The 144179-nt window shown below is 41.6% G+C and overlaps 2 protein-coding genes across 4 annotated transcripts in view; one reads left to right on the plus strand and one right to left on the minus strand.

The window, feature by feature from the left end:
• Positions 1–7825: 7825 nt before the first annotated feature.
• ARMC2 (armadillo repeat containing 2) lies at positions 7826–115355 on the plus strand. The gene is made up of 18 exons (XM_045865275.3): positions 7826–8054; positions 17021–17281; positions 17759–17831; positions 26745–26916; positions 34321–34528; positions 47885–47961; positions 52830–52928; positions 56805–56980; positions 62152–62254; positions 64311–64534; positions 78755–78900; positions 83257–83356; positions 98551–98866; positions 105322–105444; positions 105755–105868; positions 108007–108139; positions 108477–108637; positions 113852–115355. Exons 2-18 carry the CDS (start codon positions 17064–17066, stop codon positions 114007–114009), a joined length of 2601 nt encoding a protein of 866 aa, XP_045721231.1. The 5' UTR covers positions 7826–8054; positions 17021–17063; the 3' UTR covers positions 114010–115355.
• Positions 115356–138793: 23438 nt separating this feature from the next.
• Positions 138794–144179, minus strand: part of SESN1 (sestrin 1) — a 114778-nt gene continuing 109392 nt past the window's right edge. For all 3 annotated transcript variants that reach the window (XM_045865278.3, XM_045865276.3, XM_045865277.3), the window contains 3 exons: positions 142141–142331; positions 140521–140665; positions 138794–139942 (listed from right to left, as the gene is read on the minus strand). In XM_045865278.3, coding sequence (XP_045721234.1) covers positions 139856–139942; positions 140521–140665; positions 142141–142331 — 423 coding nt within the window. In that variant the 3' untranslated portion in view covers positions 138794–139855. The remainder of the gene's footprint in view (positions 139943–140520; positions 140666–142140; positions 142332–144179) is intronic.

Genomic DNA, 144179 nt, shown 5'->3' on the forward strand with positions numbered 1-144179 from the left:
TATCAGGAGGCTTTAATTTTTTTGTGGCTATTACTTTTGCATTCTTGGTAGGTAATATTGTGTATACCCTATTTATGTAATAACTTTTGTCTGAATAGCATAAAGAATTGTATGACCCGGGCACCTGGGTGGCTCATTCGGTTAAGCGCCTGCCTTCTGCTCAGGTCATGATCCCAGGGTCCTGGGATCAAGCCCCGCATCCGGCTCCTTGCTCAGCGGGGAGTCGGCTTCTCCCTCTCCCGCTCCCCCTGCTTGTGCTCACTTGCGCTCTCTCTCCGTCAAATAAATAAATAAAATCTCAAAAAAAAAAAAAAAGATAAAGAATTGTATGACCATTCTCATTCCAGTGAGATGTGCTTAACATCTTTAGCTCTTAAAGATGTTGCTATTAGAAGCCCAAATACTTTCCGTTAAATTTGGGACCTGCTAGGATTCCATCTGTCTGAATATTTAAGCTTGAAGCTGGACTCTATTTCCTGGATCACCTGAATTTCCACAGTTAAATTATACTTTTCTCTATTTACATTTCCTTCTTGTTAATATTGCCAAGATAATATATTCTTGGGCTGATAACTCAATAGTATATAAGTATATTGTTTAAAATTGGAGAACCCCAGGGGCGCCTGGGTGGCTCAGTTGGTTGAGCGACTGCCTTCGGCTCAGGTCATGATCCCGGAGTCCCGGGATCGAGTCCCGCGTCGGGCTCCCTGCTCAGCGAGGAGCCTGCTTCTCCCTCTGACCCTCCCCCCTCTCATGTACTCTCTCTCTCTCTCATTCTCGCTCTCTCAAATAAATAAATAAATCTTTAAAATTGGAGAACCCCAAGGAGTGGCCAAGTCAGTATCCTGGGTGACCCTCTCTAAGCCCACAGGGTCTCCAGACTAGTCAGTTCCTTCGCAGGGCAACTGCTTGCTATCACCCCCCAAGAGAAGCAGGAGGCCTCTCTCTCCTGGAGCCTCGAGCCCTGGGGAGTGGTAGCTTTTTCCGGGGCTGCAGGTTCTGTGGGGGGTGGTACCAGCAAACAAGTTCATTAGCGCAGCGCAAGAGCCTTGAGGAACGCACTACTGACAGGTCGGGTTCTGCCCCTCTGTTCCCAGTTCTGGCGGTGCCCACCACCACCCGGACCTTCTCCAGGGAAGCAGCCAGCCAGCCACACCTTGGACCTCATTATCTGGCTGTCACAAAAGAGCCACCCCCAAAATCTCTAACACTCAGCCCCCTCTTTGACGACAGCCTCTCCCATTCTAGAGAATTCTAGAGCGTGGCTGTCTCTCAAGGGTCATTTAGTTTAACCTCCACATTTCACTGCAGCGATTAGATGATGTGCTCATAGGCACCCAGCTGAGCAGTGGTAGAAGCAGCATTTGGATGAAGGTCTCCTGACTCCCAGTTCAGGACTCTTGCTACCATAGCACATTTCTCACTTCCGGCCTTAAGCCACGTCATCTGCTCTGGGCCCTTGTGTGACCTCCACCCTCTCCCAGGCCTCCCAGACCAGCACACTCTCCTCTCCCTCTACTTCCCCATGCAGCCCAGGCCTGCAGCCTGCCCCTTCCGACTGTACCCTCTGGGCCCTCCCCAGGCCTAGGCACTGCTCTTCTTCTGGGGCTGTGGGGCACTGTATAGAAAGCCATAGACATGTCCCAACCAGATCCACCATGAACTTGACCAGTGAAAAACAGGAGGCAGGAGGGAATGGGCGGATACATTGCATCTTCTTTGTTTCTCCTGTGGACAATGCCAAGACAAGTGCCTCCTTGCCAGTCTTCCAGGGTTCTATAAACATCATTGCCCAGTGCCCAGGCTTTCTAGGGGAGAGGCACCAACCAAAGGGAAGGCACAGAGGTGGGGAGATGCAGGGAGAGTCCGGGCGATGGCAGTAGTCGGTTTGGCTGAGCACATGGTGCATGTAGGGATATGGCCTCTGCAGTCAGACTAGCTGGACTTGACTCCTAGATCCGCCACTTTTACCACCTGTGTGACCTGAGCAAGTGAGGACACTAAACCTCAATTTCCTTGCATGTAAAGGGAGGATAATAGCTGTGCTTTTAGTGTTAAAAGATTTACTGATTTAAAGTCATCAAAGCACTTAACCCAGGGTCTGTTAGAACCCTTGAATAAAGCCTAGTTATTATAATAAGGTAGCAGTACAAGCTGTAGGACAGACGGCAGAGGATCTGGGATTTAATTTGGCCAACAGGCAGACGTCGCGAGCAGAGACGGGCACGTCCAGGAATGTGGTCTACAATAGTTCCTTTGGTTGTTGAGTGTAGGGTGGCCTCAGAGCGGGGGGAGAATGGAGTGGGGTCCGAGAGGCCAGTTGGAGGGTAGATATAAAAAGTGCCCAAGATGGCATGGGACCAGAAGGGAGGGATATCAAGGATAGCATGGGAGTCAGTGCGATCCGTTTTTTCATCTCTGAGTTGTGCAGAGTTCTAGTCTTTCTGCTCTTAAAGCCAAGGATTCTTTTTACTTCTCTGCTTCCTGTTGGGTCCTGGCTGAGGCCCTCAGGCAGGAGAGCTCTGGCCTTCACTAGGGTTGGGGTTCTCCATGCTGCACATTACAGCATCCTCCACAGCTCCAAAAACCACGAAACCCTTTCCCCTGCGCTCTCCTCCCCGGCAATGGAATCAGAACATCTGGGGCGCTGGGCAGAGATGGCTTTTGAAGTTCCCCTGGTGATTCAAATGGCCGCTAGGATCGAACAGCGGTGAGACCAGGGACCAGGGCCTCCCCCTCGGGAGTTAGCGCCAGACTAGAGCCCCTGGCCTCGGCTTTCAGCTCTCTTGTTCCAATCAGAGTGAACAGACTCCAAAACCTCTTATTAGGAGACACGCTTCATTCGGTTAAACTCACCCAGACCATCGTGGCGGATGTTGTCAGCATCTACCCAACAGATGCTGACAAGAACTTCAGTTTGGGTCAGGTTGCAGCAGCAAAGAGCGCAGAGAAGATGGACTCCTCCCCCCAAGCCCCAGAGGATGAGCCATGATTGATGTGAGTGGATCATAGTAATAGCAATCCATTCATCTCCGGCAGGGCCTGGCATGTGGGCATGTGACACAGTTCTGAACAGTGAGATGTGAGGCTTCTGGAAAATTTCCCCCTTTCCCGCGTAAAGAGGTGTACATGGAGAGGGTTCTGCCCCTCCTCTCTCTTTCCTGCTTTGAGACGCCGTCCTGTGAGAAGGCACAGCTCAGTGCTGCCACAACCATCTTGTGACCATCACTGACACTTCTTAATGGCAGCCCTGAGTTGCAGGACCAACCCCAAAGCAGCCCGCTTTGAGGTTGATTGTTAAAATAATAAATGTCGTCGGTATTTAAGCTACTTTTGATGGGATATTCTGTCATTTGCAGCCCCAAGCTCCCAGACATGCTTACTTAGAAAGGTCTCACAGGTGAGGCTGACCAAAAAAAAAAAAAAAAAAGAAAGAAAATAGCCAGTTTCTGATTGTCTCAAAAGGTCTCTTCCAACATAGAAGAGGGACCTCAGCAGTTGTTTAAGATGAAGCAATTCAGAGTTAAGACTCCTACTGACTCAATCCCTGAAAACTAGAACCCTCTCCCCTCCAACGAAATACCAAGTAGTCAGAGACTCTGTAATAAACTGGTAATTAAATGAACCCCCGTTCATTAGCATCCCTAGCAACAATTTGACTTGACTGCTCCTGGGAGCGTGGCCTGGGGTGGTGGGGCTGCTGTGGTGGGGATAATGTGCTTAAAGGCAAAGTAATACTTCAGATGCACTGGTAAAGGCTGAGCCCCATTAAATAGAGAATTTGCATGTACTTTTTTTCAGCTGGTAAGTTTTAGGACCATTCTACAGTCTTGTATCTATGCAGTTCCATGAAGTTAGTTAATTTTCATTGCATTGTAAATTTCCACCAAGTTGCATTTTAATGTATTGGTACCTTGAAATTTGTATGCAGACACTGTGTAGGCTATTAATTTGATGAACTCCTCACAGACATTATGTGATAAATATAATTAAAGCACCGAGATTCCATATTGACAAAAGCAGAAAGTGTCTTGAAATGAATGTTGGAATTCTAAATCGGTGATTTTTATTCCATGCCAGAAGCAATTTTTTTTTCCTCTGTGAGTCCATCTCTGTTATGGTCATAAAAATCATTGAGGAAATTGTGAGCATTATTTATTTAACATCATCTTCTCAAAAATATATCTAATATATAAACCCAGATCAGCTTACAGATATTAAACATGAGATGTGTGTGGTATAGACTGTAATATAAACTATAAAATCCCCTGGTAGTATGTGGATAAAACCATCTATGAGTTCAACATTTTGTTGCATTTTTCCATCTTAGAGTGTGTAATTCTCATCTTAACTCAAAACCCAAAAGTGCAGCAGGCATTTTCAAGTGACTGTAAAGATTCTCAAGTCCCTCTTGATCCCTGTAGCCCTACATAGGATGTAGTCTGAGATAAGTGAAAGGAGAAAATGAAGGGCATATCTTAACAGTTTCAGCAGCCTAGGAAGTACCTCTCAATGCTGTGAATGAGAGGCCTCAGCCTGAAAAACTGTATTTACCCATGTACAATGGCAGGTGGCACTTGGGACTTGGGCAACAAAAACACCAGGTCTCACATCACTTTACTAGCTCTGTGACTGTGGGCAGATCACTTACCCTCTGTGAACCTCAGTTTTTTCCACTTTCAAATTGGGATAACAATCCCTGAACTAATCACCTCTCAGGCTAGTTGTAAACTGCAAATAAAACAGTGAAAATGAAATGCTCCAAATGGAAGCAATTTGGAAATTATAAAGTGCTTTATAAATGTCAGATGCTTACAATTAATATTTTGTTTTCCTCCTTAATCTTTCTAAGGTATAAAAAATAGCAATTTTGTTTCTAAAATAATTCCACTTACAAATTTCATTATGTCAAATTCTGTTAAGTAGTCATCAGGTAAGCATGGAGGAATAGCCAAGTCAGGATAATAGGCCATTGCTATGATAGGCTCAATATTTTCTTGTGTCGTGTCTTTCAGTAATGTAAGCTGGGCAGATTTATTGCTTTAAATAATTGCTTCCTATAATTCTGCCCTTGTCACTCTTTTCAATTGTTCTAATTTGCCTGGCAGACATTTCCTAGCCAACTGAGTTGGCTAGCTTCCGGTTCCAGTAGTGAGCTTACTTGTCCATTTTAGACCAAGACCCTGGGTGCAAGACCATAGTTAGTAATTGGCTGCACAATAGCTTTTTAAACTGCAGTTTCAGCTGAGATGGTAAGTGAGTAATCATCAGTTCCAAAGTGAAGGCGAGGCAAAGTCTCCTTAGGGCAAGTTACAAAGAAATATATAGACTCCCTGGACCAAAGGGTCCAGGCTGAGGCTAAAAAGTGAGAAGTCAGAGAATGCAGGGGCAAGATGGGTGAGGAAGTTTCTTTGGAGAGGAGTGTGGGGATGCCACCCCCTTCATCTCAAATCCAGTGAGAGGCCTTCCCAGAGGAGCCTGCCAGAGACTGTAGTTAGGTAGTCCAGAGGACTGGAGTTCGCCTCACTCTGGGAAAGCTAAAGCTCCATCCTGTGACAGGATGGGGGGGCACGGTGGGTGGGGAGTGCCGCACTGGGATGGGCCTGCATTCTCACAGTCACTAGGGAAAGAGATGTCTGTGGGGTTGTTTTTTTTTTTTTTTTGACAAGGTATGGCACCATCTTGGGACCCATCTAAAGGGGTTGGAGTAAACCCTGGATTTCTAGGGTCAGAGAAGGAGTTATAAACAAGCAGAGGAATAGCTCAGCATTCACCTGAAGAGTCCCCTGGAAAGAGATCTTCATTAATAGGAAATGCTGAAGAACCCAGGAGGGCTCCATATGGGCTGCTTTAACTATAGCCCAGGCAGGGTAAGCTCAAAGCTATTCAAATCCAGGAAGAAGTGCTCCATCTCCTGGCTTCTTTTCTCCCCACTTCCTGCCCACCTCCACCCAGGGTGGGTCCTAAAGTGGCCTCTAGTGAATGGGGGAGTGCTGAGCCTAAACCAACTGCATCCCTGCTGGGAAAGTTATCTGGAGACCTGAGAACAGGAGAAGGGGATGAAGTCTTATTTTCAAGTAAAGTTTGATGCATTTGTTTATATCTTGTATCCAACATTATAATTTTGGAATGAAGCTGTGGTTGGATTTAGTTACTATAGGACTATCAGTTACCTAAAAATGAGCAGAAAATACATGGACTCTACCCAACTTTCCATCTAGGGGCAGGGAAAGACAACCAACACTGAATATACCTGAAAACAGCTGTGAGAGACTAAAATTAAGTTGCATTTTAATCACATCTCACAAGTTGTGAATTCAAAATATTAGTTATGTTTTTATATTAAATGGGCAAAGTTCCCTTTGCATAATGGAGTCCAGTGGCCAGTAAAAGGGACTTGATGATGTGATGACATGTTGACTCAGTGGAAAAAATTTCAACCTGGAAGAACACAAATGCTTTGTTTCAGGCCTTAAAATGACCCAATCAACTAATGAGTATGTCCTCTTGGATACTTTGAAGAATACTTACATTCCTTTAGTTTAGGTTAGTATCATTTCCCACCTAACATGTTGGCTTACACATAATATGTGCTCAAAAGTATTTTCAATTTAATTATTCTTTACAAGATACTTGGCACTAAGGCATGTGGCATTTTTTATGTTGACAACAACACTTCAGTTGAAAAATCCCTATATTTATAAAACGTGGTATAAACTTGAATGGAGTGTGATTATGGTCTCACTTGTATTTCACAGTGTAAAGTGCTGCTGAATGGTCTAATAGGAGAGAAAGGAATTTAAACCGGAAATACATAAACGTTGTTGTTGTTGTTTTTGCCAATCAACTGTGATGGCGCAGTAAGTACAAAAAATGTTTGCCCGTGGGAAGCCTAGATTGAATCTACCACTGTCCTTCATTACACTTCGGACCCCTGTTTTGTCCCCTGTGAATGGGGATGCCAGGCTTGCTACCGCACAGTGGTAGGGACACTTAAAAAGAAAATATACAATAAAATACCCTTTGTAAACTCTAAAGTGCTGCACCCGTCCAAGGGCTTAAAAACAGCCAACAGGGGCGCCTGGGTGGCTCAGTCGTTGAGCGTCTGCCTTCGGCTCGGGTCATGGTCCCAGGATCCTGGGGTCGAGCCCCGCATCGGGCTCCCTGCTCGGCGGGAAGCCTGCTTCTCCCTCTCCCTCTCTCTGCTGCTCTGCCTACTTGTGCTCTCTCTCTCTGTGTTAAACAAATAAATAAAAATCTTTAAAAAAAAACAAAAAAACAAAACAAAACAAAAAACAGCCAACAGTTTAACATTCATTCATTGCCACGTGCATAGCGCTTTATATCTATTTTCTCATTCAGTCTTTGTCACAACTACAAGACCTAGCTAGGTACTACTAATTATCTCCATTTTACAAATGAGGGAACTAAGAGGTTAAGACAACTAGTTCAAGGCTATACAGGCTGTAACTTGGATCAGCACATCCTGACTCTTAACCCTAAGCACTAAGCTGCCATCCTGCTTATTGTTATTTAATAGAGGTGCTGAGATCTCGTAGACTCTCAACAAATAGGGTTCGGTAAGCTGCTAATTTAAAAGGGAGCTCCGCCCCACACCTGTCTTCTAAGCGGTTCCCTCGCACTCCCCCGCCTCCAGCCCTCGCCCAGGATCCTCCCCGCACCCCGCCTGCTCGCCTGCCCGCCCGCTCCTGGCCTTAGCGTTCCTACGCATGCGCTTGGGGGACCGGCGCAGGCCCAGTGGCCCGGCCGCGCCGGGAAACCTCCCCGTCTCTCCTCTCCCGGCCCCGCCCCGCCCCGCCTCGCCCCGCCCCGCCCCGCCCCGCCCTGCCGCTCCTTCGCGGCTGCGGCTGCCTCGGGAAAGCTAAAGGATGAGCTGAACCTCCGCAGCTGTTACTGTCACCAGCGCTAATCACAGCGGCTTTGGGTCTGGCCGGAAGCCCCCTTTCCTGCGCCCAGTCCCAGCTCATTTCCTGTCCCGCTCCGCCCGCCCAGCAGCGACCTGGCTCTGCAGGCAGGCGGCCCAGGCGCCCGGGGTAGGTAGTTTGTGTACGGTTACCATGGAGACGCTGGCCGGCCCGGCTGAGCGGGCGGGCTAGGGGCTGGCAGGAGGGTGGGCTGGCAGGCAGAGTGACCGCGCTGCTGTGCTGTGTCCTGGCCTGAACCTGTGGAGGAGGGGGCATTGCCGGGAGCGGGGAAGCCTCTGTCCGCACGGGAGGGGAGGCGTCCCCCGCCGGGTCACCGGGGACCTCTCCTGCTGTCGTCCGCCTTTCTGCCCAAGGGTGCATGCTCTCGGCGTCGGCCGCGGCTGTCCTTATTTCTGTACACTGAGCGTTTAGTCAAGTGCGTGGAGCCTAACAGAAGCTTGGAAATATTAATGAAAGTGGTAAACCAACGGGCTTTGTCTAGGCAGACAGCGAGCTCGCCACGGTCACACAGATTGTACCTGGGCTCTTTTAGGCAACAGATAGGGAGGGCCCCAATAAATAAATAAAGGTAACAGTATACATTAAAATACATCATATGTACATATAATGCCTTTTATCGTCCGTTCCCATGACTATCACAGCGGCTCTTCCATCCCACTCTAATTTAGAATTATTTTAACGTGGTAGAAAAGCAAGAAGCGCTTTATTTGTATCCTATTTTGTGAATCTATGAAACTCTGATTAGTTGTTGATTTGGCATACCTGATATTCAATAAAATACCTAATAAAAATTATTTTTCACAAAAAAACACCTTCCATTTAAATTTAACTTACAAAATTTACGGAAACACTAAACAAACGTCATTCCCTTTCATTTGCAATTTCTTTTTTTATTTTTTTTTAAGATTTTTATTTATTTATTTATTTGAGAGAGAGAGAGAATGAGAGAGAGCACATGAGAGGGGGGAGGGTCAGCGGGAGAAGCAGACTCCCGCTGAGCAGGGAGCCCGATGCAGGGCTCGATCCAGGGACTCCAGGATCATGACCCGAGCCGAAGGCAGTCGCTTAACCAACTGAGCCAGCCAGGCGCCCTCTTTTTTTATTTTTAAGATTTTATTTATTTGACAGAGAGAGACACAGCAAGAAAGGGAACACAAGCAGGGGGAATGGGAGAGGGAGAAGCAGGCTCCCAGCTGAGCAGGGAGCCCCATGCGGGGCTCCATCCCAGGAGGCTGGGATCATGACCTGAGCTGAAGGCAGACGCTTAACGACTGAGCCACCCAGATGCCCCACAATTTCTTTTTTAAAATGCAGTTTTTTATTCATGGGAGAATTTTTATTGTATCCTTTTATGACATAGTGCCTGGGTCAGGCACTTTTTCTTAAGGGCCAGATGCTAAAGCACTTTACATGAATTATGTTATTTAATTATCAGAACAATCCTATAAGGCAATTATGGCCATCCCTATTTTACAGATGAGGAAACTGAAGCTTAGAGGCATACAATCCTTGCCAACGTCACACAGCTGTGAATTGCCAAGAGGGTATATGAACCTCTACTCCAGCAATGCATTTAACCACTGCCTCTTTGGGTGCTCATGTTAACAGAAAGGTTTTTCAAAATTGTGGAAAGGGTCTTGAGTGCAGATGGCCCCAACTCACAATGGTTCAGCTTAAAATTTTTCAACTTTACTGTTGGTGAGGAAGCAATATATATTTAGTAGAAACCATACTTTGAATTTTTATCTTTTCCCAGGCTAGCCATAGGCTCTATGATACTCTCTGATGATGCTGGGTAGTGGCAGCCACTTACTATGATACACTCACAACCATTCTGTATTTTTATTTAAAAAATTTTTTTTTAATTTAAAGATTTTATGCATTTATTTGAGAGAGAGAGAGAGAGAGTGCGAGCATTCACCAAGTGGGGGAGGGGCAGAGGGGGAAGCAGACTCCTCTGGGGGGGGGTGCTCCATCCCAGGACCCCAGGATCAGGACCTGAGCAGAAGGCAGCCACTTAACCGACTGAGCCACCCAGGTGTCCCCCAGCCATGGTTTTTACGTTAAGCACAGTATTCGATAAATTACACGAGATACGTACTCAACGCTCATTATAACGTTAGATGATTTTGTCCAACTGTGGGCTAATGTAAGTATTCTGAGCACGTTAAAGTTAGGCTATGTTATACTATGATGTTCAGTAGGTTAGGTGGATTGAATGCATTTTCGACTTAATGATATTTTCAATTTAGGATGGGTTTTTCAGGATGTAACCCTATCATAAGTTGAGGAAGATCTGTATTTGATTTGCAGGGAATAGAGGGTGGAGATGGTCAGCCTTTCTCTTGTTGCAAAATATCTTTAAAGAGCAGTGCTGCATTTAGCAGGGAGACTGGTTCAGTAACTATTAGCAGCAAAGAGAAAGACAGGTCTTGATAATTGGATACAAATGTTTACAAATTCAGGTAACTTAGCAGCAAAGAGAAAGACAGGTCTTGATAATTGGATACAAATTTTTACAAATTCAGGTAACTATTAGCAGCAAAGAGAAAGACAGGTCTTGATAATTAGATACACATTTTTACAAATGAGGACTCTGAAATTTTCCCTCAATGAGTAAGAAATATTTTGTAAAAACGAAGATCTCCAGTTTCAGATTTTCTACTGCTGGTGATGGTCATCCTCTAGAGGTCCTGTGGACATCATAAACTCAGGACAGTGATGCAAGGCAGCTCATAGCCTTTTTCTTCTTTCCCTTCAAAGTCTACTTCTCCTGTTTTCTTTTAAAAGGTCTCCGGGCCCTCTGACCTCCTCCTCCAGGTTTGCATAAAGTATCACCTCTGGCTTCTTGCTGTCCTCTCAGCTGCTAAATCCTGTTGGTTCTTCTGCTCTTGTTGCCCCTCACTTGTTCTCATCTCTCTTCTTACCTCTGTTTCACCTTTACTCCTTCATTACAGGCTTTCAATGCCTCATTCACAGATCACACTGTTAATCAAGTCTTACTCCCTGCCAGGCAACTTGCAGTGAAGGCAAGAAAGGAAAAGGGAGCTGAATTTGATCTCATATTACCACTTGGCATCAAGAATCAAATGCCATTTGACAGGGTGCCCTGCTGACTCAGTAGAGCATGCAATGCTTGATCTCAGGGTCATGAGTTCAAGCCCCACACTGGGCTTGGAACCTACTTAAAAAAAAAAAAATCAGATACCATTGAAATAAAGTCCCATAGGCCTTCCTAATCCACTGTAACAAATGTCTCCAATGAAAGAAGCCATATTGCCTTCAGCTTGATATTGCTTAGCTCAGATCTGTATTGGAAAATGGAGTTCAGGGGCACCTGGGTGACTCTTGATTTCAGCTCAGGTCATGATCTCAGGGTTGTGAAACGGAGCCCCAAGTCAGGTTCCGAGCTCAGCGGGGAGTCTGCTTGAGATTCTCTCTCTCCCTTTGTCCCTTTCCCCTGCTCATGGGTGCTCTCTCTCTCTCTCAAAATAAATAAGTCTTGAAAAGGGAGAGAAAGAGGAAATGGAGTTCAGCGATTCAACAAATGTGGACCTTCAGCCGTGCCTCACATAGGGAACCGTGGCTCAGAGTCAGGTGAAGCAGCACCAGGGGTGTAGGGGGAGGGTGTATTGACAGAGGCCAACTGGTGACCTTGTAGATTATGGAGGAGGAGCACCTAACTGAGGCTGGAGGACAGGGAGAGGCATATCCAGGAATACTTCCTTGAGGACCTCTAAGAATTAGTTGACTGATTACATAAGAACTACCTGATTTAGGTATTAAGATACCTCGAAGTAGAAAATCCCCTTTTGCAGTGTTTAATAAATAGAAGAACTACCTGATTTTGTCCCTTCCAGTCTTTTCCCTCCTTCCCATCCTGCCCACTCCTGCCAGATCACATCATGCCTCCAAATCTATTAATTGCTCACCAGCTTTTTGTGTTTCTTGACCTGCCATTCAGTTCTTTCTCTGGTCCAACTCCAATCTGTATTTCCAGAGCTCATTCTTCTCCAGCACACAGCCCATATGTTCTTGGCACTCTGCCTCGGCTCACTCATTGACTTCGCTTGAAATTCCTTCTCTACTCTAGACCTAATGTCAGCCACATGCTTCAAATTCAGCCCATTTTTCAGAACCCAGCTCAAGCATCACCTCCTCCAAGAAGTCTCCTTGACACCTTCTCCCAATCGGAAATCCCTTCCTTTTTTTTTTTTTTGTAACCACATGGGAGTTATTTCAGTGTTTTTCATTGCCCCCCTCAGTTCCTAGCTTGTATTAAAATCATTTGGGTACAAGTAGAGTTGACATTCAGCGGGTACACCCCAAGAAAGCTGCTCCAGGTATGAAAATATTGGCATGTGTCTGTATTGGTGCATAAATAGCTGCAGCCCCAAGGCCTCTGACGGCCCTGCCTCCTTCCACCCCATCTCATGAGTAGTAGCTTGAATGTCATGTGTGGGCACATGTCACAGCTTCTGTGCTATTGTCTAAGACTTCATCCTTCACAAAACTGTTGTAGGGATTCACTGAGATGATGTACTTGAGACTGCTGAGCATAGTGCTTGGTATGAAGGCAAATGTTTAACCAGCATTGGTGGTCCCTCTTGCCTGAGAGTGAAGACAGTATTTATTCCTGTGTTCCCAGAGACCCGAGGGCTTTGCACATAGGAAACAGTTAAGCCATACTAGCTCAGTGGATTTGTTCCAGTTGTCAAGAGAGTTTTTGTAAAGTTAAAATTTCTTTATAAAATAAAAGTTAAAATAGTGATACTATTCTGTCATGGTTCAGGCGTACTTTACTATAAACAGACAAGCTTTCAAACTCTGAGTGATTGTTTAAGTTGGCAAAAATCCTCTATAATAAGAATTTGTAATTTAACAAAGGAAAAAATCCTTCCCTCGCCCCTAAAAACATGCTTCTAACTCAGTTCACTTGTGTCACTGAAAATTTCCATATTTGATTTAGTTCATGACATATTAATATTGATATAATAATAATAATAGATTAACTGCAGATCTTACATTACTGAAACTGCTTCTCACAATGTAACTGTTAAGGTTTGGGAGAAAGAGAAAGGAAGAAGGAGAGAGAAAGTTGTTTTAGAATTTGTGGTAAAAATTTATGAACAAAAAGATTTTTAAGCCCATTCTTCTACAGTATTTCCACCAATATTTGATCAATCTAAATTCCTGTGTGCCCAAATAAAGTACAGAATTGTTAGCACTCAACTTGAGTAAATATTCCTGCTTCATTACTCCATGAAAGAGTATCGTTTTCCATGCAAACTAAAACACAGGCTCTCAGTCAGGAATGATGGTCCATTATTGTTCATCCAAAGCACTTTCTCTAATCTTTTTTAGGTTTGCCAGATCACCTTTGACATTGCTAGACTTATTAGTGCTATGTGGGGCCAAAGGAATCACAAACCTGATTTGGGCTCTGGGAGAAACCTATTCATTGTGTAGGAGCTTCTCACTAAGTGGTATACCTTCTTACTGCAGTGGGCCTTTTAAAAACAAACAAGCAAACAAAACTGATATGGCCACTTGAGTTAGTTGTGATGGGACTGAATTTACATAATTATGCATCCAAAAATAATACAGGTATCCCCTTCTTTCTGAAGGTTCGTGTTATATCACTTTGCTTTTATGCGAGACCTGCAATAGCTCTGTCTTATAAAAGCAAAAGTCCTCTTCAGATTTCTTGGTGAGTGAAAACAAGTTATTAATGTAGGTCTCGCATAAGAGCAAAGTGGCAGGGGCGCCTGGGTGGCTGTCGTTGAGTACGTATCTCGTGTAATTTATCGAATACTGTGCTTAACGTAAAAACCATGGCTGGGGGACACCTGGGTGGCTCAGTCGGTTAAGTGGCTGCCTTCTGCTCAGGTCCTGATCCTGGGGTCCTGGGATGGAGCACCCCCCCCCCCCAGAGGAGTCTGCTTCCCCCTCTGCCCCTCCCCCACTTGGTGAATGCTCGCACTCTCTCTCTCTCAAATAAATGCATAAAATCTTTAAATTAAAAAAAAAGGGGCACCTGGGTGGCTCAGTCGTTAAGCATCTGCCTTCGGCTCAGGTCATGATCCCGGGGTCCTGGGATCGAGCCCCACATCGGGCTCCCTGCTCGGCGGGAAGCCTGCTTCTCCCTCTCCTGCTCCCCCTGCTTGTGTCCCCTCTCTCGCTGTCTCTGTCAAAAAAATAAATTAAAAAAATAATTTAAAAAATAAAAGCAAAGTGGGGAGATGCTGTACTCTTCACACCATTTTGGCTTACCAGAGTTGTTTTTTTTTTTTTTTTTAAAGATTTTATTTATTTATTTGAGACAGAGAGAATGAGAGAGAGCACATGAGAGGGGGGAGGGTCAGAGGGAGAAGCAGACTCCCCGCGGAGCAGGGAGCCCGATGCGGGACTCGATCCCGGGACTCCAGGATCATGACCTGAGCTGAAGGCAGTTGCTTAACCAACTGAGCCACCCAGGCGCCCCGGCTTACCAGAGTTTTAATAAGAATGCTCAGCTTTTAGATGGCAGGGGAAACCTGCATATATAGCTCTACAAAAAACACTTTATACATATTTTAAAAAATTAGCCTTGACTATTTTAAAAATAAACAGCCAGTCATATCAGAAGCACTAGAAGTAAAATGTACTTGACCTGTCATAGGTTTTTTTTTTTTTTAAGATTTTATTTATTTATTTATTTATTTGAGAGAGAGAGAGAAAAACAGCATGAGAGGGGAGAGGGTCAGAGGGAGAAGCAGGCTCCCCGCCGAGCAGGGAGCCCGACGCGGGACTCGATCCCGGGATTCCGGGATCATGACCTGAGCGGAAGGCAGTCGCTTAACCAACTGAGCCACCCAGGCGCCCGACCTGTCATAGTTTTTGTTAGTTGTATTAATGTACATGATTTTTGGAGACCTTGCTTAAATTCCAAATCCTGTATCAAAAATTCCTAGAAAGAAAATACCTAGAATAGGACTGCTTATCGAGTAATTTTTTACTGTTTTACCTCACCTGGCCTTTCCATATGAAAGGAATAGCATAAAAACCTGCAACTCGTGTTGGTTTTAACATTTAAAAAATTTTAAATTAAAAAATGTGCTCCAAAGGCTAGTGTTTTAAAGTATTCGTCCTTCTCTGTAAATATTTATCTGTGCTGGCCAATCAGGTATTATGACTGACCAAAAAGAATCACGTACATGACCAGTTTTCAAAAATAATAAAGTACATTTAACATTTAAAAAAAAGAAAAGAAAGGAATAGCATATCATTTGTAGTTTTCATCATACTCTTTACCTCAAAAACTTTTAGGGTGAGGCCTGGGTAGAACCAAACAAATGTTCTTGTTGTCTGTTGTTATATAACAACTTAATGTATAGAATCATAATATAGTAAATCTTCTTTACTTGTCTAAGGAATCATCTGTTGATTCCACTTATGGAAATGAAGTCTTTTTAGTTTCCTTGGGCATATGTCACAAAAAATGTTTCTTTTTTGCAAAAGTTATTCTAAAATTAGGCACTGAAATATAGGAAAAATTTCCAGGCCTCTTTCTCCTTAGAGATATAATATTTTCAGGGATCTGGGTTGTTGTTGTTTTTTTAATGAACACCTAATACCATATAGTAATGAGAATTATGTTTTCTAAATCTGGACTGTTTTCAAATTTAGAGCTATAGAGGTGTCCTGCCAAGTTAACCAGGTGTCCCTGGGGACACACCAGCATTTAAGAAGAATCTGCCTTCTCATGGCCCTTGCACATGACTTTAACTGAGAAAGCTAGCCTGGGAAAGAATATTTGATGTTGATATTTGATATTTATTCATCTAGGACACTATCTCACATGGAAGGTGATTTGAATCCATTCATTCAAATACATCATGGGTAAATGTGGGGCTGAACCTTTCCCTGAGTTTACAAACTACATTTATAAAAGCAAAAATAGCTTGGAAATAGGCCCCATCTATCTAAATCTAACCTTAAACTCGCAGTTTATGTGCAGGACAATAGAGGGAAAAAAGGGAAAATTTAGTTAAAATTTTAACAGAACCCCTCAGTGGTTTTTTTTTTTTTATAGATTGGAGAATACGAGATGATTTTCTCTTCCTCGTCTGTCCTCTTTCATGATTTATCCTCTTTCTCTCCAGGTTTAGCTTTCATCCTGGCTCTCTTCCCTGTACATCATTTCCCTTGAGTGCATGTATTCCCATAGGCATAACTGTGCACATCAACCTATATTTTTGAAAGCTTTTCTTCCACCCTGATCTTCTAACTGTAACTGCCTGGTAGATTTTTAATTAAAAATTGTTTGTGAGGGGTGCCTGGGTGGCTCAGTCGGTTAAGCATCTGCTTTCGGCTTGGGTCATGATCCCAGGGTCCTGGGATCGAGCCCCGCATCGGGCTCCCTGCTCCTCAGGAAGCCTGCTTCTCTCCTTCTCACTCCCCCTGCTTGTGTTCCCTCTCTTGCTGTGTCTGTCTGTCAAATAAATAAATAAAATCTTTTTTAAAAAAATAAAAATTTTTTGTGACAGTGCACCTGGGTGGCTCAGTCAGTTAAGCGACAGACTCTTTTTTTTTTTTTTTAAGATTTTATTTATTTATTTGACAGAGACACAGCGAGAGAGGGAACACAAGCAGGGGGAGTGGGAGAGGGAGAAGAAGGCTTCCCGCCGAGCAGGGAGCCTGATGCGGGACTCGATCCTGAGACTCCAGGATCATGACCTGAGCCAAAGGCAGACGCTTGACGACTGAGCCACCCAGGCGCCCAAGCGACAGACTCTTGATTTCAGCTCAGGTCATGATCTCAGGGTTGTAAGATCAAGCCCCACATCGGGCTCCACGCTCAGTGCAGAGTTGGCTTGGGATTCTCTCCCTTTTCCTCTCCCTCGGCCCCCACCCCCCGCTCACAGGCTCTTTCTCTCTCTCAAATAAGTAATAAATTAAAAATCTTTAAAAAAAATTGTGACTTTTTCTAGTTTAATATAGAGGAATGGCTTAAGCATATGTAGATGGGTTTAAGCACTCTTTTCTAAACTCCTGGATGAAAATAGTTAATATTTTGTACCATATATTTGCAGCGTGTGGTGTCTACCTGAAGAACATTTTACGTTAAAAGGAAAGATGCTATCTCCAAATGATAAAAAGTTAGAAAAGCTGGATCCATTTTATCGACCTTCTATGTCCAAGCAGAAGACCAGTGCAGAGATCATAAGTGAAGCACGAAATGCTTTAAGAACAGTTGGGACCCAAAGACCATTTACACCACGGGAAGACCAAAGAAAACTATTCGGGCCTGCATCTTCAAGAACACTGGAAAATAGACCTCCTTCCTCCTTCAGGTAATGACATTTCTCTTGTTTGTACACTTGGATATGTAAGCCACCAAATGACATTTTCCCTTAATTCTAGTTATGAATAGTTGTTTTTTTAAGTTTGATGTCTGCTAATTACACCTCTTGTATCTATTCAAGATTCCTAAAGATAAGTCCAGACCTTGGGTTCAAGAAGTTGCTTTGGTTTGAAATGGTGAATAGTGGTTGTCATACCAACTCTATGAAGTGATATGAACAGAGCTTTTTTAAAAAATCACTATATACATTTCTTCTTTTCATTATTCAGTATTTTTTAATTCCCCTAAAAGCAATGAAAAAAATTAATAAAATGTTTTAAGTACTATGATTTTTTTAAAATTTGCTTCTTCCTCAAGGCTTATGCATTAAATGCTTTTACTTGTTTTGGGGCTAGAGTTAACTAACATATACTGGAAATAAATGATTCTTCACAAACTAATATTTCTGTTCCATATCCTCTGCTAGCCTCCATGCATCCAGTTTTGAGTCATCTGATTCCAGGCCCATCTCTGGTGCTCGTCTCAGTCCGCTAGAGCTTGTGAGTACTTTATATTACCATGAATGCTGTGAAATGGAATTGGCCCAACATACTGGGAATCAGTACTTATATATGCTAAGAAAATGATCATATAGACTTAAGTATACTGATAATTTAATACAAAAACAATTTCTTTTATATTTTTTCAAATTTAATGTTTTGAATCTAATGAAACACTTCTATTATTTTCCTATAATTTAATAATATCAGAAATAGTAACCTGGCAAACAGAAAGTTTTACATTTTTTGTTTTTCACAATTTTTTAAATTATGTGTATGTTATTTTATTTTTAATAGTAACATATACAAATAAATTATATATGTATGTACATAAAGAGTCAAAGGTTTGTTACCCAGAACACTCCAGGGGTCTCCTGTCCCCTTATTCTTCATTCTACCCTTACCAATGACTCTCACTTTAAACTCTTTTGGCACCTTCTTTTGGTATTTACATCCAAAATTTTAAATAACAGTGTCTTATTCCTCTCTGACTTATGAGTTTGAGGAATTATCTAATGACTTCTCACTAAGGAAGATGAAGATTTAACTCTTGTCTGTCCTCCCACACATCCTCACAACACATTCATCCTTTTTGTCCCCACTGCTTTTCCCAATATAGATATATCATAATTTTGGTTAGATCCCTTTTCTCTATGATTATACAAATCCTGTTTACAACTGAGTCTTGAACTAATGATGATTACTTCTCCTTCCCCACACCACTTTTTGTTTTCCCTGGTGTTAATAATTGCCTTGCTTTTGTGTTTTGTATTATTACCATTTCAACTCCAAACTCTTCCCCAGGGATCTAAATCTCCTTCACATATTCAGGTACATGAGGTATTCTGTTGATTCATCTTTTTGGAGAACCTTCCCCACTTTCTCCCAAACCATTTACCCTTGGTACTTGCACACAGCTTGCTTCTCCCTCTTGTGATGGCTTTCCTGTCTCCTGTATCCCAAGTTTTTCTCTTTCTTGATTTACTTTTGGAGTACTTCCTCCAGTAGCTTCTAGAGAAAGGGTTTATGGGAAGTACTTTATTTGAGACCTTGATTGCTGTTTTTTCTCTCTAGAAGTTTGTAGGATTTTTCTTTGTTTCCAGTGTTCTGACATTTCATGATAATGCACCTTTGTGATAGTTCGTTTTCATCCATTGTGCTAGGCACTTTCAATGAAATCTCATGCCCTTCAACTCTGGGAAATATCCTTGAATTATTTTGGTGTGTCTTCCCCTCTTTGGTCTGTTTGCTCTTTCTGGAATTTATTATTCCAATATGTAGGAGTCCCTGGACTGGTACTTCAGTTTTCTTTTCTTTTTTAAATTTTTATTTCCCATCTTTTTTTGGAAGACATTTTGTCTTCTAATCCTTTTATTGAGTTATTTTCATTTCTGCTACTGTATTTTTAAATTATTTAATTATTTTTAATTTCCTAAAAGCTTTTTCCCTGCTCTAAGTTATCTTTTATTATGTATACTATTCTTGTGTTTCATGATTATAGCGTCTTTTCTGAGTATATTGATGATAATTTTGATTTTTGAATTATTTCCTTCTTCCTTTAAAATCTCTGTTGCGCTTTGTGAATGTGTGTGTGTGTGTGTGTGTGTGTGTGTGTGTGGCTTAACAGAAATTTATTTTCTCACAGTTCTGAAGAGTAGAAGTTGAAGATCAAGGGGGCATTAGGGTTTATTTCTATTGAGGCCTTTCTCCTTGGCTTGTAGATGGCCATCTTCTCCTGAGTCTTTACATGGTCTTCCCTCTGTGTCTCTGTTGCATTTTAATGTTTATTTTGGTTTCTCTTTTTCATTTCAGAGGCTCTCCTCTGATAGCCCATGCTGCTAGTTTGGCTGCTCTTATTTGAAAGTAGAAGCATGTGGAATAGATTGGTCAACCCATAGGTGATACCTACCCACATCATGGAGGACTAGCTGGGCTGTGTTGTTTGTGAAACCCCAGTAGTAGTATCTTTAGGGATTAGCAGTGTCTTTAGGGATTTCCCTGTGGCTAGTTAATTCTCTAAAGAAGTATCTTCTAAGCTCTTGCCTAGAGGATAAATGCTGGTTGCTAACTTCCAAGAACCAGCTGGAGGAAGAAGGTAGGAATACCTAGCATTCAGTAGGTAAATATTCAGTTAATATCTATATTTATCATAAGTACCCTGACACTTACCTCTGCATGGTTAGCCTGATTCAGAGCCCTCTGTTTTACCTTCTATATGGAGCAAATCTCCCAACCATGTAGCGTGACTACATGGAGCTGGGAGGGAAGGAGCTACACAGACTTTCAGCCAATCCTTGTTATTTCAGTCTCTTCCCCTTGTAGCTCTGCTGCCACAAGTACCTCGTGACTTTCATGGAATGGGGGGTGTTAGTCAAGCTGTTTCTTGATTTTTATTACCGTATATATGTGTGCTTATTTCTGTGTGTGTGTGTGCACGTTTGTTTTTGATGAACGATTTGAAAGTAAGTTGCAGATCTTTTAAGACTTCATGCATAAAAATTTAAGTGTGCATCTCATATGAACAAGGACAATCTCCTACATCACCACCATATTATCATCAGAGCTCAGAAAATTAACATTACTTGGTTATATCATCTAATGTACAGTCCATGTTCAAATGACCCCAGTTGTCTCAAAATGTATCTTATATTCTTGAAGTACTCAACAAAATGCCGCCATGAGGAAGGTTATGCTTGTTCTCATATTGTAGATGGCAAAAATAAGGTTCCAATGTAGTAAGCATGGACCAATGTGCAATAAACACTTTGCCAGCCATTGCTGACACATAGTTTCTTACACTTGCAATCTTGGAAACCACTTGGGTTTTGAGCCAGCTACAGGAGGGCCCCTGGTTTAGAAGCCCAATGGGTCTACCTTGTTGTAGAGTGGCTCTCTGTGTTATGATTCTGGCATTTGACCCCCTTGAATTGTTTTTAATATTCTGTAGTTTGGGGAGATTCACTCAGTTTGGGCCTATTCTATCCTAAAAATCTCTAGTTCTAGAGTTAACCTAGTCAAAGCCAGTCCTTGTCAAACTGGTACAGTTTTTGGGCTGCAGGATTAGGTATTAGGCAGAGTAATATTGACATTTGCCTCTGTTTATGGTCATTTTAATTATCTCTCTTTACTGCAGAATGGTTAGGTGCTATGTGCAAAGTAAAAGTAGACCCAGTAACCCATGTTGAGTAAAATAACTCCTTTAGTTTGAACTCCTTTTGTTATAGGAGATTGTGTAAGGGGCTTAAGTATATATTTCATTTTAAACTGTAACTAAAGTTTGGGGCCCCCAGTCAAAAAATTCTGAAAGTGAACTTATACTACCTGTCCCTCCACCTTCTTTCCTCTTTTCCCTTTCACCTTTGAGAGAACCATCTGACTCCGAGAACCACTGTCCTGGCAAAAGAGGGAGCTTAAGGGAAGGAGGAGTGCAGGAAGAGGGAGTGGGAACAAGGAGACAGCTGGAGGCTGGGACTGGGGTATCTCCTAGTTAAGGGGCTCATTTGCTGAAAGAATTTGCGAAGACCTAAGGGACTGAACTTCAGCACTTTCTGGCTTTGGGTTACTTTCTCAGGCGAGTTTGCCTTTTAATAATTCCTCAGCTAGCAGCCAATCAAGGAAGAGGGACCAAGAAAGCAGCCCATTCAGCTCACCTCTTTGAGCTTTTATGTTTTCCCTTCTCCCCATTTCGACCCCTCCAGCCACCCACCCCCGGGTCCGGACTGTGCTCCCCCCCCACCCCCATACCCTCTAGCAGGTGGTGGGCTGCCTCCCCTCAGGGGTGCCCTGGCCCCTGACCGCTCGGGCCTCGGCTGCCTGGCCTGACTGGCTGGGCAAGGTCCCCATGAGCTCCTGTAATCCTGCCAGACAGGAGGGAAACATGTATACCTACTTGCTATATCGGTGTGGCCCTGTACATCTGTTTTCTTTTGTAGCAGCTCCCCACCTTCCCACGACAATTCTGACACATGGAGCTGTTGTTGGGTGGCAGTCGTTATTTCTGTTTTCATTCTGCTACCCTGGTTAACTGGTGTTCAGATTTATATACACAGGAACAGCTGCTCTCTTACTTTGGATTGTATGAAGTAGGAAAAGAGATGTGACCCTGCAAATAAATAGGAGGTTTTTGTCTTTCATCATTATTTGTGTCAAACAGAATTCTCCCTGTGTTTCCTAAACCTACAAAGTCTAGTTGTTTAGGCCCCAAGTATTTTTATTAAACTTTTTATTGACATGCTGAAGAGACACAGATATAAGAGTGCAGCTTGATAAATTTACACAAACTCACCTCACTCTGTAATCAGCATTCAAAAAGAAAAAATAGATTATTACCAGCACCCCAGAAGTTGCCTCCCCAGGATGACTACTGTCTTGATCTCACAGCATAGATTAGGGTTTTTTAAATTGTATTTATTTATTTTAGAGATAGCGAGCAGGGAGAGGAGTGGAGGGAGAGGGACAAGCAGACTCCACGCTGAGCTCAGGGCCTGACAGGGGGCTTGATCCCACGACCCTGAGATCATGACCTGAGCCGAAATCAAAGAGTCAGACGCTCAAACAACTGAGCCACCCAGGCACCCCCAGCATAGATTAGTTTGAGCCACTTTTTAAAATTTTACAGGAACCAAGCTCCAAGTATTTGACAAGTAAAATAATATATTTTTAAAAGAAAGGGACTTGGAATCCCATATATACCTTGGGGATAGGGGAATCCAGGGTAAGAGAAAGCAGAATGAGAATGTCAAAGCGGTGTTTTTTTTTTCTGTCACTATTCCTGAATGGGAACATTGCCGCAGTGAGTCACATGCTGAGAATGACAGAGGAGCCCAGCATACCTGTGGAGAAAATCATAGTAGTAGAGATGCACATACAGTTGCCACATCCAAAGGTTATGTGCTTGTAGGAATTTTTTTTTTAAACAGCTTTAGTAAGGTATAATTGATACACAATTGTATGACTCAGGGTTTTCCAGAAAAAAAGAACCAGTAGTCAGATAAATACATACATACTTATATACAGATATATAGAAAGAGATTTATTTTGAGGGATTGCCTCACATGATTAGGGGGGCTGAGAAATCCCCGGGTCTGCGGTCTGCAAGCCGGAGGCCTAGGAAAACCAGGCCTGAAAAGCTATGGGAGAGAAAGTAGTAGGTAGCTGGTGGTGTGAGTCCCTGTCTGAATGTGAAGGCTTGAGAACCAGAAGCACCAGTGTCTAAGGGGAAAAGATGGATGTTTCGGCTGAAGCAGAGAAGGCAAAAACACTCTTCCTCACTTGCACGAATTTTTAATATTTGCTTTCTAACTTCCAAAAGGTCTTTTAGTGTGTGTGTGTGTGTGTGTGTGTGTTCTGTTGCTCTACAAAAGAAATCCTAGCAACTTTCTGAGGTGGGCTGTGGCCGACTCCCCTTCCCATAGAATAGGGGAGACTCCGCCTTTCTGTCTTGTGACCCAGAGGAACCATGTCAAAAACTGGTCAAGGCCCACCATGCTGGGGTAAGAGTCAAGGCCAGGCAGATTCTTTAAATGTTCTAGGAATTTTATCTTGTTCGATTGGGTTGTTCTATGAGAACAGTCTTTCATTCTTCCACAGACTCCAGCGGTTTTATCAGCCGGAACAGATCCTACAATCTGACTTTCCCAGTGTCCTTAATTATACTCGAGTCGCTGGTTAGTGTCATGGCACACAAAACGAGGGAGGTGAAGTCCTCAAGGGAAAATTTCAACGTCCTTGCAATGTTCTCTGAGTTCGAAAATGAAGTGAATCTTATAAGAAAAAAGTTTTTACTGTTTTGCTGCATAAAAGCCAATTTGCTCCTCAAAGTGGAAGAACGTGTTGTAGAAGCTGGCAGGATGGAAATTGATGGCTTGTTTAGCAGTTTTCCCTTGAAGAACTAAAAATGCTTACATGTATTACTTTATACTTTTTACATAGTCCAGTGAGATACGTGTTTAAATGGAATAAATAATTTTTGTTAAGGACAGGAGTCACATGGGACTTATTTTTCATTATACAAACAATGACAGATTTTGCACTTGGAAAATAATGTCTTTTATCAAGGAGCAGTTAAGGGGTTTTATCTTGCCATCCAGAGATAATTGGGTTATTTTCTTTTGGGTAAAAATTAACTTTGCACATGTTCCCTTTTTATAAGATCTTTTACTTAATACCCAAAACATTTATAATGGTTAGGGCATCTATAAAAGAAGCCATTTGCTTTATTCACATTATTATTATTTGGCAGACTTTTCAATCTTTGTTTCAAGATTCAAGGTACCTGCAGAGTACAGGCATTCTGAGATAAGACAACCTCATATGTACATTTAATACTGAGATTATCCTTATGTATTTCATCTTTCATAACTATAACTAAAGTGCTTGTTTTCCTGTGTTATACTCTTACCTTTTTTGTTACCAATAGCTTCATGGTCTAAGTCACATTCTTATGAATATTTTGCAACAAGGTAGGGAGACTAAAAAGTAAAGGGACTATTAAGTAAATATAGCATAATTTATGCAGACAAGTGAGTGTTGTCTCCTTCAGAAGAGACCCCTCTGAATTCAAAACCTTTTTTCCAGTAAGGTTGTGTCAGAGGCTAGGGTCTTGGCTTTTTTTTTTTAAGATTTTATTTATTTGAGAGAGAGAGAGAGAACAGGCATGTGCGCATGAGCGGGGGGAGGGACAGAGGAATTGAGAGAAGCAGACTCCCCTCTGAGCAGGGAGCCTGACCTGGGGCTCAATCCAGGACCCTGGGATCATGACCTGAGCCGAAGGCAGATGCTCAACTGACTGAGCCACCCAGGCGCCCCTAAGGGTCTTGGCTTTTGACACTTAAAAGTAACTTGGAAACAAATCTGTTAAATAAAGGGTAAAGGGAGCTAGCATTTCTCGAGCCTCCATAACAGGAGTTTTATGGATGTCAATGTCCCTGCAAGAAGGAGACTATCTCCATTTGATAGCTGGGCAAGTTCAGAGAAGTAAATGGCCTGCCCACGTTCACATAACTAGAAATGGATTACACTCCAGTTGGATTTGATCCCAGAGTCATTTACTCTTCCCCTATATTAGGCTGATTATTTTGTTTACCCTTTTTCTGTGTTTAGAAAAATGTATCTCTAAAGTCATTAAGCTAATTTTTTTCTGTCTGGTTTATGGATTGATTCATATGAAATGAACAAGAGGATACAAGAAATATTTTGAAAAATATCATTATTAAAATAAGCAACTGCTTAGAAGGAGAACTCTAATATGTTCTATGTTCTATTAATGTATATGAGAAAATGAATGTTTGAAATTATGTGTTATATATGATACATAACCACACCCTCACCCATTTTTCCAAATCGTCTTACTTGAATTGCACATTTCAAGAAATGTTCATTTCTTTTTTTTCTTTTTAAAGATTTTATTTATTTATTTGACAGAGAGATAGCGAGAGCAGGAACACAAGGAGGGGGAGAGGGAGAGGGAGAAGCAGGCTTCCCGCTGAGCAGGGAACCCGATGTGGGGCTCGATCCCAGGACCCTGGGATCATGACCTGAGCTGAAGGCAGACGCTTAACGACTGAGCCACCCAGGCGCCCTCACACTGGATTTCTAAAAAATGTGTTGATTTACCTATTAGATTGAAAGTCACTCATTCACATATTATGTAAGTGATTTTAGGAACTTTAACTCGATTATTTTGGTTAGAGAGCTAAAAGCACCTGCTGCCATAAAGTTACTCTTTCATAAACAGATAATCATGTTAAAGTTGGAGGGAGGAAGGGTGGATCACTAAGCAACACCAAAAGTGGGAGTTTAGGTCCCTGTGAGTTTCTGGCCCTGGGTTGGATGCTACCATCTGGAGGTGAGACTACAGGGTGCTCTGGGTGGCATAGTGCCCAGTGCTTCGGTGCTGGTATTTTTTAAAGTCTTTAAGGAACTGGAATTTTGCCAGTAATGTTCATTTTCTAAGGGTATCAGCATGGAATTCTTGAGATGTAGAAAATAAAACATTTTTAAAAAGATTTTATTTATTAAGAGAGTGAGAAAGAGAGCACAAGTGGGGGGCGGGGAGCAGAGGGAGAGGGAGAAGCAGACTCCCCGCTGAGCAGGGAGCCTAAAGTGGGGCTTGATCCAAGGACCCCAGGATCATGACCTGAGCAAAAGGCAGCCATTTAACCAACTGAGCCACCCAGACACCCCAAAACATTTTTTAAAGATTTTATATTATTCATTTGAGAGAGAGAGTGGGGGGGGGGGGACAGAGAGAGAAAGAGAGAGATAAGCAGACTCTCCAGTGAGCGTGGAGCCCAGTGTAGGGCTTCACACAGGGCTCCACACGGGGCTCGATTCCAGGACCCTGAGATCAAGACCTGAACCACCCAGGCACCACGAAAATAAAACATTTTTATATTGTAATTCCAAGACAACTTCTTGTTCTTATGTTTTAGACTTTATAATCTAAATTATTCAAGAATTTTTATATTCTTAAAAAAATACTTTTGTGGAGTCCAAAATATGTAAAGATAGTACTTATATTCCACATACTTCTTGGCATATACAGGTGCTCAGTGTTATCTGAGCTGGCAAGAACACAAAAATTTACAAAACATTTTGACTATATTATATCAAATTTTACAGTCTCATACAGATATCTATTTCCTAGCATGGATAAATTGTTTTTTCAAACATGCTAAGCATGGTAATAGAGTATTTAAAATGATATTTTTATTATTTTAAAAAATATATTTTATATATATATCCATCCCACATTAAGTAAAATGGGCCAGCGCGATGTAGAATCAGGTGGCCAGGACGAAGCCGAGCAGCAAGCCCTGTGTTCATCTGGAAGTGTCAGCACCAGCTCCACGGGGGTGAGTCTTATTTGAGACATGGAAACTCTTGCCAATCATTTGAAAAATCTCTTTCCAGAAACCGAAAGCTCCAGCATCTCCCACCACGGAGGAGGATCCTTACCTTGCCTTTCCCAAACCCCCAGTGGACCCTGTGAAGATCAGAAGAATAAGCAGTGCTCGGGCTCGCTTATTCAGGGCGGCCTCCCAGGGGGCCCTGCTGCCTGACAGGACCCTGCCTCCCACTGAGTGTAAGGCTGGGTCACATCCTTTGAAATCTGGGGGCGGGCATTGTTTTTTTGAATTGGCACACAAAAGCTATTTTTACATGATTTTTTTTTTTCAAACCCCACAGGAGTTTTACATTAACTAACGGTTAGTGAATATTGTGCAAACCTGGTTAAGAAACAGTGTTCATATATTTTTCTGGGCATTTATGAAGAATACCTAGATAGCACAGTTTTTTTTTTTTTTTAAAGATTTTATTTATTTGAGAGAGAGAGACACAGCGAGAGAGGGAACACAAGCAGGGGGAGTGGGAGAGGGAGAAGCAGGCTTCCCGCGGAGCAGGGAGCCCGATGCGGGGCTCGATCCCAGGACCCTGGGATCATGACCTGAGCCGAAGGCAGATGCTTAAGGACTGAGCCACCCAGGTGCCCCAGCACAGTTTTTTTTTTTTAAGTTACTTGGTAGGAAAAGAATATTTAGGGTAAGTGTTTTCTAATGAAGGGGTTCACCTGTATTGGAAATAAATGATTTTTAAATCAGTGTTCAAACAGCTGTTAATTTCATTAGGCACATTTAAGATTCATACGATGTGTGCTAAGCTTGAGGTCTTTGAAAACACCTTTCCAATCCCATGTGACAATGTAAGCTAAAGTTGGATGGGGCTTTTCCAGTTCTTTTCCACAGAATTGCTAGTGGGTATCTAAACCTGGAAACAGAGAAGCTACAAACCTCAAGTTCTAAGGTGTGCCCCAACCATTGGAATCACCCCTGTCCAGAGTATACTAAGAGTTTTTCAAATTCTGTAGGAAATGACCTATTATTGAGATGGCAATCAATTTAGTGGATCACCAGCATTAAAAAAAATGAAGTAGGAAAGAATGGAAAACATCAGGGCATAGAGCAGACAATAAGGTTAAGTATTGCTTCAAAGAGACCTTACTGTGGTCATAGACATGTGTATTTGAGGTCATATTACCAATTTATTATATATTTATATTAAACTATATTGTGAATTTATTATTATTCTGTGTAGTCAAAAAGTTGGAACACCACTTTACCAGGGGCTGACCGAACTGGCCCTCCTTCAGTCAGTAAGGATTGAGGAAGAAGGGTAGGTTTACAGTCACAGAGAGATTATCCGAAGATGGATCCCAAAAGTTACAAGCCACCGCCTGAGGATCCTACTTACTTGACATACAAGTGTTTCCTTTTAGTCACCAACATTTAAATGTAGAAGATCATGGAAGAATCCAGATTTATGACTTTTTGTGGAAAATTGGAAGATCTGGCAACATTGGGCCCCCATTCCATGGAGCACCCACCCCCCGTTAGCCCAGGGTATGAGCTGCAGTTCCCTATGTCTCCCCAGACCGCTTTCCTCATTTCCTGGTGCCTCAGATCCCTCGTGATCCCTGACATAGCCGAGGAGGTAGAATCAAGAAGAAAGGAAGAGACAAAGAGGCAATACAGGGTGGGCAGATCACACCATAACGGATGCTGTCGTGGGATGTATGATTAGGCAACTTGCTTTACCTTGATGTCCCAGTTTGTTTCTTTTCTAACAGTCAATCAGATATTTACTGAGCCCCTTCTAAGAGCCAGGCACCACCCTAGGCCCACTGGGTCTTGCCCTCAAACAGATTGTGAGGGGAGATAGACAGTAAACAGGAAACCAAGGAACTAAGATAATTTGGGTTCCAACAAGGGCTATGAAGAAGATAAGCAAGATGATGGGCTGGAGAATGTCCGCGGCAGGAGTACTCTGTGTGACCTCAGGTGGCACCGGAATGTGTCCTTGAGGAGGTGGCCCCTGAGTTGAAATGTGACTGAGAAGAAGGCAGCCATGTAGAAAGCTGTGGACAACGTGCCCGCACTGAGGGGACAGCAAGGCCCGGAGATGGGAGGAAGGTCACTCAGGTCGTGGATGACCCGGAGGCCAGTGTGGCTGGAAGATGGTTAACCCTGGGGACATGGAGGGAGCTGAGGCCACAGCCCAGCAGGGCCAGGCTCAGGGAAATGGCCCGGACTCTATGCTACCTGCCCTGAAAAGCCAGGGACTCAAGAAAGGGACTGACCTAATCTGACTTAAGTTTCTCAACCAAAGCTGCACATTAGAATCACCTGAGGAGCTTTTCAAATGTTCCAGCACTGGGGACCCAGTCAGACCAATTAAATCAGAAAGGATTGGCAATTGAAGGAGCAAAGTCCTTGCCAACATAAGAGGGATGGGATCTGGACCCAGCGTCGGGGGTGAGGTCAGACCTCGCTAGGAACAGTGTCACTCCTTATAAACGGGGATGGCCGAGCTGGTGAGAGGGTACCGTTGTTTGCTGGATGTTTGGCTTCTGAGCCTGAATGCTGCATATGCGTTTCCTGGATTTAACTCTTAGCTCTCGGGTGAGAGTCCTGCTATGTACTGAGCTATTCATGGCTCCATGCGGGTGACTGAGGGGACGATGCCTCACCCACCATCCGCATCTTGCTTCCCTCATGGCTTTGCGCCTTCCCTCCTGGGCCCCCGGCCCTTGTCCGCGCACCCACCGCACAGCGGTGCTCTGGGAGGTGCCATCTGCGGCCGCCATTTCCCAGCACTGAGGCCATCCTCACACCTCCCGGGGGTGGGAAGCATGTCTTCGTTGCCGTTCTTGTACCCCCCCTGTTTGCAGGTGCCCATGCCTCCTCATCCCCGAGGTCTGGGTCCGCACTCAGGAAACAATGGCAGTAAAAAGTCATTGTCGTTTTAAAAGCCCCCATTGAAACGATATATTTTAACGCTCCAGCCTTGGAATCATTGTCATTTGTGCAGGGGCTCCCAGGGCTTTGCTCCGGGGTCCCTGTTGTCTAGCAGAGGTCTCTTGCGGTGGGTGACTGGGTGACTGAGGCTGTAAAGGCAGCTGAGCTTGGAGACAGAGGGTGCGCCTGGCCTTCGACGTGAAGTCATTTGTGGCGGACTGCCACAGGCAGGGCGGGGGGTGTGGTGGCAGCTTTGGAATTCCCGATTTAAGAATGAAAGGGGAAGAGATGTGTGTCGCCACGTTCGGAGGACCAGCAGTGTGATGGCTCCGTGTTCAAACAGGCCTATTGGCCGGAGGCGGCAGTGTTGCTAAGGCCGCTGGGTCACTCAAGCTGGACAGGGACCGCAGGCTCCGCCTTCTCACCGTCCCTGTCCTCTGTGCCTTCGCAGAGCCCTCGCCAGGCTCCCTAAATGGGCTTCCTAAGCGTCTCCTGGCTCTGCCTGTTCCTTTCCCACCACTGCTGCCCTGCCGTCGGCACCCCTCGCCTCGTGCCTGGTCTCCTAGGGCCCCTGTCTGGCTCCACCCTCAGCTCACTGAGGACCCTGCTCTGCCAGAGCAGCCCGAAGAGCCTGGAGAAACCAAGCTGCCAACTGCACAGGGCTGTGAGCGGCAGCCTCATCCCCTTATCCCAGTGGACGGACAAAAATGATTACTGTCTGTGTGTGCCATATGGGACAAGGGGACAGGAGGCAGATACAAATCGGATTGCATCATCTTCTTGCTGAAAACCCTTCGGAGGGCTCCCTATGCCTGAAGGAGTGTTTGCCAAACTGAGTCCCAGCTTTCCCTTGGAAGAGGGGTTCAGCACTCAAATGAGTCTGCCTGCTTCCTTCCCCTCGTGGAGAGTCCCAGTGCACACGGGTCTCTTTGAGGGCTGGTAAAGATGCCTATTTAATCTTAATTCAACCCAGCATTTTATAAAGGTACTCGACTGGGGAATCTGTCTTTTGAAGAATGCAGTTTGGGAGATACTGACCTGGCACGGAAGCTGGCAAACTTTTTCTGTAACGGACCAGAGAGTAAATATTTCAGACCAAATGAATGGGCCATAGAGTCTATGTCCAACCTACTCAACTCTCCCGTTGTAGTGGGAAAGCAACATAGACTGATTTATGGCCACCGAAACTTGAATTTCCTGTCATTTTCACATGTTCCAAAATAGTGTTCTCCTTTTGAGTTCTTCCCAGCCATTTAAAAGTGTAAAAACCACTCTTAGCTCTCAGGCTGTACAAAAACAAGAGGCAGGCTAGATTCAGCGGGTAGTTTGCTGACTCCTGGCCCAGCAGATGAAGTCCCTGCTCCTCAGCATGCACAGCTCTGTAGCGATCTGGCCCCGGCCTAACACTCCAGGCCCTTCTCTTGACTGTCCTTCGCCTCCCGTGCAAAGCCTGCGCACCAACAGTATGGACCTCCTTGTGGTTCCCCACACCTATCCTGTTGCTTCAAGCCTCTTGCAGGATCTGCTATATAATTTGCTGGACCCAGAGCAAAATTGGAATGTGGAGCTCCTTGTTCAAAAATTATTGGGAATATCTACATGGCGACAGCAAAGCATTCAACCAAGTGTAGGGCCCTGCTAAGTGTGGGACCCTGCTTGACTGTACAGCTTGTATACACATCAAGCTAGCTCTGACTGCAGACTTTTGTGCCTTTATCTCAGAACTCCTTTTTGCCTCCTGTTAATCCTTCAGAATACTTCTCAGGCTCTGCTTCCTCTATGAATCCTTCCCTGCCCAGTTCCCAACCCTTCAGGACTCTCCTATTCTCTGTGCTGCCCTTACCTGGCCCAGACCATGCTGTACTGCATTTCTCTCTTTACACGTCTGCCTCTCTGTCTCCCCCGTTAGGCTCAGCAACTTCAGTAGGAAAGAGGATTTCTTTATTTGTAGCCTGAGAACCTAAAACGGGGACTAGTATATAGTAGGTGCCAAAGTAATATCTGTGAAATGGTGAACTGTTCCCACACAGTAATACTGCTTATTGTAGACTTTTGAAGTTCACCCACGATCCATTACAAAATTAGTACAGCACGCTACAGCCATTTACCAGGGGCACACAGGGCATTTTTCCTCATGCTCAGTTTAACGGTGGATCTCCATCAGGAGTCAGAGTGAGCCCCAGGGCAGCTCCTCACTGTAGTAGTAACTGGTGAGCTCCCTCCAGTAGATTGTGAAGTTAGAGAGGCTGCAGCAACCCTGCCCATGAGTATGGGTGTGCTTCGCCTCTAGAACAGGAGCTCCCTGATGACTGGGACTTCTGTTCACCCCTAGACCCCCAGCACCCGGAACAGCACCTGACACAGAGCAGCAAGTGCCTAATAAATATTCATGGAGTACATGAATGAAAGAAACCAATGCTAAAATGTAGGAATAGGCTAAAAATGCATTACCTAAAACAAAATCTGTGCTTTGTAGTTCAGTAGTGAAGATATTTAAGGCAGCGTGGTGCCATAGAGAGAGCCCTGGACGGGAAGTCGGGATCCTTGGGTTCCCTTAATAATGATGACAATAACTTCTAGGTTTGGAGTAAATCACTTTACTAAGCCATATCATTTGATTCTCAGCACATCCCTAAGAGGTGGGGACCACTGAGGAAGGTGAGAGAAAAGTTGAGCGACCTGCCCACGTCACTCAGCCAGTCCTTCACCCTAGGTCTGATGGAATGCAAAGCCCACGCTCTTCGCACTCTACAGTCCTGGCCCTCCCTGAACTTGCTTAGTGAACCTAAACAGGTCACGTAACGCTCGGGTTTTCAGTTTTCTCATCTGAAAAATGAAGTTTAGACTAGCCGATCCCTAAGGTTCCTTTCAGTTTTAAAATTCATTGTTTTGAAAGCAGGGAGCTTAGTTGGAGTGGACTAAGTGGTTTTGTTGGTTTTTACTGGTTTGTTCAAGTGCAGAAAAGGAAACCTTGAGTTGTTCTGGAGAAGCTTGCAAAACAGTACTTTGCTATATGAATCTCATCCCCACATTCCTCTTTGGAAAAAAAAATTAAGATTTTATTTATTCATTTGACAGAGAGAGAGAGAACAAGCAGGGCGAGAGGCAGAGGCAGAGGGAGAAGCAGGTTCCCAGCTGAGCAGGGAGCCCGATGAGGGGCTGGATCCCAGGCCCCTGGGATTATGACCTGAGCCGAAGGCAGACGTGTGACTGACTCAGCCACCCAGGTGCCCTTGAAAAAAATATTTTATCGAGACTCAAGTGTGGTAGCAGCATCACAGATGAGCTATTCCTAATGGCTACTGGCTGATAAAGGAACAGTGTTGTATCATAAGCCTAAGAATCTGCAGTCATACACACGACAGATGTTTCAGTTTAGAGACTGGATTTCTGTTTGTAACTCTTATCATCTTATTCCTCTTTACAAAGCCTTATAAGCCAACGCCCTCCTCTTCCCACCTCCTAGCAGTGATGTATAAGGCCGCCACAGTCTGGGTGCTGCACTCTGCTCAGCTCTCTTCCTCTTCTCCCTCACATCCTCCACTCCTGTTGGGCCTTAAGCATGCCAGGCACCCTTCTGCCTTAAGACCTCCATACCTGCTCGTCCCTCTGCGGGGGATTCTGTCCCTGGTCAGCCTGTGGCTAGATGCCTCATCGCCAGTGCTTACCACGTCCACCCTGTTCAGAACTGCTGCCTACCCCCATCCCCAATCCTCTTTAATTTTCTCCATTTTTCTACTTTGCTTTTTTCCTTAGCACTTATTATCTTATATCATGTACCTCATTTATTATGGTATATTATTTATTATCTGTTTATACCTAGTAGGATGTAAGCCCTACAAAGTCAGGGATCTTTGTTTCCTCACTGATACATCCCAAGTGTCTAGACCGGTGCCTGACATCAGGGAGGCCCTCAGTATTTTTTTTTTTTTTTTTTAAGATTTTATTTATTGGGTGCCTGGGTGGCTCAGCCGTTAAGCGTTTGCCTTCGGCTCAGGTCATGATCCCAGGGTCCTGGGATCGAGCCCCGCATCGGGCTCCCTGCTCGGCAGGAAGCCTGTTTCTCCCTCTCCCACTCCCCCTGCTTGTGTTCCCTCTCTCACTGTCTCTCTCTCTGTCGAAAATAAATAAAATCTTTATAAAAAAAAAAAAAGATTTTATTTATTTATTTTAGAGAGAGGGAGGGGGAGAGAGAGAGAGAGAGAATCCCAAGCAGGCTCCATGCCCAGCACAGAGCCCGATGCGGGGCTTGATCCCATGACCCTGAGATCATGACTTGAACCAAAATCAAGAGTCAGACATTTAACTGACTGAGCCACCCAGGCACCCCAGCACTCAGTATTTTTTGAATGAAAAATTGTTAACATAATCAAATTTAGGAAAAGGAGTCATTGTTCTGGGATGCAGAAGTATTTATGTGGATTGAGTTATTCATAAACCTACATTTGAGTGCATGTCCTCTGGTAGACTCTGCGAGAGTAGAGAGGAGATCCCATTCATTTTTGATGAATTGATGCTGCCAAGCCTGAAATAATGGTGAGGTCTTGTAGATTTTGGTCACACAATTCCAGACTTGATTATAAGTCATATAAAAAATTTTAAATTGTATAAATTCTTAGATTGAAAAAAAATACTGAAATAGTGATTCCTAAAATCAGAACAGCTTTGACAAAACATCTCCTTGATTGTTACAGCAAAGAAGACAGTGGAATCCAAGGAAACAGTTGTGATGGGGGATGCTATGGTGAAAATCAATGGGATTTATTTAACAGAATCAAATGCCACTGGCCACTTAAAGAGTCACCCACTTCAGCTAACTTATGATGGAGGCTTCAGTGAAATCAAGAAGCAAGAAATGTTCAAAGGGACAACATCCTTGCCATCTCATCTCAGAAGTGGAGGGTCAGTATTCTTTTGATATAGTTTTCTGGTTAGGATAACTGTGTCATATACTAGTTTATTTCCTAATCTTATATAGATGAGTGATTTGCATTTTCCCTTTTATGTAAACAAATTTTTAAGTTAATGATGCATCAATAGGAAAGACTTTTTTTCTCATGGCTAAGTGGAGTTGGTTTTACATCATTCCCTATTTAATCCTCAGGAAAACATTTATTCATACGGGCCAAATGCTGCGTTGATCTGTCAGAATAGTCTTTGCTTTAGTTAGGCTGTTCCAGCCAGCCCTTGAGTGATGAGTGATTGTTCTGTTTGTGTGTTATTTGGGATTCTTGCCTGGCCTGGAATCTCTTGTTCTATCCCTTTGGATTAGTTCACTGTTGTTAATTCCACCAAAGAGTAGACACTTATTTTATTCCCCAGTAGAAACTTGGATTTAAATATTTATTTTGCAAACAGGTAAGTAGTTAAAACAGGAGAATCCTGTAGATTTCTATTGTCTGTGACATCCCTCACCTAATACCTCATAAAATGAATTATTGGGAATTACTTTATTTCATACCATGTTCCTAGACGGGGCTTTCTAGGGCTTCCCCTAGAAAACTGAGGAGCAATTTTCTTACCATATTAAGATTTGTACGGACCATGTGAATTCTCACCCCCGTGTTTTCCTAAAGAAGTCTCTAATGACTGGGGACTGGGGACTGGGGTGGGGGATGGAGTGGGGAGAGCAGCCTCTGTTCCCCAGCCCCGGCCAATAATGATGCTAAGATAGGCAGGAGGTCTTGGACTGGACCGGGTCATTCAGTTAAAGATATTTTTCTATGACTTTCCATTGGGTCATTGTGGACAACTGCCCGGTTCAAATTTGCTTAACAAGATTAAATTCCACCGGCCGCTTTAAGACAGAGGACTTGTTGCCCTCACTTTAGATTTTGGGTCTGACTTTGGCTCGTACACACGCAGCGTGCTTAAAACTTTTCCCGGAACCGGCTGCTTGGCAGCTGGTTAGTTTAGCTGAACTGACCTTGCCGGCTGACAGAGCCCGAAGAGTGTCGTGCACGCAGAATTTATATTAGGCAACCTAGTAGCCCTGCTAATGCTGCTTTGCATTCAGAACATTTTTTAAATTAAGGGAAAAATGAAATGTCTCCTTAAGTGGAAGAGAATGACTTCAAATTGGGACTTTGGGAGCTGAGCACAAAACATCAAACTGGCTATGGCAACCGATCTTTTCCAGTTGGTGAGTAAGAATAGGCTGCAGACCTCCGAGCTTAGACATAAAAGACGGCAGGAGAGCTTGTGTTTCTTCAGCACTGGAGTGAAAAGGAAACATTTATCTTGCTGCACCCATCCTTACAGTAATTAAAGTTGACTAGGAAAAACCAGACAAGAGCTGTTGTTTTATTTTATTTTATTATTATTATTATTATTTGCAAACCTTCAGATGTTGCAGAATAATCTGGCAAGCCAGAGTTCATTATGTCTTCCTCAGTTGGGGACAGCAAAGGCATTTTCAGTTGCATATTTTATCCCACCAACAGCAAAGGAGAAATCAATTAGGAACTGGAAGCACTTCTTCCTGACCGGCCAAAATTATGAGGCATCGGCAGCACTAATTGTTTTCCTTTTGTTTGGTGAGGACAGCTTTTGTGTCGTGTAATGACTGCCTCTGAGTCGGGCTTGCAATGCACCCTGGCCAGTTTAACTTCCAATAACATTTCTGCTTTAGGAATCTTTACCTCCTTGAATCATGGATGGGGTTTTGTTGATGTGGCGCCAAAAAAACAGTTGATACAGTAGGATTAAAACAAACCAGAAAATGGAAACTATTAGCAATTCTTTCATTAATTATATTTGTGACTCAATCTGAGATACTTGATAATTGTTTCTCGTAAACATTTAAGTGAAGAATTCCAAGAAATGATCTTTGCTATGCAGTGGAGTATTCCCAGTTTTGATGCTAAAGCCTTACTTAATTAACATTTTTCCATCTTTAAACCCTAATGTGGTAAATGAAGACTCTTGTCAGTGAGACTGGCTGGCAGAAGGGAAGGAAAGGAATGCAAAAACTAGAAAAGAAAGAGGCTTGAGAGGACACTGGCTCTAGAAGGAGCACAAGCAGGTCTCAGAAAGGGAACAGAGGAAGTGAGGACCTGCCTCCCGCGCAGGGTCCTTACTGCTCGCTTGATGGGAGGGGAGTGGCCACCTTCACGCTGCCTGCTTCTGGGCTGGGGAAAAGGAGCAGTCTATTCCAGGGAAATAGCTTTGATTTGTACCCCCTTAATTTAGAGTATGGATAAGTCAGACCTGGGATGGAGTGTGGTTTCACTTTATGCTGGTCGTGGTGGAAAAAGGATTTGCTAAGCAAGCTGTCATCATAAACGAGATCTTGGGGGACTATCTAACTTTCCCAGAGAGAACATACTCTGAAGGACTCATCCAACTGTCCTCTTCAAACAGTGTTGCAACTCCGACAGTCTCTGTGTGTCCAGTTAAGGGCCCATCTAAGCTTTGGCAGGCCTGCCCCTTAGCGACACTCCATTTTCTCTTACTTTGTGTTGCCATGTGGATTGAAAAATAATAAAGCTTCCATTAAAATAGGAATGTATGTATATCTCCATCCATCTATGCACTCATCCATCCAGTGGTCCAACCTGATGAACCCCTTCGTATACCTGCTTAAAAACCTTTTAAGGCTTTCTACGTAAATATGGTTCAAACTATTATGGTTTGGAAATGTGACCTTCAGGAGGAAAGTCCAAGAACTCTTTGCTGGGAACCATGATCCTTGGATTTAAGTTTGGTTCTCTCTCAGCCATTTGACTTATCTGTATGCTCTTTGGCAAGTCTCTTACCACTTTCAGGCGCTCAGTTTTCTAATCTGTAAAATGGAAATAACTGTGCTCCTTCACTCCCCTCTCCCCCCAGCCTTCACTGTGGGTTGTGGAATGATTAATAAGGCTTGAAAGCCTTATCTGTAAACTGTCAAGGGCCAATAGTATTTTTGGAATCAAAAAGAAGAAAAGAGGGCTTCTGGTTAAAGATGGTAAAGCAAAGGCATTCTGTAGAAACTGAACAAAAGCAGCAAAGAATGAAAAACACAGAAATAAATACCATCAATGAAGCAGAAAACTGGTTCTAGCCTGAAACAACAAAACATGGAGTAAACTTTACACTGCAGTGTGGGCTTGATTTTTTTGTCTACCTAGCATACTTGCCTTTGGAGACCAAGCCATCTTGCATCATGCTCAGTCCATGTTTAGAGAAGGGCTGACTCTATCTTCCCTGCCCACCTTCCTGGGGGTCCAGGGGTGATTATGTGGCCCCAGACTGGCCTTCCGAGTTCTCCAATCCACCAGCCACAGCAGTTGGTTCAGAGGTGGGCACAGGATCCAAAACAGGCCAGCTGCATTCCTCTCTGGGCCTTTTGCCAAAGCCTTTGAGGAAAGTGTTCTTTCAAATTCATAAGCTGTAAAGATGATGTGGTCTTAGAGCCAACAGTGGCCATTTCGTTGCCTTGTGGAGGGTGACTCTGGGGAAGGGTGGGGTTAGGAAGTGATGTATAAACAGAGCTAAGGAAATGGAGATAGTGACCAAGTTCAAGGATGATCCATATCCACATTGTTAGACTTCTCTGTTTTGTGAACCCAGTATGTTCCCCTTTCTTTCTTTCTTTCTTTCTTTCTTTCTTTCTTTCTTTCTTTCTTTCTTTCTTTCTTTCTTTCTTTTCTTCTTTTTCTTTTCTTTTCTTTTCTTTTCTTTTTTCTTTTCTTTTCTTTTCTTTCTTCTTTCTTTCTCTTTCTTTTCTTTCTTCTTTCTTTCTTTCTTTCTTTCTTTCTTTCTTTCTTTCTTTCTTTCTTTCTCCCTCTTCTTTCCTCCCTTTTCTTTCCTTTCTTTCTTTATTTTGACAGGGACAGCATGTAGTATTTCAGATTAGGTTTTTGTCACTTGGAATAGTGCAACCAGGAGTCTAGTTAACCTTCCAGACTCTGTGAAATATAGATGTAAACAAGGGGTAATTTGAGTGACCTCCTCAGACCTAGAGTAAGAAACAGATTTCACAAAGAGTGAGTCTCTCAGTTCAGAAAGGTATACATCCAATAGTCTTTAATTCAAGAAATGAGACTTAAGGGTGTGGGCCAGCCATGGAAAACATGGAGATGCCCCTGTAAAGCCCTCATTCAGGATCCAGATGATGAAAGGACAGGGGGATGGAGCTGAGGGCGATGATCTCCTCATTTCCTGTAGGCCAGCTGGTGCACGCGTGTGTGTGTGCGTGTGTGCGTGCATGTGTTGGCGGGGGAGGGGGTTTGCTAGGTTAGAACTCCAGGAGCCTATCATGGAACGGGCCTTTTCTGTGAGTCACAGTAACATGCCACACACAGACCAAGCGGCCACACACTTCAGGTCAAGAAAAATAACAGACTTGGTGAATGGATGTTCAAGAAAGCTGATTCAAGTTGAAGCTACAGAACACCCTGATTCTCCCCCTCTGTGGATCCTATTCATTCTTCAACAAATAAATGGCTCTGTTTAAAGATAAATAAATAGGAGGATAAGAATTAACATAGAACTCGGGCACAGATATGTAAAAAACATAACAAAAGACAGATGAAGAATATGGATTACAAAAGGAATTGCCCTCTAAAAACAAGTATTAAAACCATTTTCCATCGTGTCAAAAATTAAAAAAAAAAAAAAAGGAGCTCTTCTTTGGGTTATAAGAATTCATTATTTATTTATTTATTTATTTATTTATTAAAGATTTTATTTATTTATTTATTAGAGAGCGAGCGAGAGAGAAACAGCATGAGAGAGGAGAGGGTCAGAGGGAGAAGCAGGCTCCCCGCTGAGCCGGGAGCCCGATGTGGGACTTGATCCCAGGACTCTGGGTGGTTATAAGAATTCAAATTAGAGATTCTAAGCCCCCTAAAGAGATGAAAAATATGTTTGCAGTTCTCAAGAAATGAAAGAAAAATGTATAAACACGGAGAGGAAAGTCATATTAGAAATAAAGTGAGAATAAAAAGGTCAAAAATGTAATGAGACATGGTGTACAGTCTGGAAGCAATCCTACAAAAAGAAATGAATGCGAAGATATGAAAATGATGAAAGCAACTGAGATAGATACAGGAGGCATGGCACTTGTATTCCCGAAGGAGAGAGTCTTCCTCCTCTCCCCCCACCCCTTCCTAGTACTAGCGTACTTTCAACAACTAAGTGCCTTGCACTCTTCCAAGTGATTTACATGTGTTAACTCATTTGATATTCACAAGAACCAACTGACAATGGAAGAGACAACTTTCTGAAGTAAAAATTTGATTCTGAAGCTCAGTGGACACATCAACGAAGTTTTACATGGACTACTCCACACTAAGATACTTCCAACCATGTTCAGCACTAGAACACTACTCAGGACATAGTACACACTCAATTAGTAATTGTTGATGGAGTGGATAAATGGAAGACGGTAGCCTATGGCCATCCAGGCTGAATAAGCAAGTCACATAAAAGGAGAAAAAGGGAGGCTGCCTCTGGCTTTATTAGAGCACCTCTCAGTGTCAGAATACAGTAGAATAATGTCTGTGAAGTCCTAAGTATAAGAAGGATTGCCAGCCAAGTTGTTCTTCAGTAAAAAGGCAACGGATAGACATTTCCAGATGTGGATGAACTTGGGGACTATATAACACATGCACTTTCTAGAAAACTTTTTTTAAAAAAAAAAAAGATTGTATGTGTGTATGTATGTATTTGACAGAAAGAGAGAGCAGGGAGAGGAGCAGAGGAAGGGAGACTGCGCTGAGTGCAGAGCCCACACGGGGCTCATCTCATGACCCTGAGGTCATGACCTGAGCCGAAACCAAGAGTCGGATGCTTAACCAACTGAGCCACCCAGGCGTCCCCAGAAAACTCTTTGACATCAAAATGATGTGTCAAAATTCAGAAATGAGGAGGCATTCCTGGTGAGTATCAACTTTATTTTCATAGTGAATTAAAACTCTGAAAACGATGGTTATGGAACAGAAACCTTAATGATGTAATAGTAATATAAATAACCCAAACTGGTACTTGGGAGGAAGTGTGAGAGCCAATTATTCACTTGATAAGAGGGAATAGATTTGTTAGTAGCTACAGTCTGAAATTGAAATATAAATTTAAAAAAGAGTATTTCAGCATTCTAATGTTTTTCATTATTTTTTTTTTTTTTTTAACTTCAGAGAGATCTTTTAGAAACTAATATCTCTTGGGAAGACTCATTCATCTGAAGTTCTACAATTCCTTCAGTTTCATCTCAATTTCTGTTTCTCTGTTAAATTCAAGTAAAATTTATACTTAATGCTTTAAAATTACAGTGATATATATGGTATGATCCTATTTATATATGTATCCTTTACCTGCCTTCCCTCCAAATCACTCTTCTGTTCTTTCTTTTCTATTTTCATCTGAATATGTGCAAAACATGTCTGGAATTATGTTTACTGTATATTAATATTTATTTCTGGGTGGTGGGATCCTGGATGATTTTTAAAAAAAATCTTCTTTGTACTTTCTTATATTGTCTGGCCTTAAAAATTAATAAATATGTCATTTTTCAAAAATAATGAAGTCATTATTTTAAGAAATTAAGGGTGATGTGGCTGAGAAACCGTTTCCATTCGGAAAAGACAAAGCACCAGCCAGAATGGTTTTGCAGAATCCCACCTTATTCGACCATTTCCATTTAATAAGCATTTCTTGGTAAGCAAGCAAAGCCCTATGCTGAGGGGTCAGGGCAGGGGGGAGGTGGGAGACAGAAATGGACTCTGCCCATGAGGTGCTTACACGACAGCGGGCTTACTGCTCAGGTGTGGTCTCTGCAAGAGCTGCATCAGCATCACCTGGGAGCTTGCTACAAATGCAGAATCTCAGGCCCCATCCCAGACCTACTGGATCTGAATCTGCATTTTTATAAGATAGCCAGGTGATTTGAATGCACAGGAAAGTTTGAAAAGCACTGTTCAGTGATTAACTCCAATGCTGGGAGAATGAAAGCACTTACCCTGGTATTTAGGTGTGAGAGCACCTCATTCTGACCTGATGATCGGGGATGTTTCCTGGGGTACGTGGGTTTGGGATGCCTCTGGAGGCTGATTTTCAGTAGGGGTGGGACATGGTGTTCTTTGCTAAAGGAGCAGCAGAAGCAGAGGGGTATTTGATCTGGTGGCAGTAGGTTTGAAGAAAGGCAAATGGGCTGGTGCGGCAGGAGCATGGGTCCTGAGGCTGTAGGCTGCAGGGAGCCACTGGGAAGTTTCTAGCTGGAGACTGACTCTGGCGGCAGAGTGAAGGGCCGGGAGAAGGGAGAGCCTGGGACAGAGGAGATGGTTGGGAAGCAGAGGTTGTAGCAGTTCCGATGGAAGATGGCCATGTGTCAGCACCCCATCAGGACCGCAGGGAGGAAAGCAGAAGACAGAAGCTGGCTATAACATGCTGGGGAAGGGGGCAGTGTCAGCCCCTCTCCCCAGTGAGAAGTCCTCGTCACTGCCGCAGCAGGAAGTTACAGGGCTTTTCACACGAAGGGCCTTGAAGCTGCGGGGCTGTGGAAGTTAAGGGAAGCATGAACCCATGGGCTTGTACTCGAAGCCAAGGGAGTTTGAGCTTAACTAAGTAAAGCTAACATGGTTCGCTGCAAAGCCATGTCTAATCAGGTCTATACAAGTAGAGCTTGAATAATAACCACTTCGTGATTACTGAAAAGGATACTAAGATTATATGTGTAATTTTTAAATATGTATTTTTAAAATCTTGGGCCACAACCCAATGCTATAGATACCTTGGTGGACTTAAAATTTTGACCTTATGAACCTTACTTTAAAATCCTATTCTCTAATTTCATTGTGCTTGTATGTAACTGTGTAGGTAGAATTCTATCTTTAACCTTAGTTATTAAGACAGAATGCTAATGTTCTTAATGCTAATATGTCTGGAAACTATATATCTGGTGCTTCAGGCCACGAAGACATAATTAAGGGACCTCCCCTCTCTCCCGCCCCAGTCCTTGGTGGTGGCCTTCTCAAACTGCAGGCAAAGTATCTAAGAGACTATGAAGCAGGGGTAAGCAACCTAAGACCCATGGGCCAAATCCAGCCTAGTACCTGTTTTTGTAAATAAAGTTTTATTGGAACACAGACACATTCATTCAGCTCTTGTCTGTGGCTGCAGGCACATTACAGCAGCAGAGCCGAGGAGCTATAGAGACTGTATGGCTGCAAAGCCCACAATATTTACTTCCTGACTGGAATCTATACAACTTGAGTCTAAATCTGAAAATGAAGTGTCTTCTTAGGGAAAGGGAAAGTTTAGCCCGCAATTTGCTAAAATTTTCTTTTTATCATATGCTTATGATAATGAGCACATTTAAAATTTAAATGTGTTTAAAATTTTAAATCTACCTTTAAGATTTCCTTTCCCATTTTCTTACATGTAATTTTTTTTCCAAGTGGAAATAAATTTATTGCTTTTTTTCACCTCAATTCCAAATCTTTCTTCATGTCTTTATAGTTACTGCTTTAAAGCAGGAGTCAACAAACTATAGCCCAGGAGCCAAACCTGGCCAGCCACCTGTTTTGTTTCGTTTTGTTTTACAGCCCTTGTGCCAAGAATGGATTACATCTTTTTAAGTCATTACATTTAAATGGTTACAAAAGTACCTATATGGTAGCTTCTATTTTGCCATTTGGCCTGCAAAATGTAAAACATATATTGTCGGGCTTTTTAAGAAAAAGTTTGCTGACCTCTGACTTAATCATAATAATTGGGAAAACTGTCTAAATAATAAGAAAATCTGCATTTTAGAATATTTTTAAAGAAATATACTTTATTTCTTCCATGTATATATGGTCCAGAAGTAGATGTTGCCAATGTGACTGAATGGTGGATGAGCACTAGTAACTCCGTCAGTCGGCGTATGGCATTGCCTTGGCTAGAGAGCTTGGTTCTGGTTATTCAGTGAAATGTAGTACTCCTGTCAGTGATTGGGAAGAGAAGAACTTGCTTTTGCTCTGAAGCATGTCGGCAGTAGATCAGGGGCCTGGGAATGCCACAGCCATCTTGCTGTCTTTAGCACTCCCACCTGGTTACAGATGGAACCGAAGGAAGGGCAGAACTGAGAGAAGCGCAGAAAAATGGAGCCAACGCCGAGATCACACACACCTAAAACCCACCCTAGTGTTCGGCTTTTAGGTTATATGAGCCAATACATTCTATTTACTGGTTAAGTGTGTTAGGATTAGTTTTTTTGTTATTGTTGTTATATATAGATGAAGATACCCTAACTAATTAAATGGTGTTATTCTGCCTCTAAGAAGAAGTTCACAAAAGAGCTTTAAAGAATAATTTCTGGAATGGTTTTATTGTTGGACATCAAAAATCATTGCACAAAAATTAATTATGGTCTTTGACAACTTGGAACAGGAAGCTGGGAAGAAGAATTATATTGTATGACTGAATCAAGATCTAGACACATCTGACAGACAGGAACCCTTTGCCAATTATAACACTGTGAAATTTAATGAGTCCACCGGGGATGGGGGAAATTTGCCTTAGCTGCATTTGTAAGAAAAACCAAGAATCGACCAACTCTGTGCCGTGACCACCAAAACCACTAATACAGTCCTAGGCTACATTATTTAGAATCTCTCTTCATTGTTCCTCAGGCCATACCTTTAGCTCAGTGCTGGGTTCCAGACTTTAATACGGATCCAGACCAAGTGACACTCACTCAGAGTAACTGAATAGGCTGGCAAGGAGATTTGGAACCATGTCCTCTAAGGAGGAGCTAAAGGGACTGGAGAAGTCTGTCAGTGACATCAGTGATGGCAGTCGCAACGATAGTAAACACTCACTGGGTCCTTACTAAGGTACTTACACATGTTATCATTTGATCCTCACAACAACCTTATGTAGAGGGTTACTAGTATTTACCACCCCCTCAGATATAGATGAGGAAACCAAAGCTTAGGTGAAAAGCAGACATGAAGTCACACAGCTAATAAATGTGATCATAATTAGCTGATAATGTAGCTAATAAGACCATGGGATTTAAACCCCAGGAGAGGACGTTAAGTGGTGAACACCACATTTTTAAGTATATGGAGAATTACTGAGAAGAAGAAGGTTAAAGCTTTGTCTCCTGTCGCTTCAATTAGTACATTAAGAACTGAGAAGTTTCGTGGAGTAGAAATTACAGGAGAACAGGTCTCCATTGACTATAAGCCCATCTAGTCTCTTCTTGGGCAGAGAGGGGCTTTTCTTGTCTTTATGTCTCTCTCCCCACCTCACTCTGGTTGTGGGACTCTAGCTGCCCTGCTCCCCAGAAATTCTGCTTACCCTGGTCAGACGGGACAGTTCTTCCTCAGTGGGGAAGATTAACATCTTTGACCTGTTAATCATGCTTGCCTTCTCAGAATGCTTGGGCTGCGTGAGAACATATTTTATTTCTCCTTTTCCTTTGGACTCCTTTTCCTCTTTTCTCTCCTTTACACGAGTATCTGACAAGGCTTGGTCCTGAGATTCTGGTCTTCGAGCCACAAACCTGATCACTCTAGTCCCTGTGTGCCACTTGGATCTTTAAAAGTGCTCTTTCCCTGATTTCCACATCTCCTTTGCTGATCCTCCATTTTTCATCTGAAACTCAACATGGCAAACCTCACATGTGTTTCAGTCCTCAAACTGTTCTACTCCCTAACCTTCCCATTTCTGTTGATGGTAACCTGCTATCCTGTTCCTCCAGGCTTGCCTTCTGCTCTTTCTTCTGCCTGAAATCAACCACCAATCCTGTCAACTTTTCATTTGCAGGATCTCTTCAATTTGTTCCTTTTTCTCCAGTCCTACTGGCACCCCCAAAGAATTAGTTCTTGTTACCTGTCTCCAAGTCTCCTAAATGCTCTTGTCACAACTCCAGAGCCCATTACTTCCCATGTTAGAACCTATGCCCATCAGACCAGGGCCATCGCCTCTCCCCAGAGTTTCAGGCAGCTGTTCCCATGTGTCCCAGCAGAAACCTCCTATTCCTGCCTTGCTGGCCCTGTACAATTATCCCCTGCCCTGAGTCCCAGGCTGCTCATGTTCCTCTTTACCTTCACTCATGTTCCTCCCCTCCTGAGAGTAGTGTTATCACTTGCTGGTTCCACTTTTATGCTTTTAAGACTACTTTGTGGCCCACTTCTCCCTCTCACTCATCACTTCCTTCCCAGCATCCCTCTAGTTCTTGTAACCTGCTGGCTTTCACAATCTAGCACTTGATTAGAGACTACCTTGGAATTTTCCACTTAAAAAAAACGTTGCTTAGTTCCTCAAAGTAGATTTTAGACTTCTTCAGGGCAATGATTTATATGTTCTTTATCACAATAACATCCAGCATTGGACTAGTCAGACAGGTGCTTATTGATTCAGAACAAAAGAGAAAACCAATATTGATTATTAAGTTCTTCAAATGTACCAGTCACTGTACTAAGGAGAGGCATTGCCCTCATGTCAAGATAAGAAAACCAAGGCCAAATGCTTAAGTGAGTTGCCCAAGTCTATGTAGCTGATAAATGTTGGACCCAGGACCTGGTAGTTTGAGTTCAGAGTCTGCAAGCTCAACCACTGTACAATGATGATCATAGGGAGTATTAGTAAATCCCAATCCTGTGCTCTTCTTGAGAACCAGCAGGACCCAGCACTGTTGAGCTTTGGTATACACTAAGAAGAGGGACCCTTCTTCCCCCCACCCCACACCCATACGTGGGGATACACAAATGTGGTATGTAGGGAGGCAACCTCATCAGCGGCCATGACTCAGAGAGTGTGGACCAGTGACTTTAGAAAGCCATTAGTTGAAAACTATTTTCCTCAGTTTCAATAGTTATTGAGGACAATAATGACAAGAAGACCCTGCCTCTATTGTTCTCAGACTTTCTTGTTATTTCTAAGAGTGATAAGTACGAGAACTTCCTTGGCTTCACATCCTGTCAAACTTTCGGTATTTTCCCTTCTCATAGGGTAGAGTAGGTCTGTTCCATTTGAATCTCAACTCTGAGAGTGTTGACACAGAAGATCCCATCCCCATACTCTTTCTTTGATTGGCCAGGGACCTCTTGCTACCAGATCTATGTTTTTATGCTGTGTAAAAATAAAGCAATTGTTTCAGGGTATGAAATAATTACACATTTTGGGAAAGATTAGCTTGGTCTTTTCTCTACTAAATGATAAAAAGTGTTAAATCAAGTGTTTAAAAAAGGGGCCTGTTTATGGGAAAAATGGTGTTTGGAGAAGCTAATCCTTGGGCAGCAGTAAAAGCCAAGGGCCAGGATAGAGCACTGAACATTTACCGGGGATCTTACTGCACAGGCACACATCTGGGTGTTTGTGAGTGACCCTGGCCATATGTGTATGCGTTCTTTGTGATTTTTTGTAGCAAATCTTTTATTTGATGACCTCCCCCCCCCAAAAAACTGTTGTAAAACTTGCACTCAGTGTTTTTTACCTTGGAATTGTGTACAGATATTTAAAAGTGAGTACTTTTAAGTGTCAGCTTAGCTAAAGAAAAATTGTATCCTTCCTGGATGGTCTCTACATTAAATATAGCCTTAAAACAAAACAAAACAAAACAAACCCCAGACAAACCTGGCAATATAATCCTACTATTGGCCAACCGCTACTCTTTTATTTGGAACACAAAATATTTGTCATCTGGGGGCTGCCTGAATTCACCTTCCGTTTTTTCACATTTAAATTATTTCAAAAAATAAAGCATTTTTCAAAGAATATGAATTTAATGAATTATTTAAAGTGGAAACAGGACACTCTGTGATGAAATAGAAAGAGCCGTGAATCGGAAATTGTGAGAGCGGGTCTCCAGATCTGACCCTGCTTTGTGACCTGGGGCACAGCTGACCAATTTGAGAACAATTTCCTTGTGCGCAGGGAGACAGAGAGCAAGGGTCCCTTCCAGCTTCTAAACACTGGTCTTTTTTGAGTCCCTCAGACCTGAGTTCTTTCTTATTGTCACAGTGACCTCTTGTGGTATATATCCTTCATCAGTTTTTTTTTTTTCTCCTTTTTTTGATTTGCAAAGTAAACTTGGGATTTGTTGTTGTTGTTTTTGTTTCTAGTAACTGTATTTAATACTGTGAAGCAGCTCTGTCTTGTTTTTTGATAGATAAATCTAAACTGGAAATCCGATGTTGATTAAAGGACTATAGAGCACCAGACCCCGTCTTATAAACAATCCTCTATGCTTTCTTCACAACCTGCATATAGCCAGCTCTATACTTAGAGAAAGAGAAATGCTTTGGTTTTTGCTCTGAGTGTTGTGTGTATTCGTCTTCCTCCTAGGGACCAGGGGAAGAGGCGTTCAAGAGCCTCATCATGTTTCAACAGCTCAGACCTGAGCAGACCTGAAACCAGAGCAGGTGAGGTGCTCGTATGCTGAGAGGCTCCAGAACTTCTTCATCTTTTTTTTTTTTAAATTTATTTGACAGAGAGAGACAGCGAGAGAGGGAACACAAGCAGGGGGAGCAGGAGAGGGAGAAGCAGGCCTCCCACTTAGCAGGGAGCCCGATGTGGGGCTCGATCCCAGGACCCTGAGATCATGACCTGAGCCGAAGGCAGACGCCCAACCAACTGAGCCACCCAGGTGCCCCCAGAACTTCTTCATCTTAAGCATCTCACATTTCCACTGAAGATGTCTCATGTTGGCTCACTGTTTAAAAACTCCACGTCAACATTTGTTTTTAGAAATTTTTATTATTTTCACAACAGTCTTAAAATTCTTACCATTACCCAGCTCTAGGGCCTCAGACATCTGTAGATTATAGTCTTAGCATGCAAGAAATTATTTTGTAAAAGTATTTGGAAAATTGCAAAGCTTGACATCAACATAATTCTTGAGTGCAAAACCAGAGTTCAAAATCATTGCTCACTTAAGTGAAACTATAGTAACTGTATGAAGACAGCCTTTAGGGGCTTTAATCGGTTTGAGAAAAAATATACAACAATATAAATCACAGGCTAGAAATGATGCAAAGTGTATTCACACAATGAAATATAGCAGTCACACATAATATTGACTGAAATGAGTACAAACATAATATTACATGAAAGCGTTAAGTTGCAAAAACAATGACGTATGTTGTTTATGGATACAGATCTATGTGGTGACATGCAAAGTCCAACATGATAAAAATAACCACCTGATTTACAATGGTGGTAACCCTTAGAGGGAGAGGGAGGAGGGGAGACAGATAAGAAGAGGCAACTCTATCTGTAATGTTTATTTTTTTGAAATAAAGGGGAGGATAAAAATACCATTAGTATTTGACCAAACTATTTGTGGGCACACAGGTGTTTGTTATATTTTTCACTTTTTTTTTTTTTTGGCGCACGTGAAATTTTATAAAACCAAACTAATATCAGGTTCAAAAAATATTTTATCACTTTCAAAACTAATTCTTTATCAATAAAATGACTTTTGTGGCCAATAGGAATTTCTGTAACACTCAGGAAAATCTTAGACTGATTTCCGCATCAGCATTGTTGCTAAGGATTTTACATTTACTTGCTAAAAACATCAGCCAATAAACATTGTGTCAAGTTTTTGTGTCCAGAACTCAAAGCTGTGGTTAAAAACTATAACCACTGAGACAGCAAAATCATCAAAAACATGCTGAAATTTCTGCTTGACTTACCCAATTTCCTGTTGAATCATAATTTTTATATTTAGCAAACTGTGAACCTAGATGAAAGTGCTTTCTAAAATATTAGATTGTTGCCCAAGACTGAGGCAAACTTTATTTAATTTTTGTAGATCTTCAAGAGTAGTCACAGGATTCCATGCTTCAGTTGCTGGAGTGGAGAGTGGTTTAGTTATAGAAAATGGGATTTTTGCAGAAAGCAGAGTTCGAGGAGGTAGGTGAGTGGGTGGAGACACAGAAAAGGTCATGGCTGGACATAACCGCTCGCCCTGAGATTCTTGGGAGAACCCTTATGCCACAGTGTCTGGCTGACTTCTGCTCTGAGAAGGAACAAGCCTTAAAACCATTCAGGAGGGCCTGCAAGGGTCTTTCCTTTGCCAAGGTTAAATAAACCACTCTGTGATTTCTGGCTCACCCCTGTAATTCTACTCTTCCTGGGGTGAGCGTGTTATTGATTTTGTTTGTCCTAAGAAACAGATTGATAATCGTGGTTCCTCATAGAGCTATTCATTAAAGAGCATATTGCATAGGAAGTAAAAATGCTGAGTTGAACTTATTGGACTTGGAGTCTGTATTTCTAGTAAATTTTAAGTGTGCCGTAAATATTTGGTGATTAAGTTATTTGTCTGACTTATTATCTTCTGGCTTTTCACTTGCCTTGATATATGTTGACTGTATTCACATGCTTTGGACTTGGGCAGATACCTGAGAATATGAACAACCATGGGTTTTATCCTGCTTGAATATTCAGGTTTATTTTTTGAGTCCATACCTGTAATTTATCAAAGTTAGGGTAGACTCATAAAAGTAATGACCCAAAAGATTGAGATGGTGGTCTCCCATCCATTATCTGCAATTCTGAAATCCCAAAACTGAAGCTTGGGAAGGCTCAGAAAGCTGAAGTGTTTTTCAAACTCATTTAGTGGCAATGCCTGAGCTGAGCTGATGGGAGGCCAAGAATAGTCTGTGTTTTGTTTCTTGAAAATATGCACGGACCCTGGCGCAGGGCACCGCCCCAGAAGACCCTACCGGGGGTGGTACATGATACGCAGTGTGTGTGCCCTATTGCCTTATTAAAATTCAAATTTTTTTTATTCCCAAACTACATCTGGCCCAAAGGCTTTGGGTAAGGGATTGTGAACCTGTACCGATAGGGACTGATGTTGTCCGAAAGGCAATGCACCCATGCATTTCATGAACTCTTCCTTAGGGGTTAGACAAATGATGGCAAACTTTGCTATTAAGGCTGTAGACAGCACACCTACACTACTGAATTACAGCTTTGTTGACAACCCCTCTCTATCTACTTTTTCTGCTCAAGGGCTCCTCACGCCCAGTGTGCATGGTCCTCTTTTGGTGTCAGGAAGGTTTGAGAAAAAGCAAGCCTGGACTCACTGCGCCTGGGGTGGCTGTTTCCAGCGTGGAGTATTAGAGGAAGGCCTACACACTGGAAGGGATGGGTAAATCACATAGCTTTCCTGTTTCTCCTGGGTGACATCATTACCATGTGCTTGGGAAGTTTAATATGTATTATATATATATTTTTCCTTCTCAAGAGTAACACAAATGCATGAGAGGTTTGGGGAAATACAGGCGCACATAAAAGAAATTAATAACCCATTATCCCAATACTTGGAGATGACCATCGTTACCTCATTTTATAGAGGAAAAGTGATGCAACTTGCCCACAGTCAACCCCAGAGCTAGGCTCCAAACCCAGACAGTGATTCTAGAACCTACGCCATCACAGGCCTCCCTGGTTGGCTGGTCTTTTTTTTTTTTCCAGTTAAAATAACCTAAAACTATATAGGCCATCTGCCTTTTCACTGCTCTTGCTCTCTTGCTCTCTTGCTCTCTTTCTATGAAACCCTGATTGTCCCTATCATTTCTAACTCTTCGTGTGACATTTTGGGATCTAGGCACCCGCCGTGGGCATTTGAATGACTGGTACCAGGTCCACTCTGGGCAGGTACAGACTCTGAACCAGTATAGACTGGGTGCCATGAGAGGGCCCTATGGGGAGGGAGCAGAAGGGAGAAGGGAGGCTGTCTTTAGCATTGCTCCTGAGAGTCCACACTGTGGTACCCCCCCCAGCTACATGGTCTGTGCTTTAGAGAGTGGGGTATTTCCTGTGTGAAATGTAATCATGATTTGCAGTTCCTAATATGATGCACATTGCCCTCCAAAGTCAACTTTCAGTTTACTGTTTCTGCTGTGGGGTGGAATGGCATAGAGGTCAAGAGCAAGGGTCATGGAGCTGTATGACCTTGGGCAGGTAGCCTAATGCCCCTGAGCCCCACTTTCTTCATCTGGAAAATGGAGACAACTTGGGGACCTCTTGTTATGTTATCAAAATTAAGTAGAGACACGCTGCCTCTTAAAGGACCCAGCCAATGGCAACTAGCTTTTCCTTTTCTAGAGCCTACGTTCCCAGGCAACATCGAATATTGATGACTCAGTGGTATCGTGCAGCCGAATGAACTTCAGACAGTGGTGGCCTGTTGTTTTTTAATCAGGAAAATGAAATTCACGTTTATTGAGTGTTCCTGGATCCCAGACCCTGGGCTCTGAGCTTTACCTGTATCATGTCTCTTAATTCTCAGAGCCCCGAAGGCAAAGATTTTCATCTCTGTTTCACTGATGAGGCTCAGAAAGGATAAGAAGCCAGACCCCAGCCAACCAGTGCATCAATACAATAGCTGTGATTTGAACTGAAATCTGTCAGCGCCCCAAGCACAGGCCTTTCCCACTACCCCACACAAATTCACTTGGCAGTAATGGCAGTGGCCTTAAAATGATGTGGCCATTTCATTTTGTGTAGGAAAGAGAGCCTCTCTGAAGGCCTTCCTTTTCAGAAAAGTTTTCATTAAACACTTTCAAAATCCTTATGCTTTACATATTTATAGTTTTCTATTTATCCCACATTACAGAGTGGTAGGTTTAAATAAAAAATAACTCAAACTATTTGCAGTACGGGGCGCCTGGCTGGCTCAGTCGGTGGAGTGTGTGACCCCTTGATCTCGGGGTCGCAGGTTCATGCCCCACGTTGGGCATAGAGCTTACTTTAAAAAAAAAAAAAAAACAGGGCGCCTGGGTGGCTCAGTTGGTCGGGCGACTGCCTTCGGCTCAGGTCATGATCCTGGAGTCCCGGGATCGAGTCCCGCATCGGGCTCCCTGCTCGGCGGGGAGTCTGCTTCTCCCTCTGACCCTCCTCCCTCTCATGCTCTCTGTCTCTCATTCTCTCTGTCTCAAATAAAAAAAAAAACAAAAAAACAAAAAACAACAACCAACTATTTAATTTGCCTTACTGACAACAATTCCAACATTTCTGAAGCTTAAGACATCATGCAGTGTCCTAACCAGAGTTTAAAGTTCTGATTTCTTTACATGATCTTATCTGAGTTTGATGTGGGGTAATTTGATTAAAAGACATGTAGTTCTAATTAGAATTAGTTGGGCTTAGGGGGTGAGGTGTAGTTTAATTTCAGAGCTGATTAATTTTAGTGATGAACAACAAAGACTTGTGATGGTACTCCAGGTATACCTCCTTGTTCACAGCTTTCTTCTGATCTGGATTTCTTTTGCAGTCTCAAAAGCCGACATGCAAGAAAAGGAGACAGAAATAGAAGTAGACGAAGTCTTTTGGAATACAAGGATCGTACCAATTTTGCAAGAATTAGAAAAGGGTAACAAAAAAAGTTTTTCTTTTAAATTGAGAATATTTTTAGCTATTTCTATGTTCTCCATTGCCCTGATATCTTTGGTATGCTTTGACTACCATTTTTGTGAACGTGTTCAGAAACAAATGAAGTTATCTCTTTATTCATCCAGTAATGTACGTTTGAAATACAAGTAAACCTAATTTTTAGTGGGTAAAAATTATACTTTAAATTCAGGAAGAGAGCCTACTTCTAAAACTCCCCATGGAATACATATTAATTATCACCTTCTGTCTGCCCAAGTAAATGCTGGTTTGAACTCTCTGGGGTGGCAGTTAATACATGAAAGTGAAAGATTAAAACAGATTTCAGGTCCCTGAAACTTTGACTAAGTCTCATAAACTGGCATCCTTGGGAGGTGTGCCCATGGTTTTCTAGATCCAAATGTATATGTCCTACTCTCCTAAGGTTACCTCACCTGTTGGGAATGCCACTCAGAGCTGGAGGTGGCCTGGGGTGTGCCCAGCCCTTGCACTGTGAGTTCCCCAGCAGGGAAGGCCCATGATCAATGGGTCTCTGCAAAGGTGACCCACGGAAAGCTTGTCAAGAGAATGGCCCCTGCTTTCTCTCCTTTGCCACCCCTTGGGGATTCCATTTCTGGAGTTGAAATGGGCTCCGCTGGAGCCACAGTCATGGCCCCCAGCTAAGCCCAGCACACAGCACACAGTAGCCCTCACTAGGCATTGTGGAACGAGTACTCTGTGGATGAGCAAACCAACATGATAGGCTCAAGAAGAGACCCTAGGAGAAGCATGGTAAAGAGGTCCTCCCCAACAAGCAAGGAAGTCCTGCAGAAGACCTACTTCCTAAAAGGTTCAAATAACCTCACTGCTCCTCGGCTCCCTTTCAGTACGTGGCCATGTTCGTGGCTCCTGCGGGTGCCCCAGGCAGGGGTTCTGGTCCTGGTATTGCTACCAACTAAGTAGCATGTGGCTATGGGCAGCCACCTAATCTCTATGCATGGCAGTGTTCGCATGGCAGGTGAGGGTGGTTTAGACTGGACCATCATCACTGTCCATGGCAGCTCAAAACCCCGATGGATGACTGTTCTCCTTCTGGAGTTCCTAATTTTAACTTTGGGCCCTTTATTTTAGGGGATGTGGGCAAAAACTAGTGAGGAGAGCAGTCAGTCTGAGCAAAGGTTAAAACAGAGAACATGCTAGGAAGAACACAGTGGGGAGAATGGCCTGCAGCATGAAGGCCTGTCCCGGAGGAAGTCTTCAGCCTGAAGGATTTTAAGAGAGCTCTGGGGACACCAGCAAAGAAAAGTGAACCAGAGTTTGGGATTTGGAATGTGGATGAATCTCCCTTCTCAGAGGATTGTTGGCCCTGAAGTATGGCATCTCTCCCCTCAACTTTAAGAACAGTGAATGGTGGCAGGATTGGGTTACTTGAGCTTTTGAGGGTCTTTCTTATTTTCCTTTTTATTTTGACATAATTTCAGACTTAAAAGAAAGTGTCAAGGATAGTACAAAGAAATCCTGTATGCCCTTCCCTCCGAGACCCCAAATATTAATATTTTACCACATTTGCATCATTATTCCCTCCCTCTCTTCCACCCTCTTGCTCTCGTTTTCTCTGTAATCCCCCCAACACACACACACCACACACACACACACACACACATACACACACACATTGTTTTTTCCTTTTTTGAACCATTTAAGTACAAGTTGCCAACATGATGTCCCATATTCCTAGTACTCTAACATATATTTTAAGACACAAGGACATTCTGTTACATATCTGGAAACTACCATACCACACTATACCAACCTTATTCAGATTTTGCCAGTTATCCTAATAATTTCCTTTATAGAAAAAGAAAATCCTGGATCATAAGTTCAAGTTATTTGTCATATCTCTTTTCATGATCTTGATATATTTGAGGAGTATGGGCCAATTATTTTATAGACTGCTCCCACAAATGAGTTTGGTCTGGTATTTTCTCCCACTTAGACCCAGATGAGGCATTTGGGCCAGGTATATGGCATGCGTGGTGCTGTGTCCTTCTCAGTGACCCATGGCGGTAGGCACATGACTCTGCTCTGATCTCTTACTGGGGATGGGAATTTTGATCACTTGGGGAAGGTGATGTCCAGGCTTTTCCACTGTAAAGTTACTATTTCCCCCTTTGTAATTAATAAGTATCTTATGGGGAGACATTACTTTGAGGCTACATTGCTTTCTATTACTTATCCAACTTTTACCCACTAGCTTTAGCCCCTTGAGAATGTTGAAAGCTCTCAGTTCAAGTTGTCTTTTGAGGCTCTACAGCATTTATAACAAACCAACTGGTATAAAGAGTTAATTTGATCAACAGTTTAGAACTTGACCCATGAAACTTCCTTTTTTAGTTTATTTTAAACTAAGACAGCTACTCCTCGTTGAACCCACCAGGCTGAAGAGTTTGTAGAGGGAAGTGTTAGAAAAATGCCTTGAGGTCTCCCCATTGCCAGAGAGTGGCCCACGGCCTGGACTTGGGGTTTGTGAAGAAACTGCCAGGAACAGAAGAATAAAACAACAAAACAAAAGTGTTCTTACAATAGAGCTCAGGTTTTTCCTTTTATTTAAAGTTAGTCTAAGTCATTTCCCAAAAATTCATTTATTTAAGTGCATAACCGAAAGGCATTGAAGGTTACCGAGCTATTGAGGTTTAACATTTTTTCTTAGATGTTATTGTTGAAAAGAGCTAAAAATGGCCTGAGTCATTTCCTTCTTCAGGCGCACACTTCCTCTATGTGGGCTTTTAAAAGCACATTATGGTATTTATTTAAGATTGGTTTCCTAATTTTAAATTTTGTGATGGGATCTATCAGATAATATTTTTCAACTGAATATCTCAGACTTGGATTCTCAGATTTCCCCTCAGGTTCCATTTTGTGTGCTAGTTTTCTTCCTTGCATGCCTATTGGTATGGATACCACTTTCAAAGATTGCTGTCCTCAGAATTCTCACTATAAAATAACATGTTCTAGGGTTCTCCTGTTTCCCAACTGAAGTCTTCTTTTTATTCTCCTCTCTTGTAATAACCACCTGCAAGTAACAGTGGATGAGGTGGCATTTTGAGATTTTTGTTCCCTTTGAGCCCTCGTTTCTCAGATAGTAAGCATTGTTCTCATAGAAAAATATTGATCATTGTTTTCATCAGCAGATATATTAGAAAACGAATATACATTAAACTATGTGATAGGTTGTCAGTACAGTATTCTCACTGAACCATGCTCTGTTGATACAAAGATACAAAGACACGATTCCTCCTCACTTAGCATGACATCTGCTTGAGGGCACTGGACATGGGACACAACATACCTAGGTATGTGAAAAATAACAAAGTACCAAGTAATGTTTGTTGAATGTGGAATGGTACATCTTTTCTGGAGGAGCCAGAATGTGAACAGAGCCTTGATGGACCCAAATCAGTAGGAATGAAGGTAGGAGAACATGCTAGGCCAGAGGATCTATGCCCCAAAGGGTTGGAGGTGGAGACACAGTGGTGGGCTTCCCTGAGACTGAAGCGAGCACTGTGAGGTGGAGGGCATTTGGAATAAAGCAGGCCATCTGGAATCGGTGCAATTCCATTCTTTAATACGCTCTTTGAAAGACCGTGTGTTCTAGATAAGCTGACTGATGGGTAAATAAGTCAACATGGTGGGAGGTGGATCAATGAGGTGAAAAAAAAAATCAGGTAGATGGAAATTGCAAGAGAAGGGAAAAAACATAGTTCAGGAATTTGAAGATGTTCGGGGAAATAATTACGGGGTTTTACTTATACTGTGTTTGACACACTTGAAAACTTGACCTTAATTAGTAAGTGCTGCTTTACTCTCTTTGCTCTGACAGAAGAAAAAATTGAAACGATTTGTGCTGCTTGCGCACAACTTCATCACGCTTTAGAGGAAGGAAACATGCTTGGAAATAAATTTAAGAGAAGAAGTGTTCTCCTGAAGACCCTATATAAACTAGTTGATATTGGTTCAGACTTGCTCAGCCTTAAACTTGCAAAAATTATTCTAGCAGTAAGTTTTTCTTTCCTCTGGTCTAGTAGACTGTAGCACATAAAAGTTTTATTGAATGCTTTATTTGTAAATATTACAAAGAAGAGTAGAAATGCAGTGTGTTCATTTAGAATCTTGAAAAAAAATCAAGGTAATAAATTGACATCTCCGAATTTGACTAGGAGCCCTATCTAAGGAATGAAGGCTGACCTGGAAGGCTACGGGGAAAATATTCAAATAAACTCTTACATTTGGACTGTGGCTAGGTTTTTTTAAAAAAGGTGACAACAGGCAAATACATTCAAAACAGTTTCTCAAGTAACTTGACTGGAGATCGGTATCAGAGAACACAACCTGTGGTTTCTGCCCTACGGTTTCTGCTGGGTGCTTGATTCTGCCCCATGATTTAATAAATAACTGAGGCTAACCTGGGCCATGGACACACTGGCCAGGTGTTTTATGAACCAGTGTGAAACAGAGAAACATGTGGTCATGGGAAGGTGGCAACAGAAGGCTTCCGGGAGGTGTTAGAAGAAAAGGCCAGACACCAAATAAAAGTCTGTCTAAACTCTGTATCAAACAAAATGATATCATTGTTTGAGGGGAACACTTTGTTGTCATAGCCATAAGCAGTTGGAAACAAAAGATAAGACACAGTTATTAGAGAACCTTCTAAAAGAGCCGCTAAAACAAATGAATGAAGCTTTGTTTACCTGGTTTCATAAAAGTAAAAGCTATTATGTTAACACATATAATTTAAAATCTGAAAGTACACAGTGAAGGTAAGAGTTGGCAAACTTACTAAGAGCTCAGTAAGAATGCCCATTGTTCCTTATTTTGATGTCTTTCATGAAGCAGAATCTTCTGACTACATACTCTATGTAATTTTTTTGGAGAACCTACATTCTTATTTAGCTGTCATCACAAACTATTCACCCTCTTTAAAAAAAAAAAACTGATATATGACTTAGAAAGTAATACTTCTTTGAAATAGTGATTTGAGTCGTATTTTAATCTCCTCATTGGGGTTAACTGATCCATCAGCTTTAATGCAACAAAAAAGAGCATAAGTCACAGAGATAGCTGAAGTTAAAAGTGGTAGGTAGACTTATGTTAACTAACTGGAATTTAAATAAAAACTTGAAAAAGAAAAAAAGGTGGTATCGCATGCTTGCCCCATTTCCTCTCTGGCCCTGGATTTGGGATGCCCCTTGGCCCAGGAGAGCCCTTGGGGGAGGCTGGAAGGCCCTACCAGTGTAGCTGCCCTGGGGAGACCCAAGCTACCAACTGCTGAGGGATCCATTGTCTGTGGGTTTTCATCTGGGTCCCAGACATTTTGCTCCATGCCAAGCCAGAAAATAGATAAATGAGACAGAGGAGGAAAATGCCATTAATTCATCAGGGCTTTGCCGAGAAAATATTATTTTGGTTATTAAAGGTGCCACTCAAATCAATAATATACACGACACAATGTAACTATTTTAGGGTGAAAGGCTAGGGGATCTCCCAGGCAGTGATCGCATTCTGAACTCAATCTGATTAGATAGAGCTCTCTGTGTGACGTTGGCTGCCTTGCTGAGTCAGGGGCGATTCTGCCTAGGCTGCCCTCCAGGGCGCAGAGATGGGCAGGCTGCTCCTTCTGATTAACCGCAGAACCAGGTCAGGAGGGACCTTCAAGGCCATCAAGCCCAACTTCCCATCTGCTACCTGAATCTGCCCTAACGTTCCAGGCAAGACATTGTTTTCGCATAGGCCTTGGTGAATGGAATTCTATATAAGTTTTAAAAAGACCACATCAGGGTGCCTGGGTGGCTCAGTCGCTAAACGTCTGCCTTCGGATGGGTCATGATCTCAGGGTCCTGGGATCGAGCCCCACATCGGGCTCCCTGCTTGGCGGGGAGTCTGCTTCTCCTTCTCCCACTCCCCCTGCTTGTGTTCTTGCTCTCACTATCTCTCTCTCTGTCAAATAAATAAAATCTTAAAAAAAAAAAATTAAATAAATAAATAAAAAGACCACATCATAAAAAGTTAAAAAAAATCAGCAAACAAACAGAAAAGATATATGGAACTTAGATGTTTTTAATATCTTCTCTAGTTTCTGCCAATATTTTACCTACCAGTTTAGTATTAAAATTCAGACATTTAAAATTATTTATAGTTAGGGGTGCCTGGGTGGCTCAGTCAGTTGAGCACCTGCCTTCGGCTCAGGTCATGATCCCAGGGTCCTGGGATCGAGCCCCGCATCTGGCTCCTTGCTCAATGGGGAGCCTGCTTCTCCCTCTCCCTCTGTAGTTTCCCCTGCTTGTGCTCGCTCTCTGTCAAATAAATAAATAAAATCTTTAAAAAAATTATATATAGTTAAAAACATTCAGTGAGCATAATGTCAGTTCTTCTGATTTCTTGCATTTTTTTGGTTAAGTAGGTTGGGGGTTTTGCCAGACAGCTGTTTAATTTTAACCTTTGTATCAAAGGATCTTACAAAAATGTTTCAGTCTATATTAAGAATTTTTGGAGTACACACATATGCAATGAATGCAACTATATTCAGGAGGGGAAAAAAAAAATCTAGTACCCTACACAGGGGTAAAAAAAAACAAAAAAAACCAAAAGAAACCCCACCAGTCTGTCAACAGTGATTATATATAGTAGTAGTAGTATGATAAGTGTTTTTAAACTTCTCCTTAATTTTCCAAATTTGCTTCAAATAGAAAAGACTGCTATTTTTAATGTAAGAAGTAAACTACCCCTCTACAAGAACTTACTCTGTGCCAGGGACTCTTGATGCTGGGAATACAAGTGACTAAAATCCCCTGCCTTTCCGGCTGGCGCTGTAGCAGAAGAGGCTGTGAGCACGCAGAGAACCTGGGGGGCCGGGGTGTCGGCAGGGGTGTTGCTGAGAGCAGAATATGAAGCACAGTGCAGGGGACGGTCAGGGTGGGGGAAGAGCTCTTTTATGTAAGGTTGTCTACGTTCCTTGCATATGATTTAATATTTTATTATATTTTCATGTCTCAGAGTCATACTTTTTACAGTTACCAAAAGAGAAGGTATAGGAATGTGCTTTGAATGTAAACTGACCTTATAGCAGGCTTGGAAATTGTCGGGTTTTTGTTTGTTTGATCTTTAATGAGAACCCGGACATGAGTTGCTGTCATTTTCCCTTTGTCACTTTTCACTAAAAATAGAAGACTTGGGTGGGGGGTGAGGTTAGTTGTAGTCATTCATTTATTCAGCACGTTTTATTAAGTGCGTAACCTGTGCTACTTCACACACGCATACACACACGCACACAGGCTCACAGTGTAGCGGAAGATAGTTAACTGATTAAAATATATTCCCGAGTATTAAGGGCAACATTGATTTCCATTGATATAGATTTTATTTCTATTCTCTTTAGTCAGCTTATCTTCTGCGTTTTTAAATAATTTTTTGAAACCCCTAAGCATTACATTTTTTTTCTAATTTCCATTTCCTTTTTTCCTCCTGAGAACAGAAGGAATGACCATCCTGCCACATGTGACAGTTTCCGATGCTTCCACAACAGAGCTTCTCAGACTTGCACGAGCACTGGATCTCTGGGGAGTTTGTTAAAATGCAGATTCTGATCCAGCAGAGCTGGCCGAGGCCTGAGAGTCTGCATTTCTAATACTTACAGAGGCTCCCAAGGTGCAAAATGGAAAGAACTCCTAGTTTGCAAGGTTGCTCTGAGATAACCTGTCAAGGGCCCAGAGCAGGAAGGCAGATGGAAACTGCTCTGTGGATAACGCTTCCCTCCCTCTGCCCCTCAGGCGCCGGGCTGACCGTGTTCATCCTTGTGTCTCCTGCAGTGAACAGCACTGTGCCTGGTACACAGCAGGAGCTCATTAATATTTGTGGATCAAACACAGAATGAATCTTTAAAAACATGTCTGACAAACTCCATTATCTTTTTTTTTTTTTAACTAACTGGCAAGTCATTAATAAACACTATCGAAGATAATTTTAAAGATGCTTTTTAATGATAAAATAATGACCCATACGCTCATCTTTTTCACACAGATATATTTATTTGTTCAGATAACTTCATTCCTACAAACATATTTTACATTCTTGCAATGAGGGCATATAATATTCCCATCTTACAGTAGGTTATGAATGTATTTTTTTTTTAAGATTTTATTTATTTATTTGACAGAGAGAGACACAGTGAGAGAGGGAACACAAGCAGGGGGAGAGGGAGAGGGAGAAGCAGGCTTCCCACTGAGCAGGGAGCCCGATGCTGGGCTCCATCCCAGGACCCTGGGATCATGACCCAAGCTGAAGGCGGACGCTTAACTACTGAGCCATCCAGGCACCACATAAACGTCTTTTTTTTAAACATGGTATTTACAGTTACACTTTCTATGACTGCTTGATATGAATGGTATTGTTCCACAGTTTATTATTCTCTAATATCGGACACTTAGGATATTTTTAATTTTTAATTTTTACCACTTCAGATAAATATACAGTGAATTGAGGCTATTTGATGTAGCTAGTCCCCCTCTACTGTGCTTTTTTTAAAAAAAGTATACTTCCTTATTGCCCCTATGTTTAATTTACTTGAATATTTTTGTAGGATTTAGAAGGTAATTTTAAATTTTGAACATTATTTGCTATTATCTCAAAGCATTCCAGATATAGCCTGAAAAGTAAATATATATGTATTATCTAATGAAAAAATTATTACTTTTTTGGTTTTTTTATACAAATAATAAAGAGAACCATACCTTCCCCCTTTCCTTTCTTTCCTTCACCCCTACTAGGTATTCTTTTCTAAGTTAGTCTAATCTGAAATTTTGGTATCCGTCTTCCTTTACTCTTGTGTGTTAAAGCAATTACTCCATTTAATTAAACTTATCAACATCCTCCCCCCTTTTATCCTCATATACTCTTTAAAAAGTAACTAATAATCTCATGTATAAGGATGAGACTTTATGAAGTAAGAAATAAATGCTTCTCAGTAAAATGTGCGTACCCTAAGGATCATTTATACTGTATTTACCGTAAGTTAATGAAATACTATAGTTGGCAAATATGGAGCCTAAGCTTAGACTTGTTCTTTATGTTTTAAAAATACCCTTGCAGCACTTTAAAAATAGATGTTTGTGTTAAAAAATGATGGTGCGTCTTTATTTCCCTCTGCAATAAAAATGTGTTTTCTTTCTCTGCAGCTTAAAGTGAGTAGAAAGAATCTTCTTAATGTCTGCAAACTTATATTTAAAATTAGCAGGAGTGAGAAGAATGACTCTCTGATTGAAAATGACAGCATTCTAGGTGAGTATCATTCAGTGCTACCGCTGAGTAAATGTTGCCCTTGAGTACAAGTGAGAAGTTTGGGGAGCAAAGTTATTATTAATGTTAACTAGAATATTTTATTTTCTCATAATATCCAGAAGTTACATGATGCCTAGTTTTGCTCTGTCCTTCTCTGTGTTTTCCACATTCTGTTTAATGTATCCTTTGGAGCCGAGAAGGATAGTTGGCTGTTTGTTTTAAATCACAGATCTGTACCTCTGAAGCAAATAATACATTATATGTTAAGAAGAAGAAGATAGCAGGAGGGGAAGAATGAAGGGAGGGAATCGGAGGGGGAGACGAACCATGAGAGACTGTAGTAACATTATGTGACTTTATCAAGTATTCCCTACTTAAAAATCCATTTCCTGGTCTCAGATTGATTATCAGACAAAATACATTTAATGGTATTTGAAATAATTGGAATTTTGGGGCTTTTGATGGAGTAGGAATGACTCAAACTTGGAAGACAAACTGGAAGACAGACAGCTGTTACAGACATTTGACATCAAAGTGTCTCAGATGTGTTTCAGATATGTTGGTAGAGAAATGTGATTACAGTCTACCTTCCTAGCTAATACTGTTTAAGTCTTGATACACCCTTAAATAATTAAGATGCTTAAATAGTTACATCAATAGAAATCTTTTATGAATTCGCATTGCTGATCTAAGGCCAGGCAGCAACAAAGAAAATGCCCTGAGTTCTCTTTTTGCGACCTAGGATAAATGATCTCTTTTTTGACCCCAGCGGACAGGGACAAAGAAAGATTATGACAAATGATCACACTGACATTAATAAAATTAAATGTGAAAGAGGCATGATTAACTTTATCAGAGTTGCCTGGGTTACCCCTAAAATGAAGTAGTTGTATGCTATTCAGATGGATGTTCTTAAGTTGTCTCGGGAAACAGTGGATGTTATCTTCGAAGTATCCCTTTCTGTGGTGATTGAGATTTCTTTTATTTTTATTTTTTAAAGATTTTATTTATTTATTTGAGACAGAGAGAATGAGAGAGAGAGCACATGAGAGGAAGGAGGGTCAGAGGGAGAAGCAGACTCCCTGCCGAGCAGGGAGCCCAATGCGGGACTCGATCCCAGGACTCCCGGATCACGACCTGAGCCGAAGGCAGTCGCTCAACCGACTGAGCCACCCAGGCGCCCGGTGATTGAGATTTCTTAAAAGACCCTGTCTTGATTGATTTCTCATCTTACAGCAACCAGTATATCCTCAAAAGTTTGTTGAAATTTAACTCTTAACTTGTCTCAACTATCAATTGTCCTATAATAACTCAACATTTTTGTAACTAAAAATAAAGGTTGGGGCGCCTGGGTGGCTCAGTCGTTAAGCGTGTCTGCCTTCGGCTCAGGTCATGCTCCCGGGGTCCTGGGATCGAGCCCCGCATCGGGTGCCCTGCTCAGTGGGGAGCCTGCTTCTCCCTCTCCTTCTCCCCCTGCTCGTGTTCCCTCTCTCGCTGTGTCTCTCTGTCAAATAAATAAATAAAATCTTTAAAAAAAAAATAAAGAAAGGATGTGATTATTAATATATAAATAAGAACACGTTCTTTTAATTAAATGCCACTTCTTGTTTCTTACTAATATTTACCAACCTTTATTTTTATTTTATTTATTTGTTTTAAAGATTTTATTTATTTATTTGACAGAGAGAGACACAGCGAGAGAGGGAACACGAGCAGGGGGAGCGGGAGAGGGAGAAGCAGGCTCCCCACTGAGCAGGGCACCCGATGCGGGGCTCGATCCCAGGACCCCGGGAGCATGACCTGAGCCGAAGGCAGACACGCTTAACGACTGAGCCACCCAGGCGCCCCAATAATCCCATCCTTTCACTGTCATTATTATTACAGAGATTTGTCTTAGCTACAAATAAGCTTATCTCTTTTTACCACATGAGTAACACTTAACAAGCATTTGAATGTAGTACTAACATTTTACAAATTGTATTTGACGTTCACATACAAGTACTTTAAAATGTCTCTCGAGTTGTTACACATTTGTAATAATTCATCTTTTTGACAGAATCATTATTGGAGGTCCTGAGAAGTGAAGATCTGCAAACTAACACTGAAGCTTTTTTATACTGTATGGGGGCTATCAAATTCATTTCTGGAAATCCACGATTTCTCAGTGAAATGATCAGCAAAGATGCTGTGGAGATACTGATGAATTTGATAGAGCAAATAAATGAGAACACCAACAAATGTGGTACCTGTTTGCCTAACTCAGGCCACTTACTAGTCCAAGTAAGTATTTTACTTGAACAAGTTATATGTGTAAAATAGTTTTCATGTTCCCTAGTATCAGTTACCTGCCAGGTGGGTGTAACAGGTAACAGGTGGGCTGTCACCAACAACCAGGTAGGGGTACCTGGCATTAGGGATCAAGAGAAGCAGCCACTGCCCCCCCCACACCCCATGTGTGCCCATTTCCCCTGGAAAGGCTATTCCATGCCTATTCACGGAGCATCTCTCTACACAGCTTCGACGTCCATTTCTGCTACTCCACGGGGAAGGCAGGCCTAGTAGAATAAAAAGTTAGCCTCGCTCTGCAAAACAATTGCAGGCTATCATCAGAATTTTAACAGGCAGAGTTTTAATCTTCAGAGTTTCAAAGACTGGATATTGTTCGTGAGGATGGGTAACTAATGTCATGAATCTTGTATCTGCCGTAAAAAGCAAAAGTTAATGATATTAAGTGGACAGTCGTTGGGGGGTGTGCAGATGACCTTCAGGCCTGAGACTATAGGAATGAAGGTAGCAAAACTAGATACATTTAATATGACCAGGGGCAAGATGAAAAAAATGTGTTATGTGTTACTTTTATTACTTCTTTTGTGGCAGATTAAATTTCATAGTTAAATTATTTTCACTGGAGCTGCTTCAGCTCTCATATTCATTTCTAGATGAGATTCTACTTTTTAATAGCATTTGTATATCAGATAATAGCATCTTTGATGTAATAATTCATGAGATTTGAAATGTGCTTGTCAATTAATGAGGATTGATTGAGCACTCAGAGTGCTTGGAGCCTTTGGGAAAGTGTGTTAAAAATTAGATTTAAGCCCTGCCTTAAAGATGCTTAAAGTGTTTATGATGATCATTAATTTTGGACTTTGCGGTCTGTCTCCATTTTGAAAAAAGATTGTGAAAACCCCTTTTAGTCGTGAATGATTCAAAATTCTACTGGATGTGCCATCTTTTGTCTAGGAAGACTTAGAAACCTTATTTTCATGCTGTCAGTGTTAGTGAGTTATTCAAAAATTTTCCTCAATGGAAATAATTATTTTGGTTATATAATTATTATATTTCCTTATTAAAATGCAAAAAAGTATAAGGAAGAATGTAAAATCCCCTGAAATATTTTTACCCTGAGATAGCACACCTCCAACATTTTAGTAACCATTCTTCCGTTGCATTTTCATGCAAATATATACTTACATATGCATAATTTTATATAATTCTTGATTTTTATCATGGAGTCTTATTTTTCATAGTTGTTTTTGCTTATTTTCCATTACTCTCTTCCTTCCTCATTTCTCCTGTTCCAACCAGTTAGCCAACATTGTTCACACTGACGTGCTCAGCACCTTTTACAATCATAGGTTTTCAAAAATGGGTTATTCCATGCACTTCTGTGTTCTCATGTAACAATACATAGTAAGAACCCCTGGTAGATTTATTTTACATTTTTTAATGACTGTGTAATATTCTGTGATAAGGATATACCTCAAGTACTGAACTGTTCTCCCATTGGGGTGTTCACTCTTTTTAATTTTTATGCAACAGCTTCTAAAATTGTTGTCTGATTTAAAAAGCTCTTTCCAGGGACACCTGGGTGGCTCAGTTAGTTAAGCGGCTGCCTTCAGCTCAGGCCCATGGTCCCAGGGTCCGGGGGTCGAGTCCTGCATCAGGCTCCTGGCTCAACGGGGAGCCTGCTTCTCCCTCTGCCTGCCGCACCCCTGCCTGTACTCTCTCTCTCTGACAAATAAATAAAATCTTTAAAAAAAAAAAGCTCTTTCCAACCCACTTATATACATATAATACACATATAAATATATATGTAAATATATAATATAATCTATATTATAATCTATAAGAAAACACACATATAAATAAAATATATACAAATTTATTTATATATGTATTTTATTTATTTTTATTTTTATACTTATTTATATATTTATAATAAAATATATAATATATAAAAATAAGGTCAGTTGGTATAAAGGAACATTGAGTATTATTGTGACCTAAAATATATCCAATCCAGAGCTGGGACCTCTGGTATGGCAGTAAGTACAGTCATACTCCCAATGTTCCTCTCTTCCTTCCCTTTTCCCTCCATTCAACATCCTCAGGTGCAAACTGACTCACTAGGTTAGATGCCCTTTTCCTTTCCCAAAAGCCATGCATAGGTGGTGTGACAAGGGACACTGCAGAAACTTCTTCCTCACTGCCCGCCACCACTCACCAGGCACTGTCATGGTCTCCAGGCCTCCTCTGAGGCTGCCGAGGATCTGGCTTGGGCAGGCCTTACATGCCTGAGGTTTCTCCCCAGAGCACAGTTCAGCAGGAGGAAGGGCCACCACCTGAGAATGTGCTCCTGCTGCGGTCACCAAGCCCCATTTGCATCAGCTATAGAGTGTCACTGTGTGTGTGTGTGTGTTTACAGACCTGGTGGGGGGAGGAGATATCATTTGAGGCTATTTCATCTGCAGGGACCCTGAACTGGATATTCTCTCATATTTCATTAAATTGAAGAAAAGCTGTTTTATATCACATGATTGATAAAATGTAAGCCACATGGCTTCACAAGAAGAGCAAATGAAGATCTACTCCTGTAAACGTGTAACACTGACTGGCTCTTCGCTAGCCAGCTCATGCGCACATGCAATCAAACAGATCTGGCCATGTGCAGAATCGTTTGTTCACACTAGTTTGCAGAACTCGGTAACTCTAGCTCATGAGACATTTTTTTTAAGCAACTTTGTTCAGTAGAAAGAAAATCAGTAAATTACTGTGGCTATGAGCCAGAGAGCACATGGCAAGGCTAAAAAGACAAAGGCAGGCAACGTTTGGACAGTTGTGAGTTCCTCTCTTTCATGACTTTCAACCCGGAGAACCTCAGTAAATTTAGCACACTATCTGGGGACCTCCTGTTACAAAACTGTACATTCCAGCATCTGGCACAAATGCTAGAGTCATTGTGTTTCCCTAAAGCTGCCCTTTTGGACGTCCCGAAGCTGGAGCCTGAAAGTTGTATAGGATTTGGGAAACTGGCAAAAGGGAAAGAGATAAGGTGTGTTTGGGGCATGCTGAGGAGGTAGGTTGATCCAGAGCAGAGGGGTTCCGTGAGAGTCTGTGAGATTCATAGGCCACAGCCCTGAGTCTCACACACCAGACTGTGCAGTGTGGACTCGGAGGAGCCGTTGGAGGTGGGCGTGGGGGGGCGGGGAGAAGGAGGTGAGATCAGAGTGGCAGAAGGATGAATGTGCATGAGATAGGAAATTGATCAAGACCACAAAGCTGAAAAGTGATGGGAGGAGAATGTATCAGGGGTACCAACAGATTGGAGGGCTAAGATCTCACACACAGTAGCCCCAGTTAAGAGGTGTTACTAGCAGTTATTAGATTTGAGGCAGATTATAATAGAGCTAAAGGAATGAGATCCAGAAATGGGTGTGGAAGAAAAGCTCCTCCACAGCATCTGGGCTAATGTGGCTTACAGGAAAAAATACTGATGTGTTGAAATTTTTGAAGCTTTTCTTTATGTTGTTTCATATATATATATATACATACACACGTATACATATACGTATACATATACATATATGTGTATATTTATCACTGTGTGGCCGAAATCAAGAGACATTGATTTCACAGGTGTTGGTGGAGGGGCTGTTCTGTGCCAGGCATGTTCTGGGTGGTGAGGAAGATAGTGGAGGATGGGACAGCTGCCAGTAGGGGCCTACATTTCGGAGATCCCCATGTCCAGATAATAGTATTCTGATGCCTTATTCTTCTACAAAATCATGGCATTTCCACACACACAATGCTGCCTTCAGTTCTGCCGATCAGATGCTTAATTGCATTTTAAGAGGATGAGTGTTGCTGCTCGGAAGGTCTGAAGGCCACTACCTGTGCACCAAGTGGAAGTATAAATACTCCCAGTCTGGAGATACAACTTTGTCTGTAAAATTGCAAGAGTAAGGAAAGTTAAACAGTGCACGTTTACTGAATTCCAGAATACTAGAATTTCAGGAGAGCTCCCCAAAACCTGGAAAAAGAGAAAGGTCAGGTAAAAGGCAAAGGCCCCTACATGTCAGTAGTGGATTGCATCACCCAAGGAGGTGACAGACAGAAGTAGGGATTTGTCAGTGTCGATCTGGAATGGATTATCAGGAGGTGTTAGGGTTCATTTCTGACTCCTAAGGCTAACATTTGGGAAGGCATAACACAGGAAAACTGCTGGAGTCCCCTCCATCAGAAAGTCTGTTGTGGTCTCCTTCATGCCCCCTTCCTGGGGAATGGAGAAGAGTCTTCTGTATAAGTCATCATCACAACCAAGCCCTGATTCCCCTGGTGTTTCGTCTGTCCTCTTGTGTTTCGAGAACACCCATGCAGAAAGCTGCTTTACTCTCATTGAAGAAAATCTCAAGGTATCACATTTGTAGTTAGGTAATTTATAGGTATATAATGTAACTGTTAAAACCCAGATTGTCTTGAACTAACATTCCTATTTTTTAGTCCTTTGTATTTCCAACCTTTCTTCTTTACAGCCTGACTCATTTGATTTTGAGTTAAATCCATAGAGAAGTATATTCTTTCCCCGCTTCAGGTACGTTTTTGAAGTTAGACTGTCTTGCAGCACCCAGATACCATGGTTTGCTTCTATCCCTGCCTCTCATGCTGGGCTCACTTCTTGAGGTCTGCAAGTGTCACCCCAGAGGGTCCTTCAAATCCTAGTCTTTCCCCCTCCTTTGCTCAGTACATCTCCCCTGTCATCTTCTCCTTTTTCTAAGAGGAAATTTCTTGGTAATGTCAGTCCTCCTGCCCCTTGTCACTCCCTACTCCATTCCTTCACCTTGGCTTGAGTTTGGGGAAAAGGAAAGTGAATTAAACAAAGAGAGATGACTCAGACATTAGGAGCCTGGATGGTTCAGAAAATGATACTATTAGAGAAATAGAGAGTTATGAGAAATTAGAGAGTTATACAAGGAACTGATTTGGTGAGAGGATGAAATTATGTAGTCTTTATTGAAAACTCTAAGTTGCCAGCAGAATAGCCAAGTGGGGCTGTCTGGTGAGCGACTGGAGTTATGAACTAGCGCTTAGCAGAGAAAGTAAAGCTAAGAAAACAGATTTAGGGTCACCTGCATGGAGGTGATAGAATCTGAGAACAGATTCTTTAAAATGGCCAAATTTGTGGAATGGGGAAAAAAAGTGGTCAGAAAACTAAGAAAGGACAATGTACAGGAGAGTAGAGATCTTAAAAGCATGGATTGGGTTGGTCAGCTTTGGCCAACAGCACCCACGGGAAGAGGACTTCTATCCTTTGTATGGAGAAGTTTGAGTAGGCAGGTGGGATGGAGTCATGCTGCTGGCGGTCCATGTTCTCTTTGACACTTGTATGAGTTTTTTATCTCTGTATTTTTTAATTAAAATGTGTTTTGATATAGTTGATTTTTTAAAATCATTCTAAACCCTAGAGTAAACTCCCTGCTTTGACGGATTTGAGTTCACTGCTGTATTCTGTGTCTGGTTTCTCCTCTACCATGTCTTCAAGAGCCTAATGGTCCATTTGGCTTTGTACCTGGTGCTGGGACAGGGCTCTCTAGTGAAGAGGCCAAAGGCCTGAGCTGGCCTTTCAGCTCTGACCCCAGCAGTGCTTCTCAGTCTCTGAACCTTCCTTTCCTCATCTTTAAACGGCCAGCTTAGGGGTGCCTGGGTGGCTCAGTCGTTTGAGCCTTTGTTGGTTTTGGCTCAGGTCGTGATCTCAAGGTCATGAGATCAAACCCCAGGCTGGGTTCTGCACTCAGTTTGGAGTCTGCTTGAAATTCTCTCCCTCTCCCTGTGCCCCTCCCCAGGCTCATGCACACATACTCTTTCTCTCTAAAATAAATAAATAAATAAATAAAATCTCTTTAAAAAAATAAAGGACCATATTTTTTTTAAAAGATTTTATTTTTTTATTTGACAGAGAGAGAGAGAGAGCACAAGCCTGGAGCAGGGGCAGAGGGAGAAGCAGGCTCCCCACAGAGCAGGGAGCCCAATGCGGACTCAATCCCAGGACCCTGGGATCATGACCTGAGCCGGAGGCAGATGCTTAACTGACTGAGCCACCCAGGCACCCAATAAAGGACCATCTTAATGGGTAGTTGGGAAAATTAAATGAGCTGATCTATGAAAGCACTATAGAATAGGACATGATACATAGCTGGTACATAGTTGGCACTCAGCAGAAATTTGTTCAACAAAGTAAGATCAGAATTACCAAAACCTGAAGCTTCAAAGAGCCATTTCTTCTGATGAGAAAAAAAAATTAATCACAAGAAATTAAAATGACAGAGTTAGAGGTGGATTTCAAATGTTGGATCTTTTTCATTTTTCTGTCTTTGAGAGGCTATGTGGAGAACCATGCTGAATAGAAACTAAAGTTGGAAGGGAGTGTTATATCAGCAGCATGGGACTCTGGGTACTTAATGGAGCCCAAGTCTCAGAGCTGACTCTTCCCTGCTTCAAGGATCTGGGGAATTTAAGAGATGCCTTTGACTGAAGTCTGGAGATTCAATGAAGCAGTGATTTACATTATGCTAGTAATTAACAACTGTACCAAGGTGGTTGGGGTCCTTTAAATCTTTAGTTATATTTTATGGTTTTAAAATGTGGAGATTAATGCTTATTTAGGTAGTTAATTATTATGAGTATGCATACTTAAGTAGGAAAGTATATTAACTCCCTTTCTCTGCCTTACCTTGCCTATGGGAAGCCTACCTCTCAGACCATAAAATCAGAACCAAGGCAGTAACTTCCACCTGATGGAAACTTGCTCTGGTTATTGGGGGAAATAAACTGCATACCCATGAGAGCAAATATTCCCATGGTTATATTTCTTGAATTCTTTTTTTAAATATTTCTTAAATTCTTACAGTTTTATTGGAGATCTGATGATTAAACAGAAAAAAAGAGGGGCACTGTGTGGCTCAGTTGGTTAAGTATCTGCCTTCAGCTCAGGTCATGATCCCAGAGTCCCAGGATCAAGGCCTGCATCAGGCTCCCTGCTTAGCAGGGAGCCTGCTTCTCCCTCTACTCCTCCCCTTGCTTGTACTCACTCTCTCGCTCTCAAATAAAAAAATAAAATCTTAAAAAAATAAACAGAAAAAAAATCTTTTTAAAGCATCTTTTTTGAAGGTTTTGTTTGAATAGGAAATGAGCAAATGAGGTCATTTATTTTCTTATTGTTTTAATTGCATATAATTTCTAATACAGTGAAATGTTCAGATCTTACATGTTTGATGAGTTTTGACAAAAGCATACAGCCATGTAATCCACACCCCTATCAAGACGCAGAAGATTTCTATCACCTCAGAAATTTCCTTCCACCTCTTTCCAGTTAATTCCCACTCTCCTACCCCACAAAGGGAACCATTTTTTTCTGATCCCTTTCACCACAGATAAGCCCTGCCTGTTCTAGAATTTAATATAAATGGTACATAACAGTGTGTGCTTTTTTGTGTCTGGCTTTTTTTTTTTTTTTTTAACTTTCATTCTGAACTAAGTATAGGCTCACTAGATGTTGCAAAAATAGTACAGAGAGGTCCCGTGTCACCATCATCCAGCTTCTCCCAATGGTGACATCTTACATAACTACAGTACATTATTAAAACCAACAACTAGAGTACTATTTCTTGCTCATTTTCTTATAATATATTGTTTTTGAGATGGGATGCAACTTTTTTTGTTACAATCTTTGGTATTGGTTATTAGGCTTGCTAATTTTGTAATGATGTATTTGTCTGTGGGAAGGGGACCGCTATTTATTACTTAGGACGCTTCTTTTCTATAAGGAATAGCAGTATTATAGCTGATAACTCACTCACCCAGTTGGCATGAGAGACTGGGCAGTCAGAACTCTGGCCCTTCTTCTCCACTCCTCCTTTTCCTGGGAAAGACCTATGAATAGGTAACTTATGTTCACCTCAGACTTTCCAGGGAAGGCATATCTAAAGATCTGGGGAGACTCAGAGACCCCAGACATGTAATGTAATGGCTTGGGTTTTGAACCTGGATATAAGAGAGAAACTAAGGCAGATGGGGAGGGGGAGAAGATTATCACCATGGTTGAAAACTGTAATTTATAGCTGAGGCAGGGGGGCATTCTAATCCTGAACCTCTGAATTAGACCTGCCTACCTCATCACAAGCTGCATCTGCCCCAGGAGGAGCAGGGGAGAGCACCTTGTTCTCCCCAGTCAGGAAGTGAGGGATGGAGCATGGCCAGGAGTATCATGCTGAAGACTATCTCTTCACAAGGAACATCGAGCATGGGAAGTAAATATTCCTATGCCTATTGTTTCCAGGGAGAGACGTTTGCTTCTTAATTGCTGTCATATCTCCTCAGCCTCGTCTCTTCGTTGTAGACATATTAGCTGTGGCAATAAAGAAATGTCACTAACTTTAACATGTAATCGGGGAAAATTGTTGTTATTACTTGGTAGTTCTTGGTGTTACATTATCTTTCCCAGACTCATTTTCCTCCTTTTACTGCATTGACATACTATGTAGTTTATATGACATTCAGAATTTCAAGTATGCTGATACGTGGAATAACCACCACTAGCAGAATCAGCTACCTACTCATTGTACCAAGGTAACTGACATAGAGGCAGTAACCGGAGAGTAACGAACATAGGCAAGCATTAAATAGAGTCTCAGAACAGGGCACTGGGTGTTCGAGAAGGACAGAATCATTTCCTGCTGAAGGAGGACACCCATGGTAGAAATGTGCCAAATGGGCTCCATAGCCAGGCACCAAGCAGTATCAAGGATTATGAATTAATATGACTTTCAAATGCATAGCTCTTAACTCCAATAAAATGCTTAGGAATGTGGGGGCACTCGTAGTTTCATGGGTACAGTGGCATCTTGTCATTGATGTCTCTTGTCTCAGCCAGAACTGTATGAACCATCTATGAGACAATCCGAAACTCCTCCAGTTACCACAGAGGCTCTGGTTTGGGCATATATGTGGTCGCAACTGGGCACAGATCCAGAAAATGAATGTGCTTTTATTAATAGAGGGAGATGGTTTTGCTGAGGTTGGAAAATGGTGTGGCTTTTGTTCTTAAATCATTTGACACTGTTTGCGGTCTCTGGCGGCTGTGTTTATTCTTTCACATCATCAGCGGGAAGTGAACCATTTTGCAGTTGGCAGTTAAATTGAGATAAAGCTCGAGGGATTTTGGTTATGGATATTCCAGATGATTGAGAAATAAAATGAATGCTTTTAGAGAAGGGCCAAGTGGAGTGGGAGAGACAACAGACAAGGAGCTGGAGCTTAGGATGCCCACCTACCTGGTGGCTGGTGGACTTTCTGAGACTTGGTTTCCTCATCTGAAAAGTGGGGCTTGTAATACCCTTCCTGTCTGCCTCATGGGGCTGGTTTAGGGAGCAAATGAGATCAAGTTTACAGGGTAGATTTATAAACCATAAAGCTGCTCAAATTCTTTCCATAATCACATTCAATGTATAAAAATAAATAAAACTGAATCCTCATGCTGATGTTGGTAGAGGAAACATAATAACTTTCAGACTATTGATGGTGTGGTTTTTAATTGCATTATGTTCCAGAGGTTTCTTTGAAAGCTGGTTTTTTGAAATTGGGAAATATTTCTTCAAGGAACAATATCATGATTGATGGTGAAGTTCCCAGGCTTGCCAAAAAAGACTGCTTAACTTCTGACGTACTGAAACAGGAGTTCTATGGTGGACTGTGAGCTCCAAGCCCTTGTGCTCTGTGGCTGAATGCCTTCTAGGGCAGAAGCTGGTGGGTTCCCTGGGGACTGAGGATTCTGATGGAGGAATAGTGCAAAGGGAAGAGAGAGGGCCAACCACTCTGGAAATGAGCAGTGTGCGGAGGCTCAAGTCAACCAACCAGCCCTCCCTACCTTGCGTCCATCCCACCCCTCGCACACCCCATTGCAGTAAAGCCTGCAGGAATGGGGCCCCAGCTGCTGGGCCTGTATTGTCATTCTTTTTTTTTTTAAAGATTTTATTTATTTATTCATGAGAGACAGAGAGCGAGACAGAGGCAGAGGGAGAAGCAGGCTCCCCATGGAGCAGGGAGCCCGATGCGGGACTCGATCCCAGGACCCTGGGATCATGACCTGAGCCGAAGGCAGACGCTTAACCGACTGAGCCACCCAGGCGTCCCTGTATTGTCATTCTTAAATCCCGTGATATCAATCAGGAGGGCCTCATATTTTAAGACAACGATTTCTTGCATTTGCTAAGGTTTTTCAATTAATAGTTGAAAACATAACTGGAAATTGATAACTAAGTGCCTATAATCAATTTGAAGAAAAGATATTTTGAATTCTAATTTTGCTATATTAAAATGTTGTTTATAAATTATAAAAGACTTTATGAATTATCTAATCACTTCTCAATATAATTTTTCCCTTTAAAATGTATCTCCCAGTGTCACCGACACAGTGAGAACTTTCAACACTAGAGAGGACAGCTTTGCCAAACTCATCAGCAATTTTGCTTGGAGATTCTGGTTGAGGGTGGGGGCCAGTACCTCTTATGATCAAGGAATTTGGAGACACAGAGAGAGGAAGCTGCCTCAGAAAAAAATGAGCACCAAAAAGTTGTAGAGTGTAGCTCAGTCCGTTTTCAGGAGCAGATTAGTAACCAGAATCACACCAGAATGTTTCTTTCTTGGCTTATACCGAAAAATGTAGGGTGACGCCTCAGTCATCATCTCATACTGGCTAAGAAGCAAGGACACTTAAATTCTTATCAATCATCTTTGTAGATGATCAATTCCATATTCTTCTCCTTTCTCTTCTTCCCCCTGCTTGCCTCGCTGCCCCATGCAGTTGTGCGTTAGGAGATGGGAAGAAAAATAATTGAAACATGTTTTTCTGTTTGCTCTTTCTTGGTGAGATGACACGTGGGAACTGCTCCAGTGAGCCCTTTGGAAGCTCAACAGGCATCGATGTAATCATCTAACTTGCACTTCTTTTTCTGTCCTAAAGGATTTGAGATGGCTTAAAAGATTATAGATAGTAAAACAGAAAAGTACATAACTAAGCAGAGCTAGGAACGATATAAATTGGAATGGAAAGTTAAGAGCCGGGTACACTTCTGCAAGCTTAAAGCTTGGACTTTGGTGAACTCCTGCTTTGGGGGCAGGCCCAGTGGGTGGGCTTTCCTGGGGGGAGGGCAGGAAAACTCATTAGTGATTTCCGCAAATAGATCTCTGTTAAAAGTGGGAGCAAGGTCAAAAGTTAAGTGGGTTGACTAGAAATTCGCCTTTACCGTTAGCGCAGGATTTAACTAGACTCTCCTCCCCCACCCCCCCACGCCCAGTCTTAATACATTTTTTTCCCAGAAACAGCCCCTTGTCTGTGCTTGGCAGTCAGCCCCACCTCCACCCCCGCAGTGAGATTTGTGGCTCTCAGCCAGCCTCTCAAAATGGGGGGCCTGCCCTGCTGCCTTTGCCTGGTGACCTCCTCCTGATCCTCAGCCCTCAGGGCTTTAGGCTTGGGTTTACCACCAGGCCTCTGCTAATCCCCTTCGCTTTCTTGCCAGAGGCTTCTTAAAGGAGAAATCCTCCTTTTCTGCTCCCTTGTCCCTTCATCTCCTTGTCCTCCTTTTTTTCTTCTTCTTTTTTATTTTATTTTATTTTATTTTTTTTTAAGATTTTATTTATTTCTTTGAGGCAGAGAACAGAAGCGGGGGAATGCGCAGAGCGAGAGGGAGAAGCAGACTCCCTGCTGAGCAGGGAGTCCAATGTGGGGCTTGATATCAGGACCCTGGGATCATGTCCTGAGCTGAATGAAGGCAGACGCTTAACCGACTGAGCCACCCAGGCGCCCCTGTTTTAATTTTTTCTAATGAGATGAGGAAAATGGTCAAGAGAGAGGAAAAAACTGAGGTTGAAACAAGAAAATAAAAGCTCCTAAGAACACCACCATCCCTTTTGCTGACAGTGTCCCTTGCCAGAGGTTGGATGAGGGGAGCAAGAGGACGGCTATAGATCGTGGTAGGAAGAGGACGGGTTTCTGTGTGTGATGGTTAGAACGGGTATTCCACAGCCTCTGGCTGCCTGACTTCAGGTCAGGATTCACACAGGCATCTGGGCTCTGGACTCCAAGTGGGAACGCTTGTTGAGTCATTCCTTGGATTGATGTAATCCAGCAGCGCTTGAGTGCCTGGGCTGTCTCTAGAGAAGAACAGGTAGAACCAGGGTCAGATGATGAGAATTTTCCATTTTATCGTGGTGATGGCCTGGAGAGCCTAAAATGATGTATTAGCCTTCACAGAAGACCATTCCTTAGCTTAGGAGACTCTGTTGTAGATCCACGGCAAAGGGGAATGCTCAAGTAGTTTTTCCTCCCTCCAATGTTTTGGGTGCTGAAGCTTTCAGGGAATAATTTACTGAATTGCTGTATAATTGAATTGACTTCAGAAGACTTGAACACATTTACTTGAAGCATTATTTTTATTTTCTCTGCTTTAAAGATCGTCAGTTATATTTTTGTTGCTGTTGTGACAAAGGAAAACTAATCAAAGATACATATCTTAATAATTGTTGTTAAAGTTTATTAACTATGGCTATAATGAAGCTTTATATTTACATAATGCTTTACAGCACACAGAGACATTGTTACATGTTTCCATTTGATACACAAAACCACCCCAGGAGGTGAGCAGGGATGGTAAATGCTTTACACAGATGAGAAAGTCGGGAAGTCAAGCAATGAGTGGGTGCCTCAGTCACGTAACTAGAAAGAGATTTGGGACTTGAATCTTCATCATTTGACTCGAAGGCCAGTGATCCCTCTTCTGCATTTTGGGTGTGGAGCTCCACAACAAATGTGGAGATGGCAACCATGATGTTTGAGCTCCTGTTAGAGGACAGGTGGCAATGCTCTTCACAACTTTTGTCTCATTGAATCCTCACAACTCCAAGGAGCTATCACCATCCCCACTTTACTGATGAGAAAAATGGTCCCTGGGAGGTTCACTTGCTAACCAAAGCTAGTGAGTGGTGGGGCTGGAGTTTGACCAGGTGTCCAGCTCCTGAGCTGACTCTTCTTCACCAAGAGTCTGCCTTGTCCTGTTCAATGAGGAAAGATCACACTGCATATTGAAAGTATTAGAGAACTGCAGCATTAGCTGTACTAAACTTGACGTTTAGTAAATTAGATTTATGGAACCGTTCTCTTCTCCACTTTTTTTTTTTTTACAAATTTGTTTACTTATTTTAGAGAGAGAGAGAGAACAAGGGGATGGGCAGAGGGAAAGAATCTCCAGCAGACTCCCTGCTGAGCTGAGCATGGAGCCCCACGTGGGGCTCGATCTCATGACTCTGAGGTCATGACCTGAGCCAAAACCAAGACGCAGCTGCTTAACCAACTGAGCCTCCCAAGCGCCCCTTTTTCTTCTCCACTTTTAGACAAAGATAGCTTTCCTGAACATTTTTTTATGAAATAAGACAAATTTGGGGGCACCTGGGTGGCTCAGTTGGTTAAGCATCTGCCTCTGGCTCAGGTCATGATCCCGGGGTCCTGGGATCGAGCCCCACATTTGGGCTCCCTGCTCAGTGGGGAGTCTGCTTCTGCTTCTCCCTCTCCCACTGCCCCGCCTCCCTGCTTGTTCTTTCTCTCTCAAATAAATAAATAATATCTTTAAAAAGAAAAAAGACAAATTTTCAAGAAATCAATACTTGGCTCTCAGAAAAGAATGAAACTAATGGTCTTAAATATCCTTTGGCTAGAGCATTATTTATTTTTTTATTTTTTTTATTTTTTATTTTTTATTTTTTTGGCTAGAGCATTATTTGATGCTACACTTAAAACTATGGAAGGAGAGGTTTCTAATCTGTGAAACTGATGTGGCATGTCACAGCGTGAAGTGAACGTCTTATGAGGGACAGCTAACAAACCCAGATGATGACTTATTTAACCCTAGGGTTTTGGTATACTAATTGCTTATTAACATGAATTTCTCATTCTTCACCTTTGAACCAAAGTAAGCTTTCTTTGTATTCATCTCTTTTTTTCATTTCATGCTATTTGTCCTTAAGCCCATGTTGTCTAGTAGAAGACGCCTAACAGGAGCTTGGTTTTGCTACTGACTGAATGAAGATCGTAGGACAAATTGTGTGGTACTGATTGGTGTTGCTGTATTTTCCAATTAAAAAAAAAATGGCGCAAACCCTCTTTTATCCTAGGTGACTGCTACACTGAGAAACTTGGTTGATTCACCACTAGCAAGAAGTAAGTTGCTGAGCATCAGTGCCCTTCCCCAGCTCTGCACGGCGATGGGACAGTACGAGGCCGACAAGGATGTGTGCACCAATATTGCCAGAATATTCAGGTAGGTGGACGAGGAAAACAAAGTCAACTTACACAAATGCTAAGGCTTACATTTTGGGTTATCTTTAATATTTGTGTGTGTGGCTGGCAAGGAATCCTATTTTTGCTTCTTACTTCTCCTGGCAGCAAAAGTAAATCTAGTGGTCCAAGTTCAAAATAAATGATGTACAACGAATGACCGCGTTTCCTATGTATTCCTAATGTGATTCTAAACTCATCCATTGTAAGTCACCTTAGTTCTTTGGTGAGTTGTGAGTTATCCTAGGGTTTTTACAGAATAAACAAAAATTCCTCTTAGCTTATTGGACATAAAGAACTGTATCACCAAACATGATAAATTTTCTGGTACATTTGGAAACAGTACTTAAGGGTTATAACTCAAAAAGGGGAGCGTTGCTTTGAAAGTCTGATCTGAACTGATTTGTAGTAGAAGGTTATTTTATTTCAGTTGTGTGACTGAACTTTGGCTCACGTATTCACTCGTCATGTTTACACTTCACCCCAGAAGTAATGACTATCTGAATCCAGGTCTCTTCAAAGCAAGATGTTAAATTTCAGAACTGTCTTTAAATTATGCATTTGTATTTCTTCTCTCACTGCTCTCTGCCCGTGTTTATACATTATTATCCTAGGCCTTTCTTAAACTTCACTGTAGTTGTTTAACAAAATAGAACGTTTTCTGAAGATGTTACTATTATTAATAGTAATTGACCCCAGGATGAGGATGTGAGTCCAGATTTGATTTTTCAGCACTGCACTTTCCGATCTGGGTACTTAATTCTGGGTACTTTTCACTCCCATTTTGAAGCATTATAAAAATCATACGTTTTGTTTTTGTATCTGGTAGCATGTAGGGATCCAATTAAATTTTTTTTTCCATGTGGATAGTCTGTTGTCCCAGCACCTTTTATTAAATATGTCTTTTTTTTTTTTCCCCACTGATTCTAAGTGCCTAGTTAGTCAAAGACAAGATCCTATATACTTGTAGGTCTATTTCTGGGCATTCTGGTCCATCCTCAGATCAGCACCACACTGTCTTTACTGTTAGAGATTGAAGTCTTGCTATAAGATGAATCCCTCACCCCTTTTCTCCTTTAAGATTCAAATTCTTCCCTCTTTCTCAAGAATTGGAGAATCAGCTAAGGTTTGTGGTAGGAACATTAGGGTTTTTCATGGAATAACACTGAGTTTGTAGAGCAATTGGGATGCAAGTGGGGAGAATTGACATCTTTATGATACTGAGTCTTCCACCAATAAACATTTATGACATTTTCTTTTATATCTTCCCATAAAATTTTATAATTTTCTCCAAAAAGATTTTGCATATCTTTTGTTAGATTTATTCCTTCATGGCTTTTGCTGCAACTATGAATGCAATCTTTAAACATATTTTTTAAGGGGATTAAGAGGTACAAACTTCTATTTATAAAATAAGTAAGTCACAGGGAAGAAAAGTACAGCATAGGGAATATAGTCAATAATATCGTAATAACTTTGTATTTTGGCAGATGCTGGTGAACATTACATAATGTATAGAATTGGCTAATCGCTATGTCATACACCTGAAACTAATATAGTAGCACATGCCGACTATAAAATATGTGCATAAAATATTTCCTAATAGGTTGTTGCTGGTTTATATAAATAGTATTGATGTTTGCTTATTAATCTTTATCCAGGAACCTTGATGAAATTTAGGTCTAAGAGTTAGTCTATAGATTCTCTTGGATTTTCTATGCAATTTGTCTGCAAAGAAGAATAATTTGGCTTTTTTTCCCCCCAATTATTACAACTCTTCCCTGCTGTCCCCACCGCTTCCTTACCACATTGCTCAGGATGTCCCATACAAAGTTGTAAGAGTGTTGGACCTGCTGCCTTTCTCCTGACTTTAAAGAAAATATTTTTGTGGTTTTACAATTAAAAAAAATATTTATTAAAGAGGGCACATATTGAACGGAGCACTGGGTGTTATACGCAAACAATGAATCATGGAACACTACATCAAAAACTAATGAAGTAATGTATGGTGATTAACATAGCATAATAAAATAAAATTTAAAAAAAAGAATATTTATTGTAGGTTTTCGTATATGCCCTTCAGAAGGTTAAGGAAGGATCCTCGCACACTAACAGATGTTAAATTTTCTTGAATGCTTGCCGTGAATCTATTCTGATTATGTGGATTTTCTTTTTTTAATTCATTAATATAGTAGATCCCAGATTAATAGATTCTCTCATGTTAAGCCGCTATGTATTGCTAGGTTTAATTAACTAATAATTTGTTTAGGATTCTTCATCTGTGCATTAGATTAACCTGTACTTTTCCTTTCTCACATTTTCCTTGTCTGGTTTTAGTGTCAAGTTTATACCAGCCTCATAAAATGAATTGGGAAATACTCCCATTTTTTCTCTTTTCTAGAAGAATTTGTGAAAATTAAACTTATCTGTTTCTTGAAAAATTCATAGAACTTCCTTGAAAAGCTATTTTATCCTAGTGTGTGTGCCTGCACACATTCATGTGTGAATATCACTGACTACTGCTTCACTTTCTTTAATGGTCATATATCCAGTCATATTTCCTATTTGCACTTGGGTTAGTTTCAGAAAGTTATATTTTTATAGGAATCTGCCCATTTTATCTAAGTTTTCAAACAATATAAAGTCATTCCAAATTTTCTCTAATTATCCTTTTAATCTCTGTTGCATTTCGAATCATGTCCCCTTTTATTTTTATTTATTTATTTTTTTAAAAAAGATTTATTTATTTATTTGAGAGAGAGAGAATGAGAGACAGAGAGCATGAGAGGGAAGAGGGTCAGAGGGAGAAGCAGACTCCCTGCCGAGCAGGGAGCCCGATGCGGGACTCGATCCCGGGACTCCAGGATCATGACCTGAGCCGAAGGCAGTCGCTTAACCAACTGAGCCATCCAGGCGCCCGTCCCCTTTTATTTTTTTACTAATAATGTTATTTATCAAATACTTAGATAGCGACTACTATGTGCCTGGCAATGTTCTGAGCACTTTCCAAATATGAATTAATTTATTCCTTATAACAACTTTAAAGGTGGGTACTACCCTTATTGTCTTCATTTTATATATAAGAAACTGATTCATGGAGAAGCTCAGTATGTTTCTCAGTGTCATACAGTTGGAATTCAAACCAGGGGGTCTGGCTCTGGAATCCATACATTTAACCACTATGTCACACTGCCTCTGCATTGTTGATACTGATTTTCACTCCTTATTTTGATTGCTTATGATGTTTCTCCTTTTTTCTCAATCGGTTTCGCCAAAGGTTTGCCAACTTTATTAGTGTTTGCAAAGAACCAGCAGATTTACTGATCCACTCCACTGTATGTTTGTTTTCTATTATATTCCTTTATTCTTATATGTATTAACCCTTTTCTTCTACTATCTTTGGATATATCATATTTTTCTTCTGTTTTAGTTAGAAATTCAATTCCTTTTTAAAAATCCTTCTGAAGACTATAAATTTTCCTTTAAATAGTGCTTCAGCTGTATCCCACAAATTTTGATTTGTGGTATTTTTAGTTATTCAGGTCTCAGTGTTTTATTTTTAAACTTTTATGTTTCTTTGACCCATAAGTTATGTTTTTAAGTTTTCAAAAGTATGTTTTCTAAGATACGTATTCTTACATTGATTTCCTAACTTAATTGTTCTTTGACCAGAGAACGTGAGCTGGAAGACACCAGTTCTCTGAACATTTACTGAGACTTGTTAATGGCCTGGTACATGGTCACGTTTTTACAATATTGATGATGTTTTACCTAGTAATCTATCACTTAATGAGAGATTTATGAACATCTCCCAATTTGATACAGGTTGGTCAGTACTGCCTTGTGGGTTTTGGTTGGTTGCTTGTTTGCATGCCTTCAAAATTCTGAAGCTGTTCTCAAGGCTTTTAGCTTTCAGGTCTATTTTGCCTGATATTAGTATATCACTACCCTCCTAGTATATTCAAGCAGTTTAACATTTGTTTCTCATGGGGTCCCAGGGGATTCAGTGGTTGGTAGCCAAACAGAATTTGTGTAAATTTCTTAGCTTGTGGTTTCTGAACCACATGGATAGTGTAAATTCACACCATATACATGCGTTAGAGGCTTCAAAGGATCTCCTGCCTGCACCCCCCGCCCCCACCGTGCCCCCAGAGTCCAGAGCAGACAGCAAGCCTCCTTGTGGTTTCTCTGGACTGGTGTGTGGAGTGTTTGTAGACTCCTTTTCAGGCACTGGGCAATGCTTTGAAAGTCTGTATTTAGAGTAACCCTATGTGTATTAGAACTTTCTGAGAGAAAAAAAAAAAGTGTATTTTTATTTTCCCATTTGGCATTTCTGCAGCAAACTTACTTCTTACCATGACTGCTGTGTAGCCTTGGCCAACTATTCCAGATGTTACGCCTTGTTTTTGAAACTGATAAACAAATACCAGAAGAAACAGGTCAGTTCTTCATGCATTTAATTCTTCACTATGTCTTTGCATTGATGTATTTGTGTAAGCTCATGTTGAGTAGTCTTATGTTTTGAATGTACCAGTTTCTATGAGAAGCTTCCATTTGATGTGTTAATGGGCGGCCCCAGGAGATAGTTACCGGTAGGAGTTGAGGAGGGAGTTGTTTTGTTTTGTTTTGTTTTGTTTTGAGGGAGTAGTTTGGGGCAGAAATGGATGCAATAGGATGTTTGATGTGGTAGGATTCCTGGTTTAGGGAAGAGGGTGGGTGCACAGTGTTGTTCCTCCCAGTGATTTATAGACCCTTACATGAGAATCCACTTGGGGTGGGATGGGGGTTATTTCCAGGCCCCACCCCAGACCTGCTGAGTCAGATGGGTGGGGAGGGGCCTGGCCATCTGCACTTCAGTGAGGACCACGGGGACCTCTGATGCAAAGTAAAGTTTGGGATCCCCTACACTGGGTATACTCTAAAGATTCTTCTATCCCTGAAATTCTCTAATTCTTTGACACTTTAGTATTTAGATGAAATTCTTCTAAAGTAAGGTAAGTGTTAGAAAGAAAATAATTTTGTTTTAATGGATCCAGTAAAAGTATATATAGTTGTTTAAAAAAAGGAAGAAGTCACAAATGACTCCACCTTAATAAAATCATAATAGTACAAACATTAAGTTTTATTATAAGTTTTTGACTATTCATTAAATGCAGTTTATTTTTATTCAGCTTTATAAATGATTAAGGTGACATCAACTCTTTAGTGAGATGTTTTATACATGAACACAATATATATTCATTTCAAATATGGTAAAATCTCAGAATCACTAAGTTTAAAACCAAATAATTCATGTGTATACTAAGAACATTTTAATATAAAGCTTTGTGTTTGTATTGGCCATCTCAAAACCACCTCAAAGTATAATCCCTGTTTGCCACAAATAGCAATGAACTTATTTTTACCCAGCCAAGTACTTCTGCCGAGAATGACGAAGTTTGTCAGATTTGATGCTATTATTAGCTAATTTATTAAAAGGTTACTAGTCTCTTTTTGGTTAGACAGATGACAGAAGTTTCTATGCTCATATTATACCATTACTACATTTTGAAGATGATACAACCTTGCTTAAAGTTAAGTTTTTATTTAGCTTTTAAGTAGTGATTTACAAATATGCACTTGAGTTTCTGATTCCGAATATTTGGGTTACAAATGCCTTTCCCTATATATTTTGTATTTTCTCTAAACTATACACTTTGAAAGATTTCAAGGTACAAGAATTGCTATGTCAGGGGAAGAATGGATTTGATTAATCTACCTGAAAGTATTCTCAATCTGCTATTAATTGAAGTGTCCATTAAGCACTTATTAATCTAGATCTTGGTACAATATATTATCTGAACTGTAATCTTTGGACAAGTGAATTAATCCAATGAAAAGCTTAGGTACTCCTATTCCTGGTTGTCTTTTTTTTTTTTTTTAAAGATTTTATTTATTTATTTGAGAGAGAGAGACTGAGAGAGAGAGCACATGAGAAGGGGGAGGGTCGGGAGGGTCAGAGGGAGAAGCAGACTCCCTGCCGAGCAGGGAGCCCGATGCGGGACTCGATCCCGGGACTCCAGGATCATGACCTGAGCCGAAGGCAGTCGCTTAACCAACTGAGCCACCCAGGCGCCCCCCTGGTTGTCTTTTTTAAGGAAAAAAATAAAATGGTAAAAAGATACTTTACTATAGATTAAAAGAATTCTTCTAGATCTTATACTTAAAAAGTTTAGTTATGGATTTTCTTTTGAAATCTTATTTTATGGACTTTCATTGTAATTTTATTTTGTCATCATTATTCTTTTTTGTTTTGGTGTTCGGATCATGGATGATTTAGATAACTGTAACTGGAGAAGACACCTTCGCTTGCACTAGAATTTTCAAATGTGGGTGAAAGAAAACATTTCTGCTTAACAGTTTGATTTCAAGTTATGTCATAACCTGTAATTTTTTAAAAAGAAGAAAACCCATCAGTCCAGTACTGACAGACAAATAGTCCTATTGTTCTGTAGCATTACTAGTAAATAGCTGTTTGTTTTTCTGATTATAGCTCGGATGATGGCCACATTTAGTAAACAGACAAATATCCTGGTATCTTGCCACTATGAGACACTTGAGATGTCAACATAGTTAAGAGTATGCTTCTTCTGGTTCAAGGGACTGTCTTAAAGTTTAATTGGCATAAAATTTTACCACACCTCTTAGTGAACTACTTTTCACTTTGGACCAATAGTTATCTGTAAAGCAAAATTGGTGTTCAAAGGCATATTTTTCTCTGTTGATCTATATGATAATTTTGCTTTCCTATTAAAATTATTTTGGTTCGAAGAAGAATGAAGAGCTCCTTGCAAACTATGTACAGTACATGTTGTTTCCAGAACCATCAAAGAAATGTATAACTTATTAAATTATTTTTATCATTGTGGTAAAAATCATATTCAGATATATTACATATTTCCTTGCCTTCTTAAAGATACTAAAAATAATTTAACCTCTTCTTGATGCCAAAGATCAATATTACAAGTATTAATTACTACTCTAAGGCTATTTGTCCCATCCTGGGAGCACGAGCCTGTTGATGAGATTCTTTAAATGTCTGTGTCTTCTTTTTGTAGATGTCTCTCTCTTCCTTTTCTATTGATTGTTAACTCTGCCTTTGGTAATTTTCACTTACCTTTTGTGATTATTTGCTTGCAATTAGGAGGGGAAATTCATAATAAAACTTGTTAAAAGTATCACCTAAAAAAGTCTTAAATAAAACTGAATGTGAATAGGCTCTTAGTGAGCAGACCTGAGGGGACTCTTTGATGAAATATCCCTTGTCACTTCTCATCTTCAAGGGCCAATTAATATTACAAGATGTAGCTCTTGTGTCCTCTCCTCTGTGAAGCCTTACAAGACCTTCAATTCCTCCCACATCCGTGCATCATTTTAAAGATTTAAACATAGCCAGTACACCCAGCTAGTACACCCAGAGCTAAGGACCCAAGCAGAATGTTCCCTAATCTTAACCACTTCACTATAATTAAGAAAAATTATCCAAACCTTAGAAATAAGATGTTGGGCTGGGAGGCTACATGTCCTGACAAAGTCATGCTGGGGAACTGTTTAATAGGCAGGGCTTAATTCTCCATGAGAATGTATCTGTGTTTAAACTTGCTATTTACTATTTGATTAGAACCCAAGCACTATAAAGTTACACATTAATTTGTAGATTTTTCTCTGGTAGACAAGATAACCTCAAAATCTATGGTTTTATGACCCTGTAGGCTATTAGCCAGGTGTGTATCTAACCTAGTAATCTAACATTCTTTTTAATGCTTGTAAACACCCAATTCTTTGATTATTCTTGGAGCCAACTTAACCATTGTATTGGCTCCCTCATTAATGAGATAAGTAATTTTTTTAATGTGTTAATTTTATATCTGTATGAGAGTCATGTTGTTAACTCTTCAGAAATTATACTTTGACTCTATGCTGTGTTTTACTTATCCTAAAGAATGAAATGTTACAGTTTTGAACCATCTCTGATTTTTTTCTAGTAAGAAAAATGGATACGTAATTTATATTTTCCTCAAGACCAAAATATTTTAGAAGAGCAGGGAAATTGTTCAGGCTACAAGGAAGTAGTTATGTGTCCCAATTACTTCCTAAAATCATTAACCAAAAGCTCCATACTCCATAGGTCTTTGTAAATATTTCTTTGGTGAGCCTCCAAATGGTTATTTTTTTGTATAGCTGCCTCACCCACTACTGGGAATTCCTGAAGGACACAGGCCTTGTGTTTTGATAAACCTGAGATGATGCTTGGCGTAGTAGATGCATGATAAAGTGCTGAAAGAATGAATTTTGAGTATTTGAAATGCTTTGGAATCTGTAAAGCATAATAAAATATTTCTTCTAGTATTCTAGTACTTCTTCCTTAAATATTTACTTTCTTTTTCCTACTTTGGAGGAGGAAATAATAATAATTTTTTCCCACATTTTTCACATTGGTGAACTGCCATACACAAGAGTAAAACAGAAATAATGGATTTTAAATTACTTCAGACCAGTGTAGCATCTTAGGTTCATGTTCCCAAATGGCCAGGTGAATATGATTTGTATTTCCTTGCTTTTAGAAATAAAAGTAAATCCAGAAATCCCATACCATGCATGTTCTGCTGGGAGTGTATTAATCTGCAGTGACTAAAAACTGCTACACCTGAGATTTATTTGAATGTTGAGGCTTTGAACTAATCTTTGGAAAATCCAGCAGCCCTCCAGCAACTTACAGAATTATTACTTTCTATAATTATTTTTGTTTATAAAAATCCAAGACTAAGTTGGGTTGTAGACATATACTTTGGAAGATTGGTAGTCTCTTAATATACATAGCTATCACTAAGCAATTAAACAAGCAGAGTCTATATACCTTATCTTTGTTCTGAGAGGTCAGTATTAACTTTGTCTTAAAAGTCTGAGGGCTACACTGGTAATCAGCAGAGATTTTATTTTTCTGAGATTCATTTTTAAATCAAATCGTGTTCATGGCTAAGCATATTTTCAAAGAATAAAGAAACAAAAATCTCAAAGGAAAAAAAAAAGGCAAAGGAAGGAAAAAGAAAAACCCCTACACACACCTCTTTAAATGATTTTATCATGCTGGTGAGGAGCTTCACAGGAAACTGTGCCTGCCACTTCCATGGTCCACCAACAGGGAAATTCTGTTTTGACCCAGGTATCACCAGGGCTGACGGCTGCTGGGAGAAGTAGAATATTTCCTCCTCTATCTGCTGTTTTTCCCACTGAAGAGAAAAAAAAAAAAAAAAGGAAATTGTATGAGAAAATGCCAAAAGGGAAAAAAAAAGTGAGAGAGAATTCCCTTTTTTTTTTTTTACATTATTCATATTCATCTCTTGTCAAGGTAAAGTCTGACTTCTGCATATAAGAATAGGGTCTTTTAAAAATGCACTTAATCTGTGTCTATCAGGTCAATGATAATGAAGGGTTGGTGCATTTTCACTTTTATTTTCTGCACCTCTGTGTTGTGGGAATTTGTTACCGGGAACATGGTTTTTTTTATTTTTTTAAAGTGATATTATAAAAACAGCCAGTAGGTCTTAAGATGGAGAGATTCTAATTCTTTCTTGATTTAAGTCAGTGGTAGCTCCTAAACTTGGCTGATCATCAGAATCTTCTGGGGAGCTTTAGAAATACAGGTTCTCGGGCCCCACCTTCGGAGATTCTGATTCTGGTCTGGAAAGGGGCCCAAGAACCTATTTTTAGAGGCTCCTCAAGTGATTGAAATGCATGGCAGCTCTGGGAACCCTGTGGTATAAATTGTTAAGGTTGTTCCTTAAAACAATTTTCTCCAATATTGACAGCAGAGGGTTTCTACAAAATCTCAAGAGTTTTTGTTTTTGTTTTTTTAAAGATTTTATTTACTTATTTGGCAGAGAGAGAGACAGCTAGAGAGGGAACACAAGCAGAGGAGGAGTGGGAGAGGGAGACGCAGGCTTCCTATGGAGCAGAGAGCCTGATGCGGGGCTCAATCCCAGGACCCTGGGATCATGACCTGAGCCAAAGGCAGATGCTTAACGACAGAGCCACCCAGGCGCCCCTCTCAAGAGATTTTAAAGTGATGAATCAAACCAGCCACACAGGGTCAGTCTTTCTCTGCAGGGCCTGTGGCTGACAGTGAATCTCCCTTCCGAAGTAGGAGCCAAACTAGCAAGACAAACAAGGGGCTGGTGTAGGAGTCCCCAGCAAGCGGGGATAACCATGCCTTTTGCTTTTTGCACCAATAGCTGAAGGCTTTCTTAGCTAGAGAAAATGAGATGGTTTATTAGACTCTTCCATGAATTTTTTTTCTGCCAGACATGTGTCAAAACAACTAGTCCTGGATGAAAGAAAACAAACCAAAAAGGAGTCGTCGGACCACACCCAGTGATAACACTGATCATGCTTTATGAAACAGCTGTCACACTGGTGAGGTTTCAGACGCTGGTCGGAATGAGCCACTTAGGAGAGGCGAGTTCAGGCTTTCTCCCGCAGGACCCTCAGAAAAAAGTGGCCTCAACCTCGGGTAACTAGAAAAACCATGAGTTGTTGATTCGCAGTTAGTGAAGTCACCCCCAAATTTTATTGTTAAAGTAATCACCGTATGTTCCTGCCGATGTCCTGCTTTGAGAAAGTTCGGTGTAGACCCATACCTAAACTTTGTAAGTTTGCAACAGATACATTTGAGGAAGCTTAGCGCGTATACAGACGATGGCCCAGTTGGCTCTGCCCCTCTTTGCACACAGCCCTCCAGTGAGGTGGGCCTGTCTGTGGCTGATGGCTGTGGTACCAGCCAGGGTTTCTGGTTTATCAACAGTCTCAGAGAAAAGGAATCCACTCCTCCCAGCTCTTTCAAAGGACTTCCTCAGGGAGAACAAGGGAAACTTCTCTGGCTCATGTCTGAGGAGATTAATTGGTCCAAGATCCATGGTACAACTAATAACTCCAGTTCCCACACACACACAAACGGAGACTGAAACACAACATATCAGTCAGCTTGATGCAGTTTGAAAGCTAAACTTTAGCATTAGGTAGAACATCTATTACAAATGCTAATCAAAATTCAATTAAATGACAAATCTCATTTAAGAAGTGTGCACATATTGATGCTTTATGGCGTAAACTACATTTGGTACAAAACCAAATGTACAAACAGATGGGCCTAGTAACGCAGGAATGAGCAGGGTCAATATCATTCTTGCAAATCAGGGCCGGCCTAGGGGGTGCCTCTGACGTCAGCATTGCTGCATTTAGCATCTCTGCAAAATATGTTTGGGTTTGTTTTCTGGAAGAACATGAAGGGATTTTCCCCATTTCTTCTGTAAATATCTATTGGGTAGGAGATCCGGTAAAAGGCCTCAAATAAGCTTTGTAAGACGGGCAATACTTTACAGAGGTCATGGTCCAAAAGGAATAACCTTTATCTACATTCCCATCACTTGCACCCATTGAGCAACTGACTGCCCGTCTAACCCTCTCCATTTTTTTTTTTTAAAAGATTTTATTTATTTATTCATGAGAGACAGAGAGAGAGAGAAAGAGAGAGGCAGAGGGAGAAGCAGGCTCCCAAGGAGCAGGGAGCCCGATGCGGGACTCGATCCCAGGACCCTGGGATCACGACCTGAGCCGAAGGCAGACGCTTAACCATCTGAGCCACCCAGGCGCCCTAACCCTCTCCATTTTTAAATACGGTCAGTTTCTTGTTTTTTTCAAACAGAACTTCCAGAGGCAGGACCGTCATCAGAGCATTCGCAAACACGGTCTGGGACTCGCCTGACGTGTCCTTGCTTGTGCTGCTCTCATTCCATGTAGACTCTCATTCCATGTAGACTTCTTTTCGGGTAAGGGATCATGTTCAGCCTTGTACGCCCAGTGAGCACCGTCTGGTCTGGAATGCTTGGACATCGTCGTGTTGACAGCGGGACCTGGAATGTCTGCAGAGTGTGCTGAAAGCACAAGCATCTGCCGTCTTTCTAGCTGTTCGTCTGTAACACAGCCACAGTAGGGAACAGTCCAGGGGCGCCATGACCTCTCCCTCCCCTCCATCTTGTGTGGGGCCGGTGAGGATTGGCTAGGAAGGCACCTCCACCCCTTCCCCTGGAGCCTTTATATGGCAGCTTGGCTCCCAGCTCGCCCTCTGCCTCCTGCCTGGCAGGAGCGTGCCCTGCGGCTCTCTGCCCAGCCCTGCTGCAGGCACATTCCCAGGGGCTACTGCTAGCATTTGGCTGAGCTTGCTCCTTTTTTCAGCCTTGGCCTTGGTCTGCACCCCTGACCGGGCGGGCAGCACAATAAGCCCTCGGCTTGTTCATTCTTTCCAGTTCCTGCTGCTTTGCCCTCGTGGAACTGGCTCTTCCCCCGCTCAGCACGGAATCTGAACGCCTGATTTATGTCTGCGGACTTAAAAAAGAACAGAGCACAGTGAAATGCTAGTCTTGCCTGCTACTTCGGAGTGAGAGCCACATCCAGAAGCTTGTAGTTGGTGCTCAATAAATGGCTGCAGATGGAATGGATAGATGAGGCATCAAGTGTAGTCTCTTCTGGTTTTTAAGTGATCTTCTGCTTAGATTCTGGGTTTGGAGTCTCCAACATCTCAGATTCTTCCATCTTGTAGGGTTCAGCACTTCTGCAAACTTTTGACCCACTTTCAGGATCCTAGGGTTAACTAGCATTTTCGCAGTAGTGCAGTCCGCCTTCCACATGGGTAAAATTGATCTGCTCTTCGAGCCACCTATAAGTTCGATTAATGCTGAAGTTTCGTTTGAGGGTGGGAAGTTGGGTAAATGTTGCAAATTGCAAATCCTGATTCAGCTCTCAGATCCGCATTGCATGTGAAGTTTCTAACCCAATTTTAAACGGGGCATCTTAAAAATCTTTCTAAAATGTTTTCCTATACTTAGTAGAAGTAGTTCTCTCCTAAGTAAGTGGAGTCTGCTGAACATGGTTTATTCTTTCTGTGGTAGTTTGATATGGTTCCTTCCCTGTGGTCTACATGATGCCCACCAGTTATTTTAAGGCTCGGTAGGAAGGGTGTGGGCCTCGAGGAGGAATATGTTCGCTTTGGCTGACTGACTGTGGGCGGGAGTAATAATGTGAGGTCATGCCGAACTGGTCACATGGGGCCCGATGGTGCACCAGACGCTGCCTTTGACATTTAATAGGCAGTGGATGTTTTTGATCAAGGGGATGACATAAGAGCTGTGCTTCAGGAAGTGGTGTTCATGTTGATCACCGAGGGAGGATCCCACAAGGGTCTGTGGCAGGAGTCTGCAGACAGGCCCTCCAGAGCAGGCATGGGAAGGAGAGGTCGGGGGAGATTTTGAGATGGCAGAGCAAAGGGAACTCGGCGAGTGGTTGATGAGGGGAGCGAGAATCAAAGATACCTGTGGGGCCAAGTCCGGGGGATCGGACAGGTGAGGATTATAGGGAAGGAGGAGGTGGGCTGAAGGAGTTTGGGAATCGGTCTGTAAGCACAGATGGCCCCAGTCTTGCCCCTTCTCACCAGGGTCAGACTTTGGGCACCGTGAGCCCCGTGAAGCCTGAGTCTGCACGTCTCTGAGAAGGAAAGCCTCTTGCGCTGACTGGAGGCCCATCTCTCTCACGTGGAAAGTAACATCCACACACCGTCGCCGCTGGGGTTTGCCAGCTGATCAGTTGAGTCCTGCTCCTTGCTTTGTTCCAGTTAAAGCAATTTCATTTATAGCAGCGCGACGCCCATTGAGACTGAGGACCATGCTTGCTCTGGGGGGCATGACGTATTTGAAACTAAAGAGAATATCCCACAGGCTATGACTGGAAGGCACACTGGAGGTCAGGCCTCTTGCAATAGGCATACCTGCTTGTCTGAGCTCTTGCTGGCTGTAGCTGTTGCTGGGCCCAGTTCCACTTTTATGCAAAATGAGAAAGTCCATACGAACTGGTTATACTGGACTGCTTTCTTTAAACAAAAATTCTCTCTCCTGATTCATCTTCATTTTGATGTTTCAAAATTCATAGCTGTGGTATGAATCTGCAACCTTGTGTTAAATTTAATAAAAATGCACCAAAAGTTCAGGGTTGATTTATAGGTGGTTCTCAGATACTGTCTGAGAATAGAGGAGAGAATCTGTACCTCGAAGGAGACTTGTATCCTGATGAAATGATTTTCTGCTATGGGTTCAAGCCGTGGTCTCTACAAATTGATAATTTGGACCTCTAATTTTTCAAATCTTTATAGAATATTTAAGTAAGTGGCACTCTGTAGACTTGAGAAGGACTGGGTTGTGGGAAAATACATAACCTCTCTATGATACTGTCCAAGGCAGTCCTCTGCACAGTGCCGACCACCCATGGCCAGCCAAGGGGCCTTGTGAGGCCCTCTTGCCCCGCCGGGGCTTTCAGGATTCCAGATGGGTCAGGACAAGCACCACCTCTGCCAACCTCCTGGGAGACTGCTTCTAGTTTGGCCTATTCCATGTTCCCTAGATTTGCAGAGAATATATTTGACGGGGGATGAAAAGCTGCCTTAGGCAACCCTAAGAAGGAGGACAGACACGGTGAGCATAGCAGTCGCTGGGAGCTCAGTGCTGCAAGCCGCTCAGCCTCCCACCCCCATTTGTTGGTCTCGCATGCCATCCTTCAGTTGGCACCCCAGCTCCCAGGAACCACCCCCTCCTTTTTCCATCCGAAGGCAGGGAAAGGGGTATTGTGGCCGCGTTAACTCTTCCTGTGCTGAAGTCCAGAGCCTCTCCTTCCCACATGGGACTCGATAATCGATGCCATGTTAGGGTCCACAGGAGAACTGAAGAATTTTAGAAGTCGAAGGGGCCGAGGGAATTTCTCAAAGAAGAAAAGCCGCACTTAGTCTCCCCCAGATTAGACCACGTGCTGCAGTGGATGGAGGTCACTTGAATTTGGAAGGACAGTGATCTCTAAGTCAAGCTGCCTTTTTCTCCAGCCTAGGATGATCTGGTCTGAATACTCCTGGTAGGTCAGCAACGACAGGGCCAGCAACACCTGCTGCGTTCTACGAAGGAGTAAAACAAACACAGGGAGGCAGAGGTGAAGTAGCAAGGCCTGGGAAGAGGGAGAAGGGAGAAGAAATGGTCCAGCATCCTTCCCAAGACAGCTGTGACATTTGACAGGGTAAATGGAGTACCCTGACATGATTTAGCAAAAAGGATACAACTCCTTTTTACATTTTTTTAAGAAGTCATTCAAAATCACAGAGAAGGTCTTCCCCGTTTTGCTTACTGTGCTTCTGAGGAGATGGGAGAGGGGCACGATCTGGGGCACAGCGTGAAGTCCAGAAACGTCAACAGGGCTCCTGTCGAGTGCGAGTGCGTGCGGGAGGGGACTACCTGGATGGTAGGGCTTGGGAACAGCTTTGTTCAGATGAAAGGACCACACGTTATCACTTTTAATGCGTTAATTTGTATGTCTAAATGCTTGGAACAGTGCCTGGCACGTCATAAACGCTGTGTTCATTGCTGCTGCTGCAACTATGATTATGGCCATTATAATTTTTCAGAGGCAGAACTCATGTGGCGGGTCTTTAATCAGAAATCACATCAAAATTGATGCAAAAAGCTCCTATTCCTCAGCTTAGAAAATATAAAACGGAATATCCTTCGAGGAACCTTATTCTCAGAAATACCCTCGGTCATGGGGTGCCTGGGTGGCTCAGTCGTTAAGCATCTGCCTTCGGCTCAGGTCATGATCCCAGGGTCCTGGGATCGAGTCCCGCGTCGGGCTCCCTGCTCGGCGGGAAGCCTGCTTCTCCCTCTCCCGCTCCCCCTGCTTGTGTTCCCTCTCTCGCTGTGTCTCTCTCTGTCAAATAAATAAATAAAATCTTTAAAAAAAAAAAAAAAAGAAAAAAGAAATACCCTCGGTCGTGTTTGGAAAACGTCCTGCTTTTCTGTTGGGTGTGGCCAGGGTGGAGGAGTGCTTTCCTTCCAGAACCCAGGGAGGAGCCTCTGCCATTAGGAATTATGGGAAGTAACCACAGGTTTTCTGTCAAATGACGGGTACTACAATGAAATTGTGTGCTTGTGTTAGATATAAGACCCACAGACTTCAGCTTTTTTAGGGAACCATCTGGTGATCAGAGACAGACAAAGTGACCCCAGTTCCCAGGAAGGGGATTGTCCCACGTCCTCTTTCTCAAGACCCGCTGCTTTCGACCGCCCAACCCACCCCATCCTCTCCTCCAGAGAGCCGGATTTCACACATTTTTCAAGGTTGAATTCAAATCCATTGGAGGTAATTTTGCACACACACACACACACACACACACTGTTCCCTGGGTGTCCTCTCATCTAAACTCCTCCAAGACCATCGGGTCTGTCCTACACAGTTTAATGCTACTAACATGTTATTGATAGTACATGAAAATGGTTCAGAACAGTGCCCGAATCATTCCTCATGATTTGTGCTTTCCCCGTTTTGTCTTGTTTGCCCTCATAATACAATATTTTCTCCATTCTACGAATGAGTTAATGGAGGCAGAGTGGCTAAGTAAACTCACATGTATGAACTAGACTCACTGGCTCTCCAGCTGGGGATCCTAATCCCTCTCCGTGTCTCGCTTCCTGCTTGGCCCTTTTGGTCTCCGCTCTTACCCCACGTATGTCAGCCTCGTCCTCGCAAATAGATTAGAAGCTCTTCAGAGCCCCTTCTCTCATATTGTTCCTGTGAGTGTATTCTCCCAGGCCCGGAGCATTCAGACTTACCCACTGACTGGCATTCGGGCTCCCTGTGGCCCCGGAGCCAGTTGTCCCGACTGGATGACTGGCTGCCATGGGTCGCGCACTGAGCAGAGGTTTTTCCCAGGGTGAACTCTCTCCTGGACCAGCTCCAGTTCTTGCTGGCGTGTTAGCCTCCGACTTTCTTAATGTTGACAATTAATTCCCAGCTGCACAAGCAGCCGCCTCGCTTCTTCTCCGCCTGCCAGGGAAAACTTTTCTTTCAAGAACAAGCAGGAGCAAGTCGGTATCGGCCGAGTCGCCCCAGGCAAATCCAGAAGTCTTGTCCTTGGTCTGTGACCCTCCGCTCTCTGGCAAAAACAGTCCCTGTGCTGCCCACCCCTCACCCCCCAGGTCCCAGCTAGACCTGGTTCCCTGACTAAAACAGGTCCAGGCCTCTCCCCTTTGTCCCCGTTGGTTAAGGCTGCTAATTACTACAGATCTGATAAACAAAGCCGGGTTTATTGGGAATCCCTCCTGGTGACATATTTGCTTTTTATTTTATTTTTCATTTTACTTTTTTGGGAAAGATTGTATTTATTTGAGAAAGAGTGCCTGCAAGCTGGGGAGGAGGAGGGAGAGGGACAAGCTGACTCCAAGCTGAGAGCAGAGCCCGACTTGGGGGCCCCAAATCACGACCCTGAGATCAGACCTGAGCCAAAATCAAGAGGCTTAAGGGGCTGAGCCACCTAGGTGCCCCACATATTTGCATTTTAAAAGGAGGTAATTCCTTAACTGATCGGCAAAAGGTGAGGCCAAGGAGATCCTATAGGACAGGCCCTGTGGGAGGCAGGGCATGGCTGTAGAAAGGACTCCAGGTCAGGGGAATCCTGGGTTCAAATCCTGACTCACTCCTCGCTAGCTGTGTGACCAGGCAGCTTCTACAAACCCCAGTTTCTTGTCTGTTGAATTGCACAGCGCCTGGCACAATGAGAGTTAGCACCCAGATCATTTACAGCCCCTCCGTGAGTGTCTCTTTAAAGTCTCTTCCTTGGGGTGCCTGGGTGGCCCAGTCGTTAAGCGTCTGCCTTTGGCTCAGGTCATGATCCCAGGGTCCTGGGATCAAGCCCCACATCGGGCTCCCTGCTCCACGGGAAGCCTGCTTCTCCCTCTCCCACTCCCCCTGCTTGTGTTCCCTCTCTCGCTATGTCTCTCTCTGTCAAATAAGTAAAAAATAAAATCTTTAAAGTCTCTTCCTGGGGCACCTGCGTGGCTCAGTAGGTTAAGCGTCTGCCTTCAGCTCAGGTCATGATCCCCGGGGTCCTGGGATGGAGCCCCGCATCAGGCTCCCTGCTCAGTGGAAAGCCTACTTCTCCCTCACCCTCTTCCTCCCCCCGCTTGTGCTCTCTCCCTCTCAAGTAAATAAATAAAATCTTAAATAAATAAGTAAAGTCTCTTCCTCCTAGAGGAATTTCCTCACCATCCGTGGGTAGGGGGAAGGCCAACTATACTCGTTTGTCTGTCTGTTGTAGAATTAAGAACGTAATTGTTTTTGTATCCTGTTTAGTTGTAAATTGTTCTTAGCTTGGGATTTTTAGAAACATTTATTTATTGTGAAATATAGCTGATATGCAGAAAAGTGCATGAAACACATGTACAATTTAGCAAATCGTGATAACGGTGTCACCCACATAACCACTATCCTGGTCGAGAAAGAAAAGTACTGCTTTAAAGTGGTATATTTAGGCACCTGGGTGGCTCAGTTGGTTAAGCGACTACCTTCGGCTCAGGTCGTGATCCTGGAGTCCCGGGATCGAGTCCCGCGTCGGGCTCCCTGCTCAGCGGGGAGTCTGCTTCTCCCTCTGACCCTCCTCCCTCTCATGCTCTCTGTCTCTCAAATAAATAAATAAAATCTTAAAAATAAATAAATAAAAATAAAGTGGTATATTTATATGACACAGTGATTCTCAAATGGGGGTGATTTTGCCCCCAGGGGACATTTAAATCTTTTTGGTTGTGGGGCACCTGGCTGGCTCAGTTGGTAGAGCATGCAGTTCTTGATCTCGGGGTTGTGAGTTCAAACAATGATTAAACATTGTTTCTTCTTAAAACAATGGTTAAACCTTCTTGGTTGTGACATCTGGGGATACCACTGGCATCTCTAGTAGGGGCCAGGAATACTGGTGCTAAACACAGCCCCCCACAGCAAAGCTTATTCTACGCCAGAAGTCTGCGGAGCCCGGTTGGGGAAGAGCGGCTCTCTGATGAACCATTGTGCGGAACACCCGATTTTTGGAAACACAATGCTTCAGTAGGAGGTGAACTCTCAGGGGAAGATTTGGGCGCTCAAGAAACCTGTTAGTGTCAATACTTAGATTTACATAACACGTTATCAGTAATCCTATCCCACTCAACTAATAGTTCTCTGGGAGGGTTAAAAAAAAAAAAGGCTAGCCAGAATTTCAGATGAAGGATCTGAAGTTAATAGCCCTTGCTAATAGCATCCCTCAGTTTTTTTTTTTTTTCTTTTAAACCCATCGAATGATAGCTGTTACAGTCTCATCGCTATTTTTTTTTTTTTAAGATTTTTATTTATTTGTCAGAGAGAGAGAGAGCACAAGCAGGGGGAGCAGCAGAGGGAGAGGGAGAAGCAGGCTCCCCACTGAGCAAGGAGCCCGATGCGGGACTCGATCCCAGGACCCTGAGATCATGACCTGGGCCGAAGGCAGACGCTTAACGACTGAGCCACCCAGTTTGTATTCTTTCATTGTTGCCAAATGTTTTTAATCTCCTCTGCCAATTTGCACCGAGTCAAATACTAGACAAGTTAGTAGAAGCCAGATGTGTTCCATTCTACTATTAAGTAGCTCGTGAATAAACTAAATACTGTTCTCTTTCCCAAGACTGGTCCCGGCCCCAGTGCACTTGTAACCGTCTTCCCTTTACTGCAGGATTTAGTCGTCCGTATTGTCTTTATTCTGGGCAACCTGACAGCGAAAAATAACCAGGCTCGCGAACAGTTTTCCAAAGAGAAAGGGAGCATCCCGACCCTGCTGTCATTGTTCCATACGTTCTACAGACTGGACCTGTGTGCGGAGAAGGGGGCGGCGGGAGCGGAGCAGCCCCAGGCGCCCAGGCCGCGGGCCCAGGCGGAGGACGTGCTCATCAAGCTGACCCGCGTGCTCGCCAACTTAGCCATCCACCCTGGCATCGGCCCGGCGCTGGCCGCCAACCCGCACGCCGTGGGCCTGCTGCTCGCCACGCTGGGTAAGGCCCGCGCCGCCGGCCGCTGCTGCCTGCGGGGGACGCAGCCCCGGGCCCGGCGCGCTGAGGGTTTCGGCAGCGCCTTCGGCTCACTTCCATGAGCCTTCCCAGCTGCAGGCGGGAGACGTCCTCTTCTGCTCCGAACTGCCTCAAAAGTAATATATATATATATATATAAAATTTTAAAATCCAGATTTTAAAAATATATAAAAATATTTTTTCATATATATGTATGAAAAGAAAAAGAAAAAATAGTTACTAAAACCCACTGAAGTGTACACCTTGGAAAGGGTGAATTTTATGGTATGTGAATTTTATCACAATAAAAAAAAAGGTACCAATCAAACTGCCAAAAATTGACCAAACTAAGCACAAAGAGTTTAAAATCCTTAATTTTTCCTGGGTTAGTCCACCTGATGAGAGTGTATCTTTTTCTCAGGTTTGTACAGTAACTGCAGTTATGGCCCCCAGTCATTCAAGTCCCTTTCCCCCTATTATTCACCACAGCACTCTTCCATAACAAACCACCACAGACTGGGTGGCTTAAACCACAGAAATTTGTTTCCCGTGGTTCTGGAGGCTGGAAGCCCAAGGTCGAGGGGCCAGCCAGTGGGGTCTGGGACAAGAGCTCTCCTCTTGACTTATAGATAGCTGCCTTCTCACCAGGTCGTCACATGGCGGTTCCTCAGAATGTACCCTCAGGGAGAGAGAGGATGATCTCTCTCTCTTTCTCTTCTTCTAAGACCACCAATCCTATCGGATAAGGACTCCACCCTTCTGACCTCATCTAACTTTACCTGCTAAAACACCTGTCCCCAGTTACAATCGCATTGGAGGTTAGGGCTTCCACAAATGAATTTGGGGGAGGGGACACAATTTAGTCAATAATATTCTGCTCCTGCCACCCTCCCCAAATTCATGTCCTTCTCACATGCAAAATACGTTTATTCCATCTCAATAGCTCCAGAAGTTTTAACTCATCCTGGCATCAACTCTAAAGTCTAAGGGGCAACATCTCATTTAAATACTAAATCAGATGTTGTGAGACTCAAGATGTGATACATCCTGAGGAAGAATTTCTCTCCTGTGAACCTGTGAAACCGGACATGTTACATGCTTCCAAAATACAGGGGTGGGGCAGGCCTAGGATAGACATTCCCATTCCAAAGGGAGAAACAGGGGAGAAGGAAAAGGTGGCAGTTCCCAGGTAAGTCTCCAAGCTAGCAAGGTGAATTTCATCGTAGTTTAAGACTTGAAAGCAATCTTCTTTGGTTCAGCGCTCTGCCTTCCAGACCCACGGGGGCAGTGGTCCGGCTTCCACATCTCTGTCAGTCAGGGTGCCAGGGTTCTGCAAGCTGGGCTCGTCCTCAGGGCTTCGGGGTGAAGGTGTCTGGCCTGTTGAACCCGAGGCAGTGGCCCTGATTGTGACCTCTCACTCCCCTTTGGGTCATTTCCAGTCTTCTGGAAGAATAATGCCCACTCACAGCCCAATAGCTCTCTCCTCCTGTCCTGTCACACACACGGATAGCTTCCTGTCTCAGAGCCTTTCCGTTCAAACTGGCCGTGTTTCTGCCCATGGAATCCCAGAAGCTCTGTACTGATGGATATTCCAGACGCACGCTTGGTTCCCTCTAGCACATGCTTCCGCACTTTTTGCCATAGGGATAGACTGAAAATTTTCCAGATCTTCAGGTTCTAGTTCCTTCTGCTTAACAATTCTTTCTTCAATTCATCTCTCTCTCCTCACGTTTTACTATACTGTCAGGAGAAGCCAAGCCGCTCCTCAAACACTTTTGCTTAGAAATCTCAGCTAAGGGCGCCTGGGTGGGTCAGTTGGTTAAGCGACTGCCTTCGGCTCAGGTTATGATCCTGGAGTCCCGGGATCGAGTCCCGCATCGGGCTCCCTGCTCGGCAGGGAGTCTGCTTCTCCCTCTGACCCTCCTCCCTCTCATGCTCTCTGTCTCTCATTCTCTCTGTCTCAAATAAATAAATAAAATCTTAAAAAAAAAAAAAAGAAATCTCAGCTAAATATCCAATATCGTTGCCTGCAAGTTCTACCTTTCACAAAACACTAGACTGCAAACATAGTTCAGCCACGTTCTTTGCCCCCTTACAACAACGATCACCTTTCCTGCAGTTTCCAGTAATCTGTTCCTCATTTCCATCTGAGACCTCACCAGAATGGCCTTTTATGTCCATATTTCTACCAACGTTCTGTTCATGATTACTGATGTGTTCCCTAAGAAGATGGAAGCTTTCTCTCCAGCTCTCCTCTTTTCTTTCTGAGCCCTCACCCGAACTGCCTTTAACATTTCTCATTTCTAGCATGCACCTCGGACTCCTCCAGCCTCCCTCATCCCCGGCTCCAGAGCTGATGCCACACTTCTAGGTCCTTGTTACAGCAGCACCCCACTTCGTGGTACCAACACCCATCCCAGTCTGCTAGGCTGCTACAACAAAACAGCATAGACTGGGTGACTTCAGCAACAGATGCATGTCCTCACACTCTGGAGCCCGCAAGTCTGAGATCAGGCTGACATCATGGCTGGGTTCTGGTGAGGTCTGTCGTCCTGGCCTGGGGATGGCTGCCTTCTCACTGTGGCCTCACACAGCCTCTGCTGGCATGCGCCCTCGGAGAGCATGCGCTCTCGCTCTCTTCCTCCTCTTCTTTTTTAAAAATTAAATTAAATTAATTTATTTGTGAGAGAGAGAGAGAGAGGGCACACACACAAGTGGGGGGGGTGGCAGGCAGAGGGAGAGGGAGGAGCAGGCTCCCCACTGAGCAGGGAGCCCGATGTGGGGCTTGATCCCAGGATCCCGGGATCATGACCTGAGCCGAAGACAGACGCTTAAAGACTGAGCCAGCCAGGTGTCCCCCTTCCTCTTCTTATAAAAGCCACCAGCCCTACTGGATAAGGATTCCACTCTTATGACCTCATTTAATCTTAATTACCCCTTAAAAGCTGTATTTCCAAATACAGTTGCATTAGGGCTTCAACATATGAATTTTGGGGAGGGGGCATAATTCAGTCTATAGCACCCCCTTCCACTTTTTAGGCTTTGTCATTTCCCGCAGGCATCCCTGGCCACCAGTGAGCAGGGAAATTAACTGCCGCACAGAGCGATCAACTTAGCTATGACTTACCAAGCTCTGGAAGACTCTCTTGCTGTAAGAAACATTACTACCTGATGAAAATGATGTTTTGGGGTAGCCTTTGAACTATGCCCCCTGCTCTTCATTAAGATCCATATTGAGTCCTTAGTGTGCAATGAGTCCTATGCTAAAGGAGGTTTATCTTAGCCTGCCCAGTCTCCGTATAACAAACTACTAGAGACAGGGGGCTTAAACAACAGACATCTATTTTCTCACAGTTCTGGAGGCTGGAAGCCCAAGGTCAAGGTGCCAGCAGGGTTGGCATCTGGCGACGATGCTCCTTCTGGCTAGCAGATGCTACTTTCCTCCTCTTGTAAGGGTAGGAGCCCTATTGGATGAGGGCCCCATCCTGATGACGCATTTAACCCTTCACCACCTCCTTGCAGGCCCTCGCCCCCGATCCAGTCACACTGGGGGTGACTTCACGTTGGAGCTTCTCCATATGAATTTGGAGAGGAACGCCAACATTCAGTGCATAACAAGGTTTAAAAACATGTAGTGTCTGCTTTCTAGGAGCTCCAAGTCTATGGTGGAGGCATGGCAGGTGTTTGGACAGGAAACTGATGATAAGCACCAACAGCAAGGCGTACACAGGACATGAGGCCCGAGGAGTTGGAACCCCAGAACTTGTCTCTAGAGGCCAGTCTCATTGCAGAGGGTATTTAAAAAAAAAAAAAAAAAAAGGTGCCTGGGTGGCTCAGTCATTAAGAGTCTGCCTTCCGCTCAGGTCATGATCCTGGGGTCCTGGGATAGAGCCCCACATCAGGCTCCCTGCTTGGTGGGAAGCCTGCTTTTCCCTCTCCCAGTCCCCGCTGCTTGTGTTCCTGCTCTCACTGAGTCTCTGTCAAATAAATAAGAAATCTTTAAAAAATAATAAAAATAAAAAAGAAAATTTAAAAAAATGTTTCTAATAAGGACTAGCCCTTCCAGCAAGCTCCCAGATTTAGACATTTGCTGCCTTAGCGGCAAGCTCCAAACTCTAGACTGATTACATCCGTGAGCCAGCTGCACAGGGCTGTGTGATTCTCTCCAGCCCTCTGGCAGCAAATGATTGCCCAAGGTGGCTCTAGTGGGCACTCAGGAAGATGCAACGGAAAGAGCAGATGGTTGAGTCAGAAACACCCAATTCAGATGTGGGTTCTATGAAGTCAGGCCTCTATTTAACGCCGCTCAGCCTCAGTGGTCTCATATGTAGAATGGGATATTAGGAGGTTAATATGGACTGAATTGTATCCGCCACTCCTCAGCTTCATATGTTGAAGCCCTAACCCTCAGTGTGATAGTGTTTGGAGATGGAGCCTTTGGGAGATCATTAGGTGTAGACAAGGGAATGAAGCTAGGGTGCTCGTGGTGGGATTAGCGTCCTTATAAGAAGAGACGCCGGAGAGCTTGTTCTTGCTTTCTCTCCACCATGTGAGGACACAGCGAGAAGGTGGCCATCTGTAAGCCAGGAAGGGTTCTCACCAGAACCCAACCACGCTGGCATCCTGACCCCAACTTCCAACCTCTAGAACTCTGAGAAAAGAAATTTCTGTTATTTAAGCCCCAAATCTGTGGTATTTTGTTATGGTGGCCTGAGCTGAGACAGATGCACCTTTCGAGTATGAATTATTGTAGGTTCAAATGCTTATAAGTGCATTTGAAGTATTATTAATCGTTTACTTTTGTGGAGCTGAGTGCGCGTACAGCTCTTGATGCTGTTGTGATGGATGCCCAGTAGCTGTGGGTACCTACCCTCTTGCCCTAGATGCCAGACACCATACAGAAGGTGGTGCTACCGAAGAGCTACCCTTTCCTTTCCTGGACGAGCTAATGAATTTTCCTCCCAAGGCAAGAGAAAAAAACCAGATTCCCGAACACTGCCCTGGGTCTAGTGTCATCAGTGTGGAGGTGGAGGGAACTAGGGCTTCTAACTGGCTTTTCCACATCTGCCGGGAGGTGAGTCTGGAGGCTGAGTGAAAGGGACGGACAGACTCACTGAGGGTCTCATGTGCTGAGTAAGAGCTCAATCCTTCACTCGTTGGTGCATTCAGCAACTATTTATTGAGCACCCCTATGTGCCAAACTGTTCTAGCTGCTGGGAATGCAACAATAAATAAAACAGACCAATCCCTGTTCTCGTAGAGCTTACATGTTAGGACCAGAAGACAAACGTTAAACACATAACAGGTCAGATAATTACGTGTGCTCTGGAGCAGATGAAAGTAGGATAGGGGAAAGAGAATAATGGATGCTATTTTATGTAGGGAGGCTAAGGAAACTATGTTCAATAAGGTGACGTCCAAACAACAACCTGAAGGATGTGAGGAGTGGACCAAGTGGATAACTGGAAACAGTATATTCTAGACAGAGGGAATAGCAGTGCAAAGGAACAGGAAGGATCATGTTGATATGTTAAAAAAAAAAAAAAAAAAAGGGCAAACAGACCAGTGTGGTTGGCACTGGGGACCTCAGGGCTGGAACAGCAAATGAGACCTGAGATATCAGAACTGGGGCTGCCCAGGGGCGCCTGGGTGGCTCAGTTGGTTAAGCATCCAACTCTCGATTTCAGCTAAGGTCATGAACTCGGGGGTCATGAGATCGAGCCCTGCATCGGGATCCACGCTGGACGTGGAACCTGCTCAAGATCCTCTCTCTTCCTCTCCCTCTGTGCCCCCCCCAAAAAGAACTGGGGCTGCCCAGGTAGGGCCTGAGGCCAAAGTAGGACAAGTGATGTTAGCTGACTTACTATTAAAGGATTGCTGTGTTAAGGATAGACTCAGGGAGGAAGGTGAAAGAAGAGAAGCCAGTTATGAGGTGAGGGATCGGCCAGGTGGTAGTAGAAGAGGTGAGAAGTGATCAGATTCTGTGTGTTTGGAGGGCAGCATGGATAGGAGTTATGGACAGATGATGCCCTAAGGGTCATTCTGCTAAGAGGTAGAGGAGTGAGGAGGAGACAGGGTAGAGCACCCAGGAGCACTCAGGAACACTGCAAACCAGTGGGGATGAGACACAGCTTGGCTTGCCGGTGTGTTGGCACCTTCATTTGACTATAATCACAGAACCTAGATCAGCCCAATTTTTCCAGACCCCCTGTGGAGGGATTGAGCTTAGAGTGTTCTAGAACCTGGTCAGGAGTGGTCCCCTGTGTTTGGTGCATTTCCCTGCAGGGAGAGTCCTGGGAAGTAAAGCAGGAAACAATGTCCCTGCACGGACTTCGTTGGGGATAACGGCTTGACCCTGGCGCTGCTGCTGGGACAGTTAGGAGGTCATGTTTCTGCCCCAGCGATGAGTCTTCCATACATTCTTCCTAACTTTCTTTCAGAACACAAGTCAATTGAGGATTGTGAGGAGCTGGTGATCAATACTACGGCCACAATCAACAACTTATCTTACTACCAAGTGAAGAATTCCATAATTCAAGACAAAAAGCTATATATTGCTGAATGTAAGGTTCAGAATTGGGTTTGGGTAGATGAATGTTTGTTTAAGATTTCGACTTTATTAACGAAACACAGAACTGGTGTCATTCATATTTTCTGATTTCTTGTACAATATCAAAGAGCCCAATTTGATTCTAAGAAATCAGAATATGGGGGAAAGGTAGGGTCTTAGTTCTTGCTAAAGTCCCTTAGTTTGTGTTTTATTGTCACTTTTAAAATTTTGAGTTTCTGATATTTAGTATGATGCTGATGTCTAATAGCCTTGAAATTAAAAGTTAAATTCACTGATTTTATGTCTCTGGTCCCCAAACCCAGTGCTCATAAAGCTTCTTGTGAGTAATAACATGGATGGAATCCTAGAGGCTGTGCGTGTTTTTGGAAACCTCTCCCAGGACCAGGACATCTGCGATTTCATTGTGCAGAAAAATGGTGAGTTGATGACACTTAATGTTCATAAGCATGTTCTTCTTGCCAGTAAGCAGCTAAGCAGTTTTGAGCGTGGGTCATGACAACTTGTTTCCACCCTCGGACGAGCAGTGCTTTACATTCCCCTCCACCCGTGCTTACGGCCTTCAGCTCCGCATGCCGAGATAGACCTGGACAGTGTTCTCCCTGTTCCTCTCTCAACTGTGTGTGGTCTTCAGAGCTCTGAGACGGCATGTGTGTGTGTGTGTGTGTGTGTGTGTGTGTAAGGGAAACAAGTAATCTACAGTCATCGTTACTGTCCTTGAGAACGGACTCAAGAGACATTCTCCTTCATGTACTAGAATGTCTGTAACAGTACAGCTTGTAATAGCAAAAAATGGAAAAAGCCTAAGTGTAAATACATTATGACATTCACACAACAAAAAGTTCTACATCGGGGGGCCTGGGTGGCTCAGTTGGTTAAGCGTCCAACTCTTGATCTCAGCTCAGCTCTTGATCTCAGAGTCGTGAGTTCAAGCCCTGCCTTGAGCTCCACACTGGGCAGTGGAGTCTACTTACAAAAAAAAAAAGTTCTACATCAATTAAAATAAATGAACTAGAGGTTCATGGATCAACGTGAACCAGCCTCAAACATGTAATACAGGAGTGAAAAAGCTAGTGATAGCAGGGTAGATAAAGAATAATGCCATTAAGTAGGTTTTAGAACATGCATAACAATCATGAGTATTGTTTATGTAACGTACTTATGTAGTAATGGTATAAATGGTACAAATGGCATTTGGAAATAAGACAGAAGTCACCTTTGGAGGGGAAGGGATGCCCAAAGATATAAAATTGGGTTCATAACATTTTATTTCTTCAACTGGGTGGTGGGTACCCAAATAACCATCCTCTATATGTCTCAAATATTTCATGTAAGAATAATAACTAAAAATTCCTAATTATCCATGATAGCAAATTTAGATAATACAGATATTGGGGGGGGAATCAGCAGCAGTAAACTGTCACTCATCATCTCACTCCCCCAGAGAGTGTAAACTGTTAACGTTTCGGTGTACATTTTTAGATCTTTTTTTTAAGATTATTTATTTGAGAGAGAGAGACAAGAGCGCGCGTGTGCATGAGTGGGGGGAGGGGCAGAGGGAGAGGGAGAAGCAGACTCCCCACTGAGCAGGGAGCCTAACGCGGGGCTCGATCCCTGGACCCCCGCCCGCGCCGGGGATCACACCCTGAGCCGAAGGCCAGGACCCCCAGGATCATGACTTGAGCCAAAGGCAGACACTTCACCGACTGAGCCACCCAGGCGCCCCCATTCTTTAGACTCTGAAACACACACATATATGTGTCTGACCGATCCATGGGACCAAAGTCAGAGCAGGATGGCCACATGTCAGGTGTGGGGGAGAACAGGAGGAGGCAGAGGACACACTTTATCCAACCTCCCCCAAACTTTTGCCTGGCCCCTGCTGGGGGTGTTAAGAAAACAGGACAAAGAGTTCCATTTCCTAGAAGTAAAGGAAAGTGGTTCCCAAAGGTGGGGGGCCTGTCTTGACCTGAGCTGCCCTCTACCCTGGAAGCCCTGCCTTGCTACGGGCCGGTTTCCAGCCCCCTGAGCAAGTCTTCTCTTACAAACCCTGGAAGACTTCAGAGAAGATCTCAACAGGAGCCTACAATCCTCCCCCGGGGTTGTGTATTTAAAGAAAATTGCTGGTGAAGGTTCAAAAAGGCCCTTAAGAAGAATCAGATGTTAGAGATGAATGCCACCCGTGTGGTTGGACCCAAGATTTTTTTTTCCCCCCTTTTCTACCAGAAGGGACTGTATCGTTGCCCTGGAGAAGGAGCTGCTGTCTGGGTCAGATACAGCACTACTTGGGGACCGAGGACCTGGGATGGGGAGCAGATTCTAGATGCAGTGGATGTTGGCAAACCTGAGGCTGGGCATGGCGAAAGCCTTAGGAAGAATGGATTAAGTCCCCTAGCAGAGTTTCCAGTTTTGTGAGCCACTCCCCATTTCCCCTTTGCCATTTGTAAAATAAGGCACATCTGGGAACCCTGAGCTTTATTGGTCCACCATTTGTAAAATAAGGCACATCTGGGAACCCTGAGCTTTACTGGTCTGCATTTATTCTCTACCCTCCCAGTACATAAGTTCATGATTGCACTGCTGGATGCTAAGCATCAGGATATTTGCTTTTCTGCCTGTGGTGTTCTCCTAAATCTCACTGTGGATAAAGACAAGCGTGTCATCCTGAAAGAAGGAGGCGGCATTAAAAAGTAAGTTTCAAGGTGTGGAGCCCTGACTCTCTCATAGTTTCCCAGGGAGCTTGGGTCCCTCTTGTCATTCTCCCAGGGTGGAGGTATTTCAACGTTTGGAACCGCCAAGCTATGGCTAAAGAGGGAATTTAAGTTCCACTGGCCTCTTAAAATAATTCAGAAGTAGGTTATTGTTACTTTGTAGCTACTTAAATGTGTAGATGTGAAAATTTTAAAAATAATCACTGAATTACATATAATACGTATTAAATAATGCAGAAGGATAATCATTATGCTAAAAATACAAAAAAGAGATTCTGACCTAATGACTTCTCAATTTGACTTTTTGAAAACTCAGGTTGGTGGATTGTTTAAGACATTTTGGTCCTACTGATTGGCAGCTGGCCTGCTTGGTTTGCAAAACTTTATGGAACTTCAGTGAAAATATCACCAATGCTTCATCGTGTTTTGGAGATGAAGACACCAACACGCTCTTAGTCCTGCTGCCATCATTTTTAGGTAAGACTCCTGACTGTGAGTCTGTGGGTTTTATCAGAGTAAGAGAATTTTTTTTTTCTGTGACCTGCATGAATGAAGATTGGTATGTGTTTGAGTAGCTGTGTAAATTTGGAATATCTGGAAGAGGCTGAATGTTATTTACAGTGGGGACACAAGGACGTTTAACTCATTGGATACTGTCATGATTTCTGTCGCTTTTTCTTTTTTTTTGCATTTTTATAGACTGCCTAATTCCAAGATTTCAACATAAATTATTGCTATTGTTTAAAAATATATAGATGTTGCAATTGAGAAAATATGGCTAAAAGCTACTCGGAATTAAGTCATGCTTTTAATATATCTATGCATTTTATTTTTTTTAAAAGAATTCTTTATTTTGAGAGAAAGAGAATGAGAGAGTGAGCACCGGGGATGAGGAGGGACAGAGGGAGAGAGAGAATCTTAAGCAGACTCCCCCCTGAGCAGAGAGCCCCATGTGGGGCTCGATCTCACAACCCTGAGATCATGACCTGAGCTGAAACCAAGGGTCAGAAGCTTAACCGACTGAGCCACCCAGGTGCCTCCAGATCCATACATTTTAATTAGCAGCTATATTAATTATAATGTGGAGGAGCATCTGTGAAACAATTTTGATATTACAGTGGGGTTCAGACCATTGAAAGGCAGGAAATCACTGATACAAACCAAAGGTAAGAGGATAGTTTTTTACACTAAAAAAAAGAAGGTTTTTTAGGAGAATTTTTTTTCATCCTGGGTTAGTCTAAAAACAATGGTTTGAGTAAGTAAATGAGCATTTTCTATAATCCTTTCCCCCAAATGGGGGCAATGTCCCTGCCATTGCCCAGGCACTGTGTTGGATCAGCAAGGCTAAGTGGAGAGGCTCAGTGTGACTTAGCAGTCATGGATTCAAACCCTCGTGCTCTTCTGTGGTGTGATTGGACCAGAGAATTTCAGGACCGGTCTTTTCATATCTACGACGGGGACATGGTAATTCCTGCCTCGCTCCAGGGAGTAGTGAGGATCATATAGAGTGCATCAGGAAAAGACCAGAGGACCATAGCCGGACAGTTCTGAGTTTAAAACCTTGCTTTAGTCACTCCTAAGTTTTTGACGTTGGGCTTAACCTCCCTAAATTTATATTTTCTCATCTCTAAGCTAGGGACAATCGATGGGCACTTTGCAGAGTTTTTGGACTGGTACAGGAGGAGATATATGCAGAGAGCCTGATAGAGTCCGGGACCCACAGCCTGACCGTGAAGGTGCTTTGTAAATTCTACGTGTTGTAACAATGTTATTAAACAGGAGCTCAGAACCAGAAGTTATCTGAAAGACTTGGGATTGCTAAATTGATGTGAAATTTGCTTTTTCCCCCGGTAAAAATAATGGTCTGTGTGTAGGAGTGAGGAAAAATGAACATGATTTTAAATCATTGAGGTTCACAGTGTGTTCTGTGAACGCTGAGCTTTCTTAGGTTGCCAGGAACAGAAGTCCGTGCTCAACTTGCCTTAATTCAGTTCTCAGGTGTGGCAGAACATTGGAATCAGGTGTGGAATTTAAAGAACACACACTTGTCCTGACCCCATCCCCAGAAATTCTGATTTAGGAACTCTGGGGTGAGGCCCATTGTCTGCATTTTTTTTTCCCCAAAGTCCCACAGGTGAGTTTGCTCTGCAGCCAGGCTTGAGAACCCCTCCCCTGGTTAATGAAGGACTTTAAGGGAAGGGTGCACCTTGCACAAAGCCTGCTGGAGAGGCACTGGAAGGTTCTGGATGAAACCAGAGTCCGCGACTGACCCCTACAGTAGCAGGCCGTCAGCTGCTCCGCCCTGCTGGAGACGCAACTCTGCTCTGTGTCTGCTGGTCTGCACAAAGTCCCTGTAGGCTCCCGCTCGGGCCTGGCTCCAAGTAGCTCAAGGCTGCTGCTTGCTGCCCATGGCAGGAGTCTCCCGCGCTGTTGGCTCACCTTCTATTTGTCTCCCATTTGGGGAAGAGGTGTGATTGGTTCCGTGCATCACTCCCTGGGGCTATCGGGCCTTCAGGGCTTAGGCAGCAGCTGCCTCCACCACAGGCTGTCCCTGGCTTCCTTTTGCACTTAGGTCCAGGGCAGTCAACCATAATAGCAAAATGGCGGGGCGTGGGACACAAGGGCCCCTTTGAAGCGGGTGTGGGCACAGCCAGCTCATCGGCAGGTACAGAACCTGGCAGGTGCTTCATTCTAGTAGGCCCAGTGCCTGCTCCCCCTCCATCAACCTTCCCTTAGAACCAGGTTGGGCCTCTCCTTGTGCTTCCCCAACCTCTGAGCCTTTGCGTGTGCCGTACCCCTTACCCGCCTAGCCAGGTGCTGCTGTCCCGGCAGGCCCTTTCCGCATCCCTTTTCAAGCCCATGGTCTAGTCGTAGGAAATCTGTACTTCTTAAATAGCAATCATGAACGGTGTAACTTCTCCTGTATTATTGTTTTGTAACTTTGATCTTGTTTCCCCACTCTAGTTGAGCCACGTTAGGGAAAGAATATTGCCTCATACGAAGGTCCTTGATAGATGCCTGTGGACTGGCTAACTTTCTAAATCCACCCTCCCCCCCCCCCCCCACCCCCTGGAAGGGGACTGTGGCGTGGGTAACAAAAATAAAGCCAGTTGATCAGGGAGCCAAGCAACCGGCACTGTGTGTGTGTCAGGGATTTCCCAGGTGACCACAAGGCCTTCCTTACAAACCCTAAGGACTGGGCTGTTTCCTGGTTTCTCCCTCCACAGACCCTTGTTTCTGACAGGGCTGTAGCTGCGTCTGACCAGTTGGGCAGCAGCAAGTCCTATGGATATGAGGGGTGAGAGTGGGCTTGAATTGCAGTTCTTGCACAAAGATAGCCAATTCTTGATCTCAGGGTTGTGAGTTCGAGCCCCACACTGGGTGTAGAGATTACTTAAATAAATTTTTTAAAAATCGCACTAATAAGCCCATTCCAAACAGCATGGACCATGAAGACTATGCCTTATAATAGGGCAATAATTAAACCCTCAATAGCTACCTGGTGCTGACCGCAAGCTGCAAGATAGTGTAGTGAGTAGGAGAAGCTTTTATTGATGCCACAGGATACTTAAGCTATAATAGAGATTGTGGTATAATGATCACTGAGAAATTTGTTTTGAGTTCTTTACCCCTTTCTATACCTTTCTAATACCTTGCTTTAAATTTTAGTATTAGAAGTATGCTGTGCACGAAGAAAGCTTAAGAATGATTGGTTATCTAAATCAGTGCTCTTCACGCTGTATCCAGCATCTTTAAAAAAATGAGGTAGCAAAGAAAGAAAATACCAGAATATATCACATGTAGTAAAGCGAAGTATTCTATTGTGAAACAGTTGTTATTTGTACATAAGTTTGTAAGTAACAATGTACAGTCATAACATATGTATTTTTTAGGTCACAGTCAAGAGTTTGAAAATCACAGATCTCAATTCACCTCTGCCATTCTTGGCAGTCAAGTTCCAAAATGTAATACTTTCTTAAGTATTTGCCTATTTACTTTGAAACTGCAGACTGCTTTTCTCTTAGCTGTAGCTATTTGGCCACTTTTGTTATCTTGTCTAACCTGATTTACAAATTAATAGGGTCCAAGTGTGGATTAACTAATTCTAGGCCAAACGTCAAGAAAAGTAATACAGTCTTGACCTTAGATCGAAAAAAGCCCCAAAACGGCCAAATCGAGATTTGCTAAACCTACTAAATCCAACCAAAGCCCTGGCAGAGGAAGGAACTGCCAAGCCTCTTGAATAAGAGAATTCATTGTCTCATAGAAGTCTGTGCTCAGAAAACCTGCAAAAGAGTGAGCCAGAAGATGATCTAGAAATCCAAAAGTGCTGTGTCTCTCAGGGTCCTCTTATGTGCAGGTAGCCTGGTGGGAAGGGCTTTGAAGGCACCAAATGCCACCTGCATCCTCCTGTCAAGGCCTGGTTAGCGTGTGGCTGGGGAGATGCAGGTTTGCTCGCCGGGCCTCCGTGGAGCACCTTGCTGGAGTGTTTGTCTGTGCAGAACTTCTCTCAGCACTACATAGCTGTGCTCTTGCTCGGGGGAAGGGAGGGGACAAACGGGGGATTCCAGGCCCCCTTATCTCGTGCTGAGTGCCTCCACTAACACCAGCAGTGCCAAAGTACATGGGATCAAGGAAAATAGTGTAGAAAATTTGATGTAGACAGTAATAAAGCATTTTATAATGGGATTTTAATTGGCCCCATGGGAAAAAAAAGTTTGCTCGTTATGTAAGGAGCCATATTTGTGGTCACTTTTGGGCTTCGTGGTTCCCACTTAGAAAATCGGCCTCTGCCACAGACCTTGGGAGTGGTAGAGCTGATTTTCTGAGTGGCAGGCTGGTGCATTTTCCTGAAGTCCTTCACATGGGGCGTGAAGCCCAATATAAACAAGTAAAAATGCCGTGGCAGGTTGGCACAGAGACCTTTGTGGCCATTTATCTTCCTATTTGGGTTGGACATACTTACGGTGTTTGCAGAACTCAGGGTGTCCTTGGACTAAGAAGCAAGCTAAGATTGTAATTTTGCTGCTTTTTTTTTTTTTTTTTTACTAGTGTTTTTTGCATTATACATAGAGTCACTGGGATTCTAATACCCCTTGGGATTCTCAGAGTCTCCTACTATTCACTGTTCTTGGCAAGAGCACGGGGGATTGCCTTTTCCAAGCAGCACGTTGGGGCTACTTTGAAGCCAGCAAAATTGATTTTCAAGTCAAGTTTACAGTGCCAAAGTCAACTGTGCTACTTTCCCAAAAGATTTCCTGACTTCTTTTATATCTGTCAATCGCTAAAGTAATTAACTTTTCTAATGTGCAGATAAGGAAGTAACTATTAATATTTTGTCTCTTCTGAGAAATTGTGATCTGACTTTTGGATGTGCACTTACATAGAAACACTTAGGGATTAGTTGAAATAAGAGCTCAATTCCATCTAGGATTTTTTTCTTTTGAGAAGATTATTGTCCTTTTTTATTAAGAGATTATGAATATTTTAAAATAAGTATAGTCTAAAGCGCCAAAGAGAGTAAAGAACTCCTTCTATAAAACAACATTTTAACCCCCAAATCATTATCTGTGTCCTATTGGAATCAGAGATGACCCAGGATAAGTTTAACTTACGCCAACAAAAATTAAACTTTATCCAATAGGATTACATTTCCGAATAATCGCCGTAATTTTAATTTTTCCAATATAGATGAAGAACTAGCACTGGATGGCAGTTTTGACCGAGACCTAAAAAACTATCACAAACTCCAGTGGGAAACAGAATTCAAACCAGTGGCACAGCAGCTTCTAAACCGAATTCAGAGTCATCACACCTTCCTGGAACCCCTGCCTATTCCTTCTTTCTAACACGATGCAGCTTAACAACAGAAACAGGAAGTCAGGTCTCCTTCATTCTTGAGCAGTGGTAACAAACACGAACATTTGTTTTTCTGTATTGGCAAATATTGAAAGTTTTTCAGATACTGATTTTAGGGAGTAGTCTAAGGATTTTAAAAGAAATAAGCATTTTTTTCTCATTAGGTATTATGGAAAAATGAATATAAATGTACTTTCTGCTACGAGAAATGTAAGATGAAAATATATCCATGGTTTTTCTAAGTAAATGACTTTTTCTATTCTCTAGTCAATACTTCAGTTCTAATCTTAAAATCCCAATTTAACAATTCTGGAATTTAAGTGTTTGTCAGTTCAGTAGTTAAATGAACTGTGCGATGAAGAAATTAGATTTTTGTATATGGGAAGAATGGTGGTCAACACTATGAGGAACACATTCCTACATAAACATCTGTACTAATTCTTACATCCTCCAATAATAATTTTCTGGTTAGGTACTAGTATTTTTCTGGTTTTATTAAGAGCAAGAGTAAGCAGAAACATTTAGAAAAGACTACTTTGGGCAATCTACTCTTTATTAAATAAGTAAAATAAGTGGAAAAGGGAGTATCTTACCTCTTTCTTCTCATTTGAAATAAAATGACCAGACCAGACCGTCCTTCCTAATTGTAATTTTCTGTGACTAGGGAGGTAATATAATGTCCTAGAAAGGGTCTAGGCTTAGGTATATGGCAGATCTCAGTTTGAATCTTAGCTATCTCCTGCTTCGGCCTTGGGCAAACAACTTAATTTCTTTAGCTTCAACTGTAAAATGGGAATATTTTATTATAGTTCAATTTGGAAAAAAAAAAACATTAAATGGGCAAATTGTCTGTCTGATGTGGTTAGTAGGTGCTCAATAAATAACATGATGGTGATTATTAGTTTGCCATTCTTTGCAGGGTAAGTTTGGCCATTGAATAAATGATAAAAACCAAAGAAACTGAGATTACCATTACCCTATATTAGCCAAGTGAAGATTTGGAAATAAAAGTAGATGTACTACTCTGCTCGGAGAAAAGCTGTTATTAATGGCTCTTCACCCTGCAAAATGCCAAGACTGATGGGAAGAAGGCAGGCATGCAGGTACCCCAGACTGGATGGCTCTCAAAGACCAGTAGAAAATACCTAAATTTCCAGGAAGAAATAGACTTTTGTAGGGCCCTTCTAGTCTGGGGCTTGTCTCTGGTGAGGACTCAGCAAAATCCCCTGGGGACATGCCTTATTGTATAGTGTGAAGGGCTCATCTCTCAAAACGATTTAAAGATCTAAGTGTTTTTACAATTTTTAAATTTTTTTTTATCCATGGCAGGCTATATATTCTACTTTCAGTGAAAAAGATTAAACTATTTCCCCCCCTAAAACAGCCCCCTCAGTATTTATAACTAATATAATTCATGGTGGAATATCACTATACCTGTTCTTCATATAAACTCCTCACCTTCAGACTCATAGGCAAGCCAGACCTTTTGGAGACATCTATCTGCCCCCTCCCCTTTCTTAAGATTTTATTTTTTAAGTGAGCTCTACATTGAACATGAGACTCGAACTCCCAACCCTGGGATCAAGAGTCGCATGTTCTACTGACTGAGCCAGCCAGGTGCCCCTGCCTTTTTAAAAAAGTGATAAAAAACACGTAACATAAAATTGACCATACTATTTTTTTTTTAAGATTTTATTTATTTGCGAGAGAGAGAATGAGAGACAGAGAGCATTAGAGGGAGGAGGGTCAGAGGGAGAAGCAGACTCCCCGCCGAGCAGGGAGCCCGATGCGGGACTCGATTCAGGGACTCCAGGATCATGACCTGAGCCAAAGGCAGTCGCTTAACCAACTGACCCACCCAGGCCCCCTGACCATACTATTTTTAAGTGTACAGTTCAGTAGCGTTAGGTATATTCACATTGCTCTGCAACAGAACTCTAGAACTTTTTCATCTTGCAAAAGTAAAACTCTATATCTGTTAAAAAAAAAAAAAAAATCCCCATTTCCTCTTCCCCGCTCCCCCCCCAGCTCCTAGCAACCGCCATTCTACTTTGTTTCTATGAATTTGCTTAGTTCAGATACCTCACATAAGTGGAATCATACAGTATTTGTCTTTTTGTACTGGCTTATTTCACTTAGCATAATGTCCTCCAAGTATGTCCATGTTGAAGCATGTGACAAGATGTTCTTTTTAAAGCTGAATAATATTTCCTCATATGTAGATCCCATATTTTGTTTATCCAGTCCTCTATCAATGGGCATTTGGGTTGCTTCTACCTCATGGCTATTGTGAATCATGCTGTTTTGAACATGGGTTTATAAATAGCTCTTTGAGATCCTGCTTTCAGTTCTTTTGGGTATACATCCAGAAGTGGAATTACTGGATCATATAGTAATTCTATTTTTAATTTTGGGGGGAATTATTTATACTGCTTTCCACTGAGGCTGCACTGTCTTACATTACCACCAACAGTACACAAAGATTCGAATTTCTTCACATCTTTGCCAACACCTGTTATTTTTTTTTTTATAGTAGCCATCATAAGGGGTGCAAAGTGATATCTCATTGTGGTTTTGATTTGCATTTCTCTAATAATTAGTGATGTTGCATATCTCTTCATACGTTTGTTGACTGTTTGTATATCATCCCTGGATTAATATCTATTCAAGTCCTTGGCCCATTTTTTAGTTGGTCTATTTGGGTTTTTTGTTGTTGAGTTGAAGGAGTTCTTTTATATTCAGGGTATTAACCCCTTATTAGGTAGGTATATGATTTGTAAATATTTTCTCCCATTCCATAGGTTGCCTTTTCACTCTGTTGATTGTACCCTTCGATGCACAGAACTTTTTTGCTTTTTTTTTTTTTTTTAAATAATCTCTATGCCCAAAGTGGGGCTCGAATTCATGACCCCGAGATCAAGAGTTGCATGTTCTGCCAACTGAGCCAGCCAGGCACCCCACTGATGCACAGAAGTTTTTAAGTTTGATGTGTTCTGTTTGTCTAGGTTTTTTTTTTTTTTAACCTTTGCTTTTGGTGTTACATCCAATAAATCATTGACAAATCCAATGTCCTGAGGCTTTTCCCGTTTTCTCCTAGGAATTTTATTGTTTCAATTCTTACATTTAGATCTTTAATCCATTTTAATTTTTCTGTATGATGTAAGGGTCTAACTTCATTCTTTTGCATGTGGATACCTAGTTTTCCCAGCATCATTTGTTGAAGTGCAGTCACTTCCTCACTGAACATTCCTGGTACCCTTGTCCATCATTTGGCTATATGTGTGAAGGTTGATTTCTGGGCTTTCTGTTCTGTTCCATTGCTCTATATGTCCGTCTTTATGGCAGTACCACACTGTTTTGATTACTGTAGCTTTGTAATATGTTTTGAAATCAGGCCATGTGAGACCTCCACTTTTTTTTTTTTTTTTTTTTATGGAATATAGTTGACCTACAGTATTAGTTTCAGGTATACAACATAATGATTCAACAATTTACATTATGAAAATACTCACCAAAGTAAGTGTAGTTATCATCTGTCACCATACAAAGTTATTATAACATTGACTATATTCCCTATGCTGTACTTTTCATTCCCATGACTCCTTTATAACTAGTTTGTGCCTCTTAATCGCCCTTTTTAAAAGATTTATTAGAGAGAGAACACGTGTGTGGGGGGGAAGGGCAGAGAGGGAGAGGAAGAGAATCTCAAGCAGACTCTGCTGAGCACAGAGCCTGACATGGGGCTTGATCCCCCAACCCTGAGATCATGACCTGAGCTGAAACGGAGAGTGGGAATGCTTAACCAACCAAGCTACCCAGGCGCCCTCCTCTTAATCCCTTTCATCTATTTTACCCATCACCCCATGTCCTCAACTCTGGCAAGTACCAGATTATTCTCTGTATTTATTGGTCTGCTTCTGTTTTTTTGTTTGCTTATTCATTTAAGATTCCATATATAAGTGAAATCATACAATATTTGTCTTTCTCTGATTTATTTCACTTAGCATAATACCCTGTAGGTCCATCCATGTTGTTGCAAATAGCAAGATTTCTTTTTTTTATTGTTGCATAATATTGCAGTATGTGTATATATACCACATCTTCTTTATCCATTCATCTATCAATGGATGCTTAGGTTGCTTCCATAACTTGGCTATTGTGAAAAATGCTGCAACTAACATATGGGGGCATATATGTTTTCTTTCTCTTTTCTTTTCTTTCCTTTATTTCCTTTCTCTCTCTCTCTTTCTCTCTCTCTTTCTCTCTCTCTCTTTCTCTCTCTCTTTCTCTCTCTCTCTCTTTCTCTCTCTCTCTCTTTCTCTCTCTCTCTTTCTCTCTCTCTTTCTTCCTTTTCTTTGAGTAAATACCCAGTAGTGGAATTACTTGATTATATGGTATTTCTATTTTTAATTTTTTAAGGAACCTGCATACTGCTTTCCATAGTGGCTGCACCAATTTACATTCCCACCAACAGTGCAGGGGGGTTTCCTTTTCTCCCCATCTTTGCCAACACTTGTTAGTTCTTGTCCTTTTGATAATAGCCATTCTGAGTGGTGTGAGGTGATCTCTCGTTGTGGTTTTGATTTGCATTTCCCTGATTAGTGATATTGAGCATCTTTTCATGTGTCTGTATGTCCATTCTTTGGAAAAATGTCTATTCAGGTCTTCTGCCCATTTTTAAATTAGATTCTTTGGGTTTTTTTGGTGTTGAGGTGAATGAGTTCTTTATATACTTTGGATATTAACTCCTTTTTGGATCTATCATTTGCAAGTATCTTCCCCAATCAGTAGGCTGCCTTTTCATTTTGTTGATGGTTGCCTTCCCTGTGCAAAAGCTTTTTAGTTTGATGCAGTCCAGCAGTTTATTTTTGCTTTTGTTTCTCTTGCCTGAAGAGACCAATCCAAAAAAATATTACTAAGACTGATGTCCATGAGTTCACTGCCTATATTTTCTTTTAGGAGTTTTATGGTTTCAGATCTTACATTTAGGTCTTTAATCCATTTTGAGTTTATTTTTTCTGCATGGTGTAAGAAAATGATCCAGTTTCATTCTTTTGCATGTTGCTGTCCAGTTTTCCCAGCACCGTTTATAGAAGAGACTGTTGTTTCCCCATTGTATATTCTTGCCTCCTTTGCCATAGGTTAATTGACCATATAAGTGTGGGTTTATTTCAGGGCTCTCTATTCTTTTCTATTGATCTATGTGTCTGTTTTTGTGCCAGTACCATACTGTCTTGATTACTTTATAGTATAGTTTGAATCTGAGGTTGTGATAGCTTTGTTCTCCTCAAGATTGATTTGGCTATTTGGGATCTTTTGTGGTTCCACACAATTTTAAGATTATTTCTTCTAGATGTGTGAAAATACTAATGGTATTTTGATAGAAATTGCACTGAATCCGTAGATAACTTTGGGTAGTGTGGGCATTTTAATATTTTTCCAGTCATTGAGCATGGTATATCTTTCCATTTGTGTTGTCTGAAGTTTATTTCATCAATGTCTTATAGTTTTCAAAGCACGTATCTTTCACCTAGGTATTTTATTCTTTTTGATGCAATTGTAAATAGGATTGTTTTCTTAAATTTTCTTTCTGCTTGTTGTTATTAGTGCATAGCAATGCAATAGATTTTTGCATATTTTATATCTTGAAGCTTTACTGAACTCATTTATTCTAATAGGTTTTTGGTGAAGTCTTTAGGGTTTTATACATATGGTATCATGTCATCTGCAAATAGTGATAGTTTTAATTCTTCCTTACCAGTTTGGGTGCCTTTTATTTGTTGTCTGATTGCTGTGGCTAGGACTTCCAGTATTCTATTGAAAGAAAGTGGTGAAAGTGAAAATCCTTGTCCTGTTCCTGATCTTAGAGGAAAATGTTCAGTTTCTCACCATTGAGTATATTAGCTGTGGGTTTGTCATATATGGCCTTTATTATCTTGAGGTATGTTCCCTCTACACCCTCTTGTTGAGAGTTTTTAATCATGAACAGATGTTGAATTTTGTCAAATGTTTTTTATCCTTCATTTTCTTAATGTGATGTATCATGTTGATTTGCAGATATTGAATATCCTTGCATCCCTGAGATAAAGTACACTTGATGGTGATAAGTGACCCTTTAAATGCTAAGATTTTGCTAAGATTTTGCTGAGGACTTTTGTATCTATGTTCATCAGGGATATTGATCTATAATTTTCTTTTTTGTGGTGTCTTTGGTTTTGGTATCAGGCTGTGCTGGCCTTATAGAATGAATCTGAAGCATTCCTTCTTGTATTTTTTGGAATAGATTGAGGATAGGTATTAGCTCATCTTTAAATGTTTCGTAGAATTCACCTGTGAAGCCATTTGGTTCTGGATTTCTTTTTTGTTGGAAGTTATCTGATTACTGACAGTAGCTAGTAATCAGTCTGTTCAAATTATCTATTTCTCCTTGATTCTGTCTTGGAATATTGTGTTTCGAGGAATTTATCCATTTCTACTAGTATGTCAAATCTGTTGACATAGAGTTTTTCATAATAGTCTCTAATTATCTTTTGTATTTCTGTGGTGTCAGTTGTAACTTCTTTTTTATTTCTGATTTTATTTTTGAGTCCTCTCTTTTTTAACTGATGAGTTTGGCTAAAGGTTTATCAATTTTATCTTTTCAAAGAATCAGCTGTTTAATTGATCTTTTCTATTTTTTTAAGTCTCTACTTATTTCCACTCTGATCTTTATTATTTCCTTCCTTCTATTAACTTTGGGCTCTGTTCTTTTTCCGATTCCTTTAGGTGTGAGGCTAGATGGTTTATTTGAAGTTTTTCTTGTTTCTTGAGGTAGGCCTGAATTGCTATAAACTTCCCTCTTAGAAATGTTTTTGGGGGGCACCTGGGTGGCTCAGTCGTTAAGCGTCTACCTTCAGCTCAGGTCATGATCCCGGGGTCCTGGGATCAAGCCCCGCATCGGGCTCCCTGCTCGGCAGGAAGCCTGCTTCTCCCTCTGCCAATCCCCCTGCTTGTGTTCCCTCTCTTGCTGTATCTCTCTCTGTCAAATAAATAAATAAAATCTTTAAAAAAAAAAAAAAAGTTTTTGGTGCATCCCAAAGATTTTGAACCATTGTTTCCCATTTTTATTTGTCTCCAGGCATTTTTTTTTTTTCCTTTTGACTTCATTGATCCACTGGTTATTTAGTAGAATGTTTAGCCTCCTCCCCTTATATGTGTGTTTTCCAGTTTTTTTCTCATAATTGATTTCTAGTTTCATAATATTGTCAGAAAAGATGCTTAATGGGATTTTAATGTTAAATTTGCTGAGATTTGTTTTGTGGCCTACCCTGTGATCTGTCCTAGAGAATGTGTATTCGGTATTTGGATGGAATGTTCTGTATATATCTGTGAAGTCGTTCTGGTCTGTGTCATTCAAAGCCACTGTTTCCTTATTGACTTTTCTGTCTGGATCATCTATCGATATAAGTAGAGCATGAAAGTCCCCTACCGTTATTGTATTGCTGTCAATTTCTTCCTTTGTATCTGTTAATATCTGTTTTATTTATGTGCTCCTAAATATTTAGATATTTACAATTGTTTTAGATATGTTACAATTGAATAGATATTTAAATTGTTTTATCTTCTTGTTGGATTGATCCCTTCATTATGTAATGCCCTTCTTTGTCTTTTGTTATAGTCTTTGTTTTAAAGTCTATTTTGATGTAAGTATTGCTACCCTTGCTTTTGTTTTCCACTTCCATTTACATGGAATATCTTTCTCTAGCCCTTTACATTCAGTTTTTATGGGTCCTTAGATCTGACATGAGTCTCTTGTAGGCAGCATATAAATGGATCTTCTTTTTTTAATCCATTCATTCTTTTGATTGGAATATTTAGCTCATTTACAGTTAATTAACATGGCAGTAGGTACACACTTATCAATAATTATTTTCTCATTGTTTTTGTAGTTCTCTGTTCCTTTTTTCTTTTGTTCTTGTCTCTTGTGATTTGATGACTTTCTTTAGTCTTGTGGTTGGATTCCTTTCTCTTTATTATTTGTGTATCTATTATAGGCTTTTGGTTTGTGGTTATCATGAGGCTCAAATATAACATCCTCTGTATATAGCAGTCTATATTAAGTTAATGGTTGCTGAAGTTCAAACACATTTTAAAAGCACTACATTTTTACTCCCTGCATGTTTTATGTATATGATGTCATATTTCACATATTTTTATTTTGTGTATCCCTTAACTAATTTTTATAAATATAATTGATTTTACTACTACTTTTTTCTTTTCACCTTCATGCTAGTTTAATAAGTGATTCATCTATATCTTTATTTTTTTTTTTTTTTAAGATTTTATTTATTATTTGACAGAGAGCTAGAGAGGGAACCCAAGTAGGGGGAATGGGAGAGGGAGAAGCAGGCTCTGCAGGGAGCTCGATGTGGGGCTCGATCCCAGGGCCCTGGGATCATGACCTGAGCCAAAGGCAGACGCTTAACGACTGAGCCACCCAGGTGCCCCTCATCTATATCTTTTTATGTTTGCTTTTACCAGTGAATTTTTCCCTTCCATAATTTTCTAACTTCTAGTTATAGCCTTTTCTTTTCCATTTAAAAGCATCCTTTTGGGCGCCTGGGTGGCTCAGTTGGTTAAGCGACTGCCTTCGGCTCAGGTCATGATCCTGGAGTCCCGGGATCGAGTCCCGCATCAGGCTCCCTGCTCAGCGGGGAGTCTGCTTCTCCCTCTGACCCTCCCCCCTCTCATGTGCTCTCTCTCTCTCTCATTCTCTCTCTCAAATAAATAAATAAAATCTTAAAAAAAAAAAATTAAAAAAAAAATAAATAAAAGCATCCTTTTAACATTTCTTCTAATGTTTAGTGGGATGAACTCCTCTAACTTTTGTCTGGGAAACTCTTTATCTCCTTCAATTTTGAATGATAACCTTGCCAGGTAGAGTATTCTTGGCTATAGGTTTTTTCCTTTTAGCACTAAATGTATCATGCCACTCACTCTCTTTTGGCCTGCAAAGTGTCTGCTGAAAAAGCAGCTGATCACCTTATGGGATTTCCTTTATACATAACTATTTTTTTTTTTTAAAGATTTTATTTATTTGAGAGAGAGAGAGTGAGAGAGGGAACACAAGCAGGGGGGTGTGGGAGAGGGAGAAGCAGGCTTCCCGCCAAGCAGTGAGTCCGATGCAGGGCTCGATCCCAGGGCCCCGGGATCATGACCCGAGCCAAAGGCAGACGCTTAACGACTGAGCCACCCACGCGCCCCATCCCTTATACATAACTATTTGCTTTTCTCTTGCTGCTTTTAAGATTCTCTCATCTTTAATTTTCAACATTTTAATTATTATGTGTCTTGATATGGACATCTTTGGGTTCAACTTGTTTGGGGCTCCCTCTGATTCTTGGGACTGAATGTCTGCTTCCTGCCCTGTGATAGGGAATTTTTCAGCTATTATTTCTTCAAACAAGTTTTCTGTTCCTTTTGAGAAATTTCCTTCTGAGACTCCTATAATGCAAAGTCATTATTCTTGATGTTGTTGCAGAGGCTCCTTAACCTCTCCTCATTTTTAAAAATTCTTTTTTCTTTTTGCTGTTCAGCTTGGGTACTTCCCATTACTCTGTCTTCCAGATCACTGATCTGTTCTTCATCCTTTAATTTGCTGTTGATTTCCTCTAGGGTATTTTTCATTTCAGTTATTATATTTTTTAGCTCTGATTGGTCCTTTTTTGTATTTTCTATCTCCTTGTTGAAGTTTTTCACTGAGTTTGTCTACTCTTTTCTCAAATCTGGTATCTTTATGACCATTACTTTGAATTCTTCATCAGATAGATTATCTCAGTTTTGCTTTGTTTTTTTTTTCCTGAGATTTTTGTCTTATTCTTTCATTTGGAACATACCCTTCTGTGTTGTCATTTTGTCTGGCTCTCTGTATTTGTTTCTATGTATTAGGTAGGTCAGCTACATGTACTGGTCTTGAAAGGAGTGGGCTTATGTAGACAGCATCTTGTGGACCCCCATTCTCCCTGGTCACCAGAACCAAGTGTCCTTGAGGTGTCCTCTGTGTGGGCTGCATGTCCCTTCCTGTTATGACACAACTGCTGTGTGCACACTGGTGGACAGGGTCGGCTCCCAGTGTGGCTGGTTGTGATGACTGGCATGACTATTGCAGGTGCACTGTTGGACAGATTTGGCCCCCTGGTGGGGCTGGCTGCAATGACTGGCGTGGCTATTGCAAGCATGCTGGTGGGTGAGGCTGGCTCCCCTCTTTCCCAGGGAAGGATTTGCTTTGGAGGGGTGCCAGTCCCGCTAGGGCTGCCCACTCGGTGTGCTGGGGCACTAGTGACTTTTGGGGGCTGCTGGTCCCAACAGAGGCTACCTGCCAGCTATGGCGGGCAGGAGCCATTTTGGAAGGGATGCCTGCTGGGGTGGGTCCTCAAAGAAATGCCAGGGCCACATGAGCATTACTAGCAAGGTAGATGGAAAACAATAGAACTGGCTCTTGCCAGCATCTGGACAGCTAGGCTGAAGGAAGGCAAGAAAAATTGGTGCCTATTTACATTTCTGTTCCTGGAGAAAGCTCCTACAGATCTCTGCCTCTCGGGCACACACCATAAAATTAGTTAATCAGTCTCTTTCACGTATAATCCAAGCACTTTTCAAACTGCTGTTTCCGTGCTGGGTCTTGGACAGAGTCATAAACCACTACCTCTTTAAGAACAAAGTCTTAGTTTCCTCTAGCTCTCCAGCTCTCCTGGAGTTAAGCCTCACTGATTTTCAAAACCAGACATTATGGAGGCTTGTTTTCCCAGTGCAGGTCTTCAGGGTTGGGCTGCCCAATGTGGGGCTTAGTCTCTTTGCTCCACAGGGAGAACATCTACACCTGTGATATCCCCCCTGCTATGGGTGGCTATCTTGGAGGTTTCATTCCTGACCATGTCTCTTCTCCTCCTACCTTTCTCAGTGTGTGTTCTTCTTTGTCTTTCATTGTCCAAGATCTGTTCCACCATTCTTCAGGTCACTTCCAGGGTGAGTTGCATTATATGTAGCTGTTGCCTTGGCATGTCCGTGAGAGGAGATAAGCTCAGGATCCTCTCATTCTGCCATCTTCCTGGAATAAGCCAACTCTAGAATGTTCTCTGGCTCTTGGGGGTCCTTTGAGACTCCATATGAATTTTAGGATAGATTTTTCTATTCTTGCAAAAAAGGGCATTTTCAGAGCTTGCGTTGAATCTGTAGATTATTGTAGATATATTGACATCTTAACAATATCCTGAAGTCTTTCAATCCATGACCATGGATGCCTTTCCATTCATTTGTGTCTTCCTTAATTTCTCACAATAGTGTATTGTAGTTTTCAGGGCACAAGTCTTACACCTTCTTGGTTAAACTTATTCCTAAGTGTTTATTCTTTTTGATGCTATTGTAAATGGAATTGTTTTCTTAAGTTTCTCTTCAGATTGTTCATTTTTAGTGTATAGAAAGCAACTGATTTTTATGTGTTGATTTTTGTATCTCGTAACTTTGCTGAATTTATTAGTTCTAACGGGTGTGTGTGTGTGTGTGTGTGATCTTTAGGGTTTTTTGCATATAATATCATGTCACCTGCAAACAGATAATTTGACTCTTCCTTCCTTTCCAATTTGAATGCCTTTTCTTTTTCTTGCCTGATTGTCCTGGCCAGGACTTCCAGGACAATGTTGAAGTGGTGAGGGTAGTCACCTTTGTCTTATTCCTGATCTTATAGGAAAAGCTTTCAGTCTTTCATTGAATATGATATTAATTATAGGCTTTTCATTTATGGGCTTTATTACATTCAGATAGTTTCCTTCTAATTCTATTTTGTTGAGTGGTTTTAATCATGAAAGGGTGTTGAATTTTATCAAATGCTTTTTCTGCATCAATTGAGATAATCATGGGTTTTTTGTTTTGTTTTGTTTTTGTCCTTCCTTCATTCTGTTAATGTTGTGTATTGTGTTGATCATTTGTAGTATGTTGAACCATCCTTGCATTCCAGGAATAAATCCTACTTCATACTTCTAATGTGCTGTTGAATTTTCTTTGCTAATATTTTGTTCAGGATTTTTGCATCAGTATTCATCAGGGATAGTGGTCTGTAGTTTTCTTGTTATATGTCTTTTTTTTAATTTACATTTTTTAATTCCAGTTAATGTACAATGTTATAGTAGTTTCAGGTGTATAATTTAGTAATTCAGCATTTCCATATATCACCCAGTGCTCCTCACAACCAGTGCACTCCCTAATCCTCATCACCTATTAAGCTGATCCCCCCGCCACCCACCTCCCTTCTAGTAACCATCTGTTTGTTCTCTGTAATTAGGAGTCTGTTTCTTGATTTGTCTCTCTATTTTTTCCCTTTGTTTTATTTCTTAAATTCCACATGAGTGAAATCATATGGTATTTGTCTTTCTCTGACTGACCCATTTCACTTAGCATTATGGTCTCTAGCTCAATCCATGTTGTTGCAAATGGCAAGATTCCACTTGTTTTTGTGGCCAACTAATATTCCATTGTGTGTGTGTGTGTGTGTGCGCGTGTGCGTGTATACACACCACCTCTTCTTTATTCATCATTTGATGGACACTTGGGCTCTTTCCATAATTTGGCTATTGTAGATAATGCTGCTATAAACATAGGAGTGCATGGATCACTTTGAATTAGTGTTTTTGTATTTTTTTGGTAAATACCCAGTAGTTTGATTGCTGGATCAAAGGGTAGTCTATTTTGACTTCTTGAAGAAACTCCATAATGTTTTCCAGAGTGGCTGTACTAGTTTGCATTTCTACCAACAGTGCAAGAGGAACGGTTCCCCTTTCTCTACATCTTCACCAACACCTGTTATTTCTTATGTTGATTTTAGCCATTCTGACAAGCGTGTAGTTTTGATTTGCATTTCCCTGATGATAAGTGAGGATGAACACTTTTTCATGTGTCTCGTGGCCATCTGGATGTTTTTGGGAAAATGTCTTTTCATGTCTTCTGCCCATTTCTTAATTGGATTATTTGTTTTTTTGGGTGTTAAATTCTATGAGTTCTTTATATGTTTGGATACTAACCCTGCATTGGATATATCATTTGCCAATATCTTCTCCCATTCTGTGGGTTGCCTTTTAGTTTTGTTTCCTTTGCTGTGCAGAAGCTTTTCATTTTGATGTAATCCCAATAGCTTATTTTTGCTTTTGTTTCCTGTGCCTCAGAAGACCTACCAAAAAGTTGTTACATCCGATGTCAAAGAAGTTAATGCCTGTGTTCTCCTCTAGGATCTTAATGGTTTCCTGTCTCACATTTAGGTCTTTAATCCATTTTGAACTTATTTTTGTGTATGGTGTAAGAAAGTGGTCCAGTTTCATTATTTTGCATGTTGCTGTCCAGTTTTCCTAACCCCATTTGTTGAAGAGATTGTCTTTTTCCCGTTGGATATTCTTTCTTGCTTTGTCAAAGATTAATTGACCATATAATTGTGGGTTTATTTCTGGGTTTTCTGTTCTGTTCCATTGATCTATGTGTTTATTTTTGTGCCAGTACCATATTCTTTTGATTACTACAGCTTTGTAATATAACTTGAAGTCCAGAATTGTGATGCCTCCAGCTTTGCTTTTCTTTTTCAAGATTGCTTTGGCTATTTGGGGTCTTCTGTGGTTCCATACAAATTTTAGGATTGTTTGTTCTAGTTCTGTGAAAAATGCTGTTAGTATTTTGATAGGGATCACATTAAATATGCTGATTGCTTTGGGTAGTATAGACTTTTTTTTTTTTAAAGGATTTATTTGTTTCAGAGAGAGAGAGAGCGTGCTCATGAGTGTGTGAGTGGGGGGAGGAGCAGAGGGAGAGGGGAGAGAAAATCCAAGCAGACTTCACACTGAGCACAGAGCCTGACATGGGGCTCAATTCCATGACACTGAGATCATGACCTGAGCCAAAACCAAGAGTCAGATGCTCAACTACTGTACCACCCAGGTGCCCTGGGTAATATAGACATTTAAACAATATTTGTTCTTCTAATCCATGAACATGGAATGTCTTTCCATTTCTTTGTATCTCCTTCAATTTCTTTAATCAATGTTTTATGGTTTTCAAAGTACAGGTCTTTCACCTCTTTGGTTAGGTTTATTCCTAGGTATCTTATTATTTTTGGTGCAATTGTAAATGGGATTGTTTTCTTAATTTCTCTGCTGCTTCATTATTGTTGTATAGAAATGCAACAGATTTCTGTAGATTGATTTCTGCATCCTGCAACTTCACTGAATTTGTTTATCGGTTCTAGCAGTCTTTTGGTGGTGTTTTTGGGTTTTCTATATATAGTATCATGTCATCTGCAAATAGTGAAAGTTCTACTTCTCCTTACCAATTTGGATGCCTTTTATTTCTTTTGTTGTCTGATCGCTGTTATAGGACTTCCAGTACTCTGTTGAATGGAAGTGGTGAGAGTGGACATCCTTGTCTTATTCCTGACCTTAGGGGAAAGGCACTCAGTTTTTCCCCATTGAGGATGATGTTAAGTGTGGGTTTTTAATAGATGCCCTTTATTGAGGTTGTTCTCAGTAACTACTTTGTTGAGGGTTTTGAATGGATGTTGTATTTTGTCAAATGCTTTTACTGCATCTATTGAAAAGATCATATGGTTCTTATTTTTAATTGATGTGATGTATCAGATTGATTGATTTGTGACTATTGAACCACCTTTGCAAGCCAGGAATAAATCGCACTTGATAATGGTGAATGACTTTTTTTAATGTATGTTGAATTTGGTCTGCTAATATTTTGTTGAGGATTCTTGTATCTATGTTCGTCAGAGATACTGGCCTGTAGTTCTCTTTTTTTGTGATGTCTTTATCTGGTTTTGGTATCAGGGTAATGCTGGCCTCATAGAATGAATTTGGAAGTTTTCCTTCCTTTTCTAGGATTTTCTAGTAGTTTGAGAAGAATAGGTATTAACTCTTCTTTAAATGTTTGGTAGAATTTGCCTGTGAAGCCATCTGGTCACGGACTTTTGTTTGTTGGGAGTTTTTTTTTTTTATTTTTTTATTACTGATTCTATTTCTTTGCTGGTTATTGGTCTGTTCAAATTTTCTATTTCTTCCTGTTTGTTTTGGTAGTTTATATGTTTCTAGGAGTTTATCCATTTCTTCTAGCTTGTTCAAATTGTTGGCATATAGTTTTTCATAATAGTCTTTTACGGTTTTTTGTATTTTTGTGGTGTTATTTCTTTCTCATTTGTGATTTTATTTGGTCCTTTTTCTTTTTTTCTTGATAAGTCTGGCTAGAAGTTTATCAATTTTATTGTTTGTTTGTTTGTTTTTCCCAAAGAACCAGCTCCTGGTTTCATTAATTGTTCTATATCTATGTATCTATATATCTATATATCTATATCTTTATCTATATCTATATGTTTTTTTTTTTAGTTTCCATATCATTTATTTCTGCCCTAGTCTTCATTATTTCCTTCCTTCTGCTAGTTTTAGGTTTTGTTTCTTTTTCTAGCTCCTTTAGGTGCAAAGTTAGGTTTTTTTATTTGAGATTTTTCTTGCTTCTTGAGGTAGGCCTATATTATAAACTTCCCTCTTAGAACTGCTTTTGCTGCATCTCAAAGGTTTTGGAACTATGTGTTTTAATTTTCATTTGTTTCCATGTACTTTTTAATTTCTTCTTTTATTTCCTGATTTACCCATTCATTGTTTAGTGGCAGGCTATTTAACCTCCATGTATTTGTGGCCTGTCCAGATTTTTTCGTATGGTTGACCTCTAGTTTCATAGCATTGTGGTCAGAAAAAATGCATGGTATGATTTAGATTTTCTTGAATTTGTTCATGTTTGTTTTGTGGGCTGATGTGTGATCTGTTCTGGAGAATGTTCCATGTACACTTGAAAAGAATGTGTATTTTGCTGTTTAAGGATGGAATGTTCTGAATATATTTGTTAAATCCATCTGTTCCAGTGTGTCATTCAAAGCCTTGTTTTCTTGTTGATTTTCTGTTTAGACTGTCCATTGCTATACATGGGTGTTAAAGTCCCCTACTATTGTATTACTATGGATTAGTTCCCTTATGTTTTTTATTGAGTGTTTTATATATTTGGGTCCTCCTATGTTGGGTGAATAAATATTCACAATTGTTATATCTTCTTGTTGGCTTGTCCCCTTTATTGGTGTATAGTGTCTTTCTTTGTCTTTTGTTACTGTCTTTGTTTTAAAGTTTTTTTTTTTTTTTGTCAGATATAAGAATTGTTATTCCAGCTTCCTTTTGACATCCATTGGCATGATAGATGTTTCTCCATCCTTTCACTTTCAATCTGCAGGTGTCTTTAGGTCTAAATGGGTTTCTTGTTGACAGCATATAGATGGGTCTTATTTTTTTTTATCCATTCTGTCACCCTGTGTCTTTTGATTGGAGTGCTTAGTCCATTCACATTCAAAGTAATTATTGCTGGATATGTATTTATTGCCATTTTATTACTTGTTTTCTGGTTGTTTCTGAAGATTTTCTCTGGTCCTTTCTTGTCTTTCATGTTTGGCTGATTTTCTTTAGTGATATATTTGGGTTTCTTTCTTTTTATTCTTTGTATATTAGTGTTTTTTGATATATAGTTACCATTAAGTTTGTATATAAACCCTTCTGCATACAGCAGTCTGTATTAAGTTCATAGTTGTTTGAGTTTGAACTCCTTTTCTCCTCTCCTTCCCATGTTTTAGATATATGTTATTATATTTTATATCCTTTTTTGTGAGTTTCTTGACTGATTTTTTTTTTTTTTTTTTTACAGAAATATTCATTTTAATAGCTTTTGTGTTTCCTACCTCTATACTGTCACTTTTGGTCTCTCCACTGAGTCCTTTCTAATATTTCTTGTAGAGCTGATTTCGTGGTCATAAAGTCCTTTAGTTTTTGTTTGGGAAGCTCTTTACGTCTCCTTCTATTCTGAATGTCAGCCTTACTGGATAGAGCATTCTTTGCTGCAGATTTTTCCCATTTAGCATTTCGAATATACATGCCACTATCTTCTGGCTTACAAAGTTTCTGTTGAAAAATCTCCTGGTAGCCTTATGGGTTTTCCCTTGTAAGTTAATGACGTCTTTTGTCTTGCTGCTTTTAATTTTTTTTCTTTATCACTCTATTTTGCAAATTTAATTATAGTATATCTTGGCGTGGGTCTGCTTTTGTTGATTTTGTTGTGGGTTCTCTGTGCCTCCTGGATCTGGATATCTGTTTCCTTCCCCAGGTTAGGGAAGTTTTCAGCTATTATTTCTTCAAATAAATTTTCTTACCCCTCTTCTCTTTTTCCGGGACTTCTATAATATGAAAATTGTTACATTTGATGCAGTCACTGAGTTCCCTAAGTCTATTCTATTCTCATTTTGCATAATACTTTTCTCTCTCTTTGTTGAGCTTGATTACTTTCCATCACTGTCTTCTAGGTCACGAATTTGTTCCTGTGCTTCTTCCATCCTGCTGTTCATTCCATCAAGTGTGTTTCTAATTTTGTTTATTGTGCTCTTTATCTCTATGTTATTCCTTATCTCTGTGTTAAGGGTTTCATTCATGTCTTCTACTCTTAAGTTCCATGAGTATCGTTATGCTCATTACTTTAAAATCTCTATCAGGCATGTTACTTATATCTGTTTCATTTAGAATTCTGGCTGTGGCCTTGGCTTATTCTTTCATTTGGGATAAATTTCTCTCCTTATTTTGTCTGCTTCTCTCTCTGTTTCTGTGGGTTAAGAAAGTCAGTTGTGTCTTCTGCTCTTGAAAGTTGTGACTTTATGAAGAGGTCCTGGAGTGCCCTGCAGTGCAGTGTCCCCTGTTTCCCAGAACCTGACACTTCAGGAGAGCATCCTATGTGTGCTGCGTATTCCCTGCTGTTGTGCATGAGTCACTCTTCCTTTCAGTCTGCACTGACTCTGCCTGTTGTGGGCTATGCTTCCTCTCTCTGGTGTTAGAGGGACCCAGGCAGGCCAGCTTAGAGGGAGTGTGCCTGCTGGGGTAATTGGAAACAGGGTGGCAGTGTTAGCAAAATTTGTGCTGGGCCACTAGTCCTAAGTTGGAAGCCCAGAAGTGCTGTGGTGGCTGAGGGCTGTGTGCCCCGGTGGGGGTGTGAGGCCGGGCATGGTCAGCCAATGCAAGAGGGTGTTTGGGGATGCCCAGCTGGGCAGAGTATGGCAGTTGGGCACAATGTGCAGGGGCAGCTGAGCACTTGGTGGCCGGGTGGGGCACTCGTGTGGCTTAACAAAGTTTTCCCTGGGCCCAGGGCTGAGACTAGCAGGCTTGGAGCTGATGAGTCCTTAGGAGAACCCATGGGCGTGGTACACTGCTAGCAGGTTAGGTAGAAAGTGTTTGTGCAGCCCCAGCCCCGCAGGTGGCTCTATGTTTATGTTGGGGGCAAGGGGAGGAAAATGGCGCTTGCCAGCTCCCTTGTTTTCAAAGAAGTACCCCAACATGTTCCAAAAGCAGTATGAACTGATCTGTCTCCTGTTTGCCCCCAGCATTGTGTAAACTGCTGTTTTTATGTTACCTCTCCACATAGGCTGCTGTTTCTTTAAGGGTGGTGACCCAGCTATCACTTGCCCTCCTGGTTTACCCAGTGCTGAGTCAGCTGTACTTTTAAAGCTCCATGTTTCAAGTCCCACTGTTTTGTTTTGTTTTGTTTTGTTTTAAATGACAGCTTTATTGAGATATAATTCACATATCGTAAAATTCACCCTTTTAAAGTGTACAATTCAGCAGTGTCTTTTTTTTCTTTTTTAATTCTTTATTTAAATTCAATTTAGCTAACATACTGCATTAGTAGTTTCAGGGGTAGAATTTAGTGAATCATCAGTTGCATAGAACACCCAGTGCTCATTCCATCAAGTGCCCTCCTTAATGTCCATCACCCAATTATCCCTCCCCCGCACCTCCCCTCCAGCAACCCTGTTTGTTTCCTAGAGTTCAGCATCTCTTATGGTTTGCCTCCCTCTCCATTTTCATCTTATCTTATTTTTCCTTTCCTTCCCCTATGTTCATCTGCTTTGTTTCTTAAATTCCATATATGAGTGAGATCATATGGTAATTGTCTTTTCTTACTAGTTTATTTTGCTTAGTATAATACCCTCTAGTTCCATCTACATTGTTGCAAGTGGTAGATTTCATTCTTTTTGATGGCTGAGTAATATTCCTCTGTGTGTGTGTATGACATCTCCTTTATTCATTCATCTGTTGACAGACATCTGGGCCCTTTCCAGAGTTTTTGCTATTGTGGACATTGCTGCTATAACCATTGGGGTGCAGGTGTCCCTTTGGATCAGTACATTTGTATCTTTGGATAAATACCTAATAGTGCAATCGCTGGATCCTAGGGTAGCTCTATTTTCAACTTTTTGAGGAACCTCCATACTGTTCTCCAGAGTGGCTGCACCAGTTTGCATTCTCACCAATAATGTAAGAGGGTTCCCCTTTCTTCACTTCACATCCTTGCCAACATCTGTTGTTTCCTGAGTTGTTCATTTTAACCATTCTGACTGGTGTGAGTTGGTATCTCATTGTGGTTTTGATTTGCATCTCCCTGATGCTGAGTGATGTTGAGCATTTTCTCATGTGTCTGTTGGCCATTTATATGTCTTCTTTGAAGAAATGTCTGTTCATGTCTTCTGCCCATTTCTTTTCTTTGTTTAAAGATTTTATTTATTTATTTGACAGAGAAAGACACAGTGAGACAGCGAGAGTGGGAACACAAGCAGGGGGAGCAGGGGAGGGAGAAGCAGGCTTCCTGCTGAGCAGGGAGCCCAACGTGGGGCTCGATCCCAGGACCCTGGGATCATGACCTGAGCTGAAGGCAGACGTTAATGACGGAGCCACCCAGGCGCCCCCTCTTCTGCCCATTTCTTGACTGGATTTTTTGTTTTTTTTTGGATACTAGCTCTTTATCTGATAAGACACTTCAAGTCCCACTGGTTTTACAAACTCACAGAATTCAGCCTCTCTGGGCTTTTGTTTATTTATTTATTTTTTAAGTAGACTCCATGCCCAATGTGGGGCTCGAACTCATGACCCTGAGATCAAGAGTACCCCATTCCACTGATTGAGCCAGGCAGGTGCCTGTGCGCCTCTGGTTTTTAAAGCCAAACGTTATGGGGATTAGTCTTCCCCAAGTGAGCTCTCTGGTATGAGGGCCTGTTTCTGTCTTCTTTGCACATGCAGCTTCCTCCCTCATGTGGACAGCCTTCCTCCACCTTTCTGACCTTCCTAACCTTTCAGAGGCAGCTTCTCTATATTTAGTTGTGGATTTTGTTCTGCCAGTCTCCCGACCACTCTCTAGTTTATTGACTTGGATGTGGATGATATCTATTTGAAAATGGGGGAGAGAGTGAGGTCAGGGTCCTCCCACTCTGCCATCTTCCCAAGCTCCTCTCTTGTAATGTCTTTGTCTGGCTTTGGCATCAGGATAATGCTGGCCTCCAAATGAGTTTGGGAGTGCTCCCACCTGTTCAATTTTTTGGAAGAGTTTAAGAATTAGTGTTAATTCTTTAAATGTTTGGTAGAATTCTCCAGTGAAACTGTTTGATTTTGGGCTTTGTTGGGAGGTTTTTGATTACTGATTCAGTATCCTTAGTAGATATAGGTCTGTTCAGATTTTCTATTTCTTCATGAGTCAGTCTTGGTAGGTTGTATGTTTCCAAATTATCCAATTTGTTGGCATAGAGTTCATAGTATTTTTTTGTAATACTTTTTTGTTATATTGGTTGTAATATCCCCTTTTTCTTTTCTGATTTTACTTGAGTCTTCTTTCTTAATCTAGTTAAGGTTTGTCAATTTTGTTCTTTTCAAATAACTCTTAGTTTTTATTTTTTCCCCTCCCCTCCCCCCACAGTCTGTTTCATTTATTTCCGCTCTAAGTCTTATTTCCTTCCTTCAGCAAGCTTTGGTTTAGATCGTTTTTCTTTATCTAGTTCCTTGAAGTGTAAAGTTAGAGTGTTGATTTGAGATCCTTTTTCTTTAATATAAGGGTTTATAGCTATAAATTTCTTAGCACTACATCCCATAAGATTTGGTATATTGTGTTTTCATTCTAATTTGTCTTGAGGTATTTTCTAATTGCTTTTGTGATTTCTTCTTTGATGCACTGGTTTGAGAATATGTTTAATTTCCACATACTTGTGGAGTTTCCAAATCTACTGATTTCTAGTTTTATTCCATTGTGATCAAAAAGTTACTCTGATTTAAATTTTTAAAAATTTTATTAAGACTTGTTCTGTGGCCTAACATGTGTTCAATCCTGGAGAATATTCCATATGCACCTAAGAATGTGCAGTCTGCTGTTGCACAGAGAGTGTTCTGTAAATTTTTGATAGGTCCAATTAGTCTATAAGTGTTGTCCAAATCCTGTTTCCTTAGTCATCTTCTGGTTGTTTTACCCATTATTAAAAGTGAGTTATTGGATCTCCTACTATTATTGTGTTGCTCTTTCTCTCTTCAATTCTGTTGTTTGCTTCATATATTTAGGTGCTATAGTATTTGAAAATGTGGGAGAGACAAAATATAATTGTTCTATTTTTATGGTGAATTGACTGCCTTGTCTGATAATAGTATAGCTCCTTCTACTCTTTCGTTTACCATTTGCGTAGAATTTTTTCCGTTCTTTCACTTTCAGCCTGTATGTGTCCTTAGACCTAAAGTTAGTCTTTTATAAATAGCATATAGTTAGATTCTCTTTTTTATGTTATCTATTGAGCCAATCTATGTCTTTTGGGGAATTCGATGCATTTACATTTAATATAATTACTGATAGGGAAGGAATTACTATTGACATTTTGTTGACTGTTTTCTGTATGTTTTATAGCTTTTTTTGGTCCCTCATTTCCCCTCTTTTTCCTTTGTTTCATTAAATTTTTTGTAGTAACCTTCTTTGATGTCCTTCTCATTTCTTTTTGTGTAAATTCTAGACATACTTTCTTTGTGGTCACCATGGGGGTTATATAAAAAAAAGTCTTAGTTATAAAAATTTGTTTTAAACTGATATCTTGAATTACATACAAAAACTCCACTCCTTTACATTTCTGGCCACCCCCACTTTGTTACTGATGTCACAAATTATGTCTTTATATATCTTGTACCCATTAACATAGATTTATATTTTTTATGCTTTTGTCTTTTGAATTCTATACAAGAACTAAAAGCAGATTTATGTGCTCAAATTACAATAATACAGGTTTCTGTATTTGTTACATATTTACTGTTGTCAGATAATTTTATATTTTCATATGGCCATGCATTGCTCTGTAGCATCCTTTTGTTTCGACCTAAAGGATTTACTTTAGCATTTCTTGTAGGGCGAGCACTGGTGTTTCGACCTAAAGGATTTACTTTAGCATTTCTTGTAGGGCGAGCACTGGTGTGCTCACTTCTGTTTTCAGTGGCTTCTAATCAGCATCCAAACCATGCCACCACTCCCACTAGTGCTCCAAGTCAGGTCTCAAGCAGCCCCAAGACAAACCAGAGTGTTGGACACAAGGTCTACTTTTTCCTTCTGCCCTGAGGGAGGAGCCAAGAATTGGGACTTTGTGCCATGCTGTGCCTATAGTAGAGAGAGGGGCTAGAATAAGTGTATTTCCATTAACTTTCCTACACTTTTTGGTATAGCTTCCTCCTGGTTTTAGGTTTGCCTGGGTGCTGTAGCTCCCCAATTGGGCTCTAGAGTCTTCACAAAAGTATTTTGGTTCTGAGTGTTGTTGTTAACTCAGTGTCTCCATGGGAAACGAGGACCTGGAACTTCACTGGTGGTGTCACTTCCTATTCTTTTGGCTTTTGCTATCCCTTGATTGATACTCACTAGTCACAGATACATCTTTCACAGTATCTTAATGATGGAAAACAAGCTTATCCAAGTTTTATTTAAAACTAATTTGAAATACCTAAACCATTAGAAAAATAAAAATCTCTAAGCTTTTAAGTGAATTTGAAATTATCACCACCATTTATATCAAGATAAACTTAAAAATTATGGTAAATACAGATGTATTTGGAATTTAATTCTTATAGTAAGAGATACTGAGTTAAATTTGGCCTAATAAAAAATTTCCCCAATTTTTACCACAAAACCTCTGATTAAAAAAAATTGAATCTTGGAAATCTCAACCAGAAATCTTTTCATGATTTAAGTAATTTTCCTCTCGTGGGGGAGGGTTTTGGTATCCCATAGAGTATTCTATTTTACCTTCCTCAATTATTTTGTCAACTCTTAGTTTAAAAGATTATAGTAACATTACAAATCCTATGTGTTTAATTTTGAGAAAACAGTCCGAGTAACAGGAAACACCTGTTCAATGAGAGATGCTGAAACATCAACTTTGTATCACAGGCATGCCTTTATTTAGGTATAAGCATAATTTTTTACTTGTTAAAAGTTTTCATTTCAACATGTGATTTCTAAGTGATTCTATAAGCTTCAGCAGACTAAGATAATGCATTCAGCTGATCTTGTTTTGTGATCATCCTATTACTGATTAGAACCTCTAGTAGAAATTTTGTATATTTAAGTGTAAAGAACCAAGACCAGAGTAAGTAAAAATTTAACTATATCCAGTGTACCCTTACTTATTGGGTTCACCTGTATTGCTATAACTCAGCAGCAGACAGAAAATGGCAAAGGCATGATGCAAATTCATTGGGTAGGACCATGTATAATTGTAAGCTAATTAGAAATGGACTTATGTTTCTTTAAATATAAAATATATTGATAACAATATCTTGTCTTCTCACCAGGATATGTAACTTTGAAGGCAGGAACCACTTCTATTTAAAATTGTGCCTCCCTACTCTCATCCATAATTATAAATTTGTAGGCACTAGGTCGAGCTCAAATGTCAGCAGTTATTACAACAGCTTTGATTAAATTTAGAGCTCAATTTAATGATTTGATTTAAATTTGACAGTATCTTTTTGTTCTGTTGTCAAATTAGTCTTTGTTTCTAATAATTCTTTTTAAGATCTTATTTTTAAGTAATCTCTACACCCAATGTGGGGCTCGAACTTACAACTCCAAGACTGAGTCACATGCTCAACCAACTTTTCTTTTACGGGGGTGGGAGAGAAGTTTAGTACATTCACCAAATTAAAGGACAGCATACTGTAGATACTTTAGAAATCTAAACAAAATGTGAGGTGACCAACTAATGAAATGCACCAAATTTTGGTTAAGATTATTTTACAGTAATAGAATAACACCCATGCCTCCTTTTCTAAAAATTACGGCCAAAGTAATTGAATACAACAATTCTAATTCTTTAAAAAAAAAATATTTTAGCACGAGTTGGGGGGGGGGGGCAGAGGGAGAGGACAAGCAGACTCCCTGCCAAGCTGGGAGCCTGATATTGGGCTCGATCCCAGGATTCCGAGAAAGTCAGATGCTTAGCCACCTGAGCCATCCAGGCACCCCCAACAATTCTCATACTAGCTTACATTCAGTATTAAGCTGTGTGAACTGTCCTACATGGCAAGGTTCAACAGGTCTATAGATCAATTATTATGTGGGCCTGAGACAGCCCCGTGTCCCTTGTTTCTGATAATTCTTATTTGAACTCTCAAACCTCTCCGTTCAAAAGGGACAAGGCATGAGACCAAAAAATAGTCTTAGATAAGATCGTGAAGGTGCACTCTTCTTTGTAACCTTTAAAAGGACATTAAGAGTTTGCTGTTTAATAGTCTCTCATCTGATTACAGCATTATTTAAGTATGAATCTACTTGGCTAATAAAAGTAAATAGAAACTCAGAATGGTAACTGGTTGTGAAGTCAGAGACAGCACATAAAACTGGAGAAAAAATGATTCTTTATTGAAAAATACCAATAATACTGACAGACTTCAAAAGCAATTCACGCTTCCAGAATACAAAGTATACTTAATACATTTTTTTCAAATATTTTTGCATTTCAAAGCATTTTTGTAAATCAAATTTGACAACCTGACTAAAAATATTTTTCCAGCTTTATTATTTAAAGAGCTGCACAATCTTTAAAGTGGGGACCATGAGGGGAGCAGGAGCAGAGGGGCAGAATGCACCGGGGACTGCGTGGCAGTCTACAGCAACATTTCCCACAACTTCAGTGCTGGAAACAAAATACTGCACAAGACAGCTGCCCTCCAGTGTCACAGAATCTTGGGAAACAGCAATTCAAAAGATAGCTAGCTTTTCTTATAATTTATACACTTTCATTTAAGATTGCTTTTTGAAGAAAATCTTTAAGAATGCCACTGGAGTTTAATTCATCCAATGAAAGAAATGAACTGTTACCATCGAAATGGTCTTTGCCTAGCTGTAATAATTCTATGCTTTTTTAGATGCAAAAAATTAACACCTATGCAAGTTTAATTCGAAACCACACAAATTAGGTATGTAGGCTCAGATAGTAGCAGTGTTCACTTTTATACTAATAGCTTAACTGGAACAGCCACTCTATTCATTCCACTAGCAGAAATAGCAGCACCAAGATCTAAAATTCTTTATGTATAAAAAGCTTAGGTCATTATCCAACTCCCATTCTTTGCATGCTCCAATTCTTGTTATTTAACATAAAAGCAACCGGATTTGGAGAGTTACTATTTGCTGTATTAAAACAGTTACACGGCATCTTGTACTGTCAAAAAGCAAACTACTGTGAACGGCAGCCCTTCTTCACAGCTCCACACTTGAAGCTGCCAAGCAGTCACTGCTCGTGCCAGCAGTGGTATTTCCACAGTAACAGAGCAAAAACTAAAGGAATCATGGCACAATGGGTTTCTGAATTTTTATCTACCGTTGGTCCTGGGGCTTAGTACCATCCCCTTGTAGACTATGTCTGCTGATCATTCCATTATCTTTAATGGAGGAAAGGCATCAGGTCATATAGCGGGTAATGGCTCTCAGAGCGTAGAGGAGTTCTGCTTGCATCCTAGCTTCTATAAGAAGCAGATTAACATGAACCTGAATATAAAACACAACATTATTTAAGGTAGGGTTAAAAACATTCCCAATCAGTTTTTCAGTGCATCTAATAAACCCCCATTTTCTGTGTGCTCTGAATAACCTAGAAGCCTTGACTTTGTCTCCAAATGAAAGCTATGTTCTTTTTGGATAGAATATCGGATCACATCTCTTCTTGGAAGTTTGTTACATTTCAGAAAATCTAGACATTGCTTTATTAGAATACTAACTTCCCTGACAAATCATCATTTAATAATTTAAAAAGATGGCTCAAAGACCAGACATTTCTATCTTTAAACAACTAAAAAAGAGCTCTTGCAAAACAGTCCTCTTTCCCCCAAGCAGTACAGCCAGGTCAGCACTTCTGAGCTGGGGCCAGCCACCTGTCTTCCCTGTCTTTATTCTTTCACTCTAACACTATAATGAGGTTCCTTCCAAGGAATACCAGAGACAGATGTGCAGGAATGTTCTTCTCTGGATTGGAAGAGGTGATGGAAAGGATTTGAGGGCCACTAGATTAGCCGAAGGAGAATGAGAATCACTGCTAAGTTAAAGAGCAAACCACAATAGGTACATACCTTCTCAGAGTGCTTAAACTGCCTCCAGAAGCTATCATACATTCTTTTGGTAACTTTTTCAGGAGTGCAAACAACAGTTTTGATATAAACTTTAAAGCTACGGTCCAATAGCTGGTTAATTTCACCATAGTCATAGTCATCATATCTGTTAAAAGACAAAACGAGAATTATATTTTCAACATATAGTCTGTTTTCTTATGCAAGTATGGACATTAATAGTAAATTCTTCTTCCCTCTCTGTGTAGGCAGCTCTGTCCTCCTAAATAACTGCTTTACAATGTTTAATTGGGGGTGGATGAGTGAATATAAAAGGATAAGAAACACAGAAGTTAGGGAGATGAACAGAAAAGTTTCCAGTGCCCAAGCAACAGTATATATTTATAATCATAAAGATATTTATAATCATAAAGAAGCAAGCACACTGAGGAAACTGTGGAAACAGTTTGAGTGTTGCTGAAGTTAAGAATTCCACAAATTAAACAATGTTTAACTACTGCAATGATATATAGATGGTAATCCACTTATATAAATGAAAACAACTACAATTATCCCTTTTTTCCCCTCATGTTTCCAGGAGTTTCTGGGATCAGATGAGGAAAAAAATGGTGGGGGATTGGCAGACGATTATTCCAGAGGGAAGGATGAGCTATAGATGGCCTCACAGCACCCACACTTAGGATAGGCTGTTCTGCTTTAAGCCAAGATGGTTTACGCACCCGTGTCTGCTCTGCCCCCGTGGGTGATGGTTTCTAGAACAGCCAGGGACTGAAGTCTCTTATTTGGTATTCAGTGGAAAAGGAAAAAAGCTCTTGCAAGGCTGGCTCTACTACTTTTTGGAGGCCCAGTCAATAGTCTGGTCACTGATAAAATGAATAGCAAAAGAAAGCCTGATTTTACAGCTAAAATAATCAGAAAGTCCTATAGTGTGGAGTTTGTGTGTATATGTTAGAGGGTGGTGTGTGTGTGTGTGTGTATATATATATATATATATATTTTGGTTGCATTTCCTATTTAACATAATATGGCTGAGTACCTAACAGGACATGAAAGCTTTGCATTTTTTTTTTTTTTTTTTTAAGATTTTATTTATTTGACAGAGACACAGTGAGAGAGGGAACACAAGCAGGGGGAGAGGGAGAAGCCGAGTGGAGAGCCTGATGCGGGGCTCGATCCCAGGACCCTGGGATCATGACCTGAGCTGAAGGCAGACGCTTAACAACTGAGCCACCCAGGCGCCCCTGAAAGCTTTGCATTTTGATGATGTACCATGGGAGTAGGTATTCTTCAGAAGGAGCTTGAAAATAGCTAGGAGAACAGTGTAAGGGTATTAAGTTCCAAGAAGGAGATGATATCAAAGATGTTTGGTGACAAACTTTTCCTCTATGCTCTAGGACCAGCTTGTTTGCCCTCCCCTTCCCTGGAGGCATCTGTCCTTTAACTCTTGTCAATATCCCTAACTCCCCTCCTGCCAGCTAGGACAGAGTGATTCATAAGCAGTATAAAAATAAGCTATTGGGGAAGGGATGGTTTTGAGTATTTGTATATGTGCTTCTGTGTGCGTGTGTGTTCCAAGCACCTGAATAATTGAGCCCAGGGAAAAATATAAGAAAACAGACTAACCTTATTCCAAACATGCAGTGAATATAGTTCCAAATAGCCCGTCTAAGCATTGAGGTATCGACATCTTTGTGCATTGCCATTGTATTATAAGTAAGATTGTAAGCAATGTGAAATTTTTCATCAATCAACTGTCCCACATCTGGATAAAGGCGATTTACTAAAGAATAACCATGGTCTTCCCAGCAATAGTCCTAAATACAGAAAATAGAACAAATGCGAGTAATTAAAATGTAGCCAAGTATAGTTCTATGTCTACTGCTCTATCGTATGGTGAGATTACTGGCAGTTGGAATCCACTGCCTTTCCAGTGCATCCTAGTTCCCAGCTTCACTTGCAGTACACTCTATGTTTTCATATTCTATACTGAAGCATGCAAGCTTTTGTAACTCAGTGAGTTTAAAAAACCAACGGAATTCCTTCTCTCTTACACACAGGCCACCCATTTTCAGCTTTCTCTCACTCTCTCCTCATTCAGCATCCAGAGGCAACCTATCTTGGGAGTCCTTTCTCCTCTTCCATTGCTGCAGCTATTACAATGGTCCTCAAATTTTGTAAAATTTTAATTCAGAACCACCATCACTCATTCCTTTTCCTCATACCTCCTTTCTCTTAGCACTAAGTTTCCTAATTCATTTTCCTACATTAAATCTTCCTGCTTCCTTTCTTTCTACCTCAAGCAAAATAAGCCCCTACACTATTATGCTGCTCTCATATTAATTTTCCTGGAACACCTCTTTGATATGCTATCACTCTGGTCCCCAAATCTACAAACCTGACCAATTTTAAACTAGTTTCCCATGAATCAGAAGTAGGAATCCTTTGCTTGAAGCATTCAGCAGGCCAGCCAATTTCGTTATGATTCCTTCCCTCACTCTCTCAACTTAAGCTCAATTATTGCCTAGAGTCTCCTCTGCTTTACAATGCCCATGCTTTTGGACCATTTAAATCTCTCAAGTCCTAACTTCCTCCATAAAATTTCCAGTCCACACAATCTCTTCAATTCTATTATATTTCATGACACAATTACACTATCAAGTAGAAATATTCTATAACTCTTCCTTGTGCCAAATTTTTATCCCTGTAAACACAATCCTCATCAATTGAGCAAAGAAAATCTTACAGGTCTCAAATTTTCCTATTTCTGGTAAGTTATTAACATTAGCCCTTCACAACAATTGAGGAAGTTGGAGTATCAACTCATCTGAATTAAAATATTTACCGATCTATTTATACGATAGACTATTTAAAAAATATACTTAGGCTGCAGTGTTTCTACTAATAGATTTGATTGGAAGCAGTCTTACAAAGCTTAAACACAGAATAAATATTTGCTAATTGATTGATTCTCACCTTTTACTGTGGAACCAGGGAATATAGCTACTGTTGGTCCTGAGAGATGTTTGCAAAGCACTTTTTTAGCGTCGTGCCTCCTACCAAGCAAAAACAAAGGAGCCTGGTATCCTAGAGGACCACTAGGTCCCTAAGTTTCCATGGACTCAATATATACACAATTGAACTGAGGAAGTTTTACTGTGTATTTCAAAGTTAGTGACTGGGGAGCTAAGGAAACTGGGTCTACCAACAATAATTCTACTCCCTAGATCACTAATTTTATTCACTCTAAGAGATAAGTACTAAGTAATTTTGGAATATGTGAATCCTCTCAAGGTTTAAAATTAAAACCCTCAAAAATTCTCATTGCTTCAAATAACATTCAGTACTGTTTTAAAGGAAATTAGCATAGAAAATTAATCATGACAATTACAGTATCCTATCTGTAAGAACTCACCCAAATTAAAAACAAAACAAACTTACTCTCTAAAGAGAAAAAAGCATTATCTTTCACTTCTGATTTTTTTCATCCTCTTTCCCTCCACCCACATATATATATATATAATGCTTGAGTTGCTGGGGACATTCATTTGGCATCAGGCCTGGTGCATATCAGGGCCTCATTTTAACACTGGGGCTCAACAGGAATGGGGGAGAAAAACCAGTGCTACACATGCTACTATTATTCATTGTTTAGATATATTAGG

This window comes from Mirounga angustirostris, unplaced genomic scaffold (genome assembly GCF_029215605.1).
Source record: "Mirounga angustirostris isolate CCGP_5_RB_7025 unplaced genomic scaffold, mMirAng1.0.hap1 SCAF_8, whole genome shotgun sequence".
NCBI lineage: Eukaryota > Metazoa > Chordata > Mammalia > Carnivora > Phocidae > Mirounga > Mirounga angustirostris.

Excerpts from the sequence above, each read along its gene's own strand:
- ARMC2 (XM_045865275.3), top strand. The coding sequence starts at position 17,064 with ATGCTATCTCCAAATGATAAAAAGTTAGAAAAGCTGGATCCATTTTAT. Across the intron at positions 17,282-17,758 it reads AGACCTCCTTCCTCCTTCAG|CCTCCATGCATCCAGTTTTG; the intron begins GTAATGACATTT and ends ATCCTCTGCTAG. Across the intron at positions 83,357-98,550 it reads ACAAATACCAGAAGAAACAG|GATTTAGTCGTCCGTATTGT; the intron begins GTCAGTTCTTCA and ends CCTTTACTGCAG.